Source organism: Vulpes vulpes, chromosome X, assembly GCF_048418805.1.
Source record: "Vulpes vulpes isolate BD-2025 chromosome X, VulVul3, whole genome shotgun sequence".
NCBI classification, from domain to species: domain Eukaryota; kingdom Metazoa; phylum Chordata; class Mammalia; order Carnivora; family Canidae; genus Vulpes; species Vulpes vulpes.
The window spans coordinates 65,619,703-65,763,881 of record NC_132796.1 but is presented as its reverse complement, the minus strand read 5'-3'; the positions used below and the strand labels follow the sequence as shown (position 1 = coordinate 65,763,881).

Sequence of the window (144,179 nt, the reverse complement as noted above, 5' to 3'; positions counted from 1 at the left end):
GAAGAAAGACAGTCTCTTCAATAAATGGTGCTGGGAAAATTGGACATCCACGTGCAGAAGAATGAAACTGGACCACTCTCTTTCACCATACACAAAGATAAACTCAAAATGGATGAGAGATCTAAATGTGAGACAAGATTCCATCAAAATCCTAGAGGAGAACACAGGCAACACCCTTTTTGAACTTGGCCACAGTAATCTCTTGCAAGATACATCCACGAAGGCAAAAGAAACAAAAGCAAAAATGAACTATTGGGACTTCATCAAGATAAGAAGCTTTTGCATAGCAAAGGATACAGTCAACAAATTAAAAGACAACCTACAGAATGGGAGAAGATATTTTCAAATGACGTATCAGATAAAGGGCTGGTTTCCAAAATCTATAAAGAACTTATTAAATGGGAGAAGATATTTTCAAATGACGTATCAGATAAAGGGCTGGTTTCCAAAATCTATAAAGAACTTATTAAACTTAACACCAAAGAAACAAACAATCCAATCATGAAATGGGCAAAAGACATGAAGAGAATCTCACAGAGGAAGACATGGACATGGCCAACATGCACATGAGAAAATGCTCTGCATCACTTGCCATCAGGGAATTACAAATCAAAACCACAATGAGATACCACCTCACACCAGTGAGAATGGGGAAAATTAACAAGACAGGAAACAACAAATATTGGAGAGGATGCGGAGAAAAGGGAACCGTCTTACACTGTTGGTGGGAATGTGAACTGGTGCAGCCACTCTGGAAAACTGTGTGGAGGTTCCTCAAAGAGTTAAAAATAGACCTGCCCTACGACCCAGCAGTTGCACTGTTGGGGATTTACCCCAAAGACTCAGATGCAATGAAATGCCGGGACACCTGCACCCCGATGTTTCTAGCAGCAATGTCCACAATAGCCAAACTGTGGAAGGAGCCTCGGTGTCCATCGAAAGATGAATGGATAAAGAAGATGTGGTTTATGTATACAATGGAATATTACTCAGCCATTAGAAATGACAAATACCCACCATTTGCTTCAACATGGATGGAACTGGAGGGTATTATGCTGAGTGAAGTAAGTCAATCGGAGAATGACAAACAGTGTATGATCTCATTCATTTGGGGAATATAAATAATAGTGAAACAGAATTTAAGGGAAGGGAGACGAAATGTGTGGGAAATATCAGGAAGGGAGACAGAACATAAAGACTCCTAACTCTGGGAAACGAACTAGGGGTGGTGGAAGGGGAGGAGGACAGGGGGTGGTGGGAATGGGTGATGGGCACTGAGGGTGACACTTGACGGGATGAGCACTGGGTGTTTTTCTGTATGTTGGTAAATTGAACACCAATAAAAATTAATTTGTTAAAAAAATAAGTTTATTTTTCTTTGGTATTCAATTAACCAACATAGAGAATAACACGCATTGCTCATCCTGTCAAGTGCCCATCTTGGTGCCCATCACCGAGTCACCCCCACACCCCGCCCACCTCCCCTTCCAACACCCCTTGTTCGTTTCCCATAGTTAGGAGTCTCTCATGTTCTGTCTCCCTTTCTGATATTTCCCACTCATTTTTTCTCCTATCTCCTTTATTCCTTTTCACTATTTTTTACATTCCCCAAATGAAAGAGACCATATAATGTTTGTCCTTCTCCGATGGACTTATTTCACTCAGCATAATACCCTCCAGTTCCATCCATGTCGAAGCAAATGGTGGGTATTTGTAGTTTCTAATGGCTGAGTAATATTCCCTTGTATACATAAACCACATCTTCTTTATCCATTCATCTTTCAATGGACAACGAGGATCCTTCCAGTTTGGCTATTGTGGAAATTGCTGTTATAAACATCGGGGTGCAAGTGTCCCATCGTTTCATTGCATCTGTATCTTTGGGGTAAATCCCCAGCAGTGCAATTAGTGGGTCGTAGGACAAATCTATTTTTAACTCTTTGAGGAATCTCCAGTTTTTCAGAGTGGCTGCACAAGTTCACATTCCCGCCAACAGTGCAGGAGGTTTCTCCTGTCTCCACATCTTCTCCAACATTTGTGGTTTCCTGCTTGTTAATTATCCCCATTCTCACTGGTGTGTGGTGGTATCTCATTGTGGTTTGCATTTGAATTTCCCTGATGGCAAGTGATGCAGAGCATTTTCTCATGTGCTTGTTTGCCATGTCTATGTCTTCCTCTGTGAGATTTCTGTTCATGTCTTTTGCCCATTTCATGATTGGATTGTTTCTTTCTTTGCTGTTGAGTTTAATAAGTTCTTTAAAGATCTTGGAAACTAGCCCTTTATCTGATAGTTCATTTGCAAATATCTCCTCCCATTCTGTAGGTTGTCTTTGAGTTTTGTTGACTGTTTCTTTTGCTGTGCAAGGCTTCTTATCTTGATGATGTCCTAATAGTTCATTTTTGCTTTTTTCTCTTGCATTCATGGATGAATCTTGCAAGAGATTACTGTGGCCAAGTTCAAAAAGTGTGTTGCCTGTGTTCTCCTCTAGGATTTTGATGGATTCTTGTCTAACATTTAGATCTTTCAGCCATTTTGAGTTTATATTTGTGTATGGTGTAAGAGAATGGTCTAGTTTCATTCTTTTGCATGTGAATGTCCAATTTTCCCAGCACCATTTATTGAAGAGACTGTCTTTTTTCCAGTGGATGATCTTTCTCCTTTGTCAAATATTTGTTGGCCATAATGTTGAGGGTCGAATTATAGATGCTCTATTCTATTCCATTGAAATATGGGATGGACTCCTTCATTTCCCTTTCTTCAGTCTCATTGTTAGCGTATCGAAATGCCACTGAATTCTGGGCATTGATTTTGTATCCTGCCACACTGCCAAATTGCTGTACGAGTTCTAGCAATCTTGGGGTCGAGACTTTTGGGTTTCTAAGTAGAGTATCATGTCATCGGCGAAGAGGAAGAGTTTGACTTCTTTACCAATTTGAATGCTTTTTATTTCTTTTTGTTGTCTGATTGCTGAGGCTAGGACTTCCAGTACTATGGTGAATAGCAGTGGTGAGAGTGGACATCCCTGTCTTGTTCCTGATATTAGGGGAAAGGCCTCCAGTGTTTCGCCATTGAGAATGATATTTGCTGTGGGCTTTTCGTAGATGGCTTTTAAGATGTTGAGGAATGTTCCTTCTATCCCTACACTCTGAAGAGTTTTGATCAGGAATGGATGCTGTATTTTGTCAAATGCTCTCTCTGCATCTATTGAGAGGATCCAATGGTTCTTGTTTTTTCTCTTGCTGATATGATGAACCACATTGATTGTTTTAGGTGTGTTGAACCAGCCTGTGTCCCAGGGATAAATCCTACTTGGTCATGGTGAATAATCTTCTTAATGTATTGTTGGATACTATTGGCTCGTATGTTGTTGAGAATATTTTCATCCATGTTCATCAGGGATATTGGTATAATTCTCCCTTTTGGTGGGGTCTTTGTCTGGTTTTCGAATTAAGGTGATGCTGGCCTCATAGAACGAGTTTCTAAGGACTCCATCTCTTTCTATCTTTCCAAACAGCTTTAGTAGAATAGGTATGGTTTCTTCTTTAAACATTTGATAGAATTCCCCAGGGAAGCCATCTGGCCCTGGACTCTTGTGTCTTGGGAGGTTTTTGATGACTGCTTCAATTCCTCCCTGGTTATTGGCCTGCTCAGGTTTTCTATTTCTTCCTGTTCCAGTCTTGGTAGTTTGTGGTTTTCCAGGAATGCGTTCATTTCTTCTAGATTGCCTAATTTATTGGTGTATAGCTGTTCATAATCTGCATTTAAAATCATTTGTATTTCCTTGTTGGTAGTGATCTCTCCCTTCTCATTCATTATTTTATTATGTGAGTCTTCTCTGTCTTCTTTTTAGTAAGGCTGGCTAATGGTTTATCTATCTTATTAATTCTTTCAAAGAACCAACTCCTGGTTTTGTTGATCTGTTCCACAGTTCTTCTAGTCTCTATTTCATTGAGTCTGCTCGAATCTTTATTAACTCTCTTCTTCTGCTGTATAGGATCTATTTGTTGTTTTTTTCTCTTGCTTCTTTAGGTGTAAGGTTAGATTTTGTATTTGAGTTCTTTCCAACTTTTGGATGGATGCTTGTATTAGGATGTATTTCCCCCGCAGGACTGCTTTTGCTGTATCCCAAAGATTTTGAATGGTTGTGTCTCATTCTCATTAGTTTCCATGAGTCTTTTGAATTCTTCCTTAATTTCCTCTCTGACCCTTTCATCTTTTAGCAGGATGGTCCTTAACCTCCACATGTTTGAAATCCTTCTAAACTTCTTCTTGTGAATTAGTTCTAATTTAATGGCATTATGGTCTGAGAATATACAGTGGAAATTCCCGATCCCAATTTTTGGTATCGGTTCAGACCTGATTTGTGACCCAGGATGTGGTCTATTCTGGAGAAAGTTCCATGTGCACTTGAGAAGACTGTGTATTCAGTTGTGTTTGGATGTAAAGTTCTGTAAATATCTGTGAAACCCGTCTGGTCCAGTGTATCATTTAAAGCTCTTGTTTCTTTGGAGATGTTGTGCTTAGAAGACCTATCAAGTGTAGAAAGGAATAGATTGAAGTCACCAAGTATAAGTGTATTGTTGTCTAAGTATGTCTTAACTTTGGTTATTAATTGATTGATATATTTGGCATCTTCCACATTTGGGGCATATATATTGATTATTGTTAAGTCTTCTTGTTGGATAGATCCTTTAAGTATGATACAGTGTCCCTCTTCTTCTCTCACTACTGTCTTCAGGATAAATTTTAGTTCATCTGATATAAGGATGGCTACTCCTGCTTTCTTTTCAGGACCATTTGAATGGTACATGGTTCTCCAACCTTTTATTTTCGGGGTGTAGGTGTCCTTCTGTCTAAAATGAGTCTCTTATAGACAGCAAATAGATGGGTCCTGCTTTTTTATCCAGTCTGACACCCTGCGCCTTTTGATGGGGTCATTAAGCCCATTCATGTTCAGAGTTACTATTGAAAGATATAAGTTTAGTGTCATCATGATACCTATTCAGTCTCTGTTTTTGTGGATTGTTCCATTGGACTTCTTCTGAAAGAGGAATTTTAAGATTCCCCACTAAAATTTCTTGCAGAGCTGGTTTGATGGTCACATATTCTTTCAGTTCCTGCCTATCTTGGAAGGTCTTTATCTTTCCTTCTATTCTGAATGAAAGCCTTGCTGGATAAAGTATTCTTGGTTGCATGTTTTTCTCATTTAGGACCCTGAATATATCCTGCCAGCCCTTTCTGGCCTGCCAGGTCTCTGTGGAGAGGTCTGCTGTCAATCTAATATTTCTCCCCATAAGTGTTAGAGATTTCTTGTCTCTCGCTGCTTTAAGGATCTTCTCTTTATCTTTGGAATTTGCAAGCTTCATTATTAAATGTCGAGGTGTTGAGTGGTTTTTATTGATTTTAGGGGGGGATCTCTCTATTTCCTGGATCTGAATGCCTGTTTCCCTTCCCAAGTTAGGAAAGTTCTCAGCTTTGATTTGTTCAAATACATATTCTGGACCTCTCTCCTTTTCGACGCCCTCGGGAACGCCAGTTAAACGTAGGTTTTTCTTCCTCAGGCTATCATTTATTTCCCTTAATCTATCCTCATGACCTTTTAATTGTTTCTCACTTTTTTCCTCAGTTTCCCTCTTTGCCATCAACTTGTCTTCTATGTCACTCACTCGTTCTTCCACCTCCTTAACCCTCGTCGTTAGGACCTCTAGTTTGGATTGCATCTCACTTAATTGATTTTTAATTTCTGCCTGATTGGATCTAAATTCTGCAGTCATGAAGTCTCTTGAGTCCTTTATGGTTTTTTCTAGAGCCACCAGTAGCTGTATAATAGTGCTTCTAAATTGGCTTTCTGTCATTGAATTGTAATCCAAATTTGTAACTGTGGGAGAGAGTACTGTTTTTGATTCTTTCTTTTGAGGTGAGGTTTTCCTTCTAGTCATTTTGCTCAGTGCATACTGGCCAAAAACAAGTTGTATTGCAAAAAGGAGAAAAAGAGAGAGGAGAAAGAAAAAAAGAGAAAGAAAAAAGAAAAAAATAGAAAAGAAAAGAAAAAAGAAAAAAGGGGGGAAGCAAACAAATCAAAAAACAAGAAACAAGGGAGAGTATCCTCTGATTCTGTATACTGTAAATCCCTCGACTTCTCCTGGAACTTTCCAGTGCTGCTTGGTCAATAATTTGTTTTTTCCCCTGTCCGTCTAGCTGGTCTTCTGTTGGAGGGGCCTGCTGTGCTGATTTTCAGGTGTTAGCACTTGGGGGAGCTGCTCTGCCCCCTGCCTGGTGCAGGGCATAGTGAAAGATGTTTAAGCCGTTTATTTGAGAGGCCACTGTGAGGCTCAGTGGGGGTTGTTTACCCTGTGAGGCCCCAGGAGGACACCAACAGTGGTGGTGGCCAGCTCTCCAGCCCAGGATTCAGCTCCAGCAGTATCTATGGAGCTCTTAGTCTGCAGGGGCCTGGATGTTCTGGGGGTGGGGCTGCCGGGCGGCACGAGTGTCCTTGCTTTCCTGGGCCCTCCTGGTTTCTGCCTGTCCCGGGGAGAGCGCCGGATCCTGGGCTGTCTTCCCCGGCCCCCTGGGCTCCCAGGCCTGCGCTGCTGGAATCGCCCTCCCGACGCAGCTTCCTCTACGTGGAGCCTCTGCCCCAGTGGTCCCTTGGCCGCTCCCGGGTCCAGCTGGGTGTGTGCTGCAGCCCTTTAGGGAACTCGGCCGTGGGGTGTGGTTCGCTCTCACCCGGGGCTCAGTTCCTCTGTTAGTGCCCCTGGGAGCCTGAGGGCATCCCCGCCCCTCCTGGGATCCTGCCCCAACTCCCTGCGAGCAAGCGCCTTTCCGCCCGGGAAGGTTGGTGCAGCTCCTGCTTCTCCGGGACGGGGCTCTCCTGTCCTGGGGACACTCGCCCCGGCCTTAGCCTGGCTCCTCGCAGGGCCCCTCCCCCTTGGAGGCCTTTTGTTTCTTTATTTCTTTTTCCCCGTCTTCCTACCTTGATAGAAGCGGGAACTCTTCTCACTGTAGCATTCCAGCTGTTCTCTCTTTAAATCTCAGGCCGAATTCATAGGTTTTCAGGATTATTTGAAAGTTATCTAGGTAATTTGGTGGGGACAGGTGACTTGGGGACCCTGCTCTCCTGCCATCTTGCCCCGCCTCTCTCAGTCTTTTTGTATTTGTTGAGACCTGCTTTGTGACCCAGTGTGTGATCTATTCTGGAGAATGAATGCATCATGTGCATATGAAAAGAATGTATATTCCATTGCTTTTGGATGGAACATTCCAAATATATCTGTTAAGTCCATATGGTCCACTGTGTCATTCAAAGCCATTGTTTCCTTGTTGATTTTCTGTATAGATTATCTTTCCATTGCTGTTAGTGGGGTGTTAAAGTCCTCTGCTATTATTGTCAATTAGTTCATTCATGTTTATTATTGTTTTTTATTGTATTCTTGTCAACTTGTTCCTTCATGTTTGTATTGTTTTATAAATTTGGATGCTCCCATGATGGGTGGATAAATATTTAGAATTGTTAGATCCTGTTGGTTAGTTCCATTTATTATGATGTATTATGATATATTATTCATATTATTCATCTCTAGTTGCCATCTTTGATTGAAAATCTAGTTTGTCTGATATAAGTATTGCAGTGTGGGTTTTCTTTTGATGTCCATATGTATGATAGATATTTCTCCCTCCCTTCACTTTCAATCAGCATATGTCTTTAGTTCTGAAATGAATCTTTTGTAGGCAACATATAAATGGGTCTGTTTTTGTTTTATCCATTCTGACAACCTATGTCATTTGATTGGAGCTTTTAGTCCACTTATATTCGGAGTAATTACTGATTATATATATATATATATGTGTGTATAAATATATATATATATATATATATATATACACATATGTATTTAGTGCCATTTTATTTTTCCTTTTTGTTGTTATTAGAGATTTTCTCTCTTCCTTTCTATTCTTTATACTTTCGGTCTTTACTTTCCACTCAGAAAGTACCCTTTAATATTCTGTGCAGGGCTGGTTTAGTAGTCACAACCTCCTTTAGTTTCAGTTTGTCTGCAAAATTCTTTATCCCTTCTTGTGTTCTAAATGATAGCTTGCTGCATAGAGTATTCTTGGCTGTGCATTTTTCTCATTCAGCACTTTGAATAATATATCATGCTACTCACTTCTGGATTACAAGCTTCTGTTGAAAAATCTCCAGCAAGCCTTATGGGTAAGTTAAGAAATTTTGTCTTTCTGTTTAGGATTTTTTTATTATCATTCTATTTTGCAAACTTAATTACAACATATCTTGATGTTGGCCTGTTTTTATTGATTCTTATGGGAGTTACTTTTGCCTTCTGGATGTAGATGTCTATTTTCTTCCCCAGATTTGGGAAATTTTCATCTATTATTTCTTCAAATATTTTTATACCCTTTTTTCTATCATTTTGTTGGACTTATATAAGACAAATGTTATTACATTTGATGAAGTCACTGAGCTCCTTAAGTCTATTCTTGTGTTCCATAATTATTCTTTCTCTCTTTTGTTTAGCTTATTTTCCATTATTTTTTTCATCTAGGTCACTAATTTGTTGCTCTACTTCTTCAAGCCAGTTGTTCATTGCATCAAGGCTCTTTCTAATTTGTTGTTGCATTCTTCATTTCTGACTGATTACTTTTGGTCCTTCATTTCTGTGTTAATAGTCTTTACTGATGTGTTCCATTCTTTCCTCAAGCTCAGCAAGTATCCTTATGATTGTTGCTTTAAAGTCCCCATCAGCATTATACTTATATCTTTTGTGCTTAGGTCTCTGGCCATGGCCTCATCTGGTTCCTCCTTTTGGGGTAAATTCCTCCATCATGGCATTCTCTGTCTTCTTATCTGTGCTAGAAAAGCCTTCTATGTCTCCTGCTCCTGAGAGTAATGGCTTTATGAAGAGGAGGTCATGTAGTGTCAGGGCCTGGCACTTCTGAGAATGTCTCTGGTGTGTGCTCCCTGCTGTTGTGTTGGCTACTTTATGCTTCAGGCAAGTTGTCTGTAGAGGCTCTCCTTGCCTCTTGTAGGCAGTGTTTGGTCCTTGGATAAAATGTTGTGAGTTAACTATGTGTGCCTTGATCTGTTTGTTATATGAGACCTGATGTTAATTCCACCAGAACTGAAACCCTGCAGAACTTTCTGGTCAGGAAACATGATGTGGCCAGGGGTTTCTGCTGATCTTCTGGTAAAGGGCCCACTGTACTGGGACTGAAGCCAGCATGACTGAGAAGGGCAATCCTGCCAGAGTGCAAGGTTGTGAGGCTTGGTGTAAGCAAGTTAGGAACTCATTGTTCCAGCTGCACTGCTTCCCACATACAGCCCCATGTTTATGCTGAGGGGCAGGGGAGGGAAAAGGCACTGGTCAGTTCCTTTTTCCTGGAGCAGCATCTTCATGAATGCTTCCTCTCAGGGAAGTGCTCCAAGAGGAGAAAATAATCTCTTCACTGTGCCCCAGGCATTCTTCAAATTACTGTTTCCAGGCGGTCTGCCCCTGAGTTGTTTGCCTGCTTTCTCTCCAGGAGCAGGGCAGTGTCCTTAGGGCTCTATCCCAGCTAAGCACTCTGACCTTTAATACTCCAGTCTTTAAGCCCCCTGATTGCAAGAACTCAAGAAAATCAGTCCCTCTCCTTTTCCTAGCCAAAGGTTTTGTGGAAATGTTCTCTTGTACACCTCCTTGTGTGCTCCATTCTCTTTTCCCCTTCCCCAGGACCACGGCTTGCTACCCACCACAGGACCTGTGATCCATTTCTCCCCTTAACTCCATCTCTACACTTCCTATCTTCTTCAGTATGGCTTCCTATCTTACTTTATTTGTGGAGTTTATTCTGTCAGTCTTCAGGTTGGATTTTGAAAATATTTAGAGTTATTTGATAGTTATCTAGTTGTATTTTCAGTACAAGAGTAGACTGGGATCCTCCTACTCCACCACCATCTTCCCCTCTCTCAAAATAAGATCTTATTCTTTGCTGAAAAGACTATCCTCTCTTTAAGGTCATGAACAACATCCTTTATTTTTTGCCTGATGTCTCATATTGCCAAGTGCATAGAAGTCACTCAATAAACACTTGTTTTGTTTAATTAATGAATTACATATCAAAGATTAGGAATTCTGGTGCCAGTCAAGGTAGAGTAAGTAAAATATAGCCTATATCTTTCACTAATTACAACTAAAACCTATGTGTAAAATACAAAAATCAACTACCTGAAGGTAATATAATGGCCTATTTTTTTCTCCTGCTAAATTATTTAGTATATTGAGGTAAGTAGAATGACCCTCTCCCCTCTCCAAAGATGCTCATACATTAATTCCAAGAACCTGTCAATATGTTATATTACATGGCAAAAAAGAGAGTGCAGATGTAATTAGTGTTCTGGCTAGAGTTAGAGTCTGAGGAAAGAGAAGTCAGAGAGGTTTAAAATATGAGATGGATTGAATGTCCCATAGTTGGAGGGAGGTTACATGGAAGGCATGAGAAAGAATTCAGGCAGCTTCTAGATGCAAAGGCTGGCCCCAACTGACACTCAGCAAGATAATGGGGACGGGAGTGAGCCAAATGCAATGAGATGTATTTGGCAAACACTTGAAAAAGCTTGGATTCAGATACTTTCCTAGATCCTTCAGTAAGGAATATAGTTCTGCTGACATTTTGATTTAGGCCTTGTAAGGCCTTGAGCAGAAAACCCCACTGAGTTATATTGTCCCTGGTCTTCTGAAGCACAGAATTGTATGAGAGTAAATGACTGTTGTTTTAAGATGTTAAATGTGTGGTAATCTGTTATGGCAGCAGTGGGAAAATAATGCATATTTTGGTACCAGAAGTGCAGTTGTTCTATAATAAATACCAAAAAATGTGCAAGTGCATATTCGGTTAGAAAAAATTTTAAGGAGCATGATACAAAAGGCCTATATTGCCTTTTTATCTCTACACTGTTGGGAGAAACATGGATGCTGCTTATGAAGTTTCAGAAGGAATAAAGAAGAACTTAAGAGAAAGCCTAAATCACTTTTTTTCCTCAAGTTTTTATTTAAATTCCAGTTAGTTAACATACGTGTAATATTAGTTTCAGGTATAGAGTTTAGTGATTCAACAGTTATATATAAAACCTGGAGGTCATCAAAAGTACCCTCCTTCATCCCCATCACATATACAATACATCCCCCCACCCACCTCCATTCTGGTAACCATCAGTTTGTTCTCTATAGCTAAAAGTCTGTTTCTTGTTTGGCCTCTTTTCTTTTCCTCCCCCTACATTTGTTTATTTTGTTTCTTAAATTGCATATATGAGTGCAATCATATGGCATTTGAGGGAAATCACATGGTATTTGTTTTCTTCTGACTTATTTCACTTAGCATATTACTCTCTAGCTCCATCCACCTATTTTTGCAAATGGCAAGATTTCATTTGTTTTTTATGACCAATTATTGTGTGTGTGTGTGTGTATATCCCAATTCTCCTTTATCCACTCATTAGTAAATAGACATTGGACTCTTAACAGAGTTTGGCCATTGTTTAAAATGCTGCTATGAACATCTGAGTGCATGCACCCCCTCAAATCTGTATTTTTGTATCCTTTGGGCAAATACCTAGTAATTCAATTGCTGCATTGTAGGGTAGTTCTATTTTTAACTTTCTGAGGAACTTCCATACTGTTTTCTACGGTGGCAGCACTAGTTTATATTCCCATCAACAGTGTAAGAGGATTCCCCTTTCTCTGCATACTCACTAACATCTGTGGTTCACTGTGTTAATTTTAGTCATACTGACAGGTGTGAGGTGATATCATGATTTGATTTGTAATTCCCTGATGATGAGTGATGTTGAGCATATTTTCATGTGTTTGTTAGCCATCTTGATGTCTTTTTCTGGATAAATATCTATTCATGTCTTTTTCCCATTTATTAACTAGATTATTTGTTTTTTTGGTGTTCAGTTTGATAAATTCTTTATAGATTTTGGACACTAGCCTTTTGTCAGTTATGTCAGATGCAAATATATTCTCCCATTTCATAGTCTGCCTTTTAGTTTTGTTGATTGTTTCCTTCACTGCGCAGAGGCTTTTAATTTTGATGAAGTCCCAATAGTTCATTTTCACTTTGGTTTCCCTTGCCTCTGGAGACGTATCTAGTAAGAAGGTGCTATGGCCAAGGTCAAAGAGGTTGCTGCCTATGTTGTCTTCTAGGATTTTGATGGTTTCCTGTCTCACATTTAGGTCCTTCATCCATATTAAATTTATTTTTGTGTATGGTATAAGAAAGTGATACATTTTCTTTCTTCTGCAAGTTTCTGTCCAGTTTTGGCAACATCACTTTTTGAAGAGACTCTCTTTTTCCCATTGGATATTATTTCCTACTTTGTTGAATATTAGCTGACCATATCATTGTGAGTCCATTTCTGGGTTTTCTATTTTGTTCCATTGATCTCTTTGTCTGTTTTTGTTCCAGTACTGTACTGCCTTGATTACTACAGCTTTGTAATGTAGCTTGAAGCACAGAATCATAATATCTCCGGCTTTGCTTTTTTTTTTTTTTTTTTTCAGAATTGCTTTGGCTATTTGGAGTGTTTTATGGTTCCACACAAATTTTAGGATTGTTTTTTTTCTACCTCTGTTAAAAAATGTTGGTGGTATTTTGATAGGGATTACATTAAATGTGTAGATTGCTTTGCATGGTATAGATATTTTATCAATGTTTATTTTTCCAATCCAAGAGCATGGACCATTTTTCTACTTCTTTGTGTCCTCTTCAGTTTCTTTCATAAGTTTTCTACAGTTTTCAAAGTATATATCTCTTATCTCTTTGATTAGGTTTGTTCCTAGGTGTGTTTTGGGGTTTGGTGCATTTGCAAATGGGATCAAGTCCTTGATTTCTTTTTCTGCTTCCTTTTTGTTGGTGTATGTAAATGAAACAGATTTCTGCACATTAATTTTATATCCTGCAACTTTGATAAATTTATGTGTTAGTTCTAGGAATTTTTTGTGGAGTCTCTCAGCTTTTTTAGAGTGTAATATCTTGCTGATTTTGATGCCTTTTATTTCCTTTTGTTGTCTGATTGCTGAGGCTAAGGCTTCCTATACTATATTAAATAGTAATGGAGAGTGTGGACATCCCTATCTTGTTCCTGATCTTATAGGTAAAGCTCTCAGTTTTCCCCTATTGAGGATGATATTAGCTGTGTGCCTTTGTTACATGATCTTTATGATATTGAGGTAGGTTTCAACTATACCTACGTTGTTGAAGGTTTTTATCAAGAATAGTTGCTGTACATTGTCAAATGCTTTTTCTGCATCTAGTGAGAGGATCATAAGGTTCTTTTCTTTCTTTTATTAATGTGGTGTATAACATTGACTGATTTGGTGAATATTGAACCAACCTTGCAGCCCAGGAATAAATCCCACTTAATTGTGATTATTTTTATGTATTGTTGGATTTGATTTGCCAGTATATTGTTGATATATTTTGTATCCATGTTCATAAGGGATATTGACCTTTAATTCTCATTTTTTTTGTCAGGTCTTTGTCTGGTTTTAGAATCAAAGTAATGCTGGTATCCTAGAAGGAGTTTGGAAGTTTTCCTTCCATTTCTATTTTTTCTTACATTTTGAGAAGAATAGGTATTAACTCTTTCTTAAATGTCTGGTAGAATTCACCTAGGAATCCACCTGACCCTGGAATTTGTTTGTTGGATGATTTTGATTACTGATTCAATTTCTTTGCTGCTTATGGCTCTGTTCAAATTTTCTATTTCTTCCTGTTTCAGTTTTGGTAGTTTATATGTTTCTAGGAATTTATCTATTTCCTTAGATTGTCCAGTTTGTTGGCATATACTTTTCATAATAGTCTCTTATAATCATTTTTATTTCCATGGTGTTCGTTGTGATCTTTGCTCTTTCATTTGTGATTGTATCTATTTGGTTTCTTTCTCTATTATTTTTTATAAGTCTGCCTGGAGCTTTATCACTTTCATCAATTATTGTGAAGAACCAGCTATTAGTTTCCTTGATCTGTCCTACTCTTTTTGTTGTTGTTGTTTATTTCTCTCTATATTGTTTATTTCTGCTATTATCTTTATTATTTTCCTTCTGCTGGTTTTAAGGTTTTATTTGTTCTTCCTTTTCTAGCTTCTGTAGATGTAAGTTTAGGCTGTATATTTCAGAATTTTCTTGCTTCTTGAGGTAGGACTGTATTGTAATATAGTTCCCTATTAGGACTCCCTTTGCTGCATCTCAGGGGTTTTGGACTGCCATGTTTTCATTTTCATTTCCTTTCATATGCTTTTTAATTTCTTCTTTAATTTTCTGGTTAACTCAATTCATTCTTTAGTAGGATGTTCCTTAACTTCTATGTATTTGTGATCTTTCCTTTCCTTTTTTTATATTAAATATTTTATCTATTTATTCATGAGAGAGAGAGACAGAGAGACAGAGAGAGAGGCAGACACAGGCAGAGGGAGAAGTAGGCTCCATGCTGGGAGCCCGAGGTGGAAATCGATCCCGGATCACCAGGATCGAGCCCTGGGCTGAAGGCAGTGCTAAACCGCTAAACCACCCAGGCTGCTCCTCCCCCCCCTTTTTTTGATCAACTTCAACTTTCATAGTATTGTGGTCTGAAAATATTTCTGGGTGTGTTCTATTCCTTTTGGTAAAAGAAGCTAGATCCTATTTTCCTAGAACCAAAGCTTTGCAGCACTCTATGATCAGTAGACTTGGTGCATACAAGGGGTTTGTACTGGTCTTCTGGGGGAGGGGCCTGCTGCATTGATTCTCTGGCGGACTCACCCTAGTGCAGTATACACCTTCAGGTTGCACATAAGTGGACCTTGGTGTAAGAGGCACCAGCCTCCACTGGGGGGTGCTGTGTTGTTCACTGAAGTGGGTCAGTGCTGATGGGTGTGTGTTGGGGGGGGGACGTTGTCGCCTCACTGTCCCCTCCCCGGAGCAGGAAGTTTGCACCCACTATTTTTCAGGATGCCGTCACTGAAAAGCAAATAATCACCCTTCTTGTGTCCTTGGCTTCCTCCAGATCCCTGCTTTCACCCTGTGTCTGAGCTTTATGTTGCCTGGCAGCACATTACTCTGTTCTAATCTATGCATGTGGCTTGGTTTCTAAACTCCAAATTTAGGGATACTGTGCAGTGTGGACTAGCACTGATCTTCCAGGCAGAGGGTCTCACCATGTTGTGTCCAGTGCTGGTTTGTCTCAGAAAAGCAGTCACATTGAAACTGCACAGTGGTTCCGAGTGTATGGTAAAGTGCAGCAAAAAGCTGGCAGTAAGGTTTGGTGCCCCCAGCAGGTGTCCCTATTTTATGCTACTGAACAAGGCAGCTTGTTGGCACCTACCAACTCTTTTGTCCCCAGAGAGGCCATGCCACCACTCACAAATGCACTCTGAGAAGGGAACTATTTCTCCTCGTGCAACCCAGAGTATCGTCAGACCACACTATCTACTCCCATGCCTCCGACCTCCCCCACAGAAGCACCCCAAAGCCTACCAAGAATAACCCCAGTGATGGCACAGATTCCTAAAATTTCAGACTTTGAGCTTTGCTGCTTATAAAAAATTTGGACTGAGACGTTGGGGGCTCAGTGGTAGAGAATCTGCCTTCAGCTCAGAGCATGATCCCAGGGTCCCAGGATTGAGTCCCCCATCTGGCTCTCCACGAGGAGCCTGCTTCTCCCTCTGCCTATGTCTGTTCCTTTTTCTGTGTCTCCCATGAATATATAAATGAAATCTTAAAAAAAAAAGAATCAGAAAAGACCCTGAATAGACAGAACAATGTTGAAACAGAAAAGCAAACCTGGTGGCATCATGATTCCAGACCTCAAGCTGTATTACAAAGCTGTAATCATCAAGACAGTATGGAACTGGAACAAAACAGACACATAGATCAAAGGAACAGAATAAAGAACCCAAAAATGATCCTCAACTCTATGGTTAACTAGTCTTTGAAAAGCAAGAAAGAATAAATATCCAATGGAAAAAAGGCTGTCTTTTCAACAAACGTTGGAAAAATTGGACAGCCAGACTCAAAAAAATGAAACTTGACCCCTTTCTTAAACCATATGCAAAAATAAATTCAGAATATATGAAAGGCATGAATGTAAGACAGAAATACATTAAAATCCTAGAGGAGGGGTGGGGACAAGATAGTGGAAGAGTAGGGTCCCCAAGTCACCTGTCCCTACCAAATTACCTAGATAACTTTCAAATCATCCTGAAAACCTACGAATTCGGCTTGAGATTTACAGAGAGAACAGCTGGAATGCTACAGTGAGAAGAGTTCGCACTTCTATCAAGGTAGGAAGACTGGACTGTCTTGATGACCACAGCTTTGTAGTACAACCTGAAATCTGGCATTGTGATGCCCCAGTTATGGTTTTCTTTTTTAAAATTCCCCTGGCTATTCGGGGTCTTTTCTGATTCCACACAAACCTTAAAATAATTTGTTCTAACTCTCTGAAGAAAGTCCATGGTATTTTGAGACCGGGAATAAAAGAAATAAAGAAACAAAAGGCATCCAAGGGGGAGGGCACCGGTGAGGAGCTGGGCTAAGGCCCTGCAGCGAGTGCCCCCAGAACAGAAAAGCCCCATCCAGGAGAAGCAGGAGCTTCACCAATCTTCCCAGACTGAAAGGCGCTCGCAGGGAGTTGGGGCAGGATCCCAGGAGGGGCGGGGATGCCCTCAGGCTCCCAGGGGCACTAACAGAGGAACTGAGCCCCAGGCGAGAGCGCGCCACACCCCACGGCCGAGCTCCCTAAAGGGCAGCAGCACACACCCGGCTGAACCCAGGAGCGGCTGGGGGACCGCTCAGGCAGAGGCTCCGCATGGAGGAAGCTGCGCGGGAGGGCGATTCCAGCAGCGCAGGCCCGGGAGCCCAGGGGGCCGGGGAAGACAGCCCAGGATCCGGCGCTCCCCCCGGGATAGGCAGAGACCCAGAGGGCACACAGGACAGCAAGGACACTCCTGTCGCTGGGCGACCCCAAGCTATGCAGATCAGCAGCCACCACCCTGGGAGCATCCAGGACCCTGCAGACTGAGAACTCCTGTAGTTACTGTAGGAGCTGACTCTAGGGCTGGAGAGCTGGCCTCCGCCATTGTTGTTCCTCCTAGGGCCTCACAGGATAAACAACCCCCACTGAGCTTCACAGTGGCCTCACAGGATAAACAGGATAAACAAATCCCACAGAGCCATGCACCACAAAGGGGGCTGAGCAGCTCCCCCAGGTGCTCACACCTGAGAATCAGCATAGCAGGCCCCTCCCCCGAAGAACAGCTAGAAAGGGGAAAAGCAAGTTATTGACCAAGCAGCATTTGAAAGTTCCAGGGGAAGTTGCGGATTTACAGTATATAGAATCAGAGGACACTCCCCCTTGTTTTTTATTTTCTGTTTGCTCCCCCCTTTTATCTTTTCTTCTCTACTTTTTCTTTCTTCTTTTTTTCTTTTCTTCTTTCACTTCTCTTTCTCCTTTTCCCGATACAACTTGTTTTTGTCCACTCTGCACTGAGCAAAATGACTATAATGAAAAACTCACCTAAAAAGAAATAATCAGACACACTCCTCTCTCCCACAGAGTTACAAAATTTGGATTATAATACACTGTCAGAAAGTCAATTCAGAAGCACAATTATAAAGCTATTGGTGGCTCTGGAAAAAAGCATAAAGGATTCAAGAGACTTCATGACTGCATAATTTAGATATAATCAGGCAGAAATTAAAAATCAATTAAATGAGATGCAATCCAAACTAGAGGTCCTAACGAGGGTTAACGAGGCAGAAGAACGAGTGAGTGACATAAAAGACAAGTGACGACAAGGAAGGAAGCTGAGGAAAAAAGAGAAAAACAATTAAAAGATCCTGAGAATAGATTAAGGGAAAAAACGACAGCCTCAGGAAGAAAAATCTACATTTAATTGGGTTTCCCAAGGGCGCCAAAAGGGCCAGAGGGCCAGAATATGTATTTGAACAAATCATAGCTGAAAACTTTCCTAATCTGGGAAGGGAAAAAGGCATTCAGATCCAGGAAATAGAGAGATACCCCCTGCCCAAAAAAAAAAAAAAAAAAACTGCTAAACACCTCGACATTTAATAGTGAAGCTTGCAAATTCCAAAGATAAAGAGAGGATCCTTAAAGCAGCAAGAGACAAGAAATCTCTAACTTTTATGGGGAGAAATATTAGATTAGCAGCAGACCTCTTCACAGAGACCCGGCGGGCCAGAAAGGGCTGGCAGGATATATTCAGGGTCCTAAATGAGAAGAACATGCAGCCAAGAATACTTTATCCAGCAAGGCTTTCATTCAGAATAGGAGAGATAAAGAGCATCCAAGATAGGCAGAAACTGAAAGAATATGTGACCACAAAGCCAATTCTGAAAGAAATATTAAGGGGGATTCTGTAACAGAGGAAGTCCAAGGGAAGAATCCACAAAAACAGGGGTTGAATAGGTATCATGATGACAATAAACTCATATCTTTCACTAGTAACTCTGAACATGCATGGGCTTAATGACAACATCAAAAGTCGCAGGGTTTCAGACTGGAAAAACAGCAAGACCCATCTATTTGCTGTCTACAAGAGACTCATTTTAGACATAAGGCCACCTACAGCCTGAAAATAAAAGGTTGGAGAACCATGTACCATGTACCATTCAAATGGTCCTCAAAAGAAAGCAGGGGTAGCCATCCTTATATCAGATAAACTAAAGTTTATATCAAAGACTGTGGTGAGAGATGAAGAGGGACACTATATCATACTTAAAGGATCTATCCAACCGAAGGACTTAACAATCATCAGCCCCGAATGTGGGAGCTGCCAAGTATATCAGTTAATAACCAAAGTTAAGACATACTTAGACAACAATACACTTATACTTGGTGACTTCAATATAGCATTCTCTACAATCGGTAGGTCTTCTTAGCACAACATCTCCAAAGAAACAAGAGCTTGAAATGATACACTGGACCAGATGGGTTTCACAGATATTTACAGAACTTTACATCCAAACGCACTAAATACACATTCTTCTCAAGTGCACATGGAACTTTCTCCAGAATGGATCGCATACTGGGTCACAAATCAGGTCTGAACCGATACCAAAAGATTGGGATCGTCCCCTGCATATTTTCAGACCATAATGCTTTGAAATTAGAACTAATTCACAAGAAGAAGTTTGGAAGGATTGCAAACATGTGGAGGTTAAGGACCATCCTGCTAAAAGATGAAACTTAAAAAGTTAAAAAAATGAAAAAAAAATCGTTTATGATCACAATGTTGTAAAACCAAACTATGAAAGCATATATTCATTTTTTCCTCTGTTAAAAAAGATAATTTATTTTCATTTTTATTTGGTATCCAAATATAAAAAATTCAAGAGTCTTATACCAATTATCTCAAATGAGACCATGCAAAGCAACTTACAATGTATACAACAATCATTCACCCTTCAGTTTTGCTCTTTTATACAACTGTGATTGTTGCATGGAGCCTGCTTCTCCCTCTGCCTGTGTCTCTGCCTGTGTGTGTGTGTGTGTGTGTGTCATGAATAAGTAAATAAAATCTTTTAGAAAAAACAGACAAGGAGAGAAAATTCAATGGCATGTGTCTGGTTGGAAAATTTCACCTCTTTATAAAGACACACACACACACACACACACACACACACACACACACAACTTCCCAAAAATAAATATGGAGGATAATTCCTGCTTTATGGTTGCAAGTCAATTTACAATGTAATTGTTTCTTTTATTTAGGAAGCACATGGTACTGAAAAATTTAACTGCCTAGCTTTATCCAAATACCTCACAGAAAACACAAATAATTCCCAACAAAGAAATGTTTGAAATAAATCACAGTATTATACAACATTTTAACAGTAGTTATGCCTAAGATTTTTTTTCTTAATGTTTTAATGTTTTCTAAATTTGTATTATTCCTTACAAATTTAAGTATGCATTAATGTGTGGACAAAATAAATATAATTTAAATATATACATATACTTTGTGTGAGTGAGTGTGTGTGTGTGTGTGATTTCTGACATGCTACTCAAAATACAGTCTGATTTTTCAGTAAAAGATTAATATTTATTTAGAATTAACTATATGCCAAACCTCTGTATCTGATATATTTTATGTGATATTTTATTTAATTACTACAGAAATCCTGGAAAGTATATATATTTTTTCTAATATAATGGATGAGGAAACTGAAAGTCAAGAGGTTAAATAAATAAATTCTGGGAGAAGCATACAATCTGAAGCATTATAACTGTACAGAATATTTTATAATAAAAGTGAGGAAGGGTAAAAAATATTCAAAGAAAACTGGCCAGTTTTCTGAATTAAGTGAATAAAACAGGATTTAAAACACATTGCCCTTGACTTAAATCTTGTACTGTTTCCACTTCAGTACAATGGCTCCCCAATAACTACTGAATAAATTTTTTGGCACTATGTAACATTCCCTCACTTCTTTCCTTTAAGGATCAATAATGAATCAGGAAGAGAGATTTTAACTAGTGAAGAATCCATAAACAAAAAGTTGAAGAAAGGCTTACATACTCTATTTTCATTATCTTCTAATATGAGAAAAAGCATAAGCAAATCACTGAAAATTGAATACAATTTTAAAACTTTTTAAATAATCTTATGTAGTCATTTAAATTGATAAAAAGTTTTATAAATTTTACTTAGCTTCAGATTTGGAATTTAGAAAGTGGTAATCAGCCAGCAATATATTTAAAAGACATGTAAATAACCAATCTTATAACACTCTAGGCTTCTTTGAATGAATCATTTTTATTTTTTCTCACTTTCATTATAAAGGTATTTTGTACAATTATAATGCTTTTGGTTGTATCCCTCTTCCAGAATAAATGGTGCTATCCATAATGAAATTTCATTTTAACATTCTGGGTATTTAGATATAGCTTTAAAAGGGTTTCAGAGAGGCAGGAGTTAAGACAGTGGAATAGTAGGGGGACCCTGAACTTGCTTCATTCCTTGAACACAGCTAGATCAACATCCAGCTATTTCGAACAACTAGGAATATGACCTGAAGACTAAGAAAACAAAGTGTACAGTTGGATGGAGAGAACTTGTTAGATGCGAGGTTTGGAGCTGTGAATCAGGGAAGAGAGCTGTTGGGCCACAAAGGGAAAGGATCCCTTTTAGTGGAGCAAAGTCAGGGAGAGGAAGAGAGTGGGAGAGAGCACGAGGGGGGCGCATGGGGGTCCCCCACAATAAGTCATGGTGAGGAGATCCTCTGGGTTGCACTGAGAGAGATTGGTCCCCTTCCCAGGGTACTTGTTGAAGAGCATAGTTTACCTCTCTATGGACAAGGGGCAGCTGAGATTCATTGAATGGTACTCAACAATGGGGACAGAAGTGTATGCAAAGGGCATATACTCTTGTAGCAGATTTTCACTTTGGATCACAGTAGGCTTAAACCACTGTGTGGTCACCAAGCAACTGTTTTGGGGGGACAGAATTGAGCAGAGAGCGGAGACATGAGCCGACTGCAGATAACCTGGCCACTGCTTTTCACTGTCTGCCACGATAGATTCAAGCTTCGTGTGACTGCTTTTCTGAGACAGAACATAGTAGGGGACTGGGTCACTCACAGATGGCAGATAACCTTATTGCAGCTTTTTGCTGTGTATCATAATAAGCTCTAGCTTCCATGCACACACTGTGCTATTGCTTTTCTGGGACAGGCTGGTCCTGGGCATGTCGTGGGGCTCTCCTCCAGGGGAGGGGAGTGGGTTCAACCCTTGACAGACCCTTTAAAAATTGTAGTTTTGAAACTCAGCCACTGGCCAGAGATAAAATACAGGAGATCTATGGTGCTGGGTTCACTGATGGCATAGGAACAGACAGTTAAGGACAGGGGTCTGATGAAAGCTCAGGACACAGGAGATTGATAGCTTTTCTGAAAGGGCCTCCTGAATAGCTTTGGCCAGGACTTCCCCTTTCTGGGGACCAGAGGGCAGGGCAATATTCCTTCTCCATCACCCTTCCCTCACCCCTCCCAGCACAATTGGACCTCAGTCCCTTACACTAAACTCCACCCCCTGCACCTGTTAGGGGCATTTTTATAAGGACAAGTCTGCTTATGAGCCAGGCCAGCAGGCCTCTCTCTCAGAAGACCAACACAGGCCCTCCTGTGTTGTACACAGGCATGTACCCAGTCTACTGATTAAAGAATGCTCCAAAATGTCATCTTGTGGTGCAAATAGGACCAGGCTTGCTTCTTTTTATTTTTCTATTTCTTATATTTCATTTTTCTTTTCTTTTATATATATATATTTTTCTCTTTAACATTTTTGGCATCAAGATTTCTCTTTCTCTCTCTCTTTTGCTCTTGCTCCTCTCTCCATGGTCAGGGCTCCCTACTCTTTGCAGCACCTGCAATTTTTTTCTCCCCCACATCAACTCTTGCAGCTTCTCCCTTTCACAATGTCGCTGTTTTTCTCCCTGCTTCATTCATTCAGAGGAGTTAATAGTTTGTCCTCTTAGTCCTCATATCAATGTCTTGGGTGTTTGGAATCATTTTATATTTATCTAGCAGTTTTTGAGTGATGAGGCAAGCTTAGGGTCTCCCTAGTCCTCTGTCATATTAACTCCTCTGAGGACTTGGAGTTGATATTATAATGGGATAAGAACTTTAAGGACTTTTGAATGAGGTTAATATATTTTTCAATTGTGAGGGATACGAATCTTAGTGGACCAGAGCTAGATTATGGTATATAGAATATCCCTTAAATTGTCTACAATCCTAATCTCAGTATTTATTAATGTTACATTACATGGCAAAATGAAATTTACAAATGTAATTAATGCCACAAACATTAAGATACAGAGAGTATCTTCTATTATCTAAGTGGACCCAGTGTAACCATATGAGTCTTCAAATGCATGGAATTTGTTTCACCTGAAGTCAGAGAAATGCAGCATAAGGGAATGTCAGAAAAATTCAAAGCATGAGAAGGACTCAATTTACTGTTGCAGAAGGAAGATACCATGGAAAGCATGAAAATAGAAGTGTCCTCTAGAAATAAAGATTGCCCCAGTGGTTAGTCAGTGACCTCAGTCATTGGATGTCCATATGCAAATAAACAAACTGTGATCTAACCTGGCAGCAAAGTATAATACTTATCACAAGGAATGTTCACTGCCTAGATTCCTCCATCAAATCATATAACAATGAAGACTGAATTAGAATTAAAATTCAGCGGCACTTGGATGGCTGTCAGTTTGATCAAGGTCCTGTGATTGAGCCTCATAATATGGCTCTTTGCTCAGCAGAGAGTCTGCTTCTCCCTCTCCCTCTATGGCCTCTCTCTCTCTCAGATACATAATCTTAAAAAAAAGGAATGAAATCCATTAATAATTTCTTACAAGAGACATGTTTTGAGCAAAAACAATAAAGAAAGGTTAAATATATAGAGCAAAAGTAGTTAGAAACTACTAGAAACAAAGAGAAATTGAGAGAAACAAACATTTCCAGTAGTAGCACCAGGAATGGTTGCCTCAATACCTGAAACTATTTTTGTGAGTCATCACCTATTAGTGTCTTCAGGACCATAAAAAAGTGTGGAGGGCATGTATAGTAGTGTATTATAAGGATGTTAAACCAAGGTGGATGAAATTTAAAACTCAAGGGACTGAATTCATTGACATGAATGTATTCATCTAGGATTCAGCATTTGATATGCTGGCTCAAGAACCTGAGAATATCTTTAACAGTCTACTAGATTGGCTAAGTGATTTCTGGACACAAGAATGGCCTACAGTTAATGAAGTAAAAATTCTAGTATTTTCCTAGTATACACTGGAACAGGATTCTCAAAAAGTAATCCTTAAACAAGCATCATTAGCCTAACCTGGGAAGTTTTTAGAACAGCAGATTCTTGGGGAACCACTCCAGAATTAATAAAAAACTCTTGGTATACGACCCAGTAATGTGTGGTTTAATAAACTTTCCATGTAATTCTGACTCACACTGATGTTTAAGACTGCTGCACTGTAAGAAAGAAACTAAAGGCCCAGGGAAATGGGAATATTGGAATGGATTAGTTATATGCAATCTTCTCAACTCTGTACTGGCTGAACTGTTAGTCAGAAATATCTATAGGAGATTGTGGTGGATTTGGATTCCTTAACATCAATGGGAATAATGAGATCCTGGTGTGGTAGAGGTCAAACAGTAATATTTAACTATCAGAAACAAGGTGTGTGCAATTACCCAATAGGCCAAGAAATGTAATGGTAATCAGTATTTTGACATAAAACAAACTGTGGCAGTGGCCACCTGATCACAGAGTCCATATAAATTAAATATTATTACTAAGTTTCTAGTTGATAATAAAGGTGGAAAAATTCCAATTTAAGTTAGAAACCTAATGAGTCAAAATAGTGGGGATCCATGGCCTCTTCTCTAAATCCTCAACTATAATTGGGTCAGAACCCTTCAACTGACGGGCACACTGTGGAAGTGGGCCTCTTCCAAGACAATAAACCAAAAGTCCTGTCAGGATTTGCAGAGATTAGTGCCACCTCCAAAGACTTTAGGATGCAGGGCAAATACACTTATCATGCTGGTTTGGCTGGTGTAAAAGCCAGATGAATCATGGAAAATGACAATAGATTATTGCAAATAATCAGGAGGTGATGCCAATTGCATCTATGGTTTCAAATGTAATATAGGAGCAGAGCAACACAGCCTGTAGAATCTACCATGCAGCTACTGACCTGTGAAATGTTTTCCTTTTCCTTCTAATCAGTAAGGAATTCAAAAGCAGTTTACATTTATGTGGCATGGACAACAACATATTATTTACTGTAATGCATCAGGACTGTGAACTTTCCTACTCTCAGTCATAATTTGGTCCAGAAAGACTTTGATTATCTTCACATCCTGCAGAATATCACTTTGGTCCATTAGATTGATGATATTATGCTAATTGGACCTACTGAACAGGAATTAGTAAGCATCCTACATTAGTTCTTATCAAACTTCACCGGCAAAGGATCACTTTATTTTTTCATTTCCAATTTTTAAAAAGTTTTAATTAGATCATTTTTTCATTTAATCAAAGATTGACGATTTCATAAAGTATAATAAAATTAATTACTGAAAAATATGATTGGATGTTTCAAGTATGTTAAATTTCTATATAACTTTTTTAAAATATCCATTTCTTTCATTAATTTTTTGTACCCTGATGATAGTTTAGGAACTATCATAATTCCATGGACCATACTTTGAGTAGCACTGCCATAGATGTCTTAGTAAGATATATGAATGCCAGAAAGTAGGAGGTAAACTATGGAAAAGTTTAGGATCTGAAGCTTCTAGGAGTCTGCTGGTCTTGGGTATATTGGGATTTCCTTCCAAAATGAAAGACAAGTTGTTTTACCATTCACCACAAAAAAATATGCATAGTGCTTAGTGGATCTTTTTTGGTTTGGGAGGCAACCTAAAACATTTATGCTGATCTGACAAATCCACTGGTAGTCTAAAGTTTCTGCTTTTAATTGGGTTCAAGAAAATAATGGGCTCTCCATCCATTTCAGGGTGTAGTGCAGCATGCTGCACTACTATGGGTTTATGAACCAGAGGTCCCAAAGTTATGGGAAGGTTCTGTGACAGAAAGAGACCCTCTTCTAAACACCAATGGGAAGATAATAGCAGAGAACTCTTTGGTTTAGGAGAAAAGTCTTACTCTACTCTATTCTCCATTTAAAAAGCAACTCCTGGGATCCCTGGGTGGCGCAGCGGTTTGGCGCCTGCCTTTGGCCCAGGGCGTGATCCTGGAGACCCGGGATCAAATCCCACGTCGGGCTCCCGGTGCATGGAGCCTGCTTCTCCCTCTGCCTGTGTCTCTGCCCTCTGCCTCTCTCTCTCTCTTTCTCTGACTATAATAAATAAATAATTTTTAAAAATTTAAAAAAAATAAAAAATAAAAAGCAACTCCTGGTTTAAGAATGGGCCCTAGAAGAGATTGTGTTGCTCATAATGACCTGGTGCTGATTCACACCACCACAAATTTTGACGTGAACAGCAGTATTTCACTATAAAATGGAAGTGATATATACCTGGCCTAAAGAGATCTGGAAGGACATGTAAACATTAGGAGATGATCCAGTAATCATGTTCCTTAGTATGTAGCCAAAATTAATTGAAAATACATCCATGCAAAAATTTGCACATAAATCTTTATAGCAGCTTCATTCATAATTGCTAAAACTTGGAAGCAAACAAAATGCCCTTCAGTAGGTGAATGGATAAATTAACTGTGGTACATCAAGATAATGGAACATTATATAGCACTAAAAGGAAATGAATTGTGCAGCCATGAAAAGACAAGGAAGAAACTTAAAATGCATATTACTGAAGACAATCTGAAAAGTCTACGTACTGTATGATTCCAATTATATGACATATGAAAAGGCAAAACTATGGGGAGAGTAAGAACATCATGGTTGCCAGGGATAAGAGGAAAGGACGGGATAAAAAGGCAAAGCACAGAGTATTTCTAGGGCAATGAAACTATTTTGTATAATATTATAATTGTGGATACATGTTATTATACATTTGTCCAAACTCACAGACTATACAATACCAAGTGTACTCTAATATAAACTATGGGTGATAATAATGTATCAATTGAGGTTTATCAGTTATAACAAATGTACCACTCTGGTGCTGGATGTTGGTAGTAGGGGAGGCTATGCATGTGAGGAAAGAAGGGGAGATATGTGAACATTTTGGTCTTTCTACCCAATTTTGCTCTGAACTTAAAATTGCTCTACAAATAAAGTCTATTAAAAATTATGAGCAACTATCTCAGATTCTCAAAGTACCTGATTATACTGCTTTACCATTTCTCTCTCAAACACACCAATTATCTTATCAGGAGTTCCTTATGAGTAGTTAATGAGAAGGAAAAAGCATGGACATGATTTATAGATGGATATTCATGGTATGACAATACTACCTAGAAAAAAATGGTTGTGAAAATCACTGAAGGGAAATTCTTCCAGAGGGTGGGATATTTGGCAGTATAATGGCATTGCACATCAGTGGAAGGAGAGATGGCCTAAAGTATCTACATTACTTTATGAGTGAAGGCTAATGGATTGGTTAGGAATTTGGAAAGAGCAGAATTGGGAAATCAGTGACAAGAAAGTCAGGGAGAGGAGGTATTGGGATAGATTTCTTCAAATGAGCTAAGAGTATGAAGGCACACATGACTTATGCAAATACCAACCAGGGGGTATCCATGTCAGGAGACAGTGTCAATAATCAGATGGACAAGATAACCTGCTCTTTTGGTTAGTCAGTCTCTTTCCCCAGTCACGCTGATGCTTATTAAATAGGCTCATGTACAAAGTATACATGGTATCAGGGATAGATTCAATGCATGATGTTCAACAATATGGTCTTTCCACTGTCAGAGCTGATTTGGCTACCACCAATTCTAAGTGCCCAACCTGCTCACGGCAGAGGCCAATATTGACCTCCTAATATGGTATCATTTCCAACAGACCAACAGGCTATCTGGTGTCAGATTGATATAATTGGGCCCCTCATCTTATGGAGGAGCCAACACTTGGTCCTTGATGGTATAGATACATATTCTGGATATGTATTTCCTTTTTCTGCCTGGAAAGATTTTGCCAGTACCACTGCTCATGGACTTGTAGTATGTATTTATCAATTGCCATGGTATCCCACATGATATTATCTCTAACCAGGGGATACACTTGATAGCTGTGGGTTTATATCTATAGAATTCACTGGTTTTATTATGTGCCTAATGTGGTCTGCTGAAGATTCATTTGTTATGACAAACAGGAGAAAACAATATGCAATTTTAAGATGTTTTTCCTAAAGGTGAAATGCATGCCTTAAATCAGTGGTTAGTAAATAGTGCAGTTTCTCTCATAGCCAGTAACTAGCAGGATGGGAGTGGACCTTCCTGCTATTACAGCTTATAATATGTTTGAGGAATTTTTGCTTCCATTCTCATAATCTTGGGCATGGTAGGTTTGCAAATCCTAGTGTACAAGGGAGGAATACCCCCACTAGGAAACAAGGTCATTGGTCTGATGGATGGGAAGCTGAGACTACTTCATAGCCTTCTTTGACCTCTTCATGACACTAAACCAGTAGGCAAAGAAGGAAATCACTGTATTGTACTAGGTAGTTGATTCTAATCTTAGGCAGAAATTGAGCTATTGCTATACAATGGTACCAATAGGATTGGGCTTAGAATCCAGGGGCTTCACCATTTGGCAAGGGATTAACTAGCGGCACTTGCTTATTACTCCCTTTCCCAACTGTCCTCATCAACTGAAACTGCAACAATCCAATAAATGCAGAACCACAGAACTCAGATCCTTCCGGAATAAAGGTTTGTTATACTCAACCAGGTAAAAAACCTCATCCATCCAGATGTTGGCAGAAGGTAAGGGGAGCACAGGAGAAAAATGTAATGCTATGCTTTATGTTCCTTTTTCTTTCTCCCTCCTCAGCTCCACCACCATTTTAATGAATAATGTCAGTAGTGGCTAATATTTTAAGTGGAGTACAATAAAAGTGACATCACCCTGTAAGGATGGAGACATGAAATTTTCACTCAGAAGACAAACATGGATGCTGAGGTGCAAAGAGGGTGGGCAGTGTTAGGTATCTCTTATTGCCCTCTGCAGTTCTACTCACCATCCTTCTTCAACTGGCTCTGTGCTCTGGGAAGTTGACTTATATGGGATATATCAATGAGATCCTATGACTTCTGATTTCAAGTTGGGTTCAGCTAATGAGGAACAGGGACAGGAGATCAGAAGAAAGGAGGGAAGTAAGATCAGGGTATTTGTTCCCTGAAATGTCAACTCAGGCTGACTGTGACCCTGCTTAGCTCAAGGTAGCTTTCTCTACAGAACTCTCACCTTCATAGTTCTAGTCCCTTCAGGCCTGGAACTAGCTAATTGTTACTAGCCCTGGTTTATTGCACTATCCCAAGGGTTCTCCTACACTCTGCTAACACCTTTGTAAATAGCCCTTTTGTAAATAAACCCTTAAAAATACTCTCATTTGTGAGTGACATCTGTTAAATGGGTGGATCTCTGACAACATCTTCTAGGCAGTGCTCTTGATATAGCCTACTGTGTATAGCTAAATGGGTATACGCTGGATATCTATAAACAGGTTTCTAAGGTTTTCATATGCATATACGGACACATAGTGCGGGTAATCAAAATTTGTCCTGTTAGTTAATTGCACTCATCTTTAGAATTTGATTGTTAAAGATTTATGCAATATTATAAAAAAACTATTGGGCTTATAGAAGCTATTTATATTGGATTCTTTGTTAAGTCTAGAAATTTTGGCTATTAGGCAGGAGTAGTAGTGAATAATGGCCAAAATATGTTATTGTTAAAGTTTCAAATTTTGGTTGATAATTATTTTTTCTATTTTTATCTTGTTTTTATGTACTGAAATATTGAGACGATTTTGAGTTATACTAGGTCATGAATTTTATTCACTGGTTTCCCTCCTGCTCATTTGTGAAAGATGTAACAGGGTTTTAACTATGGTTCTTCACTTTCTATTAAGTTTGTTGTACTGGTAAAATCTTTATACAGGTCAAAAATCTATGATAAAGGAAAACATGTTCTTGTGGATTATATCCGAAAAAGATCTAGATAAATTTAATCCTGTGAAGTTTGAGGTAGGGAGAAAATGGGATACATCTTAAAAACAAAATTAGGTGAACTAATTGAATAATGATCAGAATGTGGAGTGGATGGGTTGAAAATTAGATATATTGATAAATACTTAAGTTAGTGTCTATTTTTGTGCCAGTACCATACTGTTTTGATCACTACAGCTTTGAGATATAACTTCAAGTCTGGAATTGTGATGCCCCCAGCCTTGCTTTTCTTTTTCATGGTTGTTTTGGCTATTCAGGGTCTCTTGTGTTTCCATACAAATTTTAGGATTTTTGGTTCAATCTCTGTGAAAAATGCTATTGGTATTTGATAGGGATTGCATTAAATGTCTAAATTGCTTTGGGTATTATAGATATTTTAGCGATATTTGTTCTTCTGATCCATTAGCCTGGATCTTTCCATTTCTTTGTGTCCTCTTCAATTTCTTTCATCAGTGCTTTACAGTATTCAAACAGAGTACAGGACTTGCACCTCTTAGGTTAGTTTTATTCTTAGATACCTTATGGGTTTTGGTGCAATAATAAATGAGATTGATTCCTTGATTTCTCTTTCTGTTTCGTTATTAGTGTGTAGAAATGCAATGGATTTCTGTACACTGTTTTGTATCCTGTGACAACTGAATTCATATATCAGTTCTAGTAGTAGTTTTTTGGTGGAGACTTTCAGGTTTTCAATATATAGTACCAGGTCATCTGCAAATAGTGAGAGTTTTACTTCTGCCACACCAATATGGATGCCATTATTTTCTTTTTGTTGTCTGATTCCTGAAGATATGATTCCAGGACTATGTTAAATAATGGTGGTGAGACTGGATAGCCCTGCCTTGTTCCTCACCATTCGGGAAAAGCTTTCAGTTTTTCCCTATTTAGGGTGATATTAGTTGTGGATTTTTCCTATATGGCTTTTATTTAGTATGTTGAGGTATGTTCCCTCTAACCTTACTTTGTTGAGACTTTTTATCATGAATGGATGTTATGCATGAATTTTAATATATCATTGAATTCAGTTTACTAGAATTTTATTGAGAATTTTTGCATTCATTTGCTAGCATTTTCTTGAGCATTTATTGCATCCCAAACTAACATTTTAGCAAAACTTGCATCTGTGTTTATCAGGCATATTGGCCTGTAGTTCTCTTTATTAAGGGAGTTTTTATCTGGTTTTTCTATCAAGGTAATGCTGTCCTTATAGAATGGATTTGAATGCTTTTCTTTCTTTCTTTCTTTCTTTCTTTCTTTCTTTCTTTCTTTCTTTCTTTCTTTCTTTCTCTTTTGAAAAGTTTGAGAAGAATAAGTATCTCTTCTTTAAATGTTTGGTAGAATTTGCCTGTGAACTTATCTCATCCTGGACTTTGTTTTTTGGGGAAATTTTTGATTCCTGATTCAATTTCTTTGCTGGTTATGGGTTGTTCAGATTTTCTATTTCTTCCTGTTTCAGTGTTGGTCATTTATATGTTTATAGGAATTTATCCACTTCTAGGGTGTCTAATTTTTTGGCACTTAATTTTCATAATATTTTCCTATAATTGTATTTTTGTGTTATTCCTCATTTCTCATTTGTGATTTTATTTGAGTCCTTTTTTTCTTGATAAATATGGCTAGAGGTTTATCAATTTTATTATTTGTTCATTTATTTATTAAGATTTTATTTATGTATTCATGAGAGACAGAGAGAGAGAGAGGGAGAGAGAGAGAGAGAGAGAGAGAGAGAGAAGCAGAGATATAGGCAGAGGGAGAAGCAGGCTCCCTGCAGGGAGCCTGAAAGGGGACTCAATCCCGGGACCCCAGGATCACGACCTGAGCTAAAGGCAGACACTGAACCACTGAGCCACCCAGGTGCCCCTTATTGATTTTTTTTAAAGAGCCAGCTCCTAGTTTCATTGATGTGTTATATTTTTTCTTTGGTTTCTATACTGTTTCCTTTTGTTAATGTTTTGTTTCTTGTTCTTTTTCTAGCTTCTTTAGGTATATAACCTCTTCTGCATATAGCAGTCTACAAGTTGATGATCGTCTATGTGTGAACCCATTATTTTCTCATCTCCTTCCCACATTTTAGGTAAATGCTATTATATTTTATATTTTTTTGGCGAGTTCCTTGACTGAGTTTTTACAGAATTCTTCATTTTACTGCTTTTGTGTTTCCTACCATTATGCCATCACTTTTTGTCTCTTCAAAGTGTCCCTTCTAATATTTCTTGCAGGGCTGATTTAGTGGTCATGATTTCCTTTCGTTTTGGTGCTTGGGAAACTCTTTCACTCTCCTGCTATTCTGAATGATAGCTTTGCTGAATAGAGTATTCTTGGCTGCAGTTTTTTTTTTCCATTCGGCACATTAAGTATATCATGCACCTTCCGTCTGGATTGCAATGTTTCTGTTGGGAATCTCCTGCTAGCCCTATGGGCTTTCCCTTGTAACTTACTACTTTTATATTACTGTTTTTACGATTTTTTTCTGTTGGGAATCTCCTGCTAGCCCTATGGGCTTTTCCTTGTAACTTACTACTTTTATATTACTGTTTTTACCATTTTTTTCTGTATCATTGTATTTTGCAAATTTAATTACAATATATATTGGAGTTGGCCTGCTTTTGTTGATTTTGATAGTTCTCTTTGCCACCAGATTTCTGTTTCATTACCTTTATTAGGTAAGTTTTCAGCTATTATTTCTTCAAATAATTACTTGTCCTCTCTTCCCTCTCTTTGACTGGTACTCCTATAATATGAATGTTATTACATTAGGTGGAATCACTAAGTTCCCTAAGTCTACACTTGTTTTGCATAATTTTTCTCTCTTTTGTTCAGATTCATTAATTTCTATTTCTTTGTCTTCTTGGTCATTAATTCATTCCTCTGCTTTTTCCAACCTGCTGTTCATTGTATCAGTTGTGTTTCTAATCTCATTTTTTTTAATTAATTTTTATTGGTGTTCAATTTACCAACATACAGAAAAACACCCAGTGCTCATCCCGTCAAGTGTCCACCTCAGTGCCCGTCACCCATTCCCCTCCAACACCCGCCCTCCTCCCCCCTTCCACCACCCCTAGTTCGTTTCCCCGAGTTAGGAGTCTTTATGTTCTGTCTCCCTTCCTGATATTTCCCAACATTTCTTCTCCCTTCCTTTATATTCCCTTTCACTATTATTTATATTCCCCAAATGAATGAGAACATACACTGCTTGTCCTTCTCCGATTGACTTATTTCACTCAGCATAATACCCTCCAGTTCCATCCACGTTGAAGCAAATGGTGGGTATTTGTCGTTTCTAATCGCTGAGTAATATTCCATTGTATACATAAACCACATCTTCTTTATCCATTCATCTTTCGATGGACACCAAGGCTCCTTCCACAGTTTGGCTATTGTGGCCATTGCTGATAGAAACATCGGGGTGCAGGTGTCCCGACGTTTCGTTGCATCTGAATCTTTGGGGTAAATCCCCAGCAGTGCAATTGCTGGGTCGTAGGGCAGGTCTATTTTTAACTCTTTGAGGAACCTCCACACAGTTTTCCAGAGTGGCTGCACCAGTTCACATTCCCACCAACAGTGTAAGAGGGTTCCCTTTTCTCCGCATCCTCTCCAACATTTGTTGTTTCCTGCCTTGTTAATTTTCCCCATTCTCACTGGTGTGAGGTGGTATCTCATTGTGGTTTTGATTTGTATTTCCCTGATGGCAAGGGATGCAGAGCATTTTCTCATGTGCATGTTGGCCATGTCCATGTCTTCCTCTGTGAGATTTCTCTTCATGTCTTTGGCCCATTTCATGATTGGATTGTTTGTTTCTTTGGTGTTGAGTTTAATAAGTTCTTTATAGATTTTGGAAACTAGCCCTTTATCTGATATGTCGTTTGCAAATATCCTCTCCCATTCTGTAGGTTGTCTTTTAGTTTTTTTGACTGTATCCTTTGCTGTGCAAAAGCTTCTTATCTTGATGAAGTCCCAATAGTTCATTTTTGCTTTTGTTTCTTTTGCCTTTGTGGATGTATCTTGCAAGAAGTTACTGTGGCCGAGTTCAAAAAGGGTGTTGCCTGTGTTCTCCTCTAGGATTTTGATGGACTCTTGTCTCACATTTAGATCTCTCATCCATTTTGAGTTTATCTTTGTGTATGGTGAAAGAGAGTGGTCCAGTTTCATTCTTCTGCATGTGGATGTCCAATTTTCCCAACACCATTTATTGAAGAGACTGTCTTTCTTCCAATGGATAGTCTAATCTCATTTATTCCATTCTTCATCTCTGATTCTTTATCTCTTTAATCTCTGTGGTAAGGGTCTCCCAGATGTCTTACATTCTTCTCCCAAGTCCAGTGACTATTCTTATGATCATTGCTTTAATGCTCCATCAGGCATGTTACTTATATCTGTTGCCCTTAGGTCTCTGGCTATGACCTTGTCTTGTTCTTTCATTTAGGATAAATATCTTCATCTTGGCATTTCGTCTAAGCATCTTCCTTCTTCTGTGTCAGAAAAGCAACATATCTCCTGCTCCTGAAAGTAATGGCCTTATGAAAGTCATGTAATGCCTAGGGCCTGGCACTTCAGAGAGTGTCTTTGGTGTGAGCTGTGTGTGCTCTGCTATTGTGTTCTAGCAGCACTATCCTGCAGGCTAGTGTCTTGTAGGAGCTCTTCTTGCCTGCTGTGGGCAGTGTTTGGTCCCTGGCTTGAATGTGGTGAGTTTTAACTATGTTTGTTTTGATCTGCTTGTGAAATGAAACCTGTCACCAACTCCACCTGAACTGAGGCCCTGCAAAATTCTCTGGTCAGGAGATGTGGTTTGGCCAGAGGTTTGTGTTAGTCTCCTGGGGGATGAACCCACCACACTGAAACTGTGGCAGGTATGACTGAGAAAGGCAGTTCCACTGGAGCATTGGGTATGGGACTTAGTAATCAATTTAAGTAGCCATTGTCCAAACTGCACAGTTTATAGGTGGCTCTGTGTTTATGCTGAGTGGTAGGGGAGTGAAATGGTGCTGGCCAGCTCCTTTGTTCCTGAAGAGGTGTCTCCATGAAAGCTGCCTCTCAACAGGTACTGATAAGAACAAATAATCTCTCCACTTTGTGCCCCAGGCACTCCTCTTCTCTCCACTGTTTCCGTGCTTTATGCCCCCATTTTCATTTTTTTCATTTTCTTTTTTTTCTTTCTTTCTTTCTTTCTTTCTTTCTTTCTTTCTTTCTTTCTTTCTTTCTTCTTTCTTCTTCCTTTCTTTCTTTCTTTCTTTCTTTCTTTCTTTTTTTTCTGTTTCTTTCTTTCTTTCTTTCTTTCTTTCTTTCTTTCTTTCTTTCTTTCTTTCTTTCCTTCTTTCCTACTCTCTAAGAACAACACAATGCCCTCTAGGCACTATCCCAGTCAAGCTCACTGACTTGAAACTCCAGGCTTAAGCCCCAAATAGATGCAAGCACTCACAAAACTCAGCCCCTCTTGTATTTCTAGTCAGTGGCTATGGGGAAATATACTTGTGTATCCCCCTATATGTTGTTTTCTCTCTTCCTCTCTTTCTCTCTTACCCTTCTCTGTGACCATGGCTCCCTCCCCTCCGCAGCAGCCACTATCTCTTTATCCCATAAAGCATGTCTCTGTACTTCCTACCTTCTTCAATAATGCCTCTTTTCTCCCTTTGGAATTTATTCTGTCAGTCTTCAGGTCAATTTCTGGGATACTCAGGATGATTTCATAGTTATCTAGTTCTATTTGTGGGACGAGGTGAGCCTAGGTTCCTCCTTCACTGCCATCTTCCTGTCTTCTAAGCTTATTTTAAACATATGCAACAACAAGCCTGATATGATGCTGGGTATGAGATCATACAAAGTTCCTTTTCTTTTCTAGTGTGAGATTTGATTGCCTATGGGTAATCCTTCAGAGAATAAGTGGGGATCTTTGGTCACACTATGTATTTAAATCCTCAAAGGAAAGGATATAGCAACAGGTGGAAAACCTTTAATTTTTAATATAAACAAAACTGTTTTGGAGCTATCCTTTATAATTATTTCTGGGAAACAGGATTTCTGTGAAAGTCCTACATACTTTGACTCCTTAAATAAAAATAGGTAAATAAAAGTTCTCCGGAGTTGTCAGCATTGCATCACGCTCTTTGATGCAAGTTTACAAGCGTCTAAAGCTATCAGGGGATAGTATGAATGATGGGAAGGAACACTAACTTCATAGTCTGTGAGCCTGTCACTCAGCAGGATGTACAACTAAATGCAGAAATTCAAACTATCCAGAATTTTCTCCTTGTGTGGAGAAAAGTAGGCTTTTACAAGGTCATGTTTTCAGTAGTTATTATTAGACATAGTATTATTCCTAAAATATCTGATCAATATTTTTTGAAAAATGAAGTCTGTGTAAATATTTGATGACTTACTACCATTTCAAGTGATACAAGAGGTTATTTTAATGGTCAATAAGTTGATTTGCATTTATATTTTGTAAATTTCCATAAAGCTATAGTATTCTGAATTTTCAATAAGATAGTAGAGTGGGTGATCATTTTTCAGTATATAAAGTAATTTTATAAACTTCATTATAGCTCAAATTCAAGGAAAAAAGAAGAGATTTACTTTCTTCACATGAGCAACAAGTTGCTAAAAATAGCAATTAGATGATTTAAAATGGCAAAATTACTAATAATGATAACATTTAATTTTAGTAAACAGCTTCTGGGAAAAGACTTCTGAAACACAGCATGTAGAACTCTTGATTACGCCATTCAAAGTAGTAGCTTATTGGAGGGAATATCATATCCAAGTTTTCCTTAAAAATAGTTCTGTTCCTGCCAAGTTTCTGAACACAAAATCATACTCATATTGTATCATTGTTATCAGCCTCCATAACAAAGACAGATCCAATTTCCTCTTATGAATCCTTATTTGAACATTTTTACATCCAGAAAATATAATTACTCGAATAGTATGCTGTATAATCAGGATTTTTAAAGCAGTGCAAGTCATATTATCGATGCCAGGCATATATCTATGAAAGGTGGTGTTTCTTTGGTTCTAGCAGAAACTTCATAGGATGTACTAGACTTTCTTTTATTTTATCTTGGAATATATGTTCTTGATACATGATACAAAATGGATGAAACTTGAAATTACATTAAAGAAGCCACTCACCAAAAACATGTATTGTATAATTTCACTTATATGAAATTTCCAGAACAGGATAATCTATAGAGACAGAGAGTATGTCAGTAGTTGCTTAGGGTAGGGTAGAGAGGCTGGGGGTAGTAAGGAAGGCAGGATATGGAGTTTCTTTTTGAAGTGATTAAAATGACCTGACATTGACGGTAGTTATGGTTGCATATATTGGTGAGAATGCTAAAACCATTGAATTGTATACTTAAGAAGTTGAATCATATGGAATGTGAATTGGATCTCAAGAAATCTGTTTTAAAAGTGAGACAGTTGGGGACGCCTGAGTGGCTTAGTGGTTAAGTGTCTGCCTTTGGCTTAGGGCGTGATCCTGGAGTCCTGGGATGGAGTCCTGGGATAGAGTCTCACGTCGGGCTCCCTGCATGGAGTCTGCTTCTCCCTCTGCCTGTGTCTCTGCCTCTCCTTCTGCATCTCTCATGAATGAATAAAAACTTTTTTAAAAAAATTGAGACAGCTGACCCTTGCACAGGATGAGTTTGCCTATACACAGACTTTTCTTGATAAATACAGCAGAGTACTGTAAATGTAATTTCTTTTCATGATTTTTTTCCTAGGATTTTCTTAACATCTTCCATCTTTAGGAATACAGTATAAAATACATATAAGATAAAATATATGTTAATTGACTATTCATCTTATATAAGTAAGTCTTCTGGTCAATAGTAGGTTATTAGTGGTTCAGTTTTGGGGAAGTCAAAAGTTATACACAGGGATGCCTGGGTGGCTCAGTGGTTGAGCATCTGCCTTTGGCTCAGGGCATGATGCTGAGTCCAGGGATCTAGTCCCACATCAGGCTCCCTGTGAGGAGCCTGCTTCTCCCTCTGTTTGTGTCTCTGCCTCTCTCTGTGTGTCTCTCATGAATAAATAAAATCTTTAAAAAAAAGTTATACACAAATTTTTGACTGCACATTGTTTGGTGCCACTAACCCCCAGGTTGTTCAAGGTAACTATAGAGTGTTGTATTGCATTCACTCACATTCTCCAATCTCCCAGGGCCTGACCAATTAACTTAATTCAATGAAAGTCATGAGGCATCTGTCATATGCAATACACTGCATATCATCATTGCAAGATGTCCAAAATAGCCAAACTGCAGAAAGAGCCAAGATATCCATCAACAGATGAATGGATAAAGAAGATGTGGTATATATGTATAATGGAATACTATTCAGCCATCAGAAAGAATGTATACTTATCATTTGCATCGATGTGGATGGAACTGAAGGGTATTATGCTGAGTGAAATAAGTCAATCAGAGAAATACAATTATCATATGGTATTACTCATATGTGGAATATAAGAAATAGCAAACAGGATCATAGGAGAAAGGAGGCAAAATTGAATGGGAAGTCATCCGAGAGGGAGAAAAACCATGAGAGACTCTTAATTATAGGAAATAAACTGAGGGTTGCTGGAGGGGAGATGGGTGGGGGATGGGGTAATTGGGTGATAGGCATTAAGGAGGGCACGTGATGTGATGAGAATTGGGTTTTATACACAACCATAAATTGCTGAACAGTAAATATGCCAGCTAATTGAATTCAAATAAAAAAAATAGAAGACTCTACCTTTTAAGATTACAATATGGTAGGGAATTGAGGATATAGTAATAATTATAGTAATGATGATGATGGTTGGAGGAGAGAGAGGAAAAAGAAGAAATAACATTCACTAAGCATTATTATATGCCAGAAATTGTGTTACATGCTTTAAATGTTATTATGTCTTATAACAATCCTAGAGATGTATAATGTTATTTTTCTGATTTTTTATCTAAGGAAATTGAGGCACAAAGATGTGAACTAGGTGTCACGTATCAAGAAATGGAAGAGTGATAATTTCAACATAGTGCTTAGCCAAAAGCTAGTGCTTTTAAGGACTAGAGTCCATAATTACATAAATTATATAATACAGGATAGAATAAGGTGTTATGAGAGAATCAAGTAAAAGTGATTGAGCCATTTGAAGAAATAGCACATCCTTTTTGTAGCTCAAGAAAGATTAGGAAAGTCATTCCAGTTCTAAAATACTAGATATTTTTGAATGTCTGACTACAAATTACATGACTCAACAAAAGTAGCTCCAAACGTACATCACAAAAGTGTTGTGTTTTTTTTTTTTTGGTAAAATAAATATGATCAAACAGAAAATAACTACAGTTACAATGTGCAACTTTCAACGGTTCAACCTTCTCTTCAGATATGTATAATGAACAAAGGAACTATTACAAGATACAAAACCAGATACCCACATTTTATTCACTCTTCTTAATTCCAATCTAATTCATTATCTTCAGCCTGAGATCTTTTTCTTTTTTTAAAATAAATTTATTTTTTATTGGTGTTCAATTTACCAACATACAGAATAACACCCAGTGCTCATCCCGTCAAGTGCCCCCCTCAGTGCCCGTCACCCATTCACCCCCACCCCCCGCCCTCCTCCCCTTCCACCACCCCTAGTTCGTTTCCCAGAGTTAGGAGTCTTTATGTACTGTCTCCCTTTATGATATTTCACACACATTTCTTCTCCCTTCCCTTATATTCCCTTTCACTATTATGAGATCTTTTTCTTTTTTAAAATTTTATTTACTTGAGAGAGTGAGAGAGTATGATCTGGGGGAAAGGAAGAAGCAGGCTCCCCACTGAGCAAGGAACCAAATGCCAGATTTGATCCCAGGACCCTGGGATCATGACCAGAGCCGAAGGAAGATGCAAGACAGATAGATACTTAACCAACTGAGATACACAGGCACCCCAGTTCTTTCAAATTCTTTTTGTGCTCACAGTTACATTCCTAATCTACATTGTATTGATTTTCCCTGCCTATCTACTTTCTTGTTGCTTTTCTGACTGTTTCTCTTCTCATAGTCAGTTAGTTGAATATTATGGCTAAAGGTATTCCTTTTTTTTAAAGTTTTTTTTAAATTTTAAATCCGTTAGTTAACATACAGTCTTATATTAGTCTCAGGTGTACAATATAATAATTGAAGACTTCCATACATTACCCTATGTTCATCACAAGTGCACTCCTTAATCCTCATCCACCTCATTCCCCCACCCACCTTCATTCTGGTAGCTATCAATTTATTCTCTGTAATTAGGAGGCTGCTTCTTAGTTTACCTCTCTTTTCCCCCCTTTGCTCATTTGTTTTGTTTCTTAAATTCCACATATGAGTGAAATCATATGGGTATTTGTCTTCCTCTGACTTACTTCACTTAGCATAATACTCTTTAGCTCCATCCCCATCGCTGCAAATGGCAAGATTTCATTCTTTTTTTGTGACTAATATTCCATTATATATATATATATATATATATATATATATATATATATATATACACATATATACCACTTTTTTATCTATTCATCAGTTGATGGACACTTGAGTTATTTCCATAATTTGGCTACTACAGATAATGCTATTTGAGTGCACATGTCCCTTTGAATTATTTTTATATCCTCTGGGTAAATACCTAGTAGAGCAATTGCTGGATCATAGGGTAGTTCTATTTTTAACTTCCTTATGAATCATATAAAGCAAGTCACTAATAACTCAAGTGCTTTTCACATAAGGGATAAATTATTTTGTTTTCAATCTGGAGCCTACATGTTAAATGTTCACCTAAATCTATTTAATCTATTGTCCTCTACATAGTTCCATATCACTTTATCATATCATCTATACTTATACGTAAGAAAAAAAGAATTCCTATTCCTTATCAAATCCCCAAGAATGCTTTTAAAATTTCCTTCCTGAACTCTTTACTGGAATATTATTTTGGCTATAATGAGAGGAATAATGAAATAGTTTTACTTTCCAGATAGTCAGCATTGCTGATAAACATAGAATGTTATCCTAGACCACCCACTTCTTCAGTCATTACATAAAAGCTAGTGCAAATAAAATGACACTTCCTTCTACTATGGCAAAAATGATCACCTCTGAAACAATCTGAAGAAATATATGATAGAAGACACATGAATTATTTTATGTAAATAACAAAACAGACATTCTATAATGTTATGATATTAGAGTAGGTTAGGTGATGCTGTGGTAATAAAAAAAAAAGACCCAAAATCTCAGTGGGTTAACATATAACAGTTTATTTCTTACTCTCAAAACGTACACTGCAAGACCATCAGCTCTCCAGGGCAGGTCCCTTATAAACAGTAACTTAGAGATACAGGCTGCATCCATCTTATAAGTACGTCATTTAGAATACATTGCTTTCAGGTCACCATGGTAGGTAAAGAGAGAGCTTCATGGTCATGCAGGATATTTTGCTGCTCCAGTATTGAAATGACACCTCATTTCTGTTTACAACTTCTGTAATCCCTCTGCTAGAAGTATTAAAATGGCATTGCCTAACTAGAAAGGGCTAGGAAGTGAATAGGAGCACACAGATATTTGGTAAGCTGTTAATGTCATTGCTATATTGTACAAATAATATAAGATTATTTTTATATTTTAATGAAAAACAATTTTGGAAAACTCTATATGGATATAAAATATCCCTTAAATACAATATTTTTTATCAGCATATATAGTTTTTTTTGTTGTTTTTTTTTTTTTTTTTAGAAAACAACTTTATGAAGTTTTAAGGTGATCTAACAAGACATTACATTTATAATGTTTCAAGAGCCTTACTGAGAGATTCTGATATTTCAACTGCAAAAATCTGGGGAACCAATTTTTATTAACTTGATGTTTTCTATCTTTGTAATGACTTTACATGTAATTCAACAGAGCTGATATGAAATCAGCTATTAAAAATAGCTATCAATTCTCCCATCATGCCAAAATACTCTGTAAATATGACATTACAATTAGCACATCCTCTGTAACAGGTGGGTTTTTTTGAGACATCAATTGATAACTTGTATTACTCCAATATATATATAAAATAAAAATAATTCTCAACTTATTTTAGCATTACTGGTAAACATGAACCAGCAACAAACACGAGGCACCAAAACTTAGTAAAGTATGACACAGGAAGATCAAAGATGTCATTATCTCCTAAATTGAACTCCTATTTTAATTCAATACTAATGTTTATAACACATGGAATTTTTAAACAGCATACTTACTAAGATTTTGGCAGTAGTTTTATGTAACAAGACACATAGCATACTAGAGGTCTGGCATTTAACTTGCTTACAGTGAACAAGCTTCAATATGAAGGCATTAATTTTTTTAAAAAAACCTTATTTTTACATGCTATTTTATCTAGTGTGCAATTAAAACTAGTAATGAAATATAGTTAGATTAAGAAATTACAAACTTGTATCCTAAGCACAAATCATATAAAAAGGATTACTGGTTGTATGGAATATCCTTGTATAATCAAAAATCAATAGTATAAAACATGCAAAATATTTCAGAATCTTTATTAATCAAAAATTACCAGGGTTTATTTAAAATGATTCCCCTCAAAGGGTATCAAAGTTAATTCAAATAATGTAACACTCTAATGCTAAACATTATTCAGCACTGTTAAAGTGGAGGTAAATTTCATAGAACTGGGGGCTTACTTACACTTCCTGTCTTCTTGTTCACTTGAAACAGCATACAACATCCCAGAATTTCACTCGATAAGAAAAGAATGGTTGCTGCACTGGCAAAAATAGGATATGTAAAGATCAAAGGCACACTATTCAGCTAGCCAAAGTGATATCAAACTCCCCCCCCCCGCCACAAGCCCTTTCCCCATGTAAACTAAAATTTATTAAGAAGTAGAATAATCTTCAAGAGTAAGGATTTTTATATTAATACATTTTTAAAAAATGTCAACTATAGTCATCTAGATATTTCTGATTATATTTTAAAGATTTATCTGAATTATATACTTTTAAATTAGATATATTTGGGGGGTCAAAATTATCTAAAACATTTAAGTCAATTCCAAATGTTTTAACCACTAATATGAATAACAGGATTTTAGCTCTCAGAAGAATCAACAACTGGAAGGAAAAACACAAAAACAAACAAAATTATATATTTATGCTGCAGGCAATGATTATGGCCCTTTCTGGCACAGTGGCATATGACTGGCACTCAGTCCAGGTATAATTCTACTAGCACAGGGAAATACATGCATTTTGGTAAATATGACTTAACATTCACAGTTGAAGTTTTTCTTAAATCCTTGCTTTTTAAAATAGGAAAATCTTAACTTTTTTCTTGTTATCCTGACTTGTGACTTGAACCCGACTTCTTTTTCTTCTTCTTACTATGTTTCTTGTGCTGTTTCTTCTTCCTCTTCTTCTTCTTCTTCTTTGCTTTTTCTGTTGCTTTTTCTCGCTCTTCATGTCTTCTCTTCTTTTTTGCTTGCACTTCCTCTTCATAATCTGATTCTGATGAGGATTCTGAAGACAAAGGTTTATCTTCAGGATAAGTCTTCTTTCTTTTTTTGCTGATACTTCTAATATACTTTTCTTTCTCTGTTTCATCTTTTGACTTCTTTTTCTTTTTCACAGATTCCTTGCTCTCTGATCCAGATTCATATGTAGAGCTTTCTGATGATTTGCATGAATGGTTCTTCTTTTTCTTTCTCTTTTTTCCTTGTTTCTTTTCCTCATTCTCAGAATCTGAATTGCTTGAAGAATCAGAGTTTGATGAAGAAGATGAAGATCGACAAGATTTCTTCTTTTTCTTTTTCTTTTTTTCCCTTTTCTTAGAAGACCTCTCATTTCCACTCAATAATTTCTCTCTGCTTTTTTCTAATTCTTTTTTCCAATTCTCATTCATTTTTTCTTCAAATTCAGCTAATGCCTTGGAGCCTTTCTTTTTATTTTCTAATTGTTTCTTCACTTCTTCCCAGGTAGGCCTTGGCCGATTCAGATAATCTTGTATTGTTGGGCCTGTAGACTGAGTTGGGCCCCTCCATCTGGCCATTGCTATAGGATTCATATAGGCAATTCGATTATCCCGCTTCCCCATTGTGCCTAATGGATCCAAGAGCAGACTCTCAATGCTAAGAAGAATAAAGATAAACTCTTCTTTGGTTCTTCACCTGCTGATATATCAAGCAGGCCCCATTCTGTTAGGGAAGCAGAAGGAAATGGTTACAAAACACCTTTAATATATATATACAGCAAAACACATTGGTTTAATTGTTCACTATCATATAGTACAGTAGAAATTTTTAAAATTTTAGACCTTGGGAACAAAGAATATACACATTTAAGGCTTTTGCATACTTTAGATATTGTTGTATGAATATAACAATGGATTTTATATACCCCATATAAGGTTCTGACTTATCTAAATTTTAAATAAATACTTCCTTTTATATTATATGATATTTTTCTTTCCTTCATTTGGCCTTATACAGTATAAAAAGATAAATTTCTATAGCTAAATTCTATGTGAGGCAGATCTCCTCCAATTTAAAAAAGTGCAGCATAATCCACTCCGCTCTGACAGAAACCTAGGAATCATACCTGAAAAATTCTCTCCCTCAATCTCACATCTAATCCATTAGTATAACTGCTTTCTAAGACTTCACAATAGGTTCCATACGCATTCACTTCTCTCCAAATATATTGTCATCAATTTAGTCCAGGCACTATCATCTCTCACTTGGATTATTAATCTCTAGTATTGATTAAATGTTATTATCTGCCAGGGACTGCTTAGTGTTTTGCAGTGGATTATCTTATTAAATCTCTAGACTAATCCTATGAGGTTGATTCTATTATTATTTCTATTTCACTGTTGAATAAACTGGGCTTAGAGAATTTGACTAATTTGCATAAAGTAACAGTTAATAAATGGCCAAATTAGGATTTAAACCAAAGAAGCCTGACTCCAAGCCCTGAACACCTAACATAACACTCTATTTAATCTCTTTACATCAGCCTCTTAATTGATAACCTTGTTTCTGGGATCCCTGGGTGGTGCAGCGGTTTGGCGCCTGCCTTTGGCCCAGGGCGCGATCCTGGAGACCCGGGATCGAATCTCACATCGGGCTCCCGGTGCATGGAGCCTGCTTCTCCCTCTGCCTATGTCTCTGCCTCTCTCTCTCTCTCTCTCTGTGACTATCATAAAATTTAAAAAAAACTTGTTTCTTTTTTTAAATTTTTTTATTAATAATAAATTTACTTTTTATTGGTGTTCAATTTGCCAACATACAGAATAACACCCAGTGCTCATCCCGTCAAGTGCCCCCCTCAGCGCCTGTCACTGATTCACCCCCACTCCCTACCGTCCTCCCCTTCCACCACCCCTAGTTCGTTGCCATATGAGTTGTAGCAATCTTGGGGTGGAGTCTTTTGGATTTTCTATATACAGTATGATGTCATCTGCAAAGAGGGAGAGTTTGATTTCTTCTTTTCCCATTTGAATGCCTTGTATTTCTTTTTGTTGCCTAATTGCGGAGGCTAGGACTTCTACTACTATGTTGAATAGCAGTGGTGAGAGTGGATATCCCTGTCGTGTTCCTGATCTTAGGGGAAAGGCTCCCAGTGGTTCCCCATTGAGAATGATATTTGCTGTGGGCTTTTCGTAGATGGCTTTTAAGATGCTGAGGAATGTTCCCTCTATCCCTGCACTCTGAAGAGTTTTGATCAGGAATGGATGCTGTATTTTGTCAAATCCTTTCTCTACATGTGATGATAGGATCATATGGTTCTTGTTTTTTCTGTTGTTGATATGATCTATCACATTGATGGCTTTACAAGTGTTGAGCCAACCTTGCAACTCAGGGATAAATCCCTCTTGGTCATGGTGAATAATCTTCTTTTTTATTTATTTATTGAGAGAGAGAGAGAGAGAGAGAGAGAGAGAGAGAGAGGCAGAGTGAGAGGGAGAAGCAGGCTCCATGCAGGGAGCCCAATCCGGGACTCGATCCCAGGTCTCCAGGATCACTCCCCCGGCTGCAGGTGTCTCCAAACCACTGCGCCACCGGGGCTGCCCGAATAATCTTCTTAATGTACTGTTAGATCCTATGGGCTAGTATCTTATTAAGTTTTTTTGCATCTGTGTTCATCACGGATATTGGCCCATAATTCTTCTTTTTGGTGGAGTAGTTGTCTGGTTTTGGAATTAAGGTGATGCTGGCCTCTTAGAACAAGTTTGGAAACATTCCATCTCTTTCTATCTTTCCGAACAGCTTTAGTAGAATAGGTATGGTTTCTTCTTTAAACGTTTGATAGAATTCCCCAGGGAAGCCTTCTGGCCCTAGACTTTTGTGTCTTGGGAGGTTTTGGATGACTGCTTCAATTTCCTCCCTCGTTTTCGGCCTGTTCAGGTTTTCAATTTCTTCTTGTTACAGTTTTGGCAGTTTGTGGTTTTCCAGAAATGCCCCCATTTCTTCCAGATTGCTTAATTTACTGGCGTATAGCTGCTCATAATAAGTTGTTAAAATCATTTTTATCTCCTTGGTATGGGTAGCCATCTGTCCATTCTCATTCATAATTTTATTAATTTGAGTCTTCTCTCTCTTCTTTTTAATAAGGCTGGCTAATGGTTTATCTATCTTCTTAATTCTTTCAAAGAACCAACTCCTGGTTTTGTTGGTCTGTTCCACAGTTCTTCTGGTCTCGATTTCATGGAGTTCTGCTCGAATCTTTATTAACTATCTTCTTCTGCTGGGTGTAGGATCTCTTTGCTGTTTTTCTCCAGTTCCTTTAGGTGCAAGGTTAGCTTTTGTATTTGAGTTCTTTCCAGTTTTTGGATGGATGCTTGTATTGCAATGTACTTCCCCCTCAGGACTGCTTTTGCTGTATCTCAAAGATTTTGAACAGTTTTGTCTTCATTCTCACTGGTTTCCATGAATCTTTCTAAGTCTTCTCTAATTTCCTGGTTGACCCTTTCATCTTTTATCAGGATGCTCTTTAACCTCCACATATTTGAAATCCTTCCAAACTTATTCTTGTGATTTAGTTCTAGTTTCAAAGCATTATGGTCTGAAAATATGCAGGGGACGATCCCAATCTTTTGGTATTGGTTAAGACATGATTTGTCACACTGTATGTGGTCTATTCTGGAGAAAGTTCCATGTGCACTTGAGAAGAATGTGTATTCAGTTGTGTTTGGATGTAAAGTTCTGTAGATATCTGTGAAATACATGTAGTTCAGGGTATCATTAAAGCTCTTGTTTCTTTGGAGATGTTGTGCTTAGAAGATGTGTCGATTATAGAAAGCCCTGTGTTCAAGTCACCAAGTATAAGTGTATTATTATCTAAGTATATCTTAGTTTTGGTTATTAATCGATTGATATATTTGGCAGCTCCCACCTTCGGGGCATAAATATTCATGATTGTTAGGTCCTCTTATTGGATAGATCCTTGAAGTATGATATAGTGTTCCTCTTCATCTCTCACTATAGACTTTGGGATAAACTTTAATTTATCTAATATAAGGATGGCTACCCCTGCTTTCTTTTGAGGACCATTGAATGGCAAATGGTTCTCCAACCTTTCATTTTCAGGCCCAAGGTGTCCTTCTGTTTAAAATGAGTCTCTTGTAGACAGCAAATAGATGGTCTTGCTTTCTTAATCAGTCTGAAACCCTGCGCCTTTTGATGGGGTAATTAAGCCCATTCACCTTCAGAGTTACTATTGAAAGATACGAAATTAGTGTCATCATGATACCTATTCAGTCCCTGTTTTTGTGGATTGTTTCCTTGGACTTCCCCTTTCTTTTACAGAGTCCCTCTTAATATTTCTTGCAGAGCTGGTTTGGTGGTCACAGATTCTTTCTGTTCCTGCCTATCTTGGAAGCTCTTTATCTCTCCTATTCTGAATGAGAGCCTTGCTGGAAAAAGTATTCTTGGTTGCAGGTTCTTGTCATTTAGGACCCTGAATATATCCTGCTAACCCTTTCTGGCCTGCCAGGTCTCTGTGGAGAGGTCTCCTGTTATCCTAATACTTCTCTCCATAAAGGATAGGGATCTCTTGTCTCTTGCTGCTTTAAGGATCTTCTCTTTATCTTTGGAATTTTACGTTTCACTCTTAAATGTTAAGTTTTTGAGTGGTTTTTATTGATTTTAGGAGGGGGGATCTCTCTATCTCCTTGATCTGAATGCCTGTTTCCCTTTCCAACTTAGGGAAGTTCTCAGCTATGATTTGTTCAAATACACTTTCTGGTCCTTTGTTTTTCGGCACCCTCTGGAACTCCAATTAAATGTAGATTTTTTCCTTCTGAGGCTGTCATTTATTTCCCTTAATCTTTCCTCATGATCTTTTAATTGTTTTTCCCTTTTTTCTTTGGCTTCCTTCCTTGCCATCAACTTGTCTTCTATGTTACTCCCTTGGTCTTCTACCTCATTAACCCTCATCATTAAGACCTTCAGTTTGGATTGCATCTCATTTAATTGATTTTGAATTTCGGCCTGATGAGGTCTAAATTCTGCAGTCATGAAGTCTCTTGAATCTTTTATGCTTTTTTCTAGAGCCACCAGTAGCTTTATAATTGTGCTTTTGAATTGGTTTTCTGACATTGAGTTGTAATCCAAATTTTGTACCTCTGTGGGAGAGAGTACTGCTTCTGATTCTTTCTTTTGTGGTGAGTTCTTCCTTCCAGTCTTTTGCTCAGTGCAGTGAGGCCAAAAACAAGTTGTACTGGAAAAAATGAGAAAAGGAGAGGAAAAAAGAGAGGGAACAAACAAACAAACAAAAAACAAACAAGGGGGAGTATCCTCTGATTCTATATACTGTAAATCCCTCGACTTCTCCTGGAACTTTTCAGCGCTGCTTGGTCAATAACTTGCTTTTCCCCTGTCCTTCGAGCTGGTCTTCTGGGGGAGGGGCCCTCTGTGCTGATTCTCAGGTGTGTGCACCTTGGCGAGCTGCCCAGTCCCCTGCCAGGTGCACGGCTCAGTGGGAACTATTTATCCTGTGAGGCCCCTGCTCAGTCCCAGGTACAAGGTGACACCAGGAAGAAGATCAACAGTGGTGGCGGCCAGCTCTCCAGCTCTAGAGTCAGCTCCCACAGTAACTACCGCAGCTTCCAGTCCGCAGGGGCCTGGATGCTCCTGGGGTGTGGGGATACCGATCTGCACAGCTCGGGGCCTCCCAGCGGCAGGAGCTTCCTCACTGTATTGGGCTCTCCTGGCCTCTGCCTGTCCCAGGGGGAGAGCCGGATCTTGGGCTGTGTCCCCTGGCACCCTTGCCTCCAGTGCCTGCACCACTGGGACTGCGTTCCCAGGACTGCACAGCCCCCTTCACGTGGAGCCGCTGCCTGAGCCACAGCCGGAGCTGCTCCTGGGGCCCAGCTGGGTGTGAGCTCCAGCCCCTTTAGGGAGCTCAGGCCTTGCTGTGTGGCACGCTCTCCTCCAGAGTGGAGTTCCTCTGTTAGTGCCCCTGGGAGCCTGAGGGCATCCCTGCCCCTCCTGGGATCCTGCCTGAATTCCCTGGGTGTGTCTTTCTGTCTGGGAAGCTTGGTACAGTTTCTGCTTCTCCAGGACTGGGCTTTCCTGTCCTGGGGGCACTTGCCTTAGCCTGGCTCCTCGTGGGGGGCCCTTCCCTCTTGGATGCTTTATTTCTTTATTGTTTTCCATCTTCCTACCTTGATAGAAGTGCGAACTCTTCTCACTGTAGCATCCCAGCTGTTCTCTCTTTAAATCTCAAGCCGAATTCGTAGGTTTTCAGGATGATTTGAAAGTTATCTAGGTAAGTTGGTGGGGACAGGTGACTTGGGGACCCTACTCTTCCACCATCTTTTTGTCAGTCCTGTACAGGATTTTAAAGAATAAAAGTTCACCCTGTAAATGAAGACATGAAGAACATTCTAGGAAGAGAAAAAAATGTGAAAATAAACACAAGGATATGAAAGAGCACAATGTGTTTATTTTTTTTAAATTAATTTTTATTGGTGTTCAATTTACCAACATACAGAAAAACACCCAGTGCTCATCCCGTCAAGTGTCCACCTCAGTGCCCGTCACCCATTCCCCTCCAACACCCGCCCTCCTCCCCCCTTCCACCACCCCTAGTTCGTTTCCCCGAGTTAGGAGTCTTTATGTTCTGTCTCCCTTCCTGATATTTCCCAACATTTCTTCTCCCTTCCTTTATATTCCCTTTCACTATTATTTATATTCCCCAAATGAATGAGAACATACACTGCTTGTCCTTCTCCGATTGACTTATTTCACTCAGCATAATACCCTCCAGTTCCATCCACGTTGAAGCAAATGGTGGGTATTTGTCGTTTCTAATCGCTGAGTAATATTCCATTGTATACATAAACCACATCTTCTTTATCCATTCATCTTTCGATGGACACCGAGGCTCCTTCCACATCAGGGAAATACAAATCAAAACCACAATGAGATACCACTTCACACCAGTGAGAATGGGGTAAATTAACAAGGCAGGAAACAACAAATGTTGGAGAGGATGTGGAGAAAAGGGAACCCTCTTACACTGTTGGTGGGAATGTGAACTGGTGCAGCCACTCTGGAAAACTGTGTGGAGGTTCCTCAAAGAGTTAAAAATAGACCTGCCCTACGACCCAGCAATTGCACTGTTGGGGATTTACCCCCAAAGATTCAGATGCAACGAAACGTCGGGACACCTGCACCCCGATGTTTCTATCAGCAATGGCCACAATGTGTTTATTTTTGATGGACCCTAAATGTCAAGAATGCAGTGGCTGGAGGTGAGGCTGCAAAGACAGGAAACAGCCTGATCACAGAGCCCCTCTAAAATATATAGTTGTTAGGAAGTTACAAAAGTCCTTTTAAAAAAATAAAAAGATGATCAGGTATTTCACAGATTTTCCTGTGAGTCTCCATCCTGACTATGACCCATTAAATCAACCTGCTTAAGATATCTGCTTATCATAAGCTCAATGTCATAGATGTTACAGTGAATCTTGGTGATAGTTTCCTGCATTTTGATTTGTTGTGTTCTTGATTATTATTATCCTCCTCTTTTAGTTCTATCCAGCTCCTCTTAGGTCTTTCTGTCATTTTCATTCTGACTAATAATCTAAAGATCTATCAGATATTATTGTTTCTTTGACCTTATCATCAAAAGTCCTTAAAAACTTTAGTTCATATTCAACTTGCTGGTTCTTTCTGCTACTGGACACTTAGAATAGAGTAATCCATTCTAACTTCAGTTCCTTGAGATCTAGTCTTGACATCATCTAGAGAGATAGGCAATGCCCAGTTCATAAAAACTTTGGATGTGATGCTAAGAAAGCTGAAATTAATTCTATGAGACTTAAAGTGAAGTTAATTGGGAGATAATAACTATTTTATACAGGAGAATGATATGCTCATGTTTGAATGTTTAAGAAAAAAATCTCTTACACCACGGAAGTTAGATTACATGCAAGTAAGAATGAAGGCAATGATATCACTTAAGTATTAATGCAGACAACAAATGAAAGGGTCTAAACTAAAATCAGCAGCATTTTGGATAAAAGAGGGGACTATATGTAAGTAATAGGCAATGCCAATGACTAGATAATATAGGAAATGCCACAGGTTATGGAAATATCTACATTCAGTATTGGGTTCATATAGTTTGAAGTGCCTATGAGAATTCTGGATGTAGCTGCACATATGTAAATTATATGTATGGGTGTTGGTGCTCTGGAATGTAACCTGAGTTAGATATATAGAATTGGCAGTCACTGAGTGAAGGATAAAGACATGATAGAAAATTAAACTACCTTGGGGAGGATTTCAAATGAAAAAATGCTTGAGCATTGGATCCAATTTAACAATATTCAAGAGATTACCAGAGAGAGGGAAGCCTATAAATAATACTTTGGAAAATTAGCTAGTATGGTAAGAGATTGTTATCAGAAAAAAAAGTAAGAGTTACAGAAACACAAGAAAGGAGAATAAAGCTTCAGAGTGAGGACAACAATTCTCAAAGGTTTATGTTCATGAATTTAATTTGAGCAATTTTTATATATTGAAAGTTTGCGAAGAAAACTAAATGTCCATTAATAACAAATAAGTTTGGGGAGCTGGGTGGCTCAGTCATTTAAGCATCTAACTCTTGAATTTGGCTAAGGTCATGATCTCAGGATCAAGGGACTGAGTCCCATGTCGAGCTCTACATTGAATGTGGAGTCTGCTTGAGATTCTTTTTCCCTCTCCCTCAGCCCCTCCCTCTGCTCACATGCACTTTTTACATCAAAAAATTATGTAAATGAATACATAAAATCTTTTTAAAAATTCAAAAAACAGGGACGCCTGGGTGGCTCAGGGGTTGAGCACCTGCCTTGGGCTCAGGTCTTGATCCTGGGGTCCGGGATCAAGTCCCATGTCAGGCTCCTTGTGGGGAGCCTACTTTTCCCTCTGCCTATGTCGCTGCCTCTCTCTCTGTCTCTCATGAATGAATAAAGTCTTTAAAATATAAAAATAAAAATTCAAAAAACATAACAAACAGGTTATATGAATTATACTATACATATATAATGGAATAGATATCCATAACATGCTGTTGAGTGAATAGTTCATCAAATGTAAATATTAGTTTTAGTTATCTCTGCATATTGGGGAGGTATTATTTCCTTTTGTATGTTTTTCTATAATGTTTACATTTTCTACAATAAGTAGGTATCATCTTTACCTTTAAATAATCCAGAAAAAAAGAAAAGATATCATGGACAACAATATTAAATACAGCAAATGGGGGGCGCCTGGGTGGCTCAATGGCTGAGCATCTGCCTTTGGCTCAGGTCATGATGCTGGGGTCCTGGGATCGAGTTCTGCATCAGGTTCCCTGTAGGGACCCTGCTTCTCCCTCTACCTATGTCTCTGCCTCTCTCTGTGTGTATCTTATGAATAAATAAATAAATGAAATATTTAAAAAAATACAGCAGGTGGATCAAGTAAGATAAAATCTTAAAATATCCATTACATCTGGCTATGAGGAAATCATTAGTAAACTTTGCTAATGCAAGTAACCTCTGCTAATTAAGTAGTGAGGGTAGAGGCCAGACCACCACAAGTTAAAGACTTTAAAAACTAAATGGGAGGTGAGAAGGTAGAGATACAGGGTATACGTGTACAGATTAATTTTAGAAGAAAAGTAAAGGGATAAGATGTTAAGTATCATGAAGGATACAGAATTAAAGAAATGATTTTTTTTTGTTTTTGTTACTTATGGAATTTAAACATATTCATAGAGAACAAGAAGAATGGAGGATAATGAAAGAGTTTTAAGCAGATATAAAAGAGGGGAATAACTAATGTGGCAAAACCATTGAGAAAGCAGAGAGGACTCAAAGTCACAGGTAGGAGATGTCTCTTTTTGCAAGAACAAAAGCAAAGAATAAATAAATGCTATGAGTACAGGGCTTTTTTTTGTGGAGGGAGAAATGAAAGAGAAAAAGTTGAAGTAGTTCTCACATACTGGCCTTCATTTTCACTCAGTGGTAGGTGCCAAGGTCATCTGTTAAATGTAAGTCAGGTCCAGGTAAGTTTTGAGACCAATAGCTAAAGTTTTGAAAACTGCAGAAGGGAATAGGAGAGGGTGCTGACACCAGAAAAGTTCAGGAAGCCTTCAAAACTGCACACTGAGTAAAAAGAAAAAGCAACATCAACACAGTCTCTTACTCAATCTTTGCTTTTGAATTTAAAATATTTTGTTTCTATTCCAGGAAAAAACTTGATTCTCTGTATCTCCATGAAAAGTATGCTAATTTTGTATAGAGATTACATACAAGTTGTGACAGTCCTGCTGATAATCTGAGTTATTATAATAACTAAATGTTCAGTCATCCTCAAAATAATTCCCTTTTGACTTGGATAGGAGTTAAGATGGCAGAGTAGTAGGAGGACCATACACTTGCCTCATCCCTGGAACACAGAGAGACAAATATCAAATCATTCTGAATACCTAGGAAATCAACCTGGGGGGTGAAAGAGCAAAATACACAACTAGAGGGAGGGAAAAGGCCACATCATGGAAGATAGGTGGTGTGGATATGGGATTTGGGGTAGAAAAGAATTGCTGGTGCTATAGAGGGGTGTGAGCCCTGATGAAGAAGAAAGAAGGGGAGGGGGAGTCAGGTGTGCACACAGGGCATTGCACAAGAAAAACATTTCCCCAAAACTACTGATGGGGAAAAAAGGATGAGGTACTGATAATCATAAGTTTTTACAAGCAGCAGAGCTCAAAGTCTGAAGTTTTAGAAGTCCGTGCCATTGCCAGAGTAGAGCCTGGCAGGTGTAGAGGTGTTCCAGTGGAGGAGAACAGAAAGCTAGTAGTGGACAGCATGGTCTGGGGACGCCCACTGGGACCCACTGGGACAGACGGTTCCCCTTCTTGGAATGCATTTGGGATAGGTGGCACTGCTTCTCTGGGGACAAAAGCACTGATGGACACCACTGGGCTGCTCTATGTATTAGCATAGGCGCAGAGGCAGCTGATGAGGGCAGGTATTCTAGGCACCAGATTTTTGCTACACTTTAACATAAACTCCAAGGTCCTACATGTTCATGCAACTGCCCTTTTGGGACAAATCAGCACCAGCCACAATGCAGCAGGATCCTTCCCAAAAGGATCAGTACAGGCAGTGACACACAAGGTCCCTAAAGTTTGGAGTTTTGAAACACAGCTAGTATTCCTCACATAAAAATACAGGAGTACTGTGGTACCATGTGGACAGATGGCTTGGACACACATAGGGTGAAGGCAGGGATCTGAGGGATGTTGGGACACACGAGGGGAAATTTTTCACTTTTCTGAAAGGGCTTCCTGAACAGTGGCAGGCATGAACTACTCCCCGATCTGGGAATGACAGACATGGCTGATAATATTTTTTCCCCTCCCCATCAGCACAGGACTTCAGTGAACAGAACAGTTCCCACAGTGGAGGCTTGAGCTGCTTACACCAAACTCCACCTCACTGCATTCTTCAGGTTCTTTTTTACTAGGGCAAATGTGCCTGAGAGAGTAGCAGCAGGATTCTCCCCCAGAAGAACAGCATAAGCCTCTGCACTCATCAAGTCTACTTACCAGAGTGCTGCAAAACTTCAGCTTTAGGGGAAGTATGATCTAGCCACTTTTAACAAGCCGACTAAAACATACCTAGTTAAAACTTGCCATGCAGTGAACAAGGTTCAAACACTGCCCACTGCAAGCAAGGAGAAACTCTGCAGAGGACAAACATGAGGAAAACAGCAGCCAAAACACAGGAGCATAGTGCACACCACATACACATCTGAATCTCCTAATAAATAAAAGTCCAGGGCCAGATGGCTTTCCAGGGGAATTTTACCAAACATTTAAAGAAGAATTAACACCTATTCTTCTGAAACTGCCCCCCCCAAAAAAAAATAGAAATGGAAGGAAAACTTCCAGACTCCTTCTATGAGTCTAGCATTACCTTGATTCCAAAACCAGGCAAAGACCCCCTAAAAAAGAGAATTACAGGGCAATAACCATGATGAACATAGATACAAAAAGTCTCAACAAGATACTAGCAAATCGAACTCAACAGTACATTATAAGATTTATTCACCAAGATCAAGTGGGATTTACTCCCGGGCTGCAGCATTGGTTCAAGATTCACAAAACAACATGATACACCACATTGATATAAGAAAGGATACGAAACACATGATACTCTCAATAGTTGCAGAAAAAGCATCTGACAAAATACAGCTTCCTTTCTGGATAAAAACCTCAACAAAGTAGGGACAGAGTGAGCATACCTCAACATCATAAAGGCCATATAAAAAAGACCCACAACTAATGCCATCTTCAATAGGGTAAAACAGAGCTTTTCCTCTAACATCAGGAACAAAACAAGGATGTTCACTCCCATCATCACTATTTAACATAGTACTAGAAGTCACAATTTCAGTAATCAGACAACAAAAAGAAACAAAAGACATCCAAATGAGCAAGGAAGAAGTCAACTTTCACAATTTGCAGATGACACGATACTCTATGTGTTAAACTTGAAAGACTTCTCCCAAAAATTGCTAGAGCATACCAATTCAGCAAAGTTGCAGGATACAAAATCAATGTACAAAAATCTGTTGCCTTTCTATATGCCAATAATAAAGCAGCAGAAAGAGAGCTCAAGGAATTGATACCACTTCAAACTGCATGAAAAACATAAGACCACTAATAATAAACCTAACTAAACCAAGGAGGTGAAGGATCTGTGTTCTGAAAACTATAGAACACTTATGAAAGAAATTTAAGAGGACACAAAAACTGGAAACATTCCATGCTAATGTATTAGAAGAACAAACATTATTAAAATAACTATACTATCCAAAGAAATCTACATATTTAATGCAATCTCTATCAAAATACCACTAGCATTTTTCACAGACCTAGAACAAACAATCCTAAAAGTTTGTATGGAAGCACAACAGACCCCAAACACCCAAAGCAATCTTGCAAAAGAAAAGCAAAGTTGGAGGCATCAAGAATCCAGATTTCAATCTATATTACACAGCTGTAGTTATGACAGTACGGTACTGGCAGAAAACCAGACATATAGATAAATATAACTGAACAGAAAACCCATAAATGGACCCACAACTATATGGTCAACTGAACTTCAAAAAGCAGGAAAGAATACCAATGGAGAAAAGATAGTCTCTTCAACAAATGGTGTTGGAAAAACTAGACAGCAACATGAAAAAGAATGAACCTGAAACACTTTCTTACACCATACACAAAAATACATTCAAAATGGATTTTAAGACCTAAATATGAGACAGGAAACAATAAAAATCCTAGAGGAGAATTCAGCCAGCAACATTTTTGACATTGCCCATAGAAATTTCTTACTGGTCATGTCTCCAGAGGCAAGGGAAAGAAAAGAAAAAAAAATGAACTATTGGCACTTCATCAAGATAAAAAGCTTCTGCACAGCAAAGAAAAAAATCAACAAAATTAAAAGGCAGCTTTCAGAATGGGAGAAGATATTTGCACATTACATATCTGATTAAGGGTTAGTAGCCAAGGGATCCCTGGGTGGCGCAGCGGTTTGGCGCCTGCCTTTGGCCCAGGGCGCGATCCTGGAGACCCGGGATCGAATCCCACGTCGGACTCCCGGTGCATGGAGCCTGCTTCTCCCTCCGCCTGTGTCTCTGCCTCTCTCTCTCTCTCTCTGTGACTATCATAAATAAATAAAAAATTAAAAAAAATTAAAAAAAAAAAGAAAAAAAAAAGGGTTAGTAGCCAAAATGTATAAGAACTTATCAAACACAATACCCAAAAATCAAATAATCAAGTTAGGAAATGGGCAGAAGACACGAATAGAGGTTTTTCCAAAGAAGACATCCAAATGGGTAACAGACACATGAAAAGATGCTCAACATCACTGATCCTCAGGGAAATAGAAATCAAAACTACAATGAATTACCAACTCACACTTAATCAGAACACTAAAATTAACAACTCAGGGAACCACACATGTTAGCAAGGATACAGAGAAAGGGGAAACCTCTTATACTGTTGGTGGGAATGTAAATTGGTGCAGCCACTCTGGAAAACCATATGTAGGTTCCTCAAGAAGGTAAAAATAGAACTATCCTACAATCTAATAATTGCACTACTAGGTATTTACCCAAATGATACAAACATGAAGATTAGAAAGGGCACATGCACCAGGATGTTTATAGCAGCATTATCAACAATAATCAAATTATGGAAAGACCCCAAATTTCCATCAACTGAGGAATGAAGTCTGAGGGCAGCCCAGGTGGCTCAGCAGTTTAGCGCCACCTTCAGCCCAGGGCCTGATCCTGGAGACCCAGGATCGAGTCCCACGTCAGGCTCCCTGCATGGAGCCTACTTCTCCCTCTGCCTGTGTCTCTGCCTCTCTCTCTGTGTGTGTGTCTCTCATGAATAAATAAAATCTTTAAAAAAATGAAATCTGAAATTTACAATGACATGGAAGGAGCTATAGTATATTATGCTAAGTGAAATAGGTAGTTAGAGAAAGGAAATGCCAAATAATTTCACTTATGTAGAATTTAAGAAACAGACAGATAAACACAGGGAAGGGAAAAAAACAGAGAGAGAGAAGCAAATCATAAGAGATTCAACTGTAGAGAACAAACAGGGTTGGTGGAGGGAAGTGAGTCGGGGATGGGTTAAATGGGTGACAGGTATTAAAGAACGCACTTGGGATGAGCAGTGGTATTATATGTAAGGGAAGAATCATTAAATTCTACATCTGAATTCAATTTTGCCATATATAGTAACTAACTAGAGTTTAAATAAAAACTTGAAATAAAAAAAAACTTGAAATAAAAAAATAAAAAGTAAAATAATGAAATAAAAATAACCATCAGTCAATTATTTTGCAACATAAACAATTCTCTTTTGATGTTCTATTATGTACCAGACACTATGTTATATGAAATGGAGATTATGGTCTAGTAAAGTAATAACCATTACACAAATATAAAAAAAGGGTATATAATTATAACCATGATTAGAATGATGAAAGAAAAGTACAGGATGCTAATGAAAGCTATAATGAGGGACATAATTCAGAATGAAAGGTCAATTCTGGAATCCTACCATATAATCTGAGACATGATGGATAAATCAGAGATAGCCAGATGAAAGAGTTGAACAGGATATGAATAATAAGCCAAAGCTAACTGAATAGCAGAAGGAACAGCAGATGCTACAGCCCTGAGGTAAAAAGAAAAAGCCAAATACAATGCAAAATATTGACATTATTACATTATTGAAGATCAGTCATCATATAATTTTCTCCTTCTTAAAAGTGATTGGATCTGTACTATTTTTCACTTAACATATTCTGGTAAAAGTCAGTATGAATTTTAGTTAATTAAAGGCATATTTTAATTTTTCACAATGTAGTCTATATTGTAAATATCACCAATGCTAGTTATTTTAGAGACTTACTGTATTTTAAAACTCGTTTCATTGAATTTTCAGTGATATGTCTAACTGCAGAAGAATTGCCACCCAGGGATCCCGAGGGTAGAATTTGTAAGCATAAATTTTAGCTGTCTAAAAAATGAATATTTCACCCTCTTATTTATCTTAATATAGTAACATATTTTGTATTTTATATTTAGAAAAACAAATCATCATTACTGTTTAGCATTTACGCCAATGAAGTAAATGCTTTTTAATATTTTTATTTAAAAATTCAATTTAATATAACATACCATAATATAGTTATATACATTATGAATTCTGGTTTGGAAAGGACTTTTTTATTGAAGTATAGTTGACACACAATATTATATTAGTTTCAGATGATTCAACAATTAGTTTCAGTGATTCAACAATTCTATACATTATGCAATGCTCACAATAAGTGTAGATACCATTTATAATTATACAAAGTTATTACAATTTTATTGACTATTTTCCTATGCTGTACTTTTCATCTCCATGACTTTTCATTTTACAAGTGGAAGTTTGTACCTCTTAGTCCCCCTTTTGCCCATCCCCCTATACTCTCTTCTCTGGCAACCATCAGCTTGTTCTCTGTATTTATGAATCGGTTTGGTTTTTTACTAATTTGTTTCGTTGTTGTTGGTTTTTTTTTTTTTTTGGATTCCACATGTAAGTGAAATCATACAGTATTTGTCTTTCTATGTCTCACTTAATTAACTTAAGATTAATAGCCTCTAAGTCCATCTATGTATGTTGTCATGAATGACAAGGTTTCAGTTTTATGGCTGAGTGACACCTCATTTTACAGATACACACACCTTGTTAATCCATTAATATATCAATGGACTCTTATGTTGCTTTCATATGTTGGTTTTTGTAAATAATGCTACAATAAACGGGGGTGCATGTATCTTTTCAAATTAGTATTTTTGTCTTCTCTGGGTGAAACACCCAACAGTGTAATTATAGGATCATAGGGTATTTTTATTTTTAATTTTTTGTGGAACCTCCATACTGTTTTCCATAGTGGCTGCAGTAATCTACATTCCCATCAACAGTGCACAAGGGTTCCTTTTTCTCTACGTCCTTGCCAACACTTGTTATTTCTTTGTTTTTTTTTAATAGTAGCCATTCTGACTGGTATGAAGTGATATCTTATTATGGCTTTGATTTACATTTTCCTGATGACTAGTGATGCCATGCATCCTTTCATGTGTCATTTGGTCATCTGTACATTTTCTTTGGAAAAAATGTCTATGCAGTTCTGCCTATTTTAAATCAGATTGTTTTTATTTTTGTGTGTGTGAGTTGAGTTGTATAAATTCTTTATATATTTTGCAGATAAACCCCTTATTGGATATATCATTTTCAAATGTCTTCTCCCATTCAGTAGGTTGCCTTTTCATTTTGTAGATGGTTTTCTTCACTTTGAAAAATTATTTTTTATATAATTACAATAGTATATTTTTGCTTTTGTTTCCCTTGCCTGAGAAGACATCTTCAGAGAAATGTTGCTAAGGCCAATATTCAAAGGATTACTGCTCACGTTTTCCTTTAAGAGTTTTATGTTTTCAGGTCTTACATTTATGTCTTTAATAATCAATTTTGAGTGAAATGGTTTATTAAAACAAAATTTGTATTTTAGAATACTTTTAGATTCACAGAAAAGTTGCAATCCCTGTGTCCTCTGTACCCAGTTTCCCTTATTTAACATCTTACATTAATATGGAACACTTGTCATAACTGATGAGCCAATACTGACATATTCATATCAACTAAAGTCTATTATTTATTCAAATTTCCTTAGTTTTAAACTAATGTCTTTTTTCTATCCCAGGAATCCAACCAGGATATCATGCTACATTTAGAAATTCATGTCTCCCAGGTGCCACATGATTATGAAAGTTTCTCAGAATTTCCTTGGTTTTGATGACCTTGAATGTTTTGAGGAGTACTGATCAGAAATTATTGAAATCCACTTCAATTTGTGTTTCTCTGATGTTTTTCTCATGTTGTAGTTAGGTTTAAGTTCTTAGAAGAAAGAACACAGGTAAGGTACCATTCTTATTACATCATATATCAAGGGTACATGCATTGATCACCCGACTAAGGTAGTGTTTGTCATATTTCTCCACTTTAAGATTACCCTCCTTTTACATACTGTACTCTTTGGAAAGAAGTCACTTTGTGCAGTCCACACAAAAGGAATAGAGATGCTCCACCTCCTTGATGGAGAAGTATCTATCTACATAAGTTATTTGAAATTTATGTGTGTAGGAGATTTGTCCATTCATAACCACGGGTTTGTTTTTTCACTTATTTGTATCAGTATGGATCAAGAGTATTGATTTTACAGTTTAGGTAGTATTTCAGTGCCACTTTATTTTGTTGCTGAAATAGTTCTAGTTTTGGCCTTTGTGAGCTCTTTTAGTTTGCTCCAGTGTCCTTTTGACATACCCTCATCATTTTGTTTCTTTTTTGTTTGTTTCAAATTTTTATTGAAATTCTAGTTAGTTAATATAGTATAATATTGGTTTTAGGAGTGGTATTTAGTTATTCATCACTTACATATAATACCCAGTGCTCAACACAAGTGTCCTTCTTAATATCCATCATCGATTTGTCCCATCCCCTACTCATCACATTGTTTCTTAAGCAGTCCCTGATTTCTGACTAAGATGCTCAAGAATCATTTTGTATATCCCCTGCATTAGCCCTAGAATCCTATCAAGGTATCACTGTACTAGGCTCTCTTAGTAGACAGAGCTAGGAAATATATGAAGTGGTTAATTTATTCAATCACATATGAAGTTTGAAATAAATATCTGGCACTTGTACAACGAATACAAGTTATTTACAGATGGTACACAGAACAGTTTGTTGACTATAATGGGGTATTGAGGTGATATGACTGAGTCCTAATCAAGAGTCCATGTTATGATTATTTCTTGATTAATAGGAAGGAGCTCTACTGAATTATTTCTGAAGTTGCTTGAAAAGTCTAATAGTCTAAAGAAAAGAGCAAAGGCCATAAGAAGAACTAGTTCTGCCCCTTTAGCACTTTGCCCTACTGAAGAAGCCATGAACAAAATAATGCTATTGTTTATAGTGCCAGTGTTAATGTTTTGAGAAACCCTATGTAGAAAACCATTATATACCAAATTCAACTAAGCATTTTCTAAGAAAATACATTTGGTAAGTTTTGGATACTCACTAGCAACTTCCTTGAGTCATCCTTAACAATAAATTTTGCCCTATAATGTGTGTTTAGATGTGATAAGATGTGGCTGTACGTGATGTAACCAAAATGTCCTAGGAGCACTGAAAATTCCAGTTCTTCTATTCAAGGAGTCCTCTTACATAAACCAAAGCTAATTTGGATAATAGTTTATTTCTATCTGTGTGATATGACTCCTATGAAAATATACCCCCAAAATAAGGTTTGCCACATATCTTCTCCCTACAGACCTAGTTTCTCTTTAACAAATGTCTCGCAATATGAATTTTGTAGAAACCTTTGACAAGATCTCTTAAGTCAGTGTTTTTCAGCACTAAACATCTAAAATCAATATTGTTCATACCTGGCCAGAGTGTAAATGGAATGTCATTCATATATTAGACTTTCAAAGTGAGATTGGACTGCACCTTTCACATATTCCTTATAATTTTAGCTATATTTCAGTGTTAAAGTGATATATTTTATATTAGAGGATCATAAGATGCTTCTTAAAGCAATGCACTGTGTATCCATTTGTAGTCTAAAATGTGTCATCTATCTAACAGCTTATAAAAAATAAGGCCCTAAACATAGGAAGCAAAATACCAGCAGGAATTCCTTGTCTTTTTTTTTTTTGCCAGAGAACACAGTTAAAAAAACAACATCTATTTATGCATGGCTTTAAATAGCCTTAAATGGTTTTAAATGAATGAATGGTTCAATCACTACCTTCTGTACCCTGTCACCCTAACATAATTTTTAAAATGTATTTCAAAAAACGGAACAGATAATTTGATGTAATGTGTATGTATGAATATACTGGCTATGAAATAGCTAAAAGCATCATGGTTATTTACTAAAGCTGGGTTCATTTACATGGGTCACATCTCTTTTCACATTAGAAATGACTATATACATATATTTCCTAAAAAATCAAATACCAGAGCATATAGACTTGTTATAATAACTAAATTATGATGCTTATTGCAAACAATAGTAAGCTGTGCTCAGAAGCATCACAGACTAAAAATTTGTATTAGCATTACTTTATTATGCCAGAATCAAAGGGTCATTTCCATGACTGGCCTAATTTGAACAACCATGTGAAAAAATGACTCAGTATTCATCCTCAGGGAAAGACAAAACAGATTTCAATTCCAGGAAGAACACTGAAAAAGATATGGTTTAATGAAGGCAGGTAAAATATCTCAGAAAAATTCAACAGGCAGACTATATTAACTTCATACATGCATCAAATCATCATTGGAATTCATTATCATTAGAGTTGAAGGCCTGGCCCATCCATTTACTTGCTGAATTCTCTCAACAAATAATATGACATCTCTGTATCTCAGTTCTCATTTCTGAAAGTTGAGTTTATATATGATCATTCTCTTATAATCTCATTCTTTGCCTCCAGGTTCAAATGGAATACTCTTTGGCTATCATTCACTGTTCATGGTGAATATTGAACAGTAAATTGAGTATTCACCATAAACAGGTACTGTTCCAAGTAGTTTACATGATTTATTTCATTTAATTCTCACTACTCCACGAAGTAGATACTATTAATTTCCCCATTTGATAGAAGAAGAAACTCAGTCTCAGGAAGATTAAGTAAAATATCCAAGGTCTCATAGCTAGTAAGTGCTAGAACCAAGATTAGACTTGTAGCAGCCTGATTTAAAACCTGCATTATTAAAGAATGTTATAGCATGAAAAGTGCCTACAAATTCTCACTGAGAACTCTAATGAAAATATGATGGTTATTTGTAGCTGTACCTCTATCCCTCAAGTTCAGAAGGTCACAGGACAAGTACTTACTTGAAAGGGCAGAAGAGAGTCTAATGTTAATAAAATTTAAATTGGTTGATATTATCAGTTTCTCTAAATTGGGACAACTTGAAGCAGGAGTTCCATTAGTTTGTCAAAGCAATCTCAAATTTTCAGATACATGAAACATAAATCTTTCTTGGGGTGGGGGTAGGGATGGGAGTCTAGCCTAAGCCAGTCAATGTTTCTTTTCTGTATTACCATGTGGCTGGATACAACTAAATTTTGTGATAGCAATGATACCTTGAGAAAACGGGAATGTAAAGAAAACTCAAATCACCATATAAGTTATTATTTTAAACTTCTTTCTTTACCCAACCTGATGATTACCAGAACAGTTAAAATGGACTAATTCAAGTTTGCCCTTCTCTTTTCACTTGCAAATGTGGGGATGCTTAAGGAACAGTATTAACTATAAGCAGTAAAAAAAAAAAGGAAATGGAAACTATCCAAATGAGCATGGATAATCTGTAAACTACTAAGAGTTTCTTTCTTTATAGTACAGGTTACTTAACACTTATCTCTATTTCTTTGCACATAGGTATACGTTTCTGCCATTTATATTTGTAGATTGTTTTTTCTAATTTCCTTTTCCCTCCCTGAACTGCAGATCCCTAAAGGATAAAGGCATAGCATTGCCTAGACTACCATACTCTATTCACTGCTTTGGCATATATTCTGAGCCACAGGATTTGCTAACTTGACACTTAACATTTCATATCATTTATTTTTACCTATTTATTATATCGTGCCAGTTGTCATACAGTATTCAGAAACATAGTAAAGTTGATACTAGGAAGTCAGCTGTTTTTACCTAGACTCCCCTAAATCTTTTCACCATTTGACTGACACTGAAATAATATGCCTATATAATTGCCTAAATTAGAAATCTAAAGATTCAAGTAACTGCTTCACTTACTCCAAACTTAATAGTTCCAGATAAATTGTTCTCTATGGAAAAAGTCAATTCTAATCTGAAATTCTTTCAACCACCTTGAATATAAGAATACAGATTGGGGGCAAGATGGCAAAAGAGTAGGGTCCCCAAGTCACCTGTCCCGACCAAGTTACCTAGATAATTTTCAAATCATCTTGAAAACCTACGAATTTGGCCTGAGATTTAAAGAGAGAACAGCTGGAACGCTACAGAGAGAAGAGTTCGGGCTTCTAACAAGGTAGGAAGACGGGAAAAAAAAATAAAAAAGAATCCAGTGGGGGACAGGCCCCCGCAAGGGGCTCGGCTAAGGCCAGGCTGTGAAAGCCTCCAGGACAGGAAAGCCCAGCCCCGGAGAAGCAGGAAATTCAAAAATCTGCACTGGATTCTTCCCGGACTGAAAGGCGCTCACAGAGAACTCGTGCAGGATCCCAGGAGGGGCAGTGGAACACCCAGGTTCCAATCTCACCAAGAGAGGAAGTGCGCCTCAGGGGACAGTGCACTAAACCCAGCGGGGCGAGCTCCATAAAGGGCTGGGGCGCACACCCGGAAGGGCCTTGGGAACAGCTCAAGAGGCGGCCACAAGCGAAGGGGGCTGTGCGGCCCATGGAGAGCAAGACAGAGCCCAGGATTCTGTGCTCCCCTTGGGACAGGCGGAGGCCAGGAGGCCACAAGACAGTGAGGACGCTCCTGCCACCGGGTGCCCCCAAGCCATGCAGATCAGCGCCCCCCGCCCCCCCCGGGGGCATCCAGGGCACGGCGGACTGGAAGCTGCGGTGGTTACTGAGGGAGCTGACTCCAGGGCTAGAAAGCTGGATGCCGCCAGTGTTGTTGTTCCTCCTGGTGTCACCCTGTCCCTGGGAGGGTCGGGATGCCAGGGAAGGGGGGCTTCACCAGGATAAACAGCTCCCACTGAGCCATGCACCCAGCAGGGGGCTGGGCAGCTCCCCCAGGTGCACACACCTGACAATCAGTACAGCAGGCCCCTCCCCCAGAAGACCAGCTGGAAGGATAGGGGAAGATCTTCCCAAGTTCTTGACCAAGCAGTGATGGAAAGCTCTAGGGGCAGTTGAGGGACTTACATTATACAGAAACAGAGGATACCCCTCCTTGTTTTTTTAGTTTGTTTTTGGTTTTGGTTTTCGTTCTTTTTGTTTCTTTGTTTTTGTTCTTGTTTTTTTTTTTCCTGTATTTTCTTCTTTTTTTTCCTTCATTTTTCAAGTACAACTTGTTTTTAACCACTCTGCATTGAGCAAAATAACTAGAAAGAAGAACTCAACACAAAAGAAAGAATCAGAAATAGTACTCTGTCCCACAGAGTTACAGAATTTGGATTAAAATTCGATGTCAGACGGGATGAGCACTGGGTGTTTTTCTGTATGTTGGTAAATTGAACACCAATAAAAATTAATTAAAAAAAAATTCGATGTCAGAAAGCGAATTCAGAAGCACAATTATAAACTTATTGGTGGCTCTGGAAAAAAGCATAAAGGATTCAAGAGATGTCATGACTGCAGAATTTAGATCTAATCAGGCCGAAATTAAAAATAAATTAAATGAGATGCAATTCAACCTGGAGGTCCTAATGACGAGGGTTAATGAGGTAGAAGAAAGAGTGAGTGACATAGAAGACCAGTTGATAGCAAGGAAAGAAGCTGAGGACAAAACGAGAAAAAAAATTAAAAGATCATGAGGAAAGGTTAAGGGAAATAAATGACAACCTCAGAAGGAAAATATCTACATCTAATTGGGGTTCCAGAGAGCACCAAAAGGGAAAGAGGAACAGAAAGCATATTTGAACAAATCACAGCTGAGAACTTCCCTAAGTTGGAGAGGGAAACAGGCATTCAGATCCAGGAGACAGAGAGATCCCCCCCTAAAATGAAAAAAAAAAAAGTTCAACACCTTGACATTTAATAGTGAAATTTGCAAATTCCAAAGATAAAGAGAAAACTCTAAAGCAGCAAGAGACAAGAGATCCCTAACTTATACGGGGAGAAATATTAGATTAACAGGAAACCTCTCCACAGAGACCTGGCAGGCCAGAAAGGTCTGGCAAGATATATTCACGGTCCTAGATGAGAAGAACCTGCAGCCAAGAATACTTTATCTGGCAAGGCTCTCATTCAGAATAGGAGAGATACAGAGCTTCCAAGATAGGCAGAAACTGAAAGAATATGTGACCATCAAACCAGCTCTACAAGAAACATTAAGGGGGACTCTGTGAAAGAAAGAGGAAGTCCAAAGAAACAATCCAAAAAACAGGGACTGAATAGGTATTATGATGACACTAAATTCATATCTTTCTTTCTTTGTTTTAAGATTTTGTTTATTTATTCATCACACACACACACACACACACACACACACACACACACAGAGAGAGAGGCAGAGACACAGGTAAAGGGATGAGCAGGCTCCATGCAGGGAGCCTGATGTAGGACTTGATCCAGGGACTCCAGGATGATAACCTGGGCCAAAGGCAGGCGCTAAACTGCTGAGCCACACAGGGATCCCCAAAATTAATATATTTCTCTTTTTTAATTTTTTTAAAATTTATGATAGTCACAGAGAGAGAGAGAGAGAGAGAGGCAGAGACATAGGCAGAGGGAGAATCAGGCTCGATGCACCAGGAGCCCAACGTGGGATTTGATCCCGGGTCTCCAGGATCGCGCCCTGGGCCAAAGGCAGGCGCCAAACCGATGTGCCACCCAGGGATCCCCAAATTCATATCTTTCTATAGTAACTCTGAACGTGAATGGGCTTTATGATCACATCAAGGTTCAGGGGTTCAGACTGGATAAAAAGGCAAGACTTAACTATTTGCTATCTACAAGAGACTCATTTTTGACCTAAGGACACCAACAGCCTGAAAATGAAAGGTTGGAGAACCATTTACCATTCAAATGGTTCTACAAAGAAAGCAGGGGTAGCAATTCTCATATCAGATAAATTAAAGTTGATCCCAAAGACTGTAGTAAGAGATGAAGAGGAACATTCTATCATACTTCAAGGATCTATCCAACAAGAGGACCTAACAATCTTCAATATTTATGCCCTTAATGTGGGAGCTGCCAAATTTATCAATTAATAACCAAAGTTAACACATACTTGGACAATGATACACTTATACTGAGAGACTTCAACACAGCGCTTCCTGTAAAAGACAGATGTTCTAAGCACAAAATCTCCAAAGAAACAAGACCTTGAAATGATACACTGGACCAGATGGATTTCACAGATATTTACAGAACTTTACATTGAAATGCAACTGAATGCACATTCTTCTCAAGTACATATGGAAATTTCTCCAGAATAGACAACATACTGGGTCAAAAATCAGGTCTCAACCGATACCAAGAAACTGGGGTTGTACCCTGCATATTGTCAGACCATAATGCATAAACTAGAACTCAATCACAAGAATAAATTTGAAAGAATTTCAAAAACGTGGAGGTTAAAGAGCATCCTGCTAAAAGATGAAAGGATCAACCAGGAAATTAGAGAATTAAAAAGATTCATGGAAACTAAAGAGAATGAAGATACAACAGTTTAAAATCTTTGGGATCCAGCAAAAGCAGTCCTGAGAAGGAAATACATCACAATACAAGCATCCCACAAAATAACTAGAAAGAACTCAAAACACAAGCTAACCGGGCACCTAAAGGAATTGGAGAAAGAACAGCAAATAAAACTTACACCTAGCAGAAGAAGAGAGTTAATAAAGATTCGCGCAGAACTCAATGAAATAGAGACCAGAAGAACTGTGGAACAAATAAACAAAACCAGGATTTGGTTTTTGAAAGAATTAATAACATAGATAAATCATTGGCCAGCATTATTTTAAAAAGAGAGAGAAAAACCCAAAATTAATAAAATCATGAATGAAAAAGGAGAGATCAACACCAATACCAAGGAAATACAAATGATTTTAAAAATGCATTATGAGCAGATAGGTATATGCCAATAAATTAGGCAATCTAAAGAAATGTAAACATTTCTGGAAAACGACAAACTACCAAAACTGGAACAGGAAGAAACCGAAAACTTGAACAGAGCAATAACCAGGGAGGATATTGAAGCAGTCGTCAAAAACCTCCCAAGACACAAAAGTCCAGGGCCAGATGGCTTCCCAGGGGAATTCTATCAAACGTTTAAATAAGAAACAATACATATTCTATTAAAGCTGTTCCGAAAGATAGGATGAAATACTTCCAAACTCGTTCTATGAGGCCAGCATGACCTTAATTCCAAAACCAGACAAAGACCCCACCAAAAAGGAGAATTATAGGCCAATATCCCTGATGAACATGGATGCAAAAATTCTCAACAAGATACTAGCCAATAGGATCCAACAGTACATTAAGAAGATTATTCACCATGACGAAGTGGGATTTATCCCTGAGATGCAAGGTTGGCTCAACACTCGTAAAGCCATCAATGTGATTGATCATATCAACAAGAGAAAAAACAAGAACCATATGATAATCTCAATAGATGCAGAGAAAGCGTTTGACAAAATAGAGCAACCATTCCTGATTAAAACTCTTCAGAGTGCAGGGATAGAGGGAACATTCCTGAACATCTTAAAAGCCATCTAAGAAAACCCCACAGCAAATATTATTCTCAATGGGGAAACACTGGGAGGCTTTCCCCTAAGATCAGGAACACGACAGGGATGTCTACTCTCATCAATACTATTCGACATAGTACTAGAAGTCCTAGCCTTAGCAATAAGACAACAAAAACATAAAAGGCATTCAAATTGGCAAAGAAGAAGTCAAACTCCCCCTCTCTGCAGGTGACATGATACTGTACATAGAACACCCAAAAGGCTCCACCCCAAGATTGCTAGAACTCATACGGCAATTCGGCAGTGTGGCAGAATACAAATACATGCCCAGAAATCAGTGGCATTTCTACATACTAACAATGAAACTGAAGAAAGAGAAACGAAGGAGTCAATCCCATTTACAATTGCACTGAAAAGCATAAGATACCTAGGAAAAAACCTAACCAAAGAGGTAAAGGATCTATACCCTAAAAACTACAGAACACTTCTGAAAGAAACTGAGGAAGACACAAAGAGATGGAAAAGTATTCCACGTTCATGGATTGGAAGAATTAATATCGTGAAAATGTCAATGTTACCCAGGGCAATTTACACATTTGATGCAATCCCTATCAAAATACCATGGACTTTCTTCACAGAGTTGGAACAAATTATCTTAAGATTTGTATGGAATCAGAAAAGACCCCGAATAGCCAGGGAAATATTGAAAAAGAAAACCATAGATGGGGGCATCACAATGCCAGATTTCAGGTTGTACTACAAAGCTGTGGTCATCAAGACTGTGTGGTACTGGCACAAAAACAGACACATAGATCAATGGAACAGAATAGAGAATCCAGAAGTGGACCCTCAAATTTATGGTCAACTAATATGCAACAAAGCAGGAAAGACTATCCATTGGAAGAAAGACATTCTCTTCAATAAATGGTGCTGGGAAAATTGGACATCTACATGCAGAAGAATGAAACTGGACCATTCTCTTACACCATACACAAAGATAAACTCAAAATGGATGAAAGATCTTAATGTGAGACACGATTCCATCAAAGTTTTAGATGAGAACACAGGCAACACCCTTTTTGAACTTGGCCACAGTAACTTCTTGCAAGATACATCCAGGAAGGCAAGAGAAACAAAAGCAAAAATGAACTATTGGGACTTCAAGATAAGAAGCTTTGCACAGCAAAAGTAACAGTCAACAAAACTAAAAGACAACCTACATAATGGGAGAAGATATTTGCAAATGACCTATCAGATAAAGGACTAGTATCCAAGATCTACAAAGGACTTATTAAACTCAACAGCAAAGAAACAAACAATCCATTCATGAAATGGGCAAAAGACATGAACAGAAATCTCACAGAGGAAGACATAGACATGCCCAACAAAAACATGAGAAAATGCTCTGCATCACTGGCCAACAGGAAAATACAAATGAAAACCACAATGAGATACCACCTCACACCAGTGAGAATGGGGAAAATTAACAAGACAGGAAACCACAAATGTTGGAGAGGATGTGGAGAAAGGAGAACCCTCTTGTACTGTTAGTGGGAATGTGAACTGGTGCAGCCACTCTGGAAAATTGTGTGGAGGTTCCTCAAGGAGTTAAAAATAGATATGTCCTATGACCCAGCAATTGCACTGCTGGGGATTTACCCCAAAGATACAGATGCAGTGAAACGCTGGGAAACCTGCACCCCAATGTTTATAGCAGCAATGTCCACAATAGCCAAACTGTGGAAGGAGCCTCAGTGCCCATTGAAAGATGAATGGTTCAAGAAGCTGTGGCATATATATATATACACTGGAATATTACTCAGCCATTAGAAATGACAAGTACCCACCATTTGCTTCAAAGTGGATGGAACTGGAGGGTATTATGCTGAGTGAAATAAGTCAATTGGAGAAGGACAAACATTATATGGTCTGATACGTTTGGGCAATATAAAAAATAGTGAAAGGGAATAAAGGGTAAAGAAGAGAAAATGAGTGGGAAATATCAGAAATGGTGACAGAACATGAGAGACACCTAAGTCTGGGAAATGAACAAGGGGTGGTGGAAAGGGAGGCGAGCGGGGGGGTTGGGGTGACTGGGTGATGGGCACTGAAGGGGGCACTTGGCAGGTTGAGCCCTGGGTGATATGCTATCTGTTGGCAAATTGAACGCCAATTAAAAAAAAAGATGAGAAGATTAAAAAAATAATAAGCATACAGATTTTTTTTTAATTTTTTTAATTTATTTATGATAGAGAGAGAGAGGCAGAGACACAGGCAGAGGGAGAAACAGGCTCCATGCACCCGGAGCCCGACGTGGGATTCAGTCCCGGGTCTCCAGGATCACGCCCTAGGCCAAAGGCAGGCGCTAAACTGCTGCGCTACCCAGGGATCCCAGCATACAGATTATTTAATGCAGTCCCTTAAATCTTCTGATAAGCAGTGCTACCAAAACTTTGTAAGTTATGTAGCTTAATCTATTCCAAAATATTTGAGCAAAGGCAGAGAAACATCTAAATCATTTATCACATGCTGAAATGGAAAGAGAGTTGCTTTTCATCAGTCTGAATCACTGGCTTAGAACATAAATCATGTTTCCACAACTTTATTCTGATTATACTAAATTTTAAAATATCTTAAACTGGGTAGCCCAGGTGGCGCAGCAGTTTAGCGCCACCTGTAGCCCAGGGTGTGATCCTGGAGACCCGGAATGGAGTCCCATGTCCGGCTCCCTACATGGTGCCTGCTTCTCCCTCTGCCTGCGTCTCTGTCTCTTTCTCTCTCTGTCTCTATGAATAAATAAATAAAATCTTAAAAAAATAATAAAATATCTTAAAGTAAGCTTTATTCTCTATGTGGAAATTCATAATCTAAATGTAGGTAATACAATTATTCACTTAACAAACATTTACTGAGATTTTACTATGAGACAGGCACTAATGTTAAACAAGACAGGTCAAGTCCATGATTTCATGGGGTATACATTTTAGAAGAGGAAGATAATTAAAAATTTGAACTTTATTCCAAATAAGCCATAAGGTATCTAATCAAGACTAACAGAAAATATTGACAGGTATATGAGAATATAAAGGAGCAAGTTAGGGATCCCTGGGTGGCGCAGCGGTTTGCCTTTGGCCCAGGGCGCGATCCTGGAGACCCGGGGTCGAATTCCACATTGGGCTCCTGGTGCATGGAGCCTGCTTCTCCCTCTGCCTATGTTTCTGCTTCTCTCTCTCTCTCTCTCTCTCTCTCTCTCTCTCTCTCTGTGTGACTATCATAAATAAATAAAAAATTTATTTAAAAAAATAAATAAATAAAGGAGCAAGTTAAATGACATAATGAGGAAACACACAGATAAATCCAAAATGTGGGCCAGTCTATAAAACACACAGCTGGTCTTTTCTAGAAATTACATGGAACAAAATGAAGATATTCTAAAAAGAAAGATGATTTAAGGAGACAAAATTAAATATTATGTGTGAACTTTGTTATTATCCTGGTTCAATTAAAAAAAACAGGTATAAGAGGTTTCTTTTTGGAGTGATGGAAATGTTCTAAAATTAGATTGTGATATTAAAAAAATCTGCAGTAAATAATTAACTCTTACACTTAAAATGAATAATTTAATTATTCCCCAGGAAAACAGTTAAAAAAAGATTTTGAGGGGACACTGAAGGATATCTAAAAGTGGTGAATATTAGAAAATATGAGAAAATTATTTTTAGTTATCTTAAATATTATAATATTGATAATATAGAAGAAAATATCCTTATTTTTAGGTGGTGCATGCTGAAAAATTTGCATCTGAAGCATCATGAGGTCTGTAATTCAAATTGAACAGCAAAACAGAGAAAGCATATACAACAAAATGACAAAAGTTCTTTACTCTGGGTTGTGGGTACATCAATATTCACTCCAAAAGTCTTTCGAGTTTTCTACATTTTTGAAAATTTCACAATAAGTTTTATATTAATTTTTAAGAGAAAAGAAAAAAGAACAATTGGAATATAATAAATAAGGAATGATATGATCGGTCATTTTGGGCATCTTAACAAATTGGACCTTCTTACTGTATGATTTGATAAGTTAGATAAAAATCCTTCAGTTGCTGAAAACCAAATAAATTGAATATATTGAGATATAACTGATTATGAAGCTACAAATAGACTCAGACTAATGTCCTGTCTACAGCAGTAAAAAAAGTGAACATGCATTTCACCTTTCTATTTTGCTTCCTATCTCTTCCACCTTTAACTTTTTAATTTTTGCTGGTTCACTTTTGTTGTGGCCAACACATAAAGTCAAGGATCCTTAATACCCTTGGCATAAAAACCAAAGACCTTAAGTAAGTATATAGTCTTCAATCTAAATAACCTCCTCACTGCTTATCTCTTCCTCTTTACCTTCTGTCTCACTCATCTTCTCTCTGTACCTCAAAATCAATGGCCTTTTTAAATATCTCAGATATGCCACATTCCCTCTACCCAGGGCCATTCCATTTACTATTTCCTCTCCCTAAGTGCAACTTGAATATCGTTTATTTAGAGAAGCTTGTCTTGATTTTCTTGAAGAAGCTAGGTCTGGCAATTATACTCTGATAAAACTTTGTACTGTTTCTTTTAATACTAATTGCAATGATAATTATCTAATTATTTATGTAATAATTTAATACCATTTTTCTCCACTAGATTATGAGTTCTATAAGGAAAGGATTCCATGTGTATTGTGATCACTAGTGAAGCTTTCAAGAAGACATTAGTGTATAACATGCTAAGTGTTCCATTTAAAAACTAACGGAAAAACCACCTTTTTCAACCCCGTTTCTCCCATTATCTTGTTTCTTTTCTCTATTGTCTTTTTTTAGCAAAACCTCTGGAAAGGACTGTTTATTCATTATTTTCAACTCTTCTACTATTCTCTCTTGAATACACACCAATCTTGGGTTTTACTTCAACCACTCCATGAGGACTTTTGTTGTCCAGGTCACTAATAACCTCCATGTCATGAAATCTAATGATCAATTTTCATTCTTTATCTTAATTTCATCAATCAACATCAATTGACAGTGGATTTCTCCCTTTTCCTTGAAACATTTTAACCTCAATTGGCTTCCAGGATTACACACACTCTTAATTTTCCTCTCACTTTTCCAGCTGCTCCTTTCCAGTTTCCTTTTCAGGTTCTTTCACATTGACCAAAAGGAAATAAGAAATAATATTTGTAAAAGTTCTTGCACCAAACTGGTGGTAAGTTTTAGGTTAAAGAACTAAAACTTAAAAGTAACAAAAAAATGTAATAATCTAATTTGAAAATGTATGCTAACCAGAACAAAATGTTCTTTTATTCAGGGAAAGTAATCATCCTCCATAAAAGGTTATGATTAGTACTTTCTCACCATTATAATTATTTATCAACTGTAAATAACTACTGTAAATAACTATAGATTGCTCCTTGTTATCACACTTTTCCTACTTATAATTGGTCACCTAATGTATTCTTCCCTATTGTTGAAATTTCTCTACCTTCAATGGAATCATTGTTCTGAAACTCAATTTCTTTAAAGAAAATTCTGCTTCAACATCTGGACTCCTAACTTTATATTTCTACAGTGCTTTCAAATTGACAGAGTAAATTAATAAAAGAAATATGAGTAAATTTTATGAAATAATTTAACAAAATTAAAATAATCTTTGGAATACATTAACTTTCTACCTTCCTTGATATTTCTCAACATTTATAACCAAAATGGACTGCCCAACATAAACTTTCCTGACAGCAACAAACAGATATTACTCTAAAATTGTAACTCAAAATGTGGTGTCAGGACCCGTGGGGTTCTCCAACATGCTCTCAGGGTGTCTGCAAGGTTCTCATTTTTCCAACTATGTTATTTATATGAGGCCTTTAATATACTTCAACCAAAGCATCATGTCACAATAGATTAAATGTAGAAACATATATGAGAATTATTAAGTCAGCATTAAAGAGATTTAAAAATATAAAATAATACACTTTGCTCTTTCATATTTTTAATTTGGAAGATATAATTACTTTTCCTAAAATGTTATCCAGTTAAAATGCAATGGTCTTATTAACTGGTATTTTCAATGAGTTAATAAATATTTTAAACACTTCTCAGTTTTCATTTTTAATACCATAAGTATCAATAGCTATTATTTATCCGATATTATTTACTGTTTACCACATAAGCAAATGCTCTTTGGGGTCCTCAGTAATTTATAATGAAGTAAAGGAATCCTGAAACCAAAAGCTTCAAGAACCATTGCTCTGAGAAAATGTTTCTCAGAGTGTACACTGACCATTTATATCACAGCCATCTAGGATACTTGTTAAAAATATAGATTTCTGGACTTCAGAATTCCAGGGGTCATGGACTTATATTTTTAACACAACCTTCAGGTGACTCTTATGCATAATAATATTAGAAAATTCTAAAAAAGAGGTAAAATGACTTTGGAGTCTGATGGATTTAAACCTTAGTTGTGTTGCTTCCTTGTTACAACACTAGCCTATACCACTCTTCACTGATTACCTAAGTAAGAACTTTCCCCTCCCTCCATCTCCTGAATCATTTTTCCAACTGCACATCCTCAATTAAATAGTTCCTCATTTCCAGAGGGAACTCAAAAATTTCTATGTAATAGGAGTTTAGAAGCAGCAATCATCTGGATCTTAGAGAAAGACACGGGCTTAATGTTGAGTTCCACAGGAACCACGTCGCTTTTACATAGGTTGTTTTACTTAAGGTGACTAATGGAGAGATCTGGTAGTGGAAAAATATCCCCTAGGCTACTCATTGGCATAAACACTTACTTATTTGATTCTGTTCCTGAACAGCAAAGGCCTCCTCAACGGATTTTATTTTCTGTTTTTCACCTTGGAGCATATGGCACCGTGAAGCTGGCAGCCATTTTGTCTTCACGTAGCCCCACCCCAAATCAGTTATCCTCATAAAGCTGTTATCTTTTACTTCCTCAATGCTTGCTGTAATTTGCATACACAGTTCTGACCAATCAGAAGCCTGGAACTAGCTCCAATGTTATTGATTTAGCCAATTAACATAAACCTAATAGAAACCAATGAAATTTTGCCCAGCAGTGAAGAATGCTTTAAGCACCACAGGCTTATTTAAAGATAGCAAAATTCTCTGTAGAACAGTGGTGCTAAGGTATAGTCCACTAACCTTCAAGATCAGAATCATATAGGATTTTTTTAATGCAGATTCCTATGTTCCATCCTAGATTACGTGTATCAAAATCTCTGGCAGTGGATGAAATTTAGGAATTTGTAATTTTAACAATTTCCTTAGGTTATTATGCTATAAATTAAAGTCTAAAAACCATTGCCATAAGGGAAATTTTAATAAGAAAGAAATAGGAAAAATAGGCATATTCTGTAGTACTACCAAGTTGTTTTATTGATTACAAATGGATGTCACCCATGTGTCCTTCCACACAGACATAATATTTGCTTCCTTCTGTGTAGATACTATTTAGTACTTGATCAGTGTTCTAGCAGTACTGGATTGGGGAGGTTAATTCAAACCGTAGTTACAAGACAACATATAAAACAGAATGCCCATCTATTAGTTTATAATGGGAAATACTGTAAACACAGGGATATTCAGTTTGATAACCAGCATATTCTGAATTTATCAGATAATACATATATAAAAATTATAATAAGAAATTACCACGGTGAGCCAGGAATCATTAGAAAAGTAGTCAGTAGATATTCTCAATGACTACTGCTTCAAGATTTAATTTGATCTGCCTACCCATCTCCACCATTGGGTCAGGGACTAGACTATTCCAATTTGGTAATTAAGAAATTTCCTTTCCTAGACATTGCTGGAAACTCACAGCTAGCTCTCCAATTTTTCCTAATATAGTAATTTTTTTCTGGTAATTCAGTCTTCTGTTAAATGATTAGATTTTACCATTCTAATTTATCATCACATTCTATGCATGCTTCCCTGAAACTCAACCAAAACTTTTGGTGTTTCTAAATCAAATTACCTGCTAACAAGCAATCTCACTGGTTAATTTTGCAAGTGGCTTATCTTACTGTGGCTTTTCATTTTTCTTAATGTCACCTTGAAATTCTAACACCACTTTACTGATTTTATAAGACACTTGGGGGATGCCTGGGTGGCTCAGCAGTTGAGTGTCTGTCCTCAGCTCAGGGCATGATCTCGGGTCCAGGGATGGAGTCCCACATCAGGCTCCTGTGGGGAGCCTGCTTCTCCCTTTGCCTATATCTCTGCCTCTCTCTCCATGTCTCTCATAAATAAATAAAATCTTTAAAACAAGAAACTTGGAATTTTGAAAATATAAACAATAAATTTGTAAAGAGTGCTTAAGAATATTCAATACGCTCATGTCTTTTGACCATTTCATGATTGGATTGTTTGTTTCTTTGCTATTGAGTTTAATAAGTTCTTTATAGATCTTGGAAACTAGCCCTTTATCTGATATGCCATTTGCAAATATCTTCTCCCATTCTGTAGGTTGTCTTTTAGTTTTGTTGACTGTATCCTTTGCAGTGCAAAAGCTTCTTATCTCGATGAAGTCCCAATAGTTCATTTTTGCTTTTGTTTCTTTTGCCTTTGTGGATGTATCTTGCAAGAAGTTACTGTGGCCGAGTTCAAAAAGGGTGTTGCTTGTGTTCTCCTCTAGAATTTTGATGGAATCTTGTCTCACATTTAGATCTTTCATCCATTTTGAGTTTATCTTTGTGTATGGTGCAAGAGAGTGGTCTAGTTTCATTCTTCTGCATGTGGATGTCCAATTTTCCCAGCACCATTTATTGAAGAGGCTGTCTTTCTTCCAGTGGATAGTCTTTCCTCCTTTATCGAATATTAGTTGACGGTCCACTTCTGTATTCTCTATTCTGTTTCATCTCACATAGGAAGACATAGACATGGCCAACATGCACATGAGAAAATGCTCTGCATCACTTGCCATCAGGGAAATACAAATCAAACAATGAGATCCCACCTCACACCAGTGAGAATGGGGAAAATTAACAAGGCAGGAAACAACAAACGTTGGAGAGGATGCGGAGAAAAGGGAACCCTCTTACACTGTTGGTGGGAATGTGAACTGGTGCAGGCACTCTGGAAAACTGTGTGGAGGTTCCTCAAAGAGTTAAAAATAGACCTGCCCTACGACCCAGCAATTGCACTGTTGGGGATTTACCCCAAAGATTCAGATGCAATGAAACACCAGGACACCTGCACCCCGATGTTTCTAGCAGCAATGTCCACAATAGCCAAACTGTGGAAGGAGCCTCGGTGTCCATTGAAAGATGAATGGATAAAGAAGATGTGGTTTATGTATACAATGGAATATTACTCAGCCATTAGAAATGACAAGTACCCACCATTTGCTTCAACGTGGATGGAACTGGAGGGTATTATGCTGAGTGAAATAAGTCAATCGGAGAAGGACAAACATTATATGTTCTCATTCATTTGGGGAATATAAATAATAGTGAAAGGGAATAGAAGGGAAGGGAGAAGAAATGGGTAGGAAATATCAGAAAGGGAGACCGAACATAAAGACTCCTAACTCTGGGAAACGCACTAGGGGTGGTGGAAGGGGAGGAGGGCAGGGGTGGGGGTGAATGACATTCTGAAAAAGGTAAAACTATGGAGGCAATAGAAATATCAGTGGTTTCTAGTGGTGGGGAGATGAAAGGGCAGAGCACAGATGATTTTTAAGGCAGTGAAAAATACTCTGTATGATACTATAATAGTGGATATGTCATTATACATTTGTCCAAACCCATAAACATCTGAAGAAAACTCTAAGGTAAACTATAGACTTTAGATAATTATGATATGTCAGTATAGGTTCATCCTCCAGAAAAAATTAAAAAACATCCTGGTGAGTGATGTGGATAATGGGGGAGGCTATGCAGGTATGGAAGGCAGAGAGTATATATGAAATCTCTGTACCTCCCTCTCAATTTTGTTGTAAAACTAAAATTGCTCTAAAAATGAGTCTTAAAAAGACATTCTGAACAAAATTACTATAAACAATACACACGCTATATCATCTTTCTCAAAAGATGTTGAATCATATTTGCATTTCCATCTTTTTGCATCTCTACTCGTTTCTTTCCATCCTTTCTTCAGCTTCTAAAGATAATGAGATGATCCCTGTTCTACCAACCCAATGCAATTCTTTTACATGGATACTCATTCTTTCTCTTTTGAAATAGCCCCTAGATTTTTTTTTTAATTAATTTTTATTGGTGTTCAATTTACCAACATACAGAAAAACACCCAGTGCTCATCCCGTCAAGTGTCCACCTCAGTGCCCGTCACCCATTCCCCTCCAACACCCGCCCTCCTCCCCCTCCACCACCCCTAGTTCGTTTCCCCGAGTTAGGAGTCTTTATGTTCTGTCTCCCTTCCTGATATTTCCCAACATTTCTTCTCCCTTCCTTTATATTCCCTTTCACTATTATTCATATTCCCCAAATGAATGAGAACATACACTGTTTGTCCTTCTCCGACTGACTTATTTCACTCAGCATATGAATGGATAAAGAAGATGTGGTTTATGTATACAATGGAATATTACTCAGCAATTAGAAACGACAAATGCCCCTAGATTTTTTAAAAGGTCTAAAATAATAGGGTTTTTTAAAATATTTTACTTATTTATTCATGAGAGACACACAGAGAGAAACAGAGACATAGGCAGAGGGAGAAGCAGGCTCCCTGTGGGGAGCCCAAAGTGGGACTCAATCCCAGGACCCCGGGGATCATACCCTGAGCCGAAGGCAGATGCTCAACCACTTAGCCACCCAGGTGTCCCTATAGGTGTTATTTTTAATAAATAACTAACATTGAACTTTAATGAATACTACATTTGTAATCCATTTATCTATATAATCATTTGTTCAATCTTTTTTCAGGCCTTATAAATTGTGGAAATATTTCAAAGGAGCAACTTGAAAGTAGCAAATGCTAACCTTGTTGTTACTTCAAAGTTATAAGAACTTGTTAAAGAAGTCCTTATAAAAAGCATTAGTTATAAAAAGTAATGACAGTTAAATTAGTGCTGAAATGCATGGATATGTGCTGAATTGAGAATGACCTTGGACTTAGGAAAAAGATCTAATGCTCCATCTTGCATATACTAGTTATATAAACTTAGGATGGTCTTTTAGCCTCTGTGAGTCCAGTTTTCACTTTGATAAATGAGAAAAGCTGTCTCTAGTTTATGAGTTTTGGTCAAAATCAAATAAGGTAATATATGTGAACATACTTCAAAAAGGTAAATATGTCAGGCTAATGTAATTTCATATTGTTAGAATTGTTAGTATTAAGAATTATGATATCATGAGGGCATAATGGGAGGACCTACAACCATATTTAACAAAAATTTCAATGAAAATTTTGAAATGAAATAATATGTATCAGAGTGACATTACACACATAATTGTAACCTTTTAGGAGGGTCCTATGCATAATATAGCTTGCTATGCAAATGCTATGCACCAAGTATGTCCTACTTGTATACATATTCTTACTCTTTTCTATGTCTTGTATATCTTACACACTGCCAATTCTAGTTACCTTCCCTAAAAAATATTCTGATTCAGTCACTCCATATATCACTGAAATCCTTATGCTTTAGTTACAAAAGGTAGCTTACTAGTCTTCAAATATTACAAGAACTTTCCTAACTCTTTGACTTTAAACACACATTTCCTTTAATTCCTGATTTTCCAGATCCTCCTAGATGGAAATAATTTATTTTTCTCTTTTATTCTTGTGGCATGTTCATTCATCCTATATTTATTGAGTGCTTACTATTGCCCAGCATCCTCCTAGATAGTGCTGGTGACCTTACAATATTCCCATGGCCTCTAAACTCATAGATTTTAGAAATTCTCATATTAAATAAATGATCCACAAAGAGCTACATAATTTTTTTTTTATGATAGTCACAGAGAGAGAGAGAGAGGCAGAGACACAGGCGGAGGGAGAAGCAGGCTCCATGCACCGGGAGCCTGACGTGGGATTCGATCCCGGGTCTCCAAGATCGCGCCCTGGGCCAAAGGCAGGCACCAAACCGCTGCGCCACCCAGGGATCCCAAGAGCTACATAATTAAAACTGTAATAGTTCTATAAAGAAAATGTATAGAGTTTGATGCATATAACTAATACTTAGTCTACAGGATCAGGGAAGATCTCTCTTTGAAAGTAGGACTTAAAATAAGACCCAAAAGAAGAATAGTCTTTAGCCAGGTAAAGTGGATGGGGTCCTGTTCAAGACAGAGAGAAAAATTCATATGAAGGTACTGAAATAGGAGTTAGCTTGGCTTCAAGAAACATTAGGACAATATAACTGAAGGATAATGATCAATGATTATGGTGGCATGGAATGATGCTGGAGAAATGGGCAGGAGCATGATCATAAAGGACCTTGTGGTCAATATTAAAGATTTTGAACTTTTTCCAAAAGGCCATGGGAAGAGTTTAGAATAAAGGAGAAAGATATATATATTCAAATTTGTATTTTAGAAAAATAATTCTATCATATGGATAATAAATAGGAGGTAAGTACGGTTATATGCAAAAGAAATGTTAATCTAGGTGAGAGAGATGATGTTTACTTGGACTAAGTTGGGGCTAGAGTGCCATAGCTCTTAAATTATACCCTTAATTGAGCACACTGTTTGCCAAGTGGGAAGCCACTGAAAATTTTAAGCAGGGAATTGATGTGATCATACTTTCATCTTTAAAAGATCATTGTGCCCTTGTATAGAGAAATAATATTAGTGGGCTAAGAAGGAATGCAGGGTGCTGAGTTAGGCAGTGTCCAATTATGAGAGTTTAGAATACAGTAGTGGCAGTAGATGATAATGGTCTGGGCTAGGCTGCTGGAACTAGAGTAGGAGACAAATGGGAAGATACTATTTTGGAGGTAGAACTAAGAGGACTCAGAGAGTGATTGGAGATGAGGTAAGGGAGGAAAAGGAATCAAAGGTAACTACCAAGTATCTAAAATTTGGCAGAGAGAAGTAACATTTATTAAGATGGGGCTCACTAAAGAAAATAAGTGCAAAGGGTGGGTGAGCAAATTTGTTTTTGAACGTTTATTTTGAGATTTCTGCTAGATATCCAAGTAGAGTTTTATTTTATTTTATTTTTTATTGGTGTTCAATTTGCCAACATATAGAATAACACCCAGTGCTCATCCCATCAAGTAGAGATTTTGAATAGACAGTTGACTATATGCACCCAGGGCTTAAAATAGATGCACATTTAGATGTCTGCTTTATACTTCAATTAGTTAGACCCTGACACTACATAGAGAATTTCAGTAGGGTAGCAATAATGATTTATTCATCTACTATTTCCTGTGGGATCAAACATATACAGAAGAGCTACGATAGCAGCATAGTAAGAGGAACCTAGGCTCATCTTATCCCTTGAATACAAGTAGGTAACTATCAAATCACTCTAAATACCCAAGAAATTGACCTGAGGACTAACAGAACAAACTCCACAACTAGAGGGAGAGAAGAGGCCATATCAAAGAAGGTAAGATGTGCAAAGATGTGGTTTGGAGGGGAAATGGAATTGCAGCTGCTGTGGAGGAGAGGGAGCCCTGGTTGCAGAGAAGGCAAGAGAGAGAGAGAGGAGCACAAAGGAAAACAAACAAGGGGAAGGCTTCTCTAAAGCCATTCACTGGGAAAATAAGAGGGTCCGATTTTTCTAAGTTTTTGCAACCAGAAGGGCTCAAATACTGGAGTTTTAAAGGTCTATGGCCTTGGCTGGGAGATAGAACTGAGGGCACTGGAGAGAAGGTAGGCAAAAAACCCTGTGGTACATGGTGTGAAAGGAGGATCCTAAGGTGCACTGGGGAGAGACTGTTCCCTCCACTTGGAGAATGTCTGTGAAAGGTGGTGTTCCCTGAGATGCCTCTCCAGGGACAAAAGAGCCAGGGGGAGTTACTTGATTCCCCTGCCACTCAGCATAGGCAACAGAGACACCTGCTGAAGGCTTCTCACCTTGACACTGGTTGTTTAGTCTGATTGCTTCAAATCCCATGCCCCTGCATTCTGATGAATCTGCCTTTCTCTGTCAAACCCGCATTCATCTCAGCACAGCAAGACCCTCCCCTAGAAGGTCAGTGCAGGCCTCTGCCACAGCATGTCCCTAAAGTTTGGAGTTTTAAATGGCAGCAGCCTTGGCTGGGATAGAGCCCAAAGTACACTGCACTGCTCCAGGGAGACAAGCAACTTGGGAGACAGCTTAAAAACAGAGATATGCAAAATGATTGGGTCATATAAGGGCAGATTATTTGCTCCTCTGGAAGTGTGTATCTGAGAGCAGTAGCCACAGAGATCACTCTCTGGGGACAAACGAGCTTGCTGGCACCATTTTCATCCCCTGCCCCTCAGCATGAACCAGGTTCAGTAAATGGCACAGAGCCTACACTGGCAGCTTAACCTGCTTACATCAAGTCTGCATCCCTACACTTTGCTGATACTGCTGTTTTCAGGCAAGTATGCCTAAGTCTCAGGGCAGTGGGCCCCTTTCCCAGAAGAACAGGAGAAACTGTAGCATGCACTATATCTCCCAGATAGAGAGTTCTGTGGGACATCAGTTCTAGTGAAATTAGCATCAGATCTCACTTAACAAGCAGACCAGAGTACACCTAGTTAAAACTTGCCAAACTCTGGCTAAGGTCCAAATACTGCCCACTGAAGGCAAGGAGAAACTCTGCAGACAAATGACCCTAGGAACAGAGTAGCCAAACATAGCAGCAATGTGACCACAAGGATTTAAGAAGAAGAGGAACAAAGTAGTGATACAGAAGATAGAAAATTGGAAAATAATGAAGCTGAACAAAAGATAGAAGAATTATGCAACATGAGAATAGATATAGGGAACTCAGTGCTTCAATCAAACACAATAACATTCCTATCATGGGAGTCCTAGAAGAAGAGAAAGAAAATGGGGCAAAAGATTTATTTGAGGATATAATAGCTAAAAACTTCCCTAATTGGGGGAAGGAAACAGACATCCAAATCCAGGAGGCATATAGCTGCCCATCAAAATCAACAAAAAGAGGCCAATGCCAATACATATTGTAGTTATTGGCAACATATAATGATAAAGAAAAAATCCTAAAGATAGCAGGACAAAAGAAGTCCCTAAACTGCAAGGGAAAACCCATAAAAGGCTAGCTACAGATCTCTCCACAGAAACTTGGTAAGACAGAAGAGAATGCCATGATATATCAAATCTGCTGAATGGGAAAAATCTGCAGTCAGGAATACTCTATCCAGCAAGGCTATCTTTGATAATACAAAAAGAGAAAAATTTTTCGAGTTAAACAAAAACTAAAGGAGGTTGTGATCACTAAACCAGCTATGCAAGGAATATTAAAGGGGATTCTTTGAGTGGGAAGATGAAAAGTGATAAACACTAGAAAGGAACAAAGAAAACCTCCAGAAACAATGACAAAACAAGCAATGACATGGCACAAGATACATATCCATCAATAATTACTCTGTATGTAAATGGACTAAAAACTCCAATCAACAGACATAGGTGTCAAAATAGATAAAAAACAAAGCCCATCTATATGAAGCCTACAAGAGATTCATTTTAGACCCGAATCTACCTGCAGCCTGAGAGTGAAAGGAAGGAGAACTATTTACCATGCAAATCGATGTCAAAAGAAAGCTGTAGTAGCAATACTTATATCTGACAAACTAGATTTTCAACCAAAAACTGTAACAAGAGACAAAGAAGGACATTATATAACAATAATAGGGTATATACAACAAGAAGATCTAACAACTGAAAATATTTATGCCTCCAGCTTGGGAGCACCCAAATATATAAACAATAGCAAGCATAAAAGAACTCATTCATAAGAGTACAATAATAGTAGTGGACTACAACATCACACTTATATCAATGGACAGATAATCTAATCAGAAAATCAACAAGGAAAGAATGGCTTTGAATGACACACTGGACCAGATGGATTTCACAGATCTATTCAGAACACTGCATCTTAAAGCAGAAGAATGCATATTTGTTTCAAGTGCACATGGGGCATTTTCCAGAATAGATCACATACTAGGTCACATATAAGGTCTCAACAAGTACAACAATTGAGATCATACCATGCATATTTCCTGACCACATATTTTCTGACCACAATACTATCAAACTTGAATTCAATCACACGAAAAAAATTTGGAAAGACCACAAATACACGGAGGCTAACAACTTGCTACCAAAAATTGAATAGGTCATCCAGGAAAATAAAGAATTAAAAAAATACATGGAATCAAGTGAAAATTAAAACATGATGGTCCAAGACCTTTGTGATTCAGCAAAAGTGGTCATAAAATGGAAGTAAATAACAATACAGGCACCCCTCAAGAAGTGAGAAAAATCCCATATAAACAACCTAAATTTACATCTGAAGGAGCTAGAAAAAGAACAACAAGTGAAGCCTAAAGCCAGCATAAAAAAGGGAAATAATAAAATTAGAGGAAGAATAAATGATACAGAAACTAAAACACAGAGTAACATATTAATGAGACCAGGACCTGGATCTTAAAAATAAAATTAATAAAATTGGGCAGCCCCGGTGGCGCAGTGGTTTAGCGCCACCTGCAGCCCGGGGTGTGATCCTGGAGACCCGGGATCGAGTCCCACATCGGGCTTCCTGCATGGAGCCTGCTTCTCCCTTTGCCTGTGTCTCTGCCTCTCTCTTCACTCTCTCTGAATGAATAAATAAATCTTTAAAAAAAATAAATAAAATTAATAAAATTGATAAAACCTGAGGCAGACTTGATAAATTGATAAAACCTGAGGCAGACTTGATAAATTGATAAAACCTGAGGCCAAAAGAAAAGAGAAAGGATCAAATTAATAAAAATCACAGGTGAGAGAGGAGAAATCACAACCAACACCAAAGAAATACAAACAATTATAAGAGAATATTATGAAAAAATATATGCCAACAAATTGGAGAACCTGGAAGAAATGGATAAGTTCCTAGAAATACATAAATTATCAAAACTGAAAGAGGAAGAAATACAAACTTTGAATAGACTGATAACCAGCAAAGAAATTGAACTAGTAATCAAAAATCTCCCAACAAACAGAAGTCCAGGGCCAGATGGCTTCCTAAGGGAATTCTATCAGACATTTAGAAGGAGGAGGTTCTTCCACAGACTGGAAGAACATTTAGAGGAGAGTTCATACCTATTCTCAAACTGCTGCAAAAATGTAAATTGAAGAAAAACATCCAAACTCATTCTATGAGGCCAGTATTACCTTGATGCCAAAACCAGACAAAGACCCCATTAGAAAGGAGAATTTCAGGCCAATATCCCTGATGAATATGGATGCAAAAAGTCTCAAAAAGATACTAGCAAATCAAATTCAACAGTACATTAGAAGATTTATTCACCACAATCAAGTGGAATTTATGCCTCAGTTGCAGAGATGCTTCAATATTCATAAATCAATCAATGTGATACACCACATTAATGAAACGAACTATTAGAACTGTGTGGAGGTTCCTCAAAGAGTTAAAAATAGATCTGCCCTTCGACCCAGCAATTGCACTACTGGGGATTTACCCCAAAGATACAGATGCAATGAAACACCGGGACACCTGCCCCCCGATGTTTATAGCAGCAATGTCCACAATAGCCAAACTGTGGAAGGAGCCTCGGTGCCCATTGAAAGATGAATGGATAAAGAAGATGTGGTATATGTATACAATGGAATATTACTCAGCCATTATAAATGACAAATACCCACCATTTGCTTCGAAGTGGATGGAACTGGAGGGTATTATGCTGAGTGAAATGAAATAAGTCAATCGGAGAAGGAAAAACATTATATGGTCTCATTCATTTGGGGAATATAAAAAATAGTGAAACGGAATAAAGGGGAAAGGAGAAAAAATGAGTGGGAAATATCAGAAAGGGAGACAGAATATGAAAGACTCCTGACTCTGGGAAACGAACTGGGGGTGGTGGAAGGGAAGGTGGGCGGGGGGTGGGGGTGACTGGGTGACGGGCACTGAGGTGGGCACTTAACGGGATGAGCACTGGGTGTTATTCTATATGTTGGCAAATTGAACACCAATAAAAAATAAATTTATTTAAAAAAGAACCATATGATCCTCAATAGATGCAGAAAAACCATTTGACAAAATACAGCGTCCATTCATGATCAAAACCCTCAAAAAGATAAGGATAGATGGAACATAACTCAACATCATAAAGTCCATATACAAAAGGACCATAGTTAATATCCTCAAAAAGGAAAAACTGAGAGCCTTTCCCATGAAACCAGGAATAAGACAAGGATGTACACTCTTTCCATTATTATTTTTTAAAGATTTTATTTATTATTCATGAGAGACACAGAGATAGAGGCAGAAACATAGAGGGAGAAGCAGGCTCCTTGTAGGGAGCCCGTTGTAGGACTGGATCCCAGGACCCAGGATCACGTCCTGAGCTGAAGGCAGATGCTCAACCGCTGAGCCACCCAGGTGTCCCTCTTTCCATTATTATTTAACATAGTACTGGAAGTCTTAGCCTCAGCAGACAACAAAAAGAAATAAAATGCATCCAAATCAGCCAGCAAGAGGTCAAATTTTCACTATTTGTAATGCTGTGATACTCTATGTAGAAAACCCAAGACTCCACCAAAAAATTGCTTTGCTAGAACTAATATATGAATTCAGCAAAGTTGCAGAATATAAAATCAACATACAGAAATCTGTTGCATTTCCATACACCAATAATGAAGCGGCAGAAAAGGAAATCAATTCCATTTGCACCAAAAACAGTAAGATACCTATAAATAAATCTAACCAAAGAGATAAAAGATCTGTACTCTGAAAACCAAGAAATCTTATGAAAGAAATTGAAGAGGACACAAAGAAATGGGAAAATGTTCCATGCTCACAGACTGGAAGATCAAGCATTGTTAAAACGCCTATACTTATACTACTCAAAGCAGTCTAGACATTTAATATAATCTCTATCAAAATATCACCAGCATTTTCCACAGAGCTATAACAAAGAGTACTAAAATTTGTGTGGAACCATTAAAGACTCTTAATAGCCAAAGCCATTCCAAATAAAGAAAAGCAAAGGTGGGGGTATCATGATTCCATACTTCAAGCTATAGTGATCAAGGCAGTACAGTACTGGCACAAAAATAGTCAAATAGATTAATGGAACAGAATAGAAAACCCAGAAATGGACCCACAACAATTTGGCCCACTAATATTCAACAAAGCAGGAAAGAATATCCAATGGAAAAAAATAGTCTCTTTAAAAATTGCTGTTGGGAAAACTAGACAGCAACATGAAAAAGAATGAAACTGGACCACTTTCTTACATCATACACAAAAATACACTGAAAATGGATGAAATACCTAAATGTGAGATAGGAAAACATCAAAATACTAGAGGACAACACAGGCAGCAACTTCTTTGAATTTGGCCATAGCAATTTCTTTCTAGACATGTCTCTAGGCACAAGGGAAACAAAAGCAAAAATAAACTATTGGGACTTCATCAAAATATAAAGCTTCTGCACAGCAAAGGAAACAATAAACAAAACTAAAAGGAAATCTCCAAAATTGGAGAAAATATTTGCAAATGACACATCTTATAAAGGAATTAGTATCCAAAATCTCTAAAGAACATATCAAACTCAATGCCCCAAAAACATATAATCCAGTTAGGAAACGGGCAGAGCACATGAAGAGACATTTTCCCAAAGAAGACATACAGATAGTTAACAGACAAATAAAAAGACGTTCAACATCACTGGTTATCGGAGATACGAATCAAAACTACAATGAGATATTACCTCACACAAGTCTGAAAGGCTAAAATTAACAACACAGGAAACAACAGGTGTTGTTGGGAAGGATGTGGAGAATAGGAACCCTCTTACACTGTTGGTAATGTAAACTGGTGCTGCCACTATGGAAAACAGTATGGAGGTTCCTCAAAAATTTTAAAATAGAACTATCCTACTAGCAATTGCACTAAAGGTATTTACCCAAAGTATACAAAAATACTGATTCTAAGGGATATATGCACCCAAATGTTTATAGCAGCATTATCAACAATAGCCAAATTATGGAAAGACCCCAAATTTCCATTGACTGATGAATGGATGAAAAAGATATGGTATATGGATACAATGGAATATTATTCAGCCATTAAAAGAAAACAATGAAACTATGCCATTTACAACAATGTAGATGGAGCTACGGAGTATTATATTAAGTGAAATAAGTCAGTCAAAGACAAATACCATGTGATTTCACTCATATGCAGAATTTAAGAAACAAAACAAATGAACATAGGGGTGCAATAGAGGCAAACTAAGAAATAGACTCTAATCTACAGAGAAGAAATTGATGGTTACTGAAGGGGAGGTAGGCAAGGAGATGGGTTAAATAGGTAATGGGTATTAAGTAGGACACCTGTGTGGAGCACTGGGTATTGCATGTAAGTGATGAATCACTAACTTACACAAATTTTTGGAATCTTATATTCAGAAGCATATGGGAACAGACTTGTTTTAAACTCATTGAAAATGCACCATGTATATAAAAAACATACATATATGAATCTGTTCTATATATCTCTTCATTTGAATTAAATTATGTACTTAATCTCAGTCTTTTTATCACAATTTTAAACACACAATGCAATGCAAAAATATTCATATGTTTTTTCTTTACAAGAGAAGTGGTAGTTTTACATATTTTCTGACTGAATTGGCATTGCTCAATAGATATCCTATCACTGGGCTTTTGGTGTTGAAAATGCTTGGGACACAAATTCTCATGGTACCTGGTACCATGCATGGTTCATGGTACTTGTTACATGATACATGATTCTCAAAGTACATGGTAATACTTTTGGCTATGGCTGGGTAAGGAAATCAGGAAATCATCTTCCCCCAAACCACTATAAATATGGTAAAAGTTAACAAAAGCAAACATTTCAACACTCTGAAAATTGACCAAAATTATATATCCATCTATCTGTGAAGCATTTATTCTTGAAAAATTGCTGACCTTAGTGGACAAAGAGTGGGAATCTGTGGCACTAGGGCCTGGACCTGATCCAATACTCCCAACCCCAGTTCATTCAGGTCAATAGTTCTGCCTATTAAAATACCAGTTCAGTTCTTTGAAGAAATTGATATTGACAAGCTGATCCTAAAATCTATATGGAAATACAAGGTATCAGAGTAACCAAAACATGCTTGAAAAAATGGAACAGAATTGGAGGATTCACACAATTTCAAAACTTAACACAAAGCCACAATTAATCAGATAGTGTGATACTGGTATAAATATAGGCATTTAGATAAGTGGAACATAATTAGGAGTTCAAAAATAAATCCTTATATTTATAGTCAACTGATTTCCCACAAAGGTACCAAGACAATTCAATTGGAAAAAGGACAGTCCTTTCAACATATGGTGCTGGGACAATTAGATACCCACATTGAAAAAGTAGAGAAGAAAATTAGTTCACACTATATATAAAAATTAATTCAAAATGAATCACAGACAAATTTAAGAGCTAAAACTACAAAATTTCTAGAAGGACATACAGAAGAAAAACTTTATTACCTTGGGTAGGGCAGAAAATTCTTATATACAATATTGAAAGCATGATCCATAGAAGAAAAAAACTGATAAATTAATCTTTATCACCTTTTGCTCCTCAAAAGTCACTAGTAAGAAATAAAATTACAAGCCACAGACTAGAAGAAAATATTTGCAAATCACAGATCAGATTAAGGACTTACATACAGAATATCTGAATAACTCTTACAATTCAATAATTATTAGGAAGACAAAAAGCTCAATTTTAAAAATAGGCAAATGATTCAAATACACATTCCATCAAAGAAAATATATGGATGGCTAACATAGGATATAAGAAATATGTAATATCATTAGTCATTAGGGAAGTGTAAATCAAAACTATAATAAGAAACTGGTACATATCCACTAAAATAACTATAATCAAAAAGACAAATGATACCAAGTGCTGAGGAGAATAGGAAGAAAGTGGACCACTTGTGTATTGCTGATGGGAATGTTATGGACACTTTGGAAAATATTTTGGCAGTTTCTTAGGAAGTTAAACACAATATTAGCATATAACAGCAATTTTTCTCCTAGGAACATAACCATGAGAAATGAAAATATATGCCCACAAGGAGATGTATTTAAATATTCATAACATTATCAATAATAGCAAAAAACTTAAAAAAATCAAAATTTTTATCATCTAGTAAATTGATGAATGAAATATGATCTATCCATGCAATGTAATACTATTAATTAAATAGAACAAACTATTGATACATGCTACAACATGGATATACCTTAAGAACAATAAACTAGGGACAATGGACCAATATCATATGACTCCAATTATATGAAATGTACATAAAGTGCAAATGTATAGACAAAAAACAGAACAGTATTTGTTTATGTCTGGGCATGGAAGCAGGGATTAACTGTTAATGGGTCCTATAGAACTTTTGGGGATGAAGAAGAATTTTTAAAACTGAATAGTGGTGATGGTTGCACAACTCTATTAATTTACTAAAATCACTGAATTCAAAACTAATAAGAATGAATTGTATTATATATATATATATCACATTTCAATAAATATCTTTTTTTAACCAATAAATGTCTTCTAAAAATACAGGAATATATTAAATTGAAAAATTTGGTGAACTTCATTTAAAGCCTCCATTTGGCTTTCTTTAGGCCTACTGTATATACTAATTTTCATAATTTCTCCGTGTAGACTAATACTCTTTACAAACCAACAAATCACAATCCAATATCTCCTATATTTAGACCTTGACCGCTAAGCCCTTTTCCAAGTCCTTTTTTAAAAGATTTTATTTATTTATTCATGAGAGAGAGGTGGCATGGGCAGAGACATAGGCAGAGGGAGAAGCAGGCTCCTTGCAGGGAGCCCAATGTAGGACTCCATCCCAGAATCCCAGAATCAAGACCTGAGTCAAAGACAGACCTCAACCACCAAGCCACTCAGGTGCCCTTCTAAGTTCTAATCTCATATGTCCAGTTGGGCTGCCCCTCTCTTATTATTTTCTAATATGAACCCTTCATCCCAGACAAGGCAATCTGCTTGTACCTCACATATATCTAGTTAATTCCCACTTTTAATATCTTCTTATATTTAGTACGGATATAATATTTTCACATGGTATTTTTTACTTATTAATATATTTGATCCTGGGCAGCTCGGGTGGCTCAGCGGTTTAGCGCCGCCTTCAGCCCAGGGCATGATCCTGGAGACCCAGGATCGAGTTCCACGTCAGGCTTCCTGCACGGAGCCTGCTTCTCCCTCTGCCTGTGTCTCTGTCTCTCTCTCTCTGTCCCTGTGTCTCTCATGAATAAATAAATAAAATCTTTAAAAATATATATATTTGATCCTAAGATGCTTCATATTTTTTCTCTTCTAAATTAAACTGTAAGCTACATCAAAGGCAACTATAAAGTTTTTTTTTATCTTTTTTCTGCACCCTCAAAACAATCACCACATTGCTGAATATACAGTATGTGATCATTAAATGAACACTGATTTAAACTAATAATTCACATTCTTGCATTCAGTTACTATGTGCATTACACTTGGTTAAATGCCATCAAAAAACAAAGAAAATATGATACATGATCTCTCTTCTCAAGGAGTTCATAATCTAGATGCAACACATAAGGCATAAGAAGGGTTAGACAGGGCAGTCTGGGTGGCTCAGCGGTTTAGCGCTGCCTTCAGCCCAGGGTGTGATCCTGGAGACCGGGGATCAAGTCCTACGTTGGGCTCCCTGCATGGAGTCTGCTTCTCCCTCTGCCTATGTCTCTGCCTCTCTATCTCTCTCTCTCCTCTCATAAATAAATAAACAAAATCTTTATTAAAAAAAGGGTTAGACAATAAAAGACCACCATTCAAAAAAGTTATCAAGAAGCAATACATGATTAAGAGAAAATGAGAAAAAAGAAAATCAGTGACTCGTGGATGAGAAAAAGAGCTAATCTAGGCCTTAGAAGAGATAAGTTGGATTTTAAAAAGTGGAAAACATTGAGAGCATTACCGGCAGGGAAACTGGGCTAAGACGGGCAAAGCTGAGTATTCAGGGTTTGCAGAGGATTCAGGAGAAAATTCAGTTGGAAAAGGCAGGCTGAGACCAGAAAGTGAATGGTCATGAATAACTGATTAAGTTGTCTAGACTTTGTCTTATTAAAATAGCCATTTGGGGCAGCCCCGGTGGCTCAGTGGTTTAGCGCCGCCTTCACCCCGGGCCGGATCCTGGAGACCAGGGATCCAGTCCCACATCGGACTCCCTGTATGGAGCCTGCTTCTCTCTCTGTCTGTCATAAATAAATAAAATCTTTTTAAAAAATTGCCACTTACTGAGCACCTATATGACTTGTGGATTACATGCATACTGGGTATTTTTTATATGCTAGATATCAGGCAACCATTTTGTCAGTCTCCTAGCACTAGAAACTCAACACTCCATAATGAAGGGACAAGCAATTAAACTGAAAATGGTGTTCTAATTTATCTTTTCCTCAACATCATGATTAGATTATTCTGGTTTGAAAGTCTTGTGTTTTCTGCTTCTGAGGTTTCCAAAGCTATTTCAGTTCCTGCCTGTTTCCAAACCTGATCCACTAGCCTTCCATAGAATCTATAAGACCATGTTATTTTTTCCAATGAATTAAATTCTGGGAAAGACAGTCAGCACTGATTTACGTTGCTTACAACTAGAAAGTCCTAATTGGGGGATGCCTGGGTGGCTCAGCGGTTTAGCACTTGACTTGAGCCCAGGGCATGACCCTGAAGTCCCGGTATTGAGTCCCACATCGGGCTCCCTGCACGGAGCCTGCTTCTCCCTCTGCCTGTGTCTCTGCCTCTCTCTCTCTCTCTCTCTCTCTCTCTCTCGCTCTCTCATGAATAAATAAATAAATCTTAAAAAAAAGAAAGTCCTAACTGATATACATTATTTTCCACATCTCACTGATAAGGAGTCTGTGGGTTAGTGAGATTAAGTAACATCCTAAGGCCACACAGCTAGCATATAGCAAATGTAGGTATGTTTGACTCTGTAATCTACATTCTATAAAATCATCTACTAGAGAGTACATGGTATAGCCAAGACTCAAAATCTAATCTATCTGACCTCAAAGCTGGCATTCTTTTCCCTATACTATTTTGTCTTTCAATGAGGATTCACTATAGATTTTTAAGAAAGATATGATACGATGACATTTTAGAAAGGTTAATTTCACAGCAGAATATAAGCTAGAAGGGAAGCAAGAGAGCTTGAGGTAGTAAGATAAAGGACAAGAGGTACATAATCCAGATGGGAAATGACAGCAGTCTGAAATAGGAAATAACAGTTGGGATGCAAGAGAGTAGAGAAGGAAATAGTTACTAGAACAACTTTATCAGTTGTCACAGCTATCTCTCTGAAATGTGCATTCCATCACTTTTAAAATACCTTCAGTGAAGTAATTTCAAATTTTAGTCCAATAAGCATATATCTTTTAATGAACTAAACAGAACCTCTTAGTAAACATAAACTTATAAGCAAATGTAAACATTTGCAGCTAAAATATATAAACATCTTTAGCAGAAAAAAATACAATTTGCCTAGTGATTTTATGATCAAGCAATATTTTATTGATTGAAATTTCAAGTTATCACAAAACCACAGGGAAAAATATCAAAAATCCAAATAGATATTTGTAGGAAATAGCTTAAGTTTTCCCCATAAAGATAAAAATAAAGTTGTCATACAATGCATGATCCACTTGTGATCTTCATTTTTCAAGGCAACATAAGTCTATAGAAGTAGGAGACATTTTCACCATTAAAAGTAGCTTTACACACTGAACTCTACTCCTGAAATCAATATTGTACCATATGTTAACTAGAATTTAAATAAAAATTGGAGGAAAAAATGGCTGTATAAATCAATAGGAAAAATGATATTAGCTTCAAAATAAGAGGACAGAAAACAGTTTGGGTGAAAAATAATTCTAAGGGGGGGCTCCAGTCCAAGATAGCAACATGGGAAGACCCTGAACCCATCTCCTACATGGAACACATCAAATTTTATCTATTTATAGAACAATTCCTCCTGAAGAAGAACTGAGGGCCAACTGAACAGCTTCTACACAACAAAAGATAGAATGGCAAAAAAGAGCAATGAGGAGACATGGTAACAAAGGGAATCCCCACCCTCTATTTTGTGAACTGCATTGGGGTGGGACAGTACTGAGGGGCTGGGAACAGATTCCTGTGTCCTTGGGCACAGAAAAAAAGCCTCGAGTTTAAAAGAACAAACAGTGTATGAAAGAGCCAGCCCTAGGGTCACCTGGATGACTCAGTTAGTTGAGTGTCTGATTCTCGATTTCAGCTCAGATCATGTTCTTGGGGTCCTGAGATGGAGTCCCACATAGGGCACTGCATTCAATTGGAAGTCTACTTGAGATTCTCTCTCCCTCTCCTCTCCTCCCCCCACTCTCTTGCTCTTTCTTTCTCTAAAATAAATAAATCTTAAAAAAAAGAGCCCTAGAACTTTGCCAAACAGCAGAGGAGCTGCAGGAATGTGCTCCAGGTCAGAGAGACTGAGCAGTGACATGGGTTTATGGTACCTCTTCACCATAAAAATGAATACTGGAACAGTGACTGATCACCACAGCTGGCTTGCCACCTCAGCAAACCCTAGGTCTACAAGCCCATACCAGCCCTGGTCATGCTGAGGCACAGAAAAAAAAAGCCATGGTTTAATAGAGCAACTAGCATATAAAAGGGCCAGTCCTAGAACTCTATCAAATGATGAGTAAAGCTGCTGGACCTCTCTCCAGGTGGGAGAAGCTGATGGACATGGTCTATGCTTCTGCCCCCACCTTGAAAGCACAGATAGGTACACAGTCCAGGCACCCAAACTGGCTTTCCACCTCAGTGAGCCCTGGGTCCCTAGCCCACACCAGCCCCAGCTATTCCACTAAGGTGGCCACAAGGCAGTGTACATCAGGGACACCCTGGTTAGCACTCACCATAGCTTCAGATTTCATGCCAAGGTGACATAGGTGCCAATCACCCTGGAACACTCCAGGCCCATACCATTTCTTCTTCAGAAGGCTTACTAGGGCACCCCCAGGGCAGAGTACTCCAGAACAACCTGTTTTATGTCTGTTTCAGACCCAGCTGCCCTGCCAGGATGACTCTCTGTAGAATGCCCTAGGAATCCATGGCCCTTGCTGGTATCAGTTCCACCAAATCCACCAGGTTATCTATCCCCTGCACAAAGTGCCCTAGAATACTCCTGCTCATACCAGTCTCAGCTCTAGTTGCCAGACCAGGGCACTCCCTGCAATGAACACCCTGGGACACCTTGGCCTGTACCCAATTCAGCTTCAGCTGTCCTGTGAGTTTGCCTTCAGTTTGGAGAGCCATGGGAAAATACAGCTTGAAACCATTTCAGCTTCACTTGTCCTGCCAGGACACATTTTGTAAAAAGAGCCTAGGAGCCACACCAACCCATGCCCACTTTAGATTTAGCTATCCTGCCAGGGTGCCCCCTGCACAGAGTACCCCTGACCTTACTGGCTGATACTCTGCCTTGGTTCTAGATAATACTTAAGGGCACCTTCTATGCAGAGAATCCTGAAACATCCCAGTTCATACTCACTTCAGTGTCAGCTATCCTGCCAAAGTATTCTCTGGGCATAGAGCCCCAGGTCCCCCCCACCCCCCACCCCCACCCCCCTGCCGCATGCACCTATTTTAGTTTCAACTATCCTGCTAGGGCATCATCCTCTGCATAGAGAGCTCAGGGGCCTCCAACGCACATACTACTTCCGTTCAAGCTATGCTGCCAGGGTACCCCTTGCACAGAATATATGGGACACTCCAGTTTGCACCCCTTTCAGCTCTAGTTAACATTCCGGGGCATCCCCAGCACCAAGAATCCCAGAAAACTCTGAGCTACATCCACTTCAGATTTATCTATCCTGACAAGATGCACATGAGATGTAGAGCCACAGGATCCCCTAGCTTACACTCACTTCAGCATTAGCTGTCTTGCCAGGGTATCCTCTGCATTAAGAGCTCCATATCCTCACAGCCTGCATGCCACCTCAGTTCCAGCTGCTCCACCAGGGTACTCCCAAAATGGAGTGACCCAGAATCCCTCAATTTGCATCTACTTCAGCTTTAGCTATTCAGGCAGGGTGTCTGCTGCATGGAATTCCCTAGGATGTGATGGGCCACAACATGCCTTAGCACCAGCCACCTCACCAGGGCACCCTCTATGTGGAAAGTCCCAGGATTCCCCAGATAATAGCACTTTAGCCTCAGCTATACTACCAAGGTACCCTCTGCCTGTAGAGCTTCAAGACATCCCAACTTAAACCCACTTTAGCCTTAGGTATTCTGCTGGGGCACATGCTGCATGGAGAGCCAAAGGAGTGTACCAAACTATGTATACATCAGCCTTAAATATGCTTCCAGTATGCTCAGTATGTGGAGAGACCTGGAACCCTTCAGTCTATGCCAGCCACAGAACCAGCCAGCCAGAAAAAGTAACCAAGCATACATAGCCTACACTGGGGATAACCATACAATAGGCCATTCCCTCAAGTTTAGTAGAAGTAGCTGCACCACATAATTCATTGAAACAAACACAGAAAGACAAGTAAAAATGGGGAAACAGAGGAGCATTCTCCAAAAGAAAGAACAAGACAAAACCTCAGAAAAAGAACTAAATTAAATGGAGATAAGTAATATGCCTGATAAAGAATTTAAAATAATGATTATAAAGATGTTCACCAGGCTGGATAGAAGAGCAGAACAACATAGTGAGATTACCAAAAAAGAGGTAAAAAATATAAAAAGGAACCAATGCAAGTTAAAGAACACAATAGCAGAAATACAAAGCACACTAGAGGGTATTAATTGTAGATTAGCAGATGCACAAGAATGAATCCTCAATCTGGAACACAGGGTAATGGAAAGCAGCCAACCTAAACAGCAAAAAGGAAACAGGATAAAAAAATGAGGATAGGTGAAGAGATCTCTAGGATAACATCAAGCAAACAAACACTTGCATTATATGGATCAGAAGAGAAGAAGAGGAGAAAGGGGTAGAAAATTCATTTGAAGAAATGTTAGCTTAAAACTTCCCTAACCTGAGAAAGAACATAAACCTCCCAGTTCAAGAAACAAAGGGAGTTCCAAAAAGATGAACTCAAGCAGGTCCACACTATGACACATAATAATTAAAATATCAAAGGTTAAAGATAAACAGAGAATTTTAAAAGCAGCAAAAGAGAAGCATAGCGTTACCTACAAGGAAAATGCTATAAATCTATAAGCTGATTTGTCAGTAGAATGTTTGCATGTCATCAGGGAGTAGCATGATATATTCAATGTGCCAAAAGGAAAGAAAATCTACAACCAAGAATACTCTGCTCAGCAATGTTATCATTCAGATTTTTAGGACAAATAGAGTTTCCCAAACAAATGATAAAGGAGTTTATCACCACTAAACCAGCCTTACAACAGCTTTTAAAGGGACTATTTATTTTATTTTTTTTAAATTAATTTTTATTGGTGTTCAATTTACCAACAGACAGAAAAACACCCAGTGCTCATCCCGTCAAGTGTCCGCCTCAGTGCCCGTCACCCATTCCCCTCCAACACCCGCCCTCCTCCCCTTCCACCACCCCTAGTTCATTTCCCAGAGTTAGGAGTCTTTATGTTCTGTCTCCCTTCCTGATAATTCCCAACATTTCTTTTCCCTTCCTTTATATTCCCTTTCACTATTATTCATATTCCCCAAATGAATGAGAACATACACTGTTTGTCCTTCTCCGATTGACTTACTTCACTCAGCATAATACCCTCCAGTTCCATCCACGCTGAAGCAAATGGTGGGTATTTGTCGTTTCTAATTGCTGAGTAATATTCCATTGTATACATAAACCACATCTTCTTTATCCATTCATCTTTCGATGGACACCGAGGCTCCTTCCACAGTTTGGCTACTGTGGCCATTGCTGATAGAAACACCGGGGTGTAGGTGTCCCGACGTTTCATTGCATCTGAATCTTTGGGGTAAATCCCCAACAGTGCAATTGCTGGGTCGTAGGGCAGGTCTATTTGTAACTCTTTGAGGAACCTCCACACAGTTTTCCAGAGTGCCTGCAACAGTTCACATTCCCACCAACAGTGTAAGAGGGTTCCCTTTTCTCCACATCCTCTCCAACATTTGTTGTTTCCTGCCTTGTTAATTTTCCCCATTCTCACTGGTGTGAGGTGGTATCTCATTGTGGTTTTGATTTGTATTTCCCTGATGGCAAGTGATGCAGAGCATTTTCTCATGTGCATGTTGGCCATGTCCATGTCTTCCTCTGTGAGATTTCTCTTCCTGTGTTTGCCCATTTCATGATTGGATTGTTTGTTTCTTTGGTGTTGAGTTTAATAAGTTCCTTATAGATTTTGGAAACTAGCCCTTTATCTGATATGTCGTTTGCAAATATCTTCTCCCATTCTGTAGGTTGTCTTTTAGTTTTGTTGACTGTATCCTTTGCTGTGCAAAAGCTTCTTATCTTGATGAAGTCCCAATAGTTCATTTTTGCTTTTGTTTCTTTTGCCTTTGTGGATGTATCTTGCAAGAAGTTACTGTGGCCGAGGTCAAAAAGGGTGTTGCCTGTGTTCTCTTCTATGATTTTGATGGACTCTTGTCTCACATTTAGATCTCTCATCCATTCTGAGTTTATCTTTGTGTATGGTGAAAGAGAGTGGTCCAGTTTCATTCTTCTGCATGTGGATGTCCAATTTTCCCAACACCATTTATTGAAGAGACTGTCTTTCTTCCAATGGATAGTCTTTCCTCCTTTATCCAATATTAGATGACCATACAATTCAGGGTCCACTTCTGGGTTCTCTATTCTGTTCCATTGATCTATGTGTCTGTTTTTGTGCCAGTACCACACTGTCTTGATGACCACAGCTTTGTAGTACAACCTGAAATCTGGCATTGTGATGCCCCCAGCTATGGTTTTCTTTTTTAAAATTCTCCTGGCTATTCGGGGTCTTTTCTGATTCCACACAAATCTTAAAATAATTTGTTCTAACTCTCTGAAGAAAGTCCATGGTATTTTGATAGGGATTGCATTAAATGTGTAAATTGTCCTGGGTAACATTGACATTTTCACAATATTAATTCTGGCAATCCATGAGCCTGGAATATTTTTCCATCTCTTTGTGTCTTCCTCAATTTCTTTCAGAAGTGTTCTATAGTTTTTAGGGTATAGATCCTTTACCTCTTTGGTTAGGTTTATTCCTAGGTATCTTATGCTTTTGGGTGCAATTGTCAATGGGATTGACTCCTTAATTTCTCTTTCTTCAGTCTCATTGTTAGTGTTTAGAAATGCCATTGATTTCTGGGCATTGATTTTGTATCCTGCCACGCTGCAAAATTGCTGTATGAGTTGTAGCAATCTTGGGGTGGAGGCTTTTGGGTTTTCTATGTAGAGTATCATGTCATTGGCGAAGAGGGAGAGTTTGACTTCTTCTTTGCCAATTTGAATGCCTTTAATGTCTTTTTGTTGTCTGATTGCTGAGGTGAGGACTTCCAGAACTATGTTGAACAGCAGTGGTGAGAGTGGACATCCCTGTCTTGCTCCTGATCTTAAGGGAAAGGCTCCCAGTGCTTCCCCATTGAGAATGATATTTGCTGTGGGCTTTTCGTAAATGGCTTTTAAGATGTCGAGGAAAGTTCCCTCTATCCCAACACTCTGAAGGATTTTGATCAGGAATGGATGCTGTATTTTGTCAAATGCTTTCTCTGCATCTAATGAGAGGATCATATGGTTCTTGGTTTTTCTCTTGCTGATATGATGAATCACATTGATGGTTTTACGAGTGTTGAACCAGCCTTGTGTCCCGGGGATAAATCCTACTTGGTCATGGTGAATAATTTTCTTAATGTGTTGTTGGATCCTATTGGCTAGTATCTTGTTGAGAATTTTTGCATCCATGTTCATCAGGGATATTGGTCTGTAATTCTCCTTTTTGGTGGGATCTTTGTCTGGTTTCGGAATTAAGGTGATGCTGGCCTCATAGAACGAATTTGGAAGTACTCCATCTCTTTCTATCTTTCCAAACAGCTTTAGTAGAATAGGTATGATTTCTTCTTTAAACGTTTGATAGAATTCCCCTGGGAAGCCATCTGGCCCTGGACTCTTGTGTCTTGGCAGGTTTTTGATGACTGCTTCAATTTCCTCCCTAGTTATTGGCCTGTTCAGGTTTTCTATTTCTTCCTGCTCCAGTTTTGGTAGTTTGTGGCTTTCCAGGAATGCGTCCATTTCTTCTAGATTTCCTAATTTATTGGCGTACAGCTGTTCATAATGTTTTTAAAATCGTTTGTATTTCCTTGGTGTTGGTAGTGATCTCTCCTTTCTCATTCATGATTTTATTAATTTGAGTCTTCTCTCTCTTCTTTTTAATAAGGTTGGCTAATGGTTTATCTATCTTATTAATTCTTTCAAAGAACCAACTCCTGGTTCTGTTGATCTGTTCCACAGTTCTTTTGGTCTCGATTTCATTTCGTTCTGCTCGAATTTTAATTAACTCTCTTCTTCTGCTGGGGGTGGGGTCCATTTGCTGCTTTTTCTCTAGTTCCTTTATGTGTAAGGTGAGCTTTTGAATTTGAGTTCTTTCCAGTTTTTGAATGGATGCTTGTATTGAGATGTAATTCCCCCTCAGGACTGCTTTTGCTGCATCCCAAGGATTTTGAACGGTTGTATCTTCATTCTCATTAGTTTCCATGAAACTTTTTAATTCTTCCTTAATTTCCTGGTTGATCTTTTCATCTTTGAACAGGATGGTTCTTAACCTCCACGTGTTTGTGGTCCTTCCAAACTTCTTGTTGTGATTAAGTTCTAATTTCAAGGCATTATGGTCTGAGAATATACAGGGGACTATCCCGATCTTTTGGTATCGGTTCAGACCTGATTTGTGACCCAGTATGTGGTCTATTCTGGAGAAAGTTCCATGTGCACTTGAGAAGAATGTGTATTCAGTTGAGTTTGGATGTCAAGTTCTGTAGATATCTGTGAAATCCATCTGGGCCAGTGTATCATTTAAAGCTCTCGTTTCTTTGGATATGTTGTGCTTAGAAGACCTATCTAGTATAGAAAGAGCTAGATTGAAGTCACCAAGTATAAGTGTATTATTATCAAAGTATTTCTTCAGTTTGTTTATTAATTGATTTAAATATTTGGCAGCTCCCACATTCGGGGCATATATATTGAGGATTGTTAAGTCCTCTTGTTGGATAGATCCTTTGAGTATGAGATAGTGTCCCTCTTCATCTCTCACTATAGTCTTCGGGGTAAATTTTAATTTATCTGATATAAGGATGGCTACCCCTGCTTTCTCTTGAGGACCATTTGAATGGTAAATGGTTCTCCAACCTTTTATTTTCAGGTTGTAGGTGTCCTGTCTAAAATGAGTCTCTTGTAGACAGCATATAGATGGGTCCTGCTTTTTTATCCAGTCTGAAAGCCTGTGCCTTTTGATGGGGTCATTAAGCCCGTTCACGTTCAGAGTTATTATTGACAGATATGAGTTTAGTGTCATCATATCTATTCAGTCCTAGTTTTTGTGGATTGTTCCACTGAACTTCTTCTTAAAGGGGAATTTTAAGAGTCCCCTTTAAAATTTCTTGCAGAGCTGGTTTGGGGGTTACATATTCTTTCAGTTCCTGCCAATCTTGGAAGCTCTTTGTCTCTCCTTCCATTATGAATGAGAGCCTTGCTGGATAAAGTATTCTGGGTTGCATGTTCTTCTCATTTAGGACCCTGAATATATCCTGCAAGCCCTTTCTGGCCTGCCAGGTCTCTGTGGAGAGGTCTGCTGTTACCCTAATATTCCTCCCCATAAAAGTCAGGGACTTTTTTTTCTCTTGCTGCTTTAAGGATCTTCTCCTTATCTTTGGAATTTGCAAGCTTCACTACTAAATGTCGAGGTGTTGAACGGTTTTTGTTGATTTTAGGGGGGATCTCTCTATTTCCTGGATCTGAATGCCTGTTTCCATTCCCAGATTCGGAAAGTATTCAGCTAGGATTTGTTCAAATACATATTCTGGCCCTCTGGCCCTTTCGGCGCCCTCGGGAACCCCAATTAAACGTAGGTTTTTCTTCCTCAGGCTGTCATTTATTTCCCTTAATCTATTCTCATGGTCTTTTAATTGCCTGTCTCTTTTTTCCTCAGTTTCCCTCTTTGCCATCCACTTGTCTTCTATGTCACTCACTCGTTCTTCCACCTCGTTAAGCCTCGTCGTTAGGACTTCTAGCTTGGATTGCATCTCATTTAATTGATTTTTAATTTCTGCCTGATTGGATCTAAATTCTGCAGTCATGAAGTCTCTTGAGTCCTTTATGGTTTTTTCTAGAGCCACCAGTAGCTGTAAAATAGTGCTTCTGAATTGGCTTTCTGACATTGAATTGTAATCCATATTTTGTAACTCTGTGGGAGAGAGGGCTGTTTCTGATTCTTTTTTTTGAGGTGAGGTTTTCCTTCTAGTCATTTTGCTCAGTGCAGAGTGGCCAAAAACAAGTTGTATTGGGAAAAGGAGAAAAAGAGAGAGAAGGAAAGAAAAGAGAAAAAGAAAAAAGAGAAAGAAGAAAAAAAAGGGGGGAAAGAGAAGAAAAAGAGAAAGAAAAAGAAAGAAAGGAGAAAAAAAGGGGGGTGGGGTGGGGGAAGCAATGAGAAATCAAGAAGAAAGAAAGAAAAAAAAGCACAAAACAAAACAAAACAAAAAAAACAAAAACAAAAAAAACACGGGGGAGTATCTTCCGATTCTGTATACTTTAAGTCCCTTGACTTCCCCTGGAACTGGTCCGTCTAGCTGGTCTTCTGGGGGAGGGGCCTGCTGTGCTGATTCTCAGGTGTTAGCACTTGGGGGAGCTGCTCTGCCCCTGCCTGGTGCAGGGCTCAGTGTGGGTTGTTTACCCCGTGAGGCCCCGGGAGGAAGCCACAGTGGCGGGGCGGCAGCTCTGGGACCCTGGAGTCAGGTCCCGCAGTAACTCCGGGGCTCTCCGTCTGCAGGGCCTGGGGGCTCCCGGGCGGGGCCGTTGATCTGCTCAGTTCCAGGCAGGAGCGTCCTTGCTGTCCTAGGCCCTCCCGGCCTCTGCCTGTCCCTGGGGGAGGCCGGATCTTGGGCTGTGTCCCGGTGCCCTGTGCTCAGGGGCCTGCGCTGTTGGATTCGCGCTCCCGCCCTGCAGCCCCCTCCGCGGAGCCGCCGCCCGAGCCCCTCCGAGCTGTTCCCGGAGCCGCACCCCCCCTCCGCGTGGAGCTTCTTCCTCCGCCCGAGCCGCCGCCGCTGAGCTGCTCCCGGAGCCCCGCAGCCCCCTCCGCGGAGCCGCCGCCCGAGCCCCTCCGAGCTGCTCCGGGTCCCGCCGTGCACGCTGCAGCCCTTAGGGAGCTCGGCGCATCTCCCCGGGGCGCAGTTCCTCTGTTACTGTCCCAGGGAGCCTGAGGGCATCCCCGCCTTTCTGGGGCTCCTGCTCCAATTCCCCGGGTGGCCTTTCCGCCCGGGAAGGTTGGTGCAGCTCCTGCTCCTCCGGGACGGGGCTCTCCTGTCCTGGGGACACTCACCCCGGCCTCAGCCCGGCTCCTCGCGGGGCCCCTCCCCCTTGGGAGGCCTTTTGTTTCTTTATTTCTTTTTTCCCATCTTCCTACCTTGATAGAAGCGCGAACTCTTCTCACTGTAGCAGTCCAGCTGGTCTCTCTTTAAATCTCAGGCCGAATTCGTAGATTTTCAGGATGATTTGAAGGTTTTCTAGGTAATTTGTTGGGGACAGGTGATTTGAAGATCCTACTCTTCCGCCATCTTGCCCCTCCCCTAAAGGGACTATTTTAAATGGAAAAGAAATAACCATAATTAACAGTTAGATGGGGCAGCCCCGGTGGCTCGGTGGTTTAGCACCGCCTTCAGCCAGGGCCTGATCCTGGAGGCCTGGGATCGAGTCCCACATCGGGCTCCCTGCATGGAGCCTGCTTCTCCCTCTGCCTGTGTCTCTGCCTCTCTCTCTCTCTCTCTCTCTCTCTCTCTGTCATGAATAAATAAATAAAATCTTTAAAAAAAATTAACAGATGCAATAACATAATGAATAAAAATATATAAAATAAGACAGGGGATTGGAGGAAGATGGTGGAGGAATAGGTGACCCTAGTTTCGTCTGGTCCCTGGAATTCAGCTAGATAGCCATCAAATCATTTAGAACACCTTGAGAACTCAACTGAAGTGCAAAGAAAAGAATTGCTGCAATTCCACAGGTAGAAAATTGACTACTTTTTGGAAGGTAGGAGGTTCAGAGAAGTGAATCAGAGGTGATATATAGCAAGATTAACCCTTGGCAGAGGGAGCCTCCATAAGCTGGCTACCAGAAAGTGATATAGCAGTAGAGCACAAAATTGGAACTTTTAGAAATCTGCTCTGGTGGGAGATGTTCCTGCCTGAAAGGTGCTTAGGTGGTTAAACAGGGTGAAATCCTAGGTGGGACAGCATGGCGTCAGGATCTGTAGGGTTAAAGAAAGAACAGGGATGCCTGAATGCAGCACTGTTCTCAAGTGTCAGAGCAGGGAAGCTAGCTGCAGTGAACCCAGGATTGGGATTTCTACTGTGTTGCCCAACTGCAAACTGCAATATGGTGGGGCAACTGAGCCCTCTCTGATCAGGGGCCCAGCAAGTAGCAGAACAGAAATGAGACCTCCCTCCCTCTCCAGGGAGGATCAGTGTAGGCACATGCCCCAGAACCCTATAAAGTTTAGAGACACAAAAAGGAGCCATGTGCCTGACATAAAAATGCTAAGTCACAGGCTGGGTGAACACAGGGTGCAGACAGAAACCAGGAAGACAAGAATGATTGGCTATGAGGGCTCACTGAAGAGTAAGCATTGTAAATTTTCAGATCTTGGGCTTGAGATCTTGGCACAGACATTTTCATCCTCTAAAGCAGTAGGGAAAGCATTCAGGGAAGAAAAGACACATAGAGCAATCTGAAGACGCTTACACTGAGATTGGCTCACTGGAAAGTGGTTTGGGCAATTCCACCCAGGCAATGAAACCTGAGAATTAGTGCAACATGCTCTTCCCCCAGAAGAACAGCAGGAACAACCAGCTAATACCAACTTTACCAATCACACAAAACTGCAAATTCCAGTGCTAGGGGAAAATAATATATAGAATTCAGGGGGTTTTCCTTACAATTCTTTAGTCTTTCATTCAATTTTCTTTTTCCCTTTCAACTAGTTTCTTATTTTATCAATTTCTTTTTTCAGTCCTTTTTAATTTTCATTTTCACATTTATACTTTATAAATATATTCATGGGGCATCTGGGCGGCTCAGTTGGTTAAGCTGCTGCCTTTAGCCCCAGTCATGAACCCAGGGTCCTGGGATCGAGCCCTGCATCAGGTTCCTTGCTCAGCAGGGTGCCTGCTTCTCCCTCATCCTCTATCTGCTGCTCACCCTGAACGTGTTCTCTCTCTCTGTCAAACAAATAAATAAAAGCTTTAAAAATAATAAAAATAAAAAAAAATTTAAAAAAAATAATAAAAATAAATATATTGTTCATTTTTGGCTTCCTTTCTTTGAATTCAATTTTATTTTTGAATATATGTTTTCCTTTCTTAACAATTTTATTTTTTAAAGATTTTATTTATTTATTTATTCATGAGAGAGAGAGAGAGAGAGAGAGAGAGAGAGAGAGAGAGAGGCAGAGACACAGTCAGAAGGAGAAGCAGGCTCCATGCAGGGAGCCCGATGTGGGACTCGATACCAGGACTCTGGGATCACTCTGAGCCGAAGGCAAACGCTCAACCTCTGAGCCACCCAGGCATTCCTCTTTACAATTATAGAATCTGATTTATTCTAACAGACCAAAATACACAGAGGACCTAGTGCTTTATTCTGTTCTGTCCACCTCTTTGATTATATTCCTTGTTTCCTTTTTGGTTTCTAACAGCTTCTGATGTGTCTGGTATATATTTTGCATGGGTTAGGGTTGATATATTTGTATTTTGTTCTCTCATTCATCTATTCAACTCTGAACAAAATAGCAAGATGGGAAAACTCACCCCCACAAAAGAACAACATGAGGCAATACTTACTATCAGGGACCAAATCAATATGCATGTAAGTAAGATGTCAGAGCTAGAATTCAGAGTAACAATTATAAAGATACAAGCTGGGCTTGAAAAAAAGCATAGAATACACTAGAGAAATCCTTGCTAGAGAAATAAAAGAATTAAATTCAAATCAGTTCAAAATAAAAGTGAGTATTAATGATATGTGATTAAAAAATGGAGGCTCTAACTGCTAGGAAAAACAGGACAGATATTGAATCAGTGATATTGAAGACAAAATGATGGAGAATAAAGAAAATGATAAAAAGAGAGATAAACAACTAAGAGATCATGACAGGAGGATTCAAGAGATCAGCAATAACATAAAGCAAAATAATATTAGAATGATTGGGTTCCAGACGACTAGGAAAGACAGGGACAGAAGGTATATCTCATCAAATCATAGCTTAGAACTTCCCAAATCTGGGGAAGGAAACAGGCAATCAAGTCCAGGAGGCACAGAGAACCCCCGTTAAAATCAATAAAAATAGGTCAATACCTCAACATATAATAGTAAAACTCGCAAATTTTGGAAACAAAGAGAAAAAGGTGAAAGCAGCTCAGGACAAGAGGTCCTTAACCTACCGCGGTAGGAAGATTATGCTAGCAGTTGACCTATCCACAGAGATCTGGCAGGCCAGAAAGGACTGGCATACTATACTTAGGGTGCTAAATGAGAAAAATATGCAGCCAAGAATATTTTATCCAGCAAGGCTGTCATTCAGAATAGGAGAAAGAAAGACTTTCCAGGACAATCAGATATTAAAAGAATCTGTGATAACTAAGCCAGCCCTACAAGAAATATTAAAGGGGATCCTTTAAAGGAACAGAGAACCTAAAAGTAACATAGACTAGAAAGGAACAGAGAGAATATACAGGAACAGTGACTTTACAAGTAATATAATGACATTAAATTCATATCTTTCTATAGTTAGTGTGAATGTAGACAGGATAAATGCTCCAAGCCAAAGACAAAGGGTATCAGACTGGGTAAAAAAGCAAACACATTGATATATTTGTACAAGAGGCTCATTTTAGACCTCAAAACACCTCCAGATTGAAAGTGAGGGGATGGGGAACAATTTATCTTCCTAACGGACATCAAGAGAAAGCTGGAGCAGGGATCCTTATAATAGATAAATTATACTTTAGACCAAAGGCTGCAATAAAAGATGAAGAAAGACACTATATCATACATAAAGAGTCTATCCAAAAGAAGATCTAACAATTATAAATAATTGTGGCCTTAACTTGGGAGAAGCCAATTATATAAAGCAATTAATAACAAAATTAAAGGAACATATTGATAATAGAACAATAATAGTAGAGGATTTTAACACCACCGAAACAGCAATGGATAGATCATCTAAGCAGAAGATCAACAAGGAAACAAGGGCTTTGTATGACACACTGGACCAGAAGGACTTACAGATAAATTCAGAGCATTCCATTGTAAAGCAACAGAATACACATTATTATCCAGTATATATGGAACATTCTCCAGAATATATCACATACTGGGTCACAAATCAAGTTTTAACCAGTACTAAAAGGTTTGAATTATTCCCTACATATTTTCAGATCACAATGACTTAAGACTTGAATTCAAACACAAGAGGAAATTTGGAAGAAAAACAAATACATGGAAGTTAGAGTATCCTATTAAAGAATGAATGAGTCAACCAAGGTCTTAAAGAAGAATTTAAAAATTCATGGAAACAAATGAAAATGAAAACATAACTGTTCAAAAAATTTGGGATGCAGCAAAGGCAGTCCTTTTTTTGTATATTTTTTATTGGAGTTCTATTTGTCAACATAGAGTATAACACCAAGTGCTCGTCCTGTCAAGTGCCTCCCTTAGTGCCCGTCACTCAGTCACCCTATCCCCCCGCCCATCTCCCCTTCCACTACTCCTTGTTCCTTTCCCAGATATAGGAGTCTCTCATGTTCTGTCACCTTCTCTGATATTTGCCACTCATTTTCTCTCCTTTCCCTTTAATCCCTTTCACTATTTTTTACATTCCCTGAATGAATTAAACCATATGTTTGTCCTTCTCCGACTGACTTACTTCACTCAGCATAATACCCTCCAGTTCTATCCACATCGAAGAAAATGGTGGGTATTTGTCATTTCTAATGGCTGAGTAATATTCCATTGTATACATAGACCACATCTTCTTTATCCATTCATTTTTTGATGGACACCGAGGCTCCTTCCACAGTTTGGCTATTGTGAACATTGCTGCTATAAACATTGGAGTGCAGGTGTCTCGGCTTTTCACTGCATCTGCATTGTTGGGGCAAATCCCCAGTAGGGCGATTGCTGGGTCGTAGGTAGTTCTATTTTTAACTCTTTAAGGAGACTCCACACAGTTTTCCAGAGTGCCTGTGACAGTTCACATTCCCACCAACAGTGCAAGAGAGTTCCCCTTTCTCCACATTCTCTCCAACATTTGTGGTTTCTTGTCTTGTTAATTTTCACTATTCTCACTGGTGTGAGGTGGTATCTCATTGTGGTTTTGATTTGTATTTCCCTGATGGCAAGTGATGCAGAGCATTTACTCATGTGCTTGTTGGCCATGTCTATGTCTTCCTCTGTGAGATTTCTGTTCATGTCTTTTGCCCATTTCATGATTGGATTGTTTGTTTCTTTGCTGTTGAATTTAATAAGTTCTTTATAGATCTGGGATACTAGCCCTTTATGAAGTCCCAATAATTCATTTTTGCTACTGTGTCCCTTGACTTGTAACATTCCTCAGCATCTTAAAAGCCATCTATGAAAAGCCCACAGCAAATATCATTCTCAATGGAGAAACACTGGGAGCCTTTCCCCTAAGATCAGGAACAAGACAGGGATGTCCACTCTCACCACTCCTATTCAACATAGTACTAGAAGTCCTAGCCTCAGCAATCAGACAACAAAAAGACATTAAAGGCATTCAAATTGGCAAAGAAGAAGTCAAACTCTACCTCTTCACAGATGACATGATTCTGTACCTAGAAAACCCAAAAGACTCCACCCCAAGATTGCTAGAACTATACAGCAATTTTGAAAGGTGGCAGGATACAAAATAAATGCCCAGAAATTAATGGCATTTCTATACACTAACAACGAGACTGAAGAACGAGAAATTAAGGAATCAATACCATTTATAATTGCACCCGAAAGCATTAGATACCTAGGAATAAACCTAACCAAAGAGGTAAAGGATATATACCCTAAAAACTATGAACACTTCTGAAAGAAATTGAGGAAGACACAAAGAGATGGAAAAATATTCCATGCTCATGGATTGGAAGAATTAATATTGAGAAAATGTCTATGCTACCCAGGGCAATTTACACATTTAATGCCATCCCTATCAAAATACCATGGACTTTCTTCAGAGAGTTGGAACAAATCATCTTAAGATTTGTGTGGAATCAAAAAGGGTGTTGCCTGTGTTCTCTTCTAGGATTTTGATGGACTCTTGTCTCACATTTAGATCTCTCATCCATTTTGAGTTTATATTTGTGTATGGTGAAAGAGAGTGGTCCAGTTTCATTCTTCTGCATGTGGATGTCCAATTTTCCCAACACCATTTATTGAAGAGACTGTCTTTCTTCCAATGGATAGTCTTTCCTCCTTTATCGAATATTAGTTGACCATACATTTCAGGGTCCACTTCTGGATTCTCTATTCTGTTCCATTGATCTATGTGTCTGTTTTTGTGCCAGTACCACACTGTCTTGATGACCACAGCTTTGTAGTACAACCTGAAATCTGGCATTGTGATGCCCCCTGCTATGGTTTTCTTTTTTAAAATTCCCCTGGCTATTTGGGGTCTTTTCTGATTCTGTATGTTGGTAAATTGAACACCAATAAAAATTAATTAAAAAAAACAAAATAATCAAATAATTTTTGAGGGCTAAAACCCTTTCCAGTAGTTAAAAAAAAAAAGATTTGTGTGGAATCAGAAAAGACCCCAAATAGCCAGGGGAATATTGAAAAAGAAAACCATAGCTGGGGGCATCATAATGCCAGATTTCACGTTGTACTACAAAGCTGTGGTCCTCAAGACAGTGTGGTACTGGCACAAAAACAGACACATAGATCAATGGAACAGAATAGAGAACCCAGAAATGGGCCCTCAACTCTGTGGTCAACTAATATTCGACAGAGCAGGAAAGACTATCCACTGGAAAAAGGATAGTCTCTTCAATAAATGGTACTGGAAAAAAATTGGACAGCAACATGCAGAAGAATGAAACTATACCATTCTCTTACAGCATACAGAAAGATAATCAAAATGGATGAAATATATAAATGTGAGATAAGAATCCAACAAAATCCTAGAGGAGAACACAGGCAACACCCTTTTTGAACTTGGCCACAGCAACTTCTTGCAAAGGCAGTCCTAAGAGGGAAATACATAGCTTACAAGCCTGTCTCAAGAAACAGGAAAAGTCTCAAATATACAACATAAGGTTATACCTAAAGGAGCTGCAGAAAGCAGAGCAAAGAAAGCCTAAACCCAGCAGGAGATAAGACTTAATAGGGCAGCCTCGGTGGCTCAGCAGTTTAATACCACCTTCAGCCCCGGAGCTGATCCTGGGGACCTGGGGTTGAGTCCCAAGTCAGGCTCCTTGCATGGAGCCTTCTTCTCCCTCTGCCTGAGTCTCTGCCTGCCTCTCTCTCTCTCTCTAAATAAATTTAAGATTTTAAATAAAATCTTAAAAAAAGACTTAATAAATATTAGAGTAGAAAACAATGAAATAAAAACAAAAAGAACAGAACAGATCCATGAAACTAGGAGCTGATTCTTTAAAAGATTAATAAGGTTGATAAAGCCCCAGCCAGATTTATCAAGAAAAAAAGAAAAACCATCTAAATTAATAAAATAATGAATGAAAGAGGAGAGATCAGAACCAACACCTAAGCAATACAATTATAAGAACATATTATGAACAAATATATGCTAAAAATTAGACAATCTGGAAGAAATGGATGCATTCCTAGAAACATATAAAGTATCAAATCTGAAACAGGAAGAAATAGAAAACATGAACAAACCCATCACCATCAAGGGCACAGAAGCAGTAATAAAAAACCTTCTAAACAACGGGGCTAGATGGCTTTTCAGATGAATGCTACCAAACATTTAAAGAATTAATACCTATTCTTCTGAAACTGTTTCAAAAAATAGAAATGTAAGGAAAACTTCCAAAATAATTCTATGAGGTGAGCATTACCTTGATCCCAAAACCAGACGAAGATCCCACCAAAAAGGAGAATTACAGACTAATATCCCCGATGAACATGGATGCCAGAATTCTCAAGATATTAGCCAATAGGATCAAAAAGGACATGAAAAGATTTATTCACTATGAAAAAGTGGGATAGATTTATGGGCTACAAGGGTGATTCAACATCCACAAATCAAATAATGCAATTAATAAAAGAAAGGACAAGAACCATATACTCCTCTCGATAGGTGCAGAAAAAGAATTTTACCAAACACAGCATCCTTTTCTGATAAAAACTCTCTTCAGTGTGGGATAGGAAACATACTTCAATATCATAGCTATATCAATATCAAGTTATATAGAAAATCCCACAGCAAATATCATTCTCAATGGTGAAAAACTGAGAGCTTTCCCCTAAGGCCAGGAACATGACAGGGATGCCCACTTTCATGAACACTGTTGTTCAACATAGTACTAGAAGCCGTAGCCTCAGCAATCAGACAACAAAAAGAAATAAAAGGTATCCAAATAGGTAAAGAAGTGAAACTTTCACTCTTTGCAGATGCCATAACACTCTATGTGGATAGTCCAAAAGACTCCATCCCAAAATTGCTAGAACCCATACAGCAATTCAGCAATGTGGCAGGATATAAAATCAATGCACAGAGATCATTTCCATTTCTATACACTAACAATGACACAAGAAAAACAGAAATTAAGGAATCATTCCCATTTACAAATGCACCAAAAACCATAAAATACCTAGGAATAAACCTAACCAAAGAGGTAAATGATATGAACTCTGAAAACTATAAAAACTTATGAAATTGAAGAAGACACAAAGAAATCGAAAAACGTTCCATGTTGATGGATTGGAAGAACAAATATGGTTAAAATATCTATGCATTCCAGAGCAATCTATACATTCCGTGCAATCCCAATCAAAATACCATTAACATTTTTCACAGAGCTGGAACAAGCAATCCTAAAATCTATATGGAAACAGAAAAGACTACAAATAGCCACAGGAAAATTGAAAAAGAAAGCTAAAGCTGGTGGCATCGCAATGTTGGACTTTAAGCCATATTACAAAGCTGTACATCAAGACACTATGGTACTGGCACAAAAACACACATAGATCAATAGAAAATAATGAGAACCCAGAAATCGATCCTCAAATATATGGTCAACTAGTCTGCGACAAAGCAGGAAAGAATATCAAATGGGAAAAAGACAATCTCTTCAACTATTGGTGCTGGGAAAATTGGACAGCCACACGCAGAATTGGTCCACTTTCTTATACTATATACAAAAATACACCCAAAATGGATTAAAGACCTGAATGTGAGACAAGAATCCATCAAAATCCTAGAGGAGAACACAGGCATCAACCTCTTTGACCTTGGCCTTAGCAACTTCTGGCTTGACACATTTCCAAAGACAAGGGGAACAGAGGGGAAAATGAGCTATTGGGACTTTACCAAAATAAAAACCTTTTGCAAAGGACAACAGTTGACAAAACCAAAAGGCAACCTACAGAATGAGAGAAGATATTTGCATATGTTTTATCAGACAAAGGGTTAGTGTTTAGAAATCTATAATGAACTTATTAAATTCAACACCCAAACAACAAATAATCTAATCAAGAAATGGGCAGAAGACATGAACGGACATTTCTCTTAAAGAAGACATACAAATGACCAACAGACACATGAAAAATGCTCAACATTTTTCATCAGGCATCAGGAAAATACAAATGAAAACCACAATGAGATACCACCTCACACTTTTCAGAATGGCTACAATTATCAGGTCAGGAAATGACACGTTTGCTAGGATGCAGAAAAAGGAGGACCATCTTACACTATTGATGGGAATACAAGCTGGTACACCCACTGTGGAAAATAGTATGGAGGCTCCTCAAAAATTTAAAAGTAGACCCATCCAAGACACCTAGGTATTTACCCTAAAGATACAACACAGAGATCCGAAAGGGCATGTGCTTTCCAATGTTTATAGCAACAATACTCACAATAGCCAAACTACGGAAACAGCCCAACTGCTCATAGACAGATGAATGGATAAAGAAGATGTATGTGTATATACCATTACCATTACCACATTACCTTTAACATATACCATTAACATATATATATGTGTGTATATATTAATATATATATATTACAGCATAATACTCAGCCATCAAAAAATGAAATCTTGCCATTTTCAGTTACATGTATGGAACTAGAGGGTATTATGCTAAGTGAAATAAGTCAATAAGAGAAAGAAAATTGCCATATGATTTTACTCATAGGTGGAAACTAAGATACAAAACAAAGGAGCATAGAGGAAGGGAGGAAAAAATAAAACAAATGAAAACACAATGTTCCGAAAACTGTGGGACATAGCAAAAGTAGTTCTAGGAGGGAAATAATTAGGGATACAGCCATACCTCAATAAATAAGATAAAGCTCAAATAATCTAAACTTAGGCCCATAGGAACTAGAAACAGAAGAACAAAGTCCAAGGTGAATATAAGAAAAGAAATTAAAAAAAAAACCAGAATGAAATAAATGTAACCAAGAACTGGTTCTTTGAAAAGATAAACAAAATTGAAAAATCAATAAACCCTTAGCCAGACTCATCAACAAAAAAAAGAACCCAAATAAATGAAATCAGAAATGAGAGAAAAGAAGTAACAAATGACATCACAAACATACAAAGATATTAGAAAATACTACAAAATATTTTATGCCAACAAATTGGAATACCTGGAAGAAATGCATAAACTCCTAGTAACATAAATTATCAAAACTGAAACAGGAAGAAATAGAAAACTTGAACATATTGATAACCAGCAAAGAAATTAAATCACTAATCAAAAATCTCCCAACAAACAAAAGTCCAGGACCATATGGCTTCACAGGTTAATTCTAACAAACATTTAAAGAGTTAATACCTATTCTCCTCAAACTATTCCAGAAAATGGAAGAGGAAGGAAAGCTTCCAAATACATTCTATGAGGCCAGCATTACTCTGATATCAAAAGATATCAAAACCAGGCATATAACACAAAAAAGAAAACTAAAGGTCAATATGTCTGATAAACATACATGCAAAAATCCTCAAAAAATACTAGCAAATCAAATCCAACAATACATCAAAAGGATTGTTCAACATGATTAAGTGAGATTTATTCTGGCAATACCAAGAATGGTTCAATATTCACAAATCAAACAACATGATATACCACCTCAACAAAACGAAGGATAAAATCATATGATCATCTAAATAAAGGGGAAAGGAGAAAAAATAAGTGGGAAATATCAGAAAGGGAGATGGAACATGAAAGACTCCTAACTCTGGGAAACGAACTAGGGGTGGTTGAAGGGGAGGTGGGCGAGGGGTGGGGGTGACTGGGTGACGAGCACTGAGGTGGGCACTTGACGGGGTGAGCACTGGGTGTTGTTCTATATGTTGGCAAATTGAATACCAATAAAAAATAAATTTATAAAAAAATAAAAATAAAAAAATAGATGCAGAAAAAGTATTTAATAAAATACCACACCCATTCATGATAAAAACTCTCATCAAAGTGCATTCAGAGGGAATATACCTCACCATAATAAAGCTGTATATGAAAAATTCACAGCTAATACTTATGATGAAACTGAGAGCTTTTCCTTTAAGATCGGAACAAGAGAAGGATGTCCACTTTTGCCACTTTTATTCACCCTAGTACTGGAAGTTTTAGTCACAGCAATCATACAAGTTAAAGAAATAAGAAGCATTCATATCAGGAAAGAAGAAATTAAGGTGTCACGATTTGTGAATGATATCACACTGTACATAGAACATCCTACAGACGCCACTGAAACATTAATACAATGAATGCATGAAGTAAAGTTGCAGTATACAAAGTTAATACTCAGAAATCAGCTGGGATTTATACACTAATAATGAAGTAGCAGAAAGAGAAATTAAGGAAACAATTCCAGTTTCAACTGTGCCAAAAATAAAATCCCTAGGAATAAACTTGAGGAGATAAAAGAGCTATACTCTGAAAATTATAAATTATCAATGAAAGACATTAAGTACCAAACAAAAAAAAAAGTACCATACAAACAAATGGAAAGATATTCCATGTTCATGGTTTGGAAACATTAATAATGTTAAAATGTTCCTACTACCAAAAGAATCTACAGTCTCAATGCAATTGCTATCAAAATACAAACAACATCTTTCACAAAACCAGAACAAATAACACTAAAATTTGTATGGAACTGCAAAAGACCTAAATTGACAAAGAAATCTTGAGAAAGAAAAACAAAGCTGGAGACAACACAATTTCAACTTCAAGAAAAGCTACAAAGCTCTAATAATCAAAACAATATGACATCGGTACAAAACTAGACACATAGATCAATGGAACAGTATGGAGAGCCCAGAAATAAACCCACACTTATATGGCCAATTAATGTATGACAAAGGAGTCAAGAATATACAATGAGGAAAAGACAGTATCTTCCATAAATTGTGTTGGGAAAACTGGACAGCTACATGCGAACGATTGAAACTGGATTACTTTCTTATACCATATACAAAAATAAAGTCAAAATGGATTAAAGACTTAAATGTGAGACCTGAAACCATAAAACACTGAAGAGAAAACATCAGAAGGAATCTCTTGAATGTCAGCCTTAGCAACATATTTATGGATATGTCTCCTCAGGCAAGGGAAACAAAAGCAAAAATAAACTATTTGTACTACAACAAAATAAAAAGCTTTTGCACAAGGGCACCTAGGTAGCTCAGTCAGTTAAGTATCTGTCCTTGGCTCAGGTCTTGATCTCAGGTTCCTGGGATCAAGTCCCATGTCAAGCTCCCTGTTCAGCAGGGAGTCTGTTTCTCCCTCTCCATCTGCCCCTCCCACTCACTTGTGCGTTCTCTCTCTCTCTCTCAAATAAATAAAATCTTTAAAAACAAATAAAGCTTTTGCACAGCAAATTAAATCGTACACAAAACGAGAAGTAACCTACTGAATGGAGAACATTTTTTTTTCAAATAATATATCTGATATCCAAAATATATAAAGAACTTACACAACTCAAAACCAAAAACATCGAGCAATTCCATAAAAGAATGGACAGAAAACCTGAATAATTTTTTTTCCAAAGAAGACATACATATGGCCGACAGACACATGAAATGATGCTCAATGTAACTAATCATCAGGGAAATGAAAATCAAAGCCAAAATGAGATATCACCTCACATCTGTCAGAATTGCTAAAATAAGAAAGACAAAAAATAACAAGTATTGACAAGGCTGTGGAGCAAAAGGAACCTTCATACACTGTTGGTAGGAAAGCCAATTGGTACAGTCATTGTGGAAAACAGTATGGAGGTTCCTCAAAAAACTAAAAAGGGAAATACTATATAATCAAATAATTCTACTACTGGGTATTTACCCAAAGAGTACAAAAACACTAAAATGAAAAGATATATAAACCCCTATATTTATGGCAGCATTATTTATAATAGCCAAAATATAGAATCAACCTATATGCCCATCAACAGACACATGGATAAGAAAAATGTTATATGTATACAACACACACACACATACACACAATGGGATATTACACAGACATAAAATGATAAAATCCTGCCATTTGTGACAACAGGGATGGACCTGGAGGATAGTATGCTAAGTGAAATTAGACTGAGAATGACAAATAACATATGATTTATTCATTTGTGAAATCTAAAGAAACAAACTAGTAAACAAAAATCAGAATCAGACTTATAGACAACTGATGTTTTTCAGATGGATAAAAGGGAATAGGAGATACATACATGCTTCTAGTTATGTAATGAATTAGTCATGGCAATAAAAAGCATAGTGTAAGGAATACAGTTAATGATATTGTAATAGCATTTTATGGTGACTAATTGTAGCTACACGAGGTGAGCATAAAATAATACATAAACTAGTTGAATCACTGTTGTACAACTAAAACTAATGTAATATTGTGGGCCAACTATACTTAAGTAAATAAAATACAGTAAAATAAGCTGTTTAGATTTTGAGCATAATGGAGAGGAGGGTAATGCTCTCTCTGATACTGTTATAGTTGTCCTAAAAAATACCATGTTTAGGAAGAAAAACAACTATGTTTAAAAGCTTCAAATGCCAATCAGAATGAAGCACGAACTAGCTGACAAATTGTGCATCTTGTAAGGCATCTGCTTATGATGATACCTCAGATCAGGCTTTATAAGTGCAAGTGCTGTTCAAGCAAAAATAGTTCATACTTTGCAAAAGTGGTAATTAAGACAGTGCTAGCTCTCTAAATAAATCCCACTTGAGTAAATAGCAACCCAATTTATTTTCAAAATATGCTAAGCCTTGGGGTGCCTGGGTGCCTCAATCAGTTAAGTGTCTGACTCTTGATTTCAGCTCATGTCATAATTTCAGGGTCGTGAGCTAGAGCCCCAGGTTTGGCTTTGTGCTCAGTGGGGTGTCTACTTGAAATTCTCTTTCCCCCTGCTTTCTGCCTTTCCACACCTCTAAAATAAATAAATAAACCTTTAAAATTTTGGAAACCTTGTTGCCTTAAACTTTTCCTTTTTTAGTTACAAAATAATATATTCTCATTGTTTAAAAATTCAAAAAGTGCTTAAAAATGAAAAATAAAAGGTAAAGTTTCCCTTCCACCAAATTGCATTTATTTGTTGTATATATTTTCAGACATTTTTCTATGAATATGAAATCACAGACACATGCACATCCCATATATACATCTTTTTATGTGTACTTTTTATATAGATGAGATCATACTGAAGATATTGTTTTGCAGTTTGCCTTTTTTGACTCTCTACTGTGGACATCTTTTGTACATATTCAGAAGGAGCTATTTTGGCAGATTTGTTCTCAAGCTCTGGTTTCTGGCACTGTCCCAACCGCTTAAATGCCTCAATAATTGTTTTTTTTTTTCAATAACTGTTTTTATGTAAAAAAGCCCAAACAAATAAAACAAAAACAAAACAAAGAGAAACCCAAAATAAAACAAAACAAATAAAAAATTTTACTTCCTAAAGAAAAGTGTCTTTCAAATAACAAAGAAATTAAGGAATTTGTTTTTTAATATAGTACATGAAAGGTAAATTCAATGTGACATGTAGATGATACTCATTTCAGATAATAAATATTTGATAACAATAATAACAAAAAACTAATCTAGTTCTCTGAGTAGCCTTTTTAAGAATTCTTTTATTTTACTCTGGTAAAAACTCAACATGAGATATAGCCTTTTAAATTTTAAGTGCACAATACATTATTGTTGACTATAGGTACAACGTACAATGGATTGTTAGAGCTTATTCATCTTAATTGAAATTTTTGAGTAGCCATTTTTATGATACTATACAGTTTATTGATACTTTGATATATATTCACTTTTAAATGCCTATTATTTGTAAAGCAATTTTCAGACAATGATTTTCTAGAAATCTTGTTTTATGAAATAAAATGTTAATTAAAGGGTTAAATAAACAATTTAATATTAAATATAGATCTTCATTAGCTTCTAGAATTTTTCTTCCTTTTTCAAGATTTTATTTACTTATTCATGAGAGACACACACAGAGAGAGAGAGGCAGAGACCTAGGCAGAGAGAGAAGCAGGCTCCCCATGGGGAGCCTGATGTGGGACTCAGTCCCAGGACTCCAGGATCAAGACCTGAGCCAAAGGCAGACGCTCAACAATTGAGCCATCTAGGTGCCCCTAGAACGTTTCTTCTGAAGATTCGCAGTCTCCTAGCTATTAATAGCATATGTGATATAACTCCTATTTAAAAGTGGATTGCGGACACTTGACGGGATGAGCACTGGGTGTTTTTCTGTATGTTGGTAAATTGAACACCAATAAAAATTAATTTAAAAAAAAAGAAAAAAAAAGTGGATTGCGAAAACAAAAATTCTTCAAATCCTGAAAATTTAGTAAACTAATGTGATTTGCTATATGGCAGTTACGCTAGTATATGAGGCACATTTAGGGGACAATTGTTAAATAAAAGAAGGATGCAATTAAAGGTTAAAAATTATTTTTATTTCAGCAGCAAGTGGAAACAGTTCTACTATTAGGATGCCAATTCATTAGTTCAAAAAACATATGAAATGTAAGGTAGGCTGAGTAAATAGCCCTAAAGGAAATGAAGAGTTAACGAACTATATTCCATTGTGTAAGCACTGCTGGAGAAGATAAGTTTAGTAAGAAAGTTAGAATTCACTGAGACTCACCATGGTCTAGCTGTATTAAACTATTTAAAGCTAACCATGGCTCTAGGAGGTCAGTACTATTATCTTTATTTTATAGATGAGGAACCTCAGGCAAATGAAGTTCAGAACTTTGTCCAAGGTCACCAAAAGGGAAAAGATACAGATTATAATTATATGCATAGTTCTGATTCAAAACACTGGGATATCACTAAAATTTGGATTATAGAAAAGATATGGTAAGTGTTTTCAAGAAGATTTTTCAAAGAACTACGTATAGCTATATTAGAAGCTGGGAACAGCTTGGAAGTTGCTGCAAGCAGCCTGACCATTTAGTCTAATAATTTATATAATTCTGTCTTTATGTCATTTTTTAACCTTTCTTCCAGGGAAGGCTAGACACATTTTAATGACGTCAGATAAGGAGATTGTGATAATTAGAGCATTAGGATAACTAAGAGAATGCTCAGTGTTTTAGATAGATAAACACTGGTTATAAAAGAAAACTCACAAACCTGCTCAATATTATGATTTTGAATTTTTGGTTACATCTGTTTTAAGAGAGTCACTAAGACAAAATAATAAATCTGGATAATTTACTCCATTTTTCCTTACTCTGTATGAAACAGATTTTTGGATGATAACTATAAGCAACAAGAATTTAATTAGATATCCTGTTTGTTTCCTCACTTGTAGTCAGTCATAATGTAATTTTCTTGCTTCTCTTTCATTGCTGAGATAAAGAACAGAGAAGTGTTAGTTATCATCACCTTGAAAGTGAAGCATTAGGCTTTACTACATGCTTAGCATATAATTTTGAAAACTGCCACAGTGGAAAATAACTAAACTAAGGATATTAATTTTCACCTTAACAATAAAATGTAACTTTATGTCACAAGGCAGATTTAACTTATTTTCTAAGTCGAAAGGAATGGTGTACATATAAAGCACAGCAACTCAAGCTAATAAAATTCATTAGCCTTGTACATGGATTGTACTTATTTAACTGGGATAGAAATCCCTATGTGGCTCTGTGAATGGTATAATAGTAATAGAAACACTTACTGAGCCTTTATGCATCCACTAAACAATTTATATAGATAAATTTCTTAATTCTTATATAACAACCAATGGTACAGTTCCTATCATTATCTTCTTTTTATAGACAATGAAACAGAATTGGAAATACGTCAAAATATTTAATACGTGTTAGACACGTAAAGTTACATTTTTATACAAAAATCAATACAACGGAGGAGAAAATACTGTACATCATCCTGGGTGTCAATTTTACTCAGGGACAGGAAATCTTATCTCACATAAAAACTAATGTCAATAAATTATAGAATACAGATCAAATATTGAAAATAAATTTATAGTTAAAATGTATAGATTTCAAGAGAGTTTCCTGCTTAAGGGTAGCTTCAGGTGATACTTTCAGGTCCTCAAAGTACCGGTTCCTTTGCCAAAAGGGATACTAAATGGAAAAATTCCTAGGGTGCTTTTCATTTAATTATAGATTGAATAGATTGGCATTTATTTTAAGCTCTAACCTCTTAGTGTTTAGTTGTTAATCAGTAAAGCTGTTAGGCATGTTAGAATTAATGAAAACCATCTTGTTTGTTAAATTAGCTTGTTCTAGCATACTTTGTAAGCTCAAGCCAACAGTCTTGCATAAATCAGAGGAGCTTGAGGACTACTGTCCCTAAAGGTACTCACACCATAAAAACATAACTACTACCAGAGGAATGGAAGAGTAGCCATAGCTGTCACTTAAATAAATCCAGATCCAGCACCTCTGTTCAAGAATTCATTAATTTTTTCTCACTAAAGATGGTAGAATAAGAATTTATTTTTTATTTATTTTTTATTTTTTATTTATTTATGATAGTCACAGAGAGAGAGAGAGAGAGAGAGGCAGAGACACAGGCAGAGGGAGAAGCAGGCTCCATGCACCGGGAGCCTGACGTGGGACTCGATCCCGGGTCTCCAGGATCGCGCCCTGGGCCAAAGGCAGGTGCCAAACCGCTGCGCCACCCAGGGATCCCTAGAATAAGAATTTAATACCTGGAATCAAACCATCTGGTTTTACATCTGGGCTCTTCTGATTATAAACTTTGTGACGTTGGGGAAGTTATCCCTTAAAATCTTAGTGTTCTCACTGAGGACACTAAGGATGATATGAGGATAATATTATATGAGGATAGTATGAGGATGATAATGAATCCTTCAATGGGCTCATTAAATGAAACAAAAAAAGTAAAGTACTTGGTTCAGTGTCTGATACATTGAAAATATAGTTAGTTATTATTCAGTGAAAATTATGAGCACTTACTATCTAATGTTTAGGATAATTATCCATTATTAGAGAACTTTTCTTTACTCCTTAATCTGCCCTTAAGCCAAAATCATTAACATTTGTGAAAATGACTTTCTAAATACATAATAATGTTTGTAAGAGTGTTGCTTATAGTGAAAAATACCTGGAAACATACAGAATGCCCATCCAATAGAGAAGGCCTCAGCTTCCCTGGTCTGTGTAAGCATATTGGACTAAAGGACCTCTAAAAGCTCTTCCACCTCTATCAAGGACAATATTTTCACACAGCTATTAGGTAGGCTTGAGACCACTATTCCAAGCAAAAAGGGAAAAAAAGGAAAATTCAAGGATTTGGTGGGTCTTTAAAATTAAGTCACAATGCACAGTATTCTTACTTTAACCAACATATAAAAAGTTTATATATATATATAAACATATAAAAAGTTTATATATATAAACATATAAAACATATAAAAGTTTATAACATAAACATATAAAAAGTTTATATATATATGTATATGTATATATATATACTATCAAGAATAGAAGTCACTATTTAACACAACGGGAATTATTTCATTTTTAGATATATGTAGTTAATTGTATGCAAATTTTATAATCTTAACAATTATAATAGAATAAAAATAATGGCATCAAAAATAAACCTAGGATATAAATTTGAGGTTAAGATAAAGAAGACCGTATAATTTTTTTTTTTTTAATTTTATGATAGTCACAGAGAGAGAGAGAGAGGCAGAGACACAGGCAGAGGGAGAAGCAGGCTCCATGCACCGGGAGCCTGATGTGGGATTCGATCCTGGGTCTCCAGGATCGCGCCCTGGGCCAAAGGCAGGCGCCAAACCGCTGCGCCACCCAGGGATCCCAGAAGACCGTATAATTAAGGACTGTCAGGAAGTTTAACATTGTCAGGCTGGTTCAACACTCGTAAAACAATCAATGTGATTCATAATATCAGCAAGAGAAAAAACAAGAACCATAGGATCCTCTCAATAGATGCAGAGAAAGCATTTGACAAAATACAGCATCCATTCCTGATCAAAACTCTTCAGAGTGTAGGGATAGAGGGAACATTCCTCAACATCCTAAAAGCCATCTACGAAAAGCCCACAGCAAATATCATTCTCAATGGCAAAGCACTGGGAGCCTTTCCCCTAAGATCAGGAACAAGACAGGGATGTCCACTCTCACCACTGCTATTCAACATAGTACTGGAAGTGATAGCCTCAGCAATCAGAAAACAAAAAGACATTAAATGCATTCGAATTGGCAAAGAAGAAGTCAAACTCTCCCTCTTTGCCGATGACATGATACTCTACGTAGAAAACCCAAAAGCCTGCACCCCAAGATTGCTAGAACTCAAACAGCAAGTGGGCAGTGTGGCAGGATACAAAATCAATGCCCAGAAGTCAGTGGCATTTCTATACACTAACAATGAGACTGAAGAAAGAGAAATTAAGGATTCCATCCCATTTACAATTGAACCTAAAAGCATAAGATACCTAGGAATAAACCTAACCAAAGAGGTAAAGGATCTATACCCTTAAAACTATAGAACACTTCTGAAAGAAATTGAGGAAGACACAAAGAGATGGAAAAATATTCCATGCTCATGGATTGGCAGAATTAATATTGTGAAAATGTCAATGTTACCCAGGGCCATTTACACGTTTAAAGCAATCCCTATCAAAATACCATGGACTTTCTTCAGAGAGTTGGAACAAATTATTTTAATATTTGTGTGGAATCAGAAAAGACCCTGAATAGCCAGGGGAATTTTAAAAACGAAAACCATAGCAGGGGGCATCACAATGCCAGATTTCAGGTTGTACTACAAAGCTGTGGTCATCAAGACAGTGTGGTACTGCCACAAAAACAGACACATAGATCAATGGAACAGAATAGAGAATCCAGAAGTGGACCCTCAACTTTATGGTCAACTAATATTCGATAAAGGAGGAAAGACTATCCACTGGAAGAAAGAAAGTCTCTTCAATAAATGGTGCTGGGAAAATTGGACATCCACATGCAGAAGAATGAAACTAGACCACTCTCTTGCACCATACACAAAGATAAACTCAAAATGGATGAAAGATCTAAATGTGAGACAAGATTCCATGAAAATCCTAGAGGAGAACACAGGCAACACCCTTTTTGAACTCGGCCACAGTAACTTCTTGCAAGATACATCCACGAAGTCAAAAGAAACAAAAGCAAAAATGAACTATTGGGACTTCATCAAGATAAGAAGCTTTTGCACAGCAAAGGATACAGTCAACAAAACTCAAAGACAACCTACAGAATGGGAGAAGATATTTGCAAATGACCTATCAGATAAACGGCTAGTTTCCAAGATCTATAAAGAACTTATTAAACTCAACAGCAAAGAAACAAACAATCCAATCATGAAATGGGCAAAAGACATGGACAGAAATCTCACAGAGGAAGACATAGACATGGCCAACATGCACATGAGAAAACGCTCTGCATCACTTGCCATCAGGGAAATACAAATCAAATCCACAATGAGACACCACCTCACACCAGTGAGAATGGGGAAAATTAACAAGGAAGGAAACCACAAATTTTGGAGAGGATGCAGAGAAAAGCGAACCCTCTTACACTGTTGGTGGGAATGTGAAATGGTGCAGGCACTCTGGAAAACTGTGTGGAGGTTCCTCAAAGAGTTAAAAATAGACCTGCCCTAGGACCCAGCAATTGCACCTTTGGGGATTTATCCCAAAGACACAGATGCAATGAAACGCCGGGACACCTGCACCCCGATGTTTCTAGCAGCAATGTCCACAATAGCCAAACTGTGGAAGGAGCCTTGGTGTCCATAGAAAGATGAATGGATAAAGAAGGTGTGGTTTATGTATACAATGGAATATTACTCAGCCATTAGAAACGACAAATACCCACCATTTGCTTCAACGTAGATGGAACTGGAGGGTATTATGCTGAGTGAAATGAGTCAATCAGAGACGGACAAACATTATATGTTCTCATCACTTGGGGAATATAAATAATAGTGATAGGGAATAGAAGGGAAGGGAGAAGAAATGGGTAGGAAATATCAGAAAGGGAGACAGAACATAAAGATTCCTAAGTCTGGGAAACGAACTAGGGGTGGTGGAATGGGAGGAGGGCGGGGGGTGGGGGTGACTGGGTGATGGGTACTGAGGTGGACACTTGACGGTATGAGCACTGGGTGTTATTCTGTATGTTGGCAAATTGAACATTAATAAAAAATAAATCTAATATTAAAAAAAGAAAATCAAATGCTAACACACTTGATAATTATTGGGATTCTCCTCTTTTATACTCTAAGAAATGGTTTTGTGAATAGTATATATATGTTGTTTGATACAAAAATGGCCATCATGTCTGAAGAGCTGTGGAACATGTATTTGTTCCCACCAGGAGGAGTATTTGTAGTACCACAAGTTTAATTTTTCAGCAGAGAATGCATAAATCAAATTAATTAAGCATAACTGGGTATTGTGGATAAAGTTTAGCAGAGAATGTCAATTTGGGCTTGTTCTGTATTGTCCAAATGTAATGCAAAATTTATAAATAGTTATTGCAGTAATATACAAATTCATGGACATTGCTCACCATTTAAATCCTTCAAAATTTTCCTTCCTTTTAGGAGAATTAAATAAAATGCTTCCACACTTGCAATATAAAATATTTGCTTTATTTGAGTTTTAATGTAAAAATTCTTCAAATGAGTACTATGGGCAAAAGATTTTTGAATCCTCATTAAAGTGTTCCTCTGCAATGTGGATTTACATTTTTGAACATGTATTCTATTTTTAAATTGAAAACTAGCATTAGAACAAATATTCAAATTAGTTACTGATTTTCCCACTCTGCCACTGCATTAATTGTAACTGCCCTTTGAAACTCTATGAAGTAAAGGCTATAATGCCAGAAATATAATTCACAAATATTTCCTTTAAAAATCAAATGTTATAGCTACATACTATATTCTATCATTTATGTGTACCCTTATTTTAGGAATGAGATAATTTTTGCTTTGAAACCCATAGTATGGGCAGCCCTGGTGGCTCAGTGGTTTAGTGCCGCCTTCGATCCAGGGCCTAATCCTGGAGACCCAGGATCGAGTCCCATGTTGGGCTCCCTGCATGAAGCCTGCTTCTCCCTCTACTTGTGTCTCTGCCTCTCTCTCTCTCTGTCTCATGAATAAATAAAATCTTTAAAAAATAAAAAAGAAACCCGTAGTATGAAATAATAAATTACTTATAAAAACTATGTATTTTAATCATAATTTATTAGCAGCTTGAAAATACTTTCTATTTAGATTTTAGGAAACTTGTCTCTCTTATCAAAGGTGAGAAAAACAAAAGCATTTTTTGTGCTCCTGAATAAAGCTAGCTACTGTTCCTGTGGCTGGGCTGTAGACTGCCACACACTGGAAATTCCACAAAATAGAAAAGTATTTGTGTTTCTTGCTTTGATTTGTTTTCTAGGTTACCAGTGCTGTTACTTTGCTTTCCTCTCAGATACTTGAGAGCAGAAATGAAAGGCCAAGGATGAAGATCCAGCTATTGTGACTGTCTCCACTGTAATGAAATTCTGTTTTCCGACAATTTGTTTCTCATTCCTCCCCAAATATATCTAAGAAATGTTTACAAATCAGGCAATTAAAATAAGTACACAATGGAACAGAATAGAGAGGCCAACACACCCACACATATATGGACAACTGATTCTTGATGAAGTTACAAAGGCAATTCAGTAGAGAAAGGATAGTTTTTCAAAAATGATGCTGGGACAATTAGATACCCATATGAAAGAAAGACAGAAAGAGGAAAGAAAGAAAGAAAAAGAAAGAAAGAAAGAAAAACAAAGAAAGAAAGAAAGAAAGAAAGAAAGAAAGAAAGAAAGAAAGAAAGAAAGAAGAAAAGAAAAGAAAGGACAGGAAAGGAAAGGAAAGGAAAGGAAAGGAAAGGAAGGAAAGAAGAAAGAAAGAAAGAAAGAAAGAAAGAAAGAAAGAAAGAAAGAAAGAAAGAAAGAAAGAAGAAAGAAAAAAGAAAGAAAGAAAGAAAGAAAGAAAAAAGAAAGAAAGAAAGAAAGAAAGAAAGAAAGAAAGAAAGAAAGAAAAAAGAAAGAAAGAAAGAAAGAAAAAGAAAGAAAGAAAGACTTCAATCTATATTTGGTACCACATACAAAAACTGGTCAGATCTAAATGTGAACTCTCAAGGTATAAAACTTCTGAAAAAGCATAGAAGAATATCTTTGTGATCTTGTGCTAGGCAAAGATTTCTTAGAGATGACATCAAAAACATAGTTCATAAAAGGAATAAAGATAATAAATTGGACTGCATCAAAATTACAAATTTCTGTTCTCTGAAAAACTATGAAAGAACTGTGAAGAAGATTAAAAAAAATCCATGGATTTGTGGATGGTAAATCACTACAAAAAAGATGTTTAACATTCTTAGTCATTAGGGAAATGCAAAGTACAACCACAATGAGATACTACTGCATATCTATCAAATGGCTAAAATTAAAAGAAATGACCCAAGTGTTGGCGCTCCTGGTAAGAATGCAAAATTGTAGAACTACTTTGGAACAGCTAATTCTGAAAAAGTTAAATATACACATAACATGTGATTCCTCAGTTTATTTATATAACATTCCAGAAAATGCAAACTAGTCTGTAGGAACAGCACATCAGTAGTTGCCAAGGTAGTAACAAAGAAAGGCATGATGAAACTTCTGGGGGTGATACGAATTTTCATTATCTTGTCTATGGGTGATAACTCTGCAGGTATATAGATTTATTAAAACATCATAATGTGTACTTTATGTACAGTTGTATATATTGTACTTTAATAAAATTGTTAAGTTGGGGCACTTGGGTGGCTCAGTTGGTTAAGTGTCTGCATTCAGCTCAGGTCATGATCCTGGGATCCCGGAATTGAACCCCAGAGTCCAGAGTCTGGCTTCCTGCTCAGCAGGAAGCCTGCTTCTCCCTCTGCCCCTCCCCCTCCTCATGTGCACTCTCTCTCTCTCAAATAAACAAATTAAAAAAAATTATCTTGTGTATTCAGATAAATCCCATCTAGGTGAATAACAACAACAAAAAAGAAAAACACCACAAATAAATGAAATTGCAGTGCTTGGCTTAAATATCTACAACAAAGATAATACTGTAGCAATTATTGAGTTTTATGTACATGTGTTTGTGTGACCTGGTGGTAGTTGGGATTGTATATAGGTTCATAACAGAAAAGGTATAAACAGATGTCAAATAGCCATGGTCAGCCAGAATCTATCAATAGATTCTGTGTTAAGCATCATCTCATGTAGAAGTACGAACATTTGACCCCAAAAAAGAATATTATAAAATAATAGAGAACATATCACTATGCAAGTAATTTAAAGACAGCCTTTGAAGAAAAATAAGCATATTATATGCCAGAAATAATACTTATAAAAATATTCACAGTAGAAAATATAATATAGTGCATAAATTAAATTAATTATATAAAGAAAATAATTATTTTCTTTTAGAAAACTGCCATAATAAAATTAAGTTAACTAATAGACCAAGAAAAGCTACAAAAATAAAAGTATGTTACAAGATACCTAAGGTAGTATATACACATCAAAAGTAGAGCACTGTAGTTAGAAGTCACCTATAATCTTTCTTTTAAAGATTTTATTTGTTTATTCATGAGAAACACACACACAGAGAGAGAGAGAGAGAGAGAGGCAGAGACACGGGCAGAGAGAGAAGCAGGCTCCATGTAAGGAGCCTGATGTGGGACTCGATCGATCCCAAGACCCCAGGATCACACCCTGGGCCCAAGGCAGGTGCTAAACCGCTGAGCCATCCAGGGATCCCCCAAAGTCACCTATAATCCTTGGCTGGGAAAAAATATGAATTGAAAAATCAAAATAGGTCATTACTGTCTCTGTATGAGGGTTTTTTTTTTTTTACAAAATTTTCTCTTTTTATTCTCCGTTTCATTTCAAACTTTTTGTATCAATGTGATTAAGTACTAATCCTTGAAAAGCATTGTTTTGATGACAATTTAAAATGAAATTAGGTAACTTAAAATAAAAGATGTAGTTAAGTTGCCTTTCGCCAGTATTATAAATCACAGCAGATGTATTTTTTAAAGGAGTCACAGTTGTCTTAAAGCCAAAATTATTTTACCTGTAGGATTGCAATACCAATTAATTTCTTTCTAATTCAGTGGAAAAGCAAGCAAAAGGTATAAATAGGCAATTCTCAAATGAACAATAAAAATATGAAAAGACATTCACTATTATTGCTAAGATAAGAAATACAAATATATAATTATAGGAAATTAATTTGGGGATGTTCATTAAAGATGTGAATATTGTGACATTACCTCTCACTGTGTTTTTAGTTATTTTCTTGTTTGGATTTCAATGTATTATCTAACCTTTTTTCAATGCATATTATTTTCACAAAATAAAACGTTATTTAAAAACTGCCATTACCCCATTTGTTGTTTGCAGAAAAATTAAGACCAACTGATCAGAAAACAGAATTCAGAACAGAGGGCAGCCCGGGTGGCTTAGCGGTTTAGCTCCGCCTTCAGCCCGGGGCGTGATCCTGGAGACCCAGAATCGAGTCTCACATCAGGCTCTCTGCAGGGAGCCTGCTTCTCCCTCTGCCTGTGTCTCTGCCTCTCTCTCTCTCTCTCTCTCTCTCTCTCTCTCTCTCCTTCTCTCTGTGGGTGTCTCTCATGAATAAATGAATAGAATCTTAAAAAAAAAAAAGAATTCAGAACAGAACCAAGCAGTTTAATTAATATGATAAAGTGGTATTTCAAATAAGTGTGAGACAGAGATACTGTCAAATAAACCGTACAAAAAAGTAGCTAGCTAATAAAAAATATATTTAAAAAAATATCTGAATCAGTAAGTCATTGCTTACTCCAAAATACTATTTACTGATGGTACAAAATGAAACCACTATAGTACTATCAAAATATAAGAGCATTCATTACAAAAAAGTATATCTATCATTTTAAATGAAAATAATAAGGTTGCAGAACAATATTTATGGCATAACCTCACTGATTTAAATTCTTGTTTCCACAGTATACGTTTTGATTAAAATTATGAAATGAAAGAATACACACATAGTTAAGTTTTATTCACCATTATATTACCATCATCTACCACATGTGCCTGGCACAAAAACATAACCAGTTGAATGACTAAATAAATGACTCTTAGGCATTGTTGGTAGGACTGTAAATTGTGATAATTTTTCTGGGGAGAAGTTTGGCAATATGTGTCAAAGAATAAAATGAACACACATTTTTTTCCAACACTCCCATTTCTAGGAATTCATCTTAGGACTAATTTTCACAAATGCATATAGTAGGTATCCAGGGATAATTTTTTTATAATGGAAAAAAAGTATATGCTAGTGGAGAAATGGTGTGGAAAGGAGCTGCTCTACAACAGAAATCTGGTTAAATAAGTTACGCCAAATATTTCCATGGAATATGTATCTATTTTAAAATTAGAGGTTGATCATTTACCATGAAAATATAGCTACAACTGATAAGTGAGCAGATTACAGAACATATGTTTCATTTAGAGAACAGTTTATATAAACAAGCCAGTGTGTAGATGCACAAAGAAATTTCTTGATGGAAATGTATCAAAATGCTAACAATGGTTATCATTTGGTTGTTAAGATTATGTTTTTTACCATCATTGTAATTTTCTATATTTTTTCTTTACAATGCTAATATATCTTGAAAATTAGAAATAAACAACAAAAGTAAATTTATTTACAAAATAGAAAAGTGTTCTCTAACTTTTTAAAAATATATGACTTAATGACAGCACAAATTCTATAATAAGAGGTAACACAAATGTTAATCAAACTTTAATATTTTTCCTCATTTGAAGTGATAATTCATTGTATTTTATATTTTAATTTATTGCTTGTATTCTATGAGCCGGTTTAGACACTGAATGTAATTAATCAGGCTATTTTATACATTAATATATCAAATCATCTCTATGGGTCTTTTTGCTTCCACAGAAATATCAAGATATCTCCTAACTAAATTTTTAAAAGACTGTAATAGAACCTGTGAATTTTTATTCAAATACAGATAGGTAATTCTTGTCATTCATAAAAATGGTCTAAATATGTTTCTTACCTTTAATGAAAAGTAAACACTGGTCTTTTGGGTTGTACCAAGGGAGGTGTTCCGTAGCAGAAAAGAATCCTGTAAATAAAAATAACAGATACCTGTTTTTAAGCTTCTTTTTACAAAAGTTTATTGACATATTCCTGGACTTGCAAATCATACTTTAGAGTGGCTGGAATATTACAATGTTAGAAGGAAATTGGTGGCAGATTACATTGTAAAGTATAACCTGACAGAGGGTGCACTTTCATCAGCACAAATTCCCCCTCCCAGCCTGCTGTTCATGGAATTGAAAACTGCAGCACAGAAGTGTAGAGCAAGCCGTCTGCTTTTAAATAATACTACCTAACTTTTGAATGCCCTTGTACTTCACCTACAAGTTTGTTGCAAGCATTGAGAAAAGCTAGTGGCAAGTCAGCAGCAAGATTTGGGTATATTATATGCCAGTTTAAAAAGAAATATAGCAAAAATGGTGTAACTGACTCACGGAAACATGAGTTCACAACCCCTGTCGATGGATATAAACCAGGCTTGCCAAACACGACAGCTAGTACTTATTAAAACTGACACGTGAATGCATTCTGCCTGCTTTCTAGCACCTTCCCCCTTTGCCAATAAACGACTCCCCTTTTTTCTCTAGTATAGAAATAAAGCTCAAGGATATTTAGATAAAGAGATTTTTTTTAAAAAAAATCACCCATAATCTACCCAATGATGCCATTTGGAGTATTTTCATCCAATTTTTTAGAAACAGATTTTTGTCAAGAGGCTCCTGACAAACCAAACGGGAATTCAGGATGAGATGATGGGAGAAAAATACTCCTCTTCCCTTGTTAGGAACCATGACTAATATTTTTACCTCATATTTAAGCTTGTTTTTTATTTATATAACTATAAAGATAGAATTTTCAGGGGAAATAAACGTTTTCCAATGGTGTGTGCCTCAGCTACCAAGGAGCGTCTGGAAAGGTGGGTGGAGCCTGGAGGGCGGCTGGTGCGTTCGGTCATTCATTAGGCTTAGAGCTTGTCAATCAAATTTGCCCAGCAAATGAGGCGCGATCTAAAGGCACACTGGGAACTAAATTAACGGCAGTTCTGACTGCAAGGGTGGGGGCTGGCGATCTAAACGCTGAAGAGATCTTGAAGTCTTACACTGTGCCATTAGGTGCAGCACGCCTCTGTCCGTCGCAGCTGCAGTGAGAGGCCTTGCCACCGCCACTCTCGCCCAGGCCTCTATTGTGGCTTCCGCGTCTGCGCGATCACCGCAGCCTAACCCAGCCCCGCCCTGCGCTGTTACCTTCGCTGCTGCAACCTCCTCAACCCCAGCCTCTGCCGCTACCCAAGCATACGTGAGTCATTTTCTGCCCATCTCCGAGCGCGCGGTCTCAGTGGTAGTCACCACATTAAGAGGTTTGCAGGTTTGCAAAATGGCAGAAGAGGATCTTAACATGGTCTCGGAACCTGCCGCCCAAAGGGTTACTGAAGAGAAGATGGCTAGCTCGTCTAGTGATTCTGGGGAAGAATCGGACAGCAATAGCTCTAGCAGCAGCACTAGTTGCAGCAGCAGCAGCAGCACTGGCCGCAGCCGCTTATATAGAAAGAAGAGGGTATCTGGGCCTTCCAGAAGAGCACGGGGGACTCCGCTGGGTAAAAGTTTTGTGGATCGGCTGCCTCAGGCAGTTAGAAATCGTGTGCAGGCGCTCAGAAATATTCAAGATGAATGTGACAAGGTTGACATCCTGTTCTTAAAGGCAATTCACGATCTCGAAAGAAAATATGCCGAACTCAATAAGCCTCTATACGATCGGCGATTTCAAATAATCAATGCAGAATATGAACCTACAGAAGAAGAATATGAATGGAATTCAGAGGATGAGGTGTTCAGCAGTGATGAGGAGGTGCAGGAAGACAGCCCTATTGAAATGCCTGCCTTAGAAAGTGAGGAGGAAGATGAAAACCCTAAGGAAAAACCTCAGGTAAAGGCTGAAGAAAACGAGGTTCCAAAAGAAATTCCTGAGGCAAAGACTGAAGAAAACGCAGAGTCTAAAGATTTTCTGGGTATAAAGCCTGAAGTGAAAGAAGAGCCTGAAGTAGTCCCCCAGCAAAATGCAGATCAAAAACAGCCTAAAGCAGCAGAGGCTAAGGCAAAGGCTGCTGTAATAGAGGCTCCTAAAAGAATTTCTGAGGTCAGGCCTAAAGAAAGAGTAAATCTTAAAAGAGCTCGTAAGGGAAAGCCTAAAAAAGAAGATCCTAAAGGCATTCCTGACTATTGGCTGACTGTTTTAAAGAATGTCGACAAGCTTGGGCCCATGATTCAGAAGTATGATGCCCCCATTTTGAAGTTCTTGTCAGATATTAGCCTAAAGTTCTCAAAACCTGGCCAGCCTATAAGCTACACGTTTGAATTTTATTTTCTACCTAATCCATACTTCAGAAATGAGAAGCTGACCAAGACATATATAATAAAGTCAAAACCAGATCACAACGATCCCTTCTTCTCTTGGGGATGGGAAATCCAAGATTGCAAAGGCTGTAAAATCGATTGGAGAAGAGGAAAGGATGTTACCGTGACAACCACCCAGAGCCGCACAACTGCTAGTGGAGAAATTGAAATTCAGCCAAGAGTGGTTCCTAATGCATCATTCTTCAATTTCTTTAGCCCTCCTGAGATTCCTAAGATTGGAAAGCTAGAACCACGAGAAGATGCCATCCTGGATGAAGATTTTGAAATTGGTCAAATTTTACATGATAACGTCATCCTGAAATCAATCTATTACTATACAGGAGAAGTCAAAGGTACCTATGATGATGGTAAAGATTATGGAAACAGGAAATATCGAAAATAAAAAAAGAGGCAGCCTGAAGAAATTTTCAAGCATCTCAAAACCTCAAGCAGAAGTAAAGCAGGTTTATATAGGCTCATGTGAGATGCGGAAGGGGGGGGGGGTCTTGGTGGTGGAAGGGCAGGGTGGCTTCTTTATAAACTCAACACAAGCATTCCTTACAGTCTTGTGTTTTCATATTTTCTTGGTAGTCTAAAAAATGTCTTACAGAGTCTAATTATCAGTTTAGCTTATTGTAGTGTAATATTCTTCAAATATGTAAATGCTGACAGTTATCTAAAGCATGCTAGTTTGGTGCTACAGAGTTTTGATTTTTGTGAAGTCCTTTTGTCATGTTCCTATTAGAACGTAGCTGTGAAAACTCATAATTGTCAATAGAGACAAATATTTGCTTGAAAAAATGTTTCTGAAGTTACCAATGCAAGTGGTTTTTCTTTTCCAGCCCAGAAAACTAAAGGTTTAAATTTGCTTGTACTAGCTGTGCCTTCATTACTTTGCTATAGAAATACAGTACTTACATTAATTAGAACAGCTAAATAGTGAAATATGACTGCTTGAAAAAAGATTAGCATAAATTTAAGAATGTCCATCAAGACCACATACAATATGACTGAACTTATTTATGTGACATAGTGATCTATAAATTAATAATAATGAAGTTATTGTTTACCACTGAAGTGTTAATATGACATAGTATTTTTTAAGTTTCCTCATCTTATACTGTGTAATTGTAAACTAAAGTTACTAACCACATTTTCTTTATAATATGTTCTATTTTGTCTTTCACTGAGATGATCACTTTATATCATTTGATATTTTTTCATGTTCTGTTGCATTCTAAAATAAATGTCAAAGTGTATCATGCTATAAAAATCTAACATTTTTTCCTAATTATAAAAAGTGGGTCTTCTAGAAAAAGTAGAAAATACTGAGGAAAAGGAAAATTTAAAAGGAATTTATAACTATTATTAACATTCTGATATGTTTCCCAGATCTTTTTCTTTTTTTTTTTATAAATTTTTTTTATTTATTTATGATAGCCACAGAGAGAGAGAGAGAGAGAGAGAGAGAGAGAGAGAGAGAGAGAGGCAGAGACACAGGCAGAGGAAGAAGCAGGCTCCATGCACCGGGAGCCTGACGTGGGATTCGATCCTGGGTCTTCAGGATCGCGCCCTGGGCCAAAGGCAGGCGCCAAACCGCTGCGCCACCCAGGGATCCCCCAGATCTTTTTCTTTAAAGATTTTATTTATTTATTCATGAGAGACACACACACAGAGAGAGAGAGGCAGGCTTCCTGCAAGGAGCCTGATATGGGACTCAATCCCAGATCCCGGATCACACTCTGAGCTGAAGGCAGCCGCTCAACCACTGAGCCACCCAGGTGTCCCTGTTTCCCAGATATTAGTTCTTCTTTGGAGGATACACATTCAAGTGATTAGAGAGAAATGGAACATGGCAGGAAGGCTAAGGGAGAGAAGAAAGGGAGGAGAGAGAGGTAGGGAAAAGGAGAAGGAAGAGGGAAAGAAGGAGGGTGGGAGGCAGAAGGAAGGGAAAGGTAGGGGAGGAAGGGAAAGGGCAGGAGGGAAAAGGGAGGAGGGTGGGGAGGAGTAGAATGGATGTGGGGAGGAGTGGGGATGGGGCAGAAGGGGTAAGAAAGAAGGAATGCCTTACCAAAAAAGGACATCTATATAAGCCGTTGCTTTCACTTCCAAGAGTAGGAGGGGTAAATGACCTAGGATGAGCAAGTGACTCAGGCCTGACTTGGGAGGAGGTCACACTCCCAGATCTGGCATTTTTTTAATAAGTGGCATCAGACTTTCACCTCTTCAGCACCATGCAACTGGTTACAGGGTGATCCTTAGATTTTTGGGTTGAAATTTGTGTAAAGAGGAGGCCCCTTAAAACTCAGCTTACCAGAGAGCTTTGCACAGGGCACAGAAGCAGAGGCACAATAAATAGTAAGTAGTATTTATTTTACATTTGCCATTTCTCCATCCACATATATTTTCCTTCAAAACCTGAAGAAAAAAGGTGTGGCAGGAGGATTTGGGGATTTCTGGGTTTCTAGGCATAAAATTAATCTAATTGTCTTTCCAAATACCATGATACATGGTTTGATATCTTGCTTTTATCCCTGTTTAGTGATAGCCCAGCCCCATATCAATGTGTCAAAATATTACAATCCATGACACTATAACCAATGATGTATGTTTGCATATTTAGGTTGTTAGGATTTATACAAAACCAGGAAGCAAATTACTGCTTTTAGCAACACCACTGCAATTTTGACAGTGCCTTTGTTTTATTCCTGAGATATTTGTATTCATCAAGAAAGGGTATGGGAGCAGATTTAATTATGTAGCAGGACCAAAGTGAAGACTACAGTAAATATGGTGTACATGGATCACTGCTGCAGACATTCCCAAATCAAATATATACTGTGCTTGCCAGACAACACAGCAGAGCCCGTAAAACTTGGAGTGCAAGACCTTTATTGCATCTTAGAACACTTAGTGAAGTAATTTACCCCCTTCCCATTCTGTATTTTCCAATATTGAAGGAACGCATCTCAGAATATTTGCAAAAAAGAAGCAGAAATGCAGAATATAAAAATCATTAAGACGCACACTACAGGAAGATATCCTGTTTGTAGATTGGTTTATTTCCTCCCAGTCGTCTCTTGAATAGGTTTTATCACAACTTCTTGGCTTAAATCTAAAGGTTAATTAGAGCTGGGTGGGTGTAAGAAGCAAAGCGGAAAGACAGTGTTTAGGTATTTTTACCTCTCCTGTTTAAGGCGTAGGTGGGAGGGTGGGAGAAAGGGAGGGGCAAAGTGGGTGTCAAAGATTTTTCCTTCAGTAAAGCAGGAATTCCGGAAATGCAGGCTGTTTGTGGTAGGTCCTTCTACCGCCTTGGCTTGTGAAGGTAGCTAGAGCAGAGAAACCTCTGGCACATTCGTTGGCTGCAATTTTGTCCATCATACTTAGCCAGCCAATGACTAGTGCCAGAAGGAGGAGCCGACTGGGCTTGGAACTCAGGAGCAGGAGGCTGAGGCAAGAGAAGAGTTTTGCTCAGTCTTCTACTTCTTCTGGCAAGCTCTTTTCCTTTTGCTGTAATTCAAGGCTGAAGCCAGCTGCCTTCATTCCTGCTCCTAACCGGACTAAGGAGGACCTCCTCTCCCTCCACTCTCCTTCCTTCTCCTCCTAAGCAGTAGCTGGAACCGCGGAAAAGGTAATGAAGAAGCTCGATCTAAGTGGACAAAGTGACAATACAGATCGTCAAATGATGCCAATTATCCGTTATGTCGGAGTCTAGAGGTACTGGTGCCCTTGTCCTCAAAAAACTTAAGGGATAATGTGATAGGATAGGAGCCAAATTTGAAAAGGAATTGCAGGCTCTTGAGAAAAAGTGTAAACCCTCCTTTGAGGTAGGTGTTTGTGCCCACTAGTGCATGTATTAGGACAACCAGCAGTGTAATAATTTCAGTACACTTGTGGATTACTTCACATGTTGTTTTGTGGTTTTTGAAGAGTATTTTTTAAATTAAAATGAAATATTTAAGTATTAAAATACATAGCATTTAGAAGTATATTTTTCTTCAAGAGATGCAGAACAAAAAAAAAATTCTCTAGAGCATCTTTGCTTATTGCTATGTAGTTTAGTCCTTATGATTTGTGTGTGTGAGAGAGATAGCTTTTAGAGAGTGGGAAAATTACTAGAACTCTTCACTGAAGCTAATATTTACTTGGGGGAAAAACATCCTTGGAGAACCAATCCAAGTGTGTGTTTTGCCTCCAGCTCAGAAGTAGGAGAGTTTACATCAACTTGTACCAGATGTGCCTTCATTATGGTGCTGTAAAAATGTGATTTGTTGTGGTATGGTACCTTACAAAATTTTATCACTTGAATAAAGTAGCCTAGAGTTAAGAATTTTCAAAAACACATTAATATGAAGTCTCCTGGATTACTTTTTAAAATTTTTGTGTGACACATGGATTTATAAAGAAAAAATTAAACACAATGAAGCTGTTTTTCTCTTGTAGTGCTGACAAAAGTTACTGTTTGCAAGTGTTTTACTCACTTGTGCTCATGAGTTATGTAAGCTAAGGTGATGAAGTATATTTTCTTTGCACTATGCTTCACTGAAAATTGTCACTTTATCACTGTTTTATTATATATTCTGATTATAAAATATATTCATTATAGAAAATTTGGAAAATATACTGAAAAGCCTAAAAATTATTTTAAAACTTTTTTTTTATTTAATTTTTTAAATTTATTTATGATAGTCACAGAGAGAGAGAGAGAGAGAGAGAGAGAGAGAGAGAGAGGCAGAGGCAGAGGGAGAAGCAGGCTCCATGCACCAGGAGCCCGACGTGGGACTCGATCCCGGGTCTCCAGGATCGCGCCCCGGGCCAAAGGCAGGCGCCAAACCGCTGCGCCACCCAGGGATCCCCTAAAAATTATTTTAAAACAATTCCGCCTTCAAAGATAACCACATTTTACCTGAAAATGTCTATAGCTTTATTAATGTAACTACTATTCTATCACTATCACTTTTCATTTAGTATACTTTGTTTTAACATATATGAAACGGGGGATCCCTGGGTGGCGCAGCGGTTTGGCGCCTGCCTTTGGCCCAGGGCGCGATCCTGGAGACCGGGATCGGATCCCACGTCGGGCTCCCGGTGCATGGAGCCTGCTTCTCCCTCTGCCTATGTCTCTGCCTCTCTCTCTCTCTCTCTCTGTATGACTACATAAATAAATAATAAAAAAAAAATTTTTTTTAAACATATATGAAACGGATATACCATAATTTTTGCATCAGCTTCTTATCATGGGCATTTAGGTTAGGAACATCTTTTTTCTAATTGATTAGCAATGATAATCACTGTCTTTGAATTAAAGAAAAATGTTGGGTATGTTGAAACATTTTCTCTTTTGATTTTTTTTCATTCTTTGTCCCTGCAGAATTTTTATGTTAATACGGTCACATTTATCCTTTTTTCTCCCATAATAGATTTTGGGTATTTGGCTTACAAAGACCTGTCCACATCAAGATCATTTTTGAAAATTGCTCATATTTTCTTACAGGACTCTTATAGTTTCATTTAATGCTTTAACCCTTCTGGAATAATTTTGATGAAAATATTGAGGTAGCTCTACCACTTTTTTTTTTTCTCTCAACACAACTCACCAGTTGTTTCAACACCATTTATTGAGGGATGTCTGGGTGGCTCAAATCAGTTAAGTGTCTGACTCTTGGTTTCTGCTCAGGTCATGAGCGCATGGGTATTGGGATTGAGCCCAGCCTCAGGCTCTGAGCCCAGGGCCTGGTGTGCTTGAAAGAGGTCTGTCCCTTTGCCCCTCTCCCTGCTTGCTTGTGTACCTCTCTCTCTCTCAAATAAATAATTAAAAAAAAACACCATTAATTGGATATTAAATATCCAATGTAATTATTTGCCACTTTTATTTTTTTTATTTTTTTATTTTTTTCACTTTTATTATATAATTCATTGCCTAATGTCTTTGGGCCTACTCCTTGCCTGTTTTGCTCAAAATGGTTATTCTTGTGCCAGCATAAATCTTTTCAAACAAATCTCTGATATACATTTTATTATCTGGTAAGAAAAGAACCTTAAAGAATTTATTTTTAAGATTTTTTGGATATTTTCACCTATTTATTTTTCCAGATGAGCTGCAGTATTTTTTTTCAGGCTCCCTCCCCAAAGCCTATGGATATTTTGATTGGAGTTTGTTTGAATTTATAGATAAATTTATAGGGAATCAAGAATTGCATCTTATTCAGTCCTTTTATCTAGTGACAAGATGTGTCTTTCCATTTAATCAAGTCTTCTTATATCCTTCAGTAGAATTTTAAAGTTTCCCTGTTAAAATAGGCTTCTCGAAAATATTCCGAACTTGTTCCTCAGTTTCTTCTTCCTTAGTCTGCCTTTTGCATATGCTTTTTTGCTTAAATCATCTATGCTTAAGTGTTGTCCCTATCTTTAAGCTTTGAATGGAGGCAACTGTTTCCTAAAGTGTGATGTGTGAAAAGGTAAGAAGAAATGAGCTTGAGCATCTCAGAAGCTTCAATTCAGGTTTGTCTCCTATTCTTCTCTAAATTGCTGCATCCTCTGCCTGAGGCCATTTTTCTCAATTTATGTTGTTCTGTCCATTGCCAGCTTTGGAATGAATGTAGATCAGTATGACTAAGTGAAATGTCTTGAGTTAGAGGTGTTCTGTGGTGATGTAGTAGTTAATTTCTGCTCAACTTACTGGCCAGCATCTGTATTTATTTGTTGCTTGTCTTTCTCATATTGAAGCAATCTCCAGAATATAAAGATGATATGATGGTATACTTTTCTTTACTTCAGCTCCCCTTTTGTTCTGTAGTATGGAGATGTTTCTAAAAAGGGTGTTTTTGCTACTTTCATTATCTGCCACAGGCCTAAATCAAATATTCAGGGCTTGAGCTCTTTAAGGAAATCTGTACACTGCCCAAGACCTGTTAAAGCAAGCATTAACTCGTAGTCCTGCATTTTTTTTTTTGTTAAAATTTCCTCAAACTAAAAGATATTCTTTCCCGTGTGTGTTGCTTGTGATTATGACTGTTTCTTTGATCTGAAGATGATTTCTGCCTTTATCTTTTATTCTGATGATTCTGTTGCACATGCAGGGTTGAGAACCATAGAGCAATGTAGAAAAGGATCTCTAAGAGGGGCATATATAATGTTCTCTAAATGTATTGACCTCAGAAAACTTTTTCTGCAACACAGCTATTAACAACTCCCCTAATTAGTGTTCCTAAAATATCAATTTGGTGAATTTGGCTTTGGCTAAATATGTAAATTAGCCCATCTTCATTTATTAGTAAAAGCATCTCCTTACATTAAAAAAGAAACTTGTTAAAAAAACTTTTTTAAGACAATTAAAGAACTCATAGAAAGTTGCAAATATAGTACAGGAAAGTCTTTTGTACCCTACCCTCAGCTGTCCCAAATGGTAATACCTTATATGACTATAGTACAATACCCAAACCAGGAAATTTTCATTGGTAAAATCTACAGACCTTATTCAGATTCTGCCACATTTTATGTGCATTCCTCTGTGTGCATGCATGGATGTGTGTATGTGTGTAGTTCTATGAAGTTTTACCACATGTACAGATTCATGTACAGATTCAATCAAGATTCAGAACTGTTCCATGATCACAAACTAACTCCCTCAGACTAACGTCTTCCCTCTTGTACCTAATGTCTGGCAATCATTAATTTGTTTTCAGTATTGAAATGAAAAAGTTATATAGATGGTTATATAAATGGAATTATACAGTATGTAACTTTTTGAGATTGACCTGTTTTAATTCAGCAAAATAATTTTAACATCCATTCAGGTTGTACCTGTATCAATAGTTTGTTCTTTTTATTGCTGACTACTATTCCAGTATGTCAACAACTGATCTGTGACTATACTATAGAAGAATAAAACTGGGAGAAAAGCAAACAGGACTGCCAGTGGCCAGAACCTCCCATAGGGATGAAAGAAGGAATTACAAGGTCTTTATAAAATTTGAAAGTTTAATAGTATCAGTAGAAAATGCTTAAGTGATGCTTACCATGTACCAGGAATATATAAATTATTATTTATGTAATTCTTGCTACAGTCTTAAATAGGTACAATTATTATCTCTATTTAACAAATGGAGAAACTGAGGTACAGAGAGGTTAAGTAGTTTTTCCAAGCTCACACAAATGGTTAAATGACAATACCAGGCTTTAAACTTGGCTGTCTTATACCCACCATTTGCTTCGACGTGGATGGAACTAGAGGGTATTATGCTGAGTGAAGTAAGTCCATTGGAGAAGGACAAACCTTATATGGTCTCATTCATTTGGGGAATATAAAATAGCGAAAGGGAATAAAGGAGAAAGGAGAAAAAATGAGTGGGAAATATCAGAAAGGGAGACAGAACATGAGAGACTCCTAACTCTGGGAAACGAACAAGGGGTGGTAGAAAGGAAGGTGGGCGGGGGTTGGGGGTAACTGGGTGATGGGCACTGAGGGGGGCACTTGATGGGATCAGCACTGGGTGTTATGCTATATGTTGGCAAATTGAACTCCAATAAAAAAATTAAATAAATAAAAATTTAAAAAATACAAAAAAAAAAAAACTTGGCTGTGGCTTGAGTCTATGTTCTTAACTGCTCTACTGTACCACTTTCTACCATGCTATGCCAATTAGGAAAGCATCTTCCTTGTCCATTCTCAGGACTACACAAGGGCCCAAGGAAAGCTGTAAAGAAATAATAAGTACAACCTGGAGGCAAAGGGGTTGTCCATCTATAGAGGAAAACTAAGAATTTCATCTTAGCTAACAGTGGTGTGCCCTCAATTCACTTGTAGATCATGTCTGAATAGCTTTTTCAATGTTTCTTGCTTAATTAGACCACTGGATGGGGTTTAGGATCTGGGTGCTATCCATCGTATTCAGGGGTATGATGAGAACTGGCTTAGTAAATGTATATTTTAATTAAATGCAGAATGCTCTCTCTCTCTCTCTCTGTGACTATCATAAATAAATAAAAAAAATTAAAAAAAAATTAAAAAAAAAGGGATCCCTGGGTGGCGCAGCGGTTTGGCGCCTGCCTTTGGCCCAGGGCGCGATCCTGGAGACCCGGGAT

General features: G+C 37.8%; 2 protein-coding genes across 2 annotated transcripts; one reads left to right on the top strand and one right to left on the bottom strand.

Annotated features, from left to right (window-relative positions):
• Nucleotides 1-42,967: 42,967 nt before the first annotated feature.
• Nucleotides 42,968-132,729, bottom strand: FAM133A (family with sequence similarity 133 member A). Its single transcript, XM_025986459.2, has 3 exons — nt 132,662-132,729; nt 49,416-49,637; nt 42,968-43,944 (listed from the first exon to the last, which is right to left on the bottom strand). Exon 3 carries the CDS (start codon nt 43,842-43,844, stop codon nt 43,089-43,091), a length of 756 nt encoding a protein of 251 aa, XP_025842244.1. The 5' UTR covers nt 43,845-43,944; nt 49,416-49,637; nt 132,662-132,729; the 3' UTR covers nt 42,968-43,088.
• Nucleotides 132,730-133,691: 962 nt separating this feature from the next.
• NAP1L3 (nucleosome assembly protein 1 like 3) lies at nt 133,692-136,368 on the top strand. Its single transcript, XM_025986457.2, has one exon. It carries the CDS (start codon nt 134,080-134,082, stop codon nt 135,496-135,498), a length of 1,419 nt encoding a protein of 472 aa, XP_025842242.1. The 5' UTR covers nt 133,692-134,079; the 3' UTR covers nt 135,499-136,368.
• Nucleotides 136,369-144,179: the final 7,811 nt, after the last annotated feature.

Bases quoted from the DNA above. Each gene is read 5' to 3' on its own strand.
- FAM133A (XM_025986459.2), bottom strand. From the start codon at position 43,844: ATGGGGAAGCGGGATAATCGAATTGCCTATATGAATCCTATAGCAATG.
- NAP1L3 (XM_025986457.2), top strand. From the start codon at position 134,080: ATGGCAGAAGAGGATCTTAACATGGTCTCGGAACCTGCCGCCCAAAGG.